We start from the raw sequence: 120,310 nt of genomic DNA, 5'->3' as shown, positions 1-120,310 counted from the left end.
ACGAGTGGTTCAGTTCTAAGGGCAAAATTTAACTGAGGAGTGCTTTCGTCATCGGGCAAGTACTTGAATATCCCGGGGGAGTCGCTAATCATGTCCTGGATTTAGCTCATTTTCTCGATAATATTGACGCCTTAGAGATTCTTGAGCGCTAATCTATCACTATAGCGTAACTTAATATTTGCTTTTAATGTCCCTTTGAAAGTGTCCCTTTTAGTGGCCTTTGAAGCTATCCTTCAGCTGACACAAACTAATTTTAAGATAAAAAAATGTTTTTGAAGGTTGGTAACATACTTTAAGAGCAACTTTTAGGACTTACCCTTCATAAAATGCATGTGAAACTCAGAAATGCTGTTGTTAGGCAACAGCTGAATAAACTTTGTTTCAATGAAATGTATTGTACTGCAGTCAGCAACAGGGCAAGTATGCAGTGACAAGTGGGACTGTATGCATGTGCTAGCAAATGACCCTGTTCTAGTCTCCCTCTCCTTTCTTATCATGTGTCATCCCACATTCACTTTCCTTAGGGGCTTTATGGTGAACAGGTCACCCAGCTGGAGCCATGTGCAACCTATATCCATCTGTGAAGGGATTAACCACGCCTTTTGTAGTTTCGTGCACACATCCATAAAAGCATGGGAGAGGTGGGAAGGAAGAATGAAGACCAAAAAAAGATGCTAGTTTTGCCCATGTGTGCTTTGTCAGACTAAGGCTGCAACGAAGACCATACACATTTCGATTTGGCTTGACCATGGCGGCTGTGACAGAGCATCTGATGCCATCTGGTAGTAATCTGGTACTACCGGCAATGAGCTTGAAATGCCTAGACAGTGCAGCAGAAAGTTTTGTTAGAACTCCTCACACCGGTATAGTAATGTGCTTACTGTTGCAATACGTGAACACATCTTGAGGTATTTTGAATACAACAGGTTTCTTACGACATGTTCCTTGGAGGTTTTCAGTGGACTGGTCTCTATAAATATGTATGGGAACAGAAAGCACTTTGGCAAATTCAAAATTTCATAGAATCAATACTTGACTCTACGTTTTTAAGAGTGAAGACAAAAAAAAAGATGCTGGTTTTTCCCGTGTGTGCTTTGTTGATGTAAGGATGCAACGAAGACCAAACACATTTCGATTTGGCTGTGACCATGGTGGCTGTGACAGAGCATCTGATGCCATCTGGTAGTACCGACAATGAGCTTAAAATGCTGAGACAGTGCACGAGAAAGTTCTCTTAAAACTCCACAAACCGGCATGTATATGTGCTTACTGTTGCAATATGTGAACACATTTTGAGGTATGTTGAATGCAACAGGTTTCTCATGACATGTTGCTTAGAGGGTTTGAGTGGATTAGTCTCCAAGTATCTAGGGGAACAGAAAGCACTTTAACAAATTCAAAATTTCATACAATCAACACTTGTCTGTACATTGTTCAGGATGTCAGGGATGTCACCACACGTGCAGTCTTCGTCTGCACGTGTGGTGAAAAACTACAGCATACTTGTTGCTGAAGAACTGGGACACCTGTACATACTTGTAACATCTCCCCCATCTTCCTGTAGGGGAACCATTCCTAAATGTCGAGACAGGGGGCCGATGGATCATGCCTTTTCTAGATGAGGCTTTCCTGCATTCTTTACTTCTTGCCAACTGTAGTGTTTGTTTCAAGCATATCTTTATTTATGCCGTCAAACTTTTCAGGAAGATTCACAAGAAAATTGGGCAATTTAAGAAACAGAAGTATCAAACTATAGCAGTAACAAAAGTATATACTTTATAGAAATCATGTTAGAGAGAAAATAACCTTTTAATAACAATAGTAATAACACAAGCCTTGTAAACGTGTTGGGGCTAAATTTTTGATGGATACACTGCCTTTGTTCACAAAGAAGTCCTGTTAAAAATTCATCTGCACATTTTCTCATCACAAGCATAATTACAAGAAGCCTTTTTTCTGTTACAATAACCTGCAATAAAGGTAAGTTGATGGGCTGAATGCTAACGATTACAAAAGCAACAATTCAAGAAGCTTTCACATTGCACTACCAACTAGCTTAAGATTTAGTCCCCTCCCCCCCAACTGCAATCTTAAAAAAAAAAAACTGTTACAAAACACATAGCTGTAGTGGAACACCAAATTCTGGCACCGACACATGTATGCAACATTTTCATGTGCATATGTGATGCTTGTTAGAGTTCTCCATGTACTTGTATACAGTAATTCTTGCCAACCTTAAAGAGGAGTATCTCATGAGGCCAGTATTCCATCTCAGCTTTAGAACAGGCCTTGCCATGCATTTTGTGCTAGCTGTGTGCATCTCATGTGCTGTTTTACACACACAAATGTTTTGACTGCTCATGTGCTATAGTGCCATCCATGCCTTTCTTGCTTTAAGCACCTTTAACAAATACCAGTACTGGAATGCGAAATGTGGTGAGGACAGTTCAGGGGTCTTGAGTTGTGATGGTTACTTTCTTGGCAATAATGTAAAAACATTAAATCATGGGGTTTCATGTCCCAAATTCACTCTCTTGCTATGGGATGCCATGGCAAGGGGCTCCAGATCAACTTTAGCAACCTGGGTTTATTTAAATGTGCACCCAAAGCATCATTTCACCCCCACCAAAATGCAGTCACTGAAGCTAGAAATAGAACCTTGTCATCAGTAGCAAACACATTATGGCCACTAAGCTGGTGCTGTGGTTGGCAATTACATACAGCGAGCTTCAAAGTAGGCAGTTTTCTAGGCCCTATTCAACTTGAGCTCTTACCTTAGCTGCTTGAATGAACAATGCAGAAATGACAGTGCCTGCACCTACAGGTAGGTGCATTAGGTTAAAACCTGAATTGGAACACTTTTGAGAAAGAAAATATATATAGCCTCATGCATTAAACAACACTAAACAAATGCAGAGCAAGCACAAATGAAGCAACTGAGCTGCAAAACTGTCCAGCACACATGTAGCCCTGCATACTTTCAGAACATACAGCATTGAAAAACACTGTGTAAACTGCTGCATTGTTTGGAGCAATGCAGGCATTTAGCAGGCTCACTGCCTGCAAAATACATGCACTATTCCATTAAGAATACATGTTCATTGTCAGTACATTTATTGGAATAGCACTTGTAGAGTAAATTTACATGACCATGCCAAGAGGTTAATACAAACACAGGACAGAAGGCGTTGAGTGATGTGTATGGCGGTGCTTAATCGTCACTGAGGAGGTCTTCTTGAAGTTTATAATCTAAATTTTCATCAAGTGCCAAGTTCTCAATGTCGTGCTCCAGCTCTTGTTCAAGTTGGTCTAAGTCCACATATTCCTCATTCTGGACACTTGGCTCCTCCTCCTTAGCAGAAGCGCTTCCCTGTGGTAGCTTTCCAGGACACACTGTAGGCTGCAATGGACAAGCCTCTCCAGCAGCATGTGCAGCGTACATAAAGGTACCAGCCAGTTCAGCTGCTTTCATCTCTTCCACAGGATTGCGGTCTTGATGAGGCACTATATTTGGAAACTCAGTTGCAGGCTTTCTCCCTGCAAGGTGCTGCTGCTTCAGGAACTCCTCAGCCTTGATGGAATCTTGAAGCCCTGGGAAAAGGTTCTCATAGTCCTCAGGATCTGCCAGAGCCTGAGCAGACTTCTCACTGACCTTGGCAAGCTCCTCTTTCCATAACTTCACAGCACGTGATGTCTGGCTAGGCACATAACATTTTGCAAAGAAGGCAGCCTCTGGATACCGCTTTGTGGCTAGGAGTACCTCAAACGCTTTTTCTGCATCACCCAATAAGAACTTAGCAAGAAATGCAACATTGTTCTTGCCAACTGCCTCAGCACTGGTCGCTAGCTTCGAAATCATGTCTGCATTGCTTGCAGACGTGGCTAAGAGAAGCAGACCAGCAAAATCCATGGCATTGTGCAGGCATTCTTGGGCAAGAGCAAAGTCACCATGTGCAAGGGCCAGTTCAGCAAGCTGCTTCCACTTTTGCTCACTTTGAGCCTCTACTGCTAGCTGGTGCGCAGTCTTAGTATCACCAAGCTGCAAGCACAGCTCAAATCTGTGCTCTGGGTCAGTGGAGACTGCCAGTGCCTGCGCCTTGAAGCCTTGTTTCTCCAGAAAATGGGCTACCCGAGTCCTTTGTTCCTTTGGAATTGTGGGAAGGACTTTGTCAGCAGTTTCAAAATCTCGACGCATGACTGCTGTTTGGTACTCAAGGACAGACAACAACAGAGAGTAGGAGACTACATTGAGCTCCTTGTCTCCCAAGAAAAGGCGACTTTCTTTTGAGATGTAACCAAGCACATACATTGTGCGGTCTAGGTGAGCTATAGTGACTATCTCCCCACCTACATAATAGTTCAGCCGGTTTACACTGTTTGTGTAGATGAAGCAGTCACCTACCCACAGGCCTGTCTTCACAGATTCTTGTACTTCACCAAGCACATCAAAGGCTTCTTCAATGCCATCTTCTGTTACACCCTCTTTTGCTTCATGAGCCTTGGCAACAGCATCCTGGTCATACTTTAAGATGTAGAAGGAATCTTCAGTGGCAATACTCACAAGTTCACCATTCTCAGACCAGTACACATGCTTTGGCTGAATGTCAATGCGACGAACAAGTTCCAATGACTCCCAGTCATAGAATGCAAGGCCACTTACTGATCTGACACCCAACATAAAGCCACCGAAAATGCCCTCTGCACCAAACTCTGGCTTGAAGGCCTTGCGTTCCTTGAAGTTCTTGAATATTTTGACAGTGGACCCATTCTCTCTCACAGCATATTCAGAAGAGTCTAGCGCCCAGACAAACTCCTGTGCCGAGCCAAAACTCTTGTTGCGCAGTGCCATAGCTGTGTAGATGATGTATTCACCATCACCGCATACAACAACAAAACGTCCATTTGGGTTGTGCGAGATGGTCTGTGGGTAAATCTCACAGCTGCCCATGTCCTTGACTTGCAAGGGTAGTCGTTCTCCATCCTTGATCTCTGTGTCTGTCATGGCCTTAAGATTAGCCTGCTGAATCTCAGAGTGTTTAGCCCAAATTATTTTGCCAGAATTGTCCATGGACATGGCCGGCTCTTCCCGTCCCAGCTTGATAATGATGCTTCCTTCGTCGTAACCCAGTGCCATGTTATTCGAGCCTTGAAGAGAGCAGATTGTCCAGACTCGTTCTAACCCGTAGTTGAGTGTGCTCTCGAGCCGGTAGGTGTTGGCATGCCAAATGCGCACTGTGCCATCTTCAGAGCCGGACATGATGATGGGAAGTTCAGGGTGAAAGCAAACAGCAGTGATGTTCTGTGCATGGCCCTCCAGGGTCTGAACGCATGTCTTGTTCTGGTAGTCCCAGATCTTGACAAGGCGGTCGTCGGCTCCAGAGATGAGGTACGGCTTGTCGCCTCCGTGGTAGTAGTCAACGCAGTTGACCCCTTTTTCGTGCCCCTCTAGGGTGAAGTTCGGCGTCACAGAACCGAGCTGCCACACTTTGACTGTTCGGTCCAATGATGCGCTAGCAAAGGTGTTGTTATCCTTCGGGTTGATGACAATTTGCATGACGTAATGGGTGTGACCTTCGAACACCTGCGTGCATGCCCATTGCTTTTCCCAGTTCCAAAGCTTAATTAGCATGTCGTCACTGGACGTCAGTATGAACGGCTGGGTTGGGTGGACGACGATGGAGCGGATGTAGTCGGAATGAGCCTCGAACATGTGCACCCGTTCCAATGTGTTGTAGTTGAACACTCGGACTTGCATATCATCAGAACCAGTGATGACCCAATTCTTTCGAGGAACAAACTTCGCAGCTCTAACTGGTAGGTCACAGACTTCAAATGTCTTGACAAGCTGCTGGCTTTCACAGTTCCAGACATGAACATTACCGTTGTAGAGGCTTGCCAGCATCCATGGCTCGGTTGGGTGCAGGTCGACGCATTTGACGCGATCAGACCTAGCCAAAAGCTTTCTCTTGACGTCTAACTTTAGAGGCATCTTCGACGCGGCTTTAGACAAACAACATAGAAACGTCAAAAACCATACGTCTACTCCCTTCGGTGTTACGTGGCAAGACGGCGTCCACACCGCAAGCTGTTTCGGCGGCTGCCTGATGTGGCTTAGACTTTACCAACACCATCTTTTCTTAAACAATGTTTGTTTCAATAGATGACGCTGCCAGTATAGTAAAGAGCACGCTTTTATAATTTGTTTTTAAAATCTCGAAGTACAAACGTAATTATTTAACAGATGAGCTTGTTTTATAAACTAATGTTTCCTAGTTTTTAATGCCTACCAGTAAGCCAAAACCGGAAACGAAACTTAGACAACGCTACTTACCAAGCCAAGTAGTTGGTCACAGTTTATGGGGGCACGTTAGGACCAAGTCAACTTTCCTTCGGCCCATGTGATGAAAAAGCAAAGTAGCGGCAGGGCGACTCCCTTGACAGCAATAAATGTGCAATGTCCATGGGGACGTGGCGTCACAGCAGTAGACCACTGGCCACTACTAAAGCGTGGAGCCCGCAGCTGTAGTTTCTAATCGCAACACGCCCAAAGCCAGTTAGTTTTACATGGCAAAAGCCAACATTACATCTTTCTGCTTTACATATGACACAGACTTTTCGGTCACTGATGTGCTAATACGCATTGCCATTTGAGTCAGCGTAAAAACATTCTTCTTGATCTCTTCCTTTCCTGTTAAGTGTTTCAATTTGTGCTAAACATGCATGCTGCCCATGTATTCTGTCGTCCATATATCTATCTCATAGGATGTTTTATTATTTAACGTGTGATTCCCTCTCCTAACGGTATTTCGTGCATATCCTGTATTGCAAGACTCCCTTATTATATATTTGGTTATCTGCTAATCACGTCGTCGATCGGTTGTCTGCTAATGTCTTCTGCATACATACACTAATTATGGCAATCTAATTGTTCTACACCCTAAATACCCCGCAACCCAGCTCACGGTGCATGTCGACGTTAAATGCGATTAGTATCGAAGCAACGTAGAGACACACTGTAATGCAAATGCCGAAATCCAGTATAGTAACTCTATGCCGAAATCCTCTCTCGCACTTGGGTGGATGGATGTTATGAGCGTCCCCTTTCAAACGGGGCGGTCGGTTGCGCCACCAAGCCCTTGCTATTATACTGCCTAAAGTCCTATACCTAGGTTAAAAAAAGAAAACAAAAACCACCATGAACTCCCACGACCAAATTTTCTGACCCCCTATTGCGAACTTTACTTTTGTGCGTCTCCGTTTTTTGTCGTTTCCCTACTTTTCTTCCACCAATCTTCCAATCGCCTCTTACTAATCTCTATTGCGGACTGTTTATATTTCCCATAGAGTTTCTCACTACATTACCTAGAGGGAAATCTGGCGCTGCTGCGCTGTGGTATGCATGGGAATGCCGGTATATTGGGACTTCGGATTGGCGTCGTTCTCGTAGAGACAGGACACCTTGAAGACGCGCTTGGCAAATATCGTTCCGTCTGTCACAATGATTCACTTTCTACTAAAACAGCACGTGAAAAGCTGTTTATGCGAAAACATGTTTTGTTTAACTATGAGAACTTGTTATTGTGTGTACGACTACATGTTACGTAAAAAGTATCAGCGTGCCGCTAAAGTTGGAAGACAGACGACAAGGTTCGCGCTCGCTTTGAAACAGTTGGCCGTCTGTTCTTGCTTTTCTTCGCTTGGTCATGCATTGTGGGTGAGTAAAGATGTAATATGTGTGAATGGAAGCCTTTTATGAAGATTTTACTTTGAGAGCGCGTTATTTGCGTAGCCATAGCCACGTTTTAGACGAAGCCTTTTACAACACCAGCCAGCACGAGCCTCGCAGACACATATACCGTCATTCCCATGACGGCACGATGCCCCCTTAAGAAATTCCTTCAAGATTATCGTTGTGTGGCAAGATACGACTTAAAGGGCGTAAACTTTTCTTAGAGCGTTGTGTGGCAGGTATACACCCCAAAGGGTGTAAACATCTTATACTGCACTCTCGGACAAATGTACACCCTTTGAGGTGTATACCTGACACACACACACTCTTAAAACGGTTGCACCCTTTGGGGTGTATATTTGTCCCACAACAATAAGCGTCGTCTGCCTTGCTTGCGTTTCCTTTCTTGAAAACTCGGCGCTCGCTACTTTCCTGTCGAGAATGCTGCGTCACACTAATAACGTGCATGCCGTTCATGACTGGGAAGTACCGGGCTCGCAGCGTTAAAGAAAAGAAACGCGGGCAAGACGACGATTATTGTTGTGGGACAAGATAAGCCCCAAAGGGTGTAAATTTTTCTAAGAGTGCAACACACACTACACTCTTAAAAAGGTTGCACCCTTTGGGGTGTATATTTGTCTCACAACAATAATCGTCATCTGCCTTGCTTGCGTTTCCTTTCTTGAAAACGCCGCGCCCGCTATTTTCTTGTCGGCAATGCTATGTCATACTGATAACGCGCAATGCCGTTCGTTACTGGGAAGTACCGAGCTCGCAGCGTGTTACGAACGGCCTGAAAGGTACCGACCTACAAAATTTTCCCAGCCAGCCGCAGCTGCAAGGGTGGCGAGCTTCCCAGAAGCGACCACGGAAGCCTTCCCCACCTGCCGCGGCGACTCGTTTTGTAGGGACGACGGAGTGCCGCATCAACACCCCCTCGGCGCCGGTATGACTAAAACTCGGTCGGCGCACCAAGTATTGTTCGTGGATTCGCCTCGGCCGCCACGGGTTGTTTGAAGCGGTGGAAATTCCGGGGAGCTCCTGGAAGATATATTGCGGTGCAGTCTCACATAGCTTAAAGGTCATGGACAGACGCGGCGGCCATTCTCTGCGGAGTCAACACTGGGATGAAAGAGGCGTCTGCTCGGGTCAAGCACCGTGTCTGCGAGAATCCACTCAACTCGGCGTGGTCAGTGAAACCTGTGCGGGAGTGTGTGTGTGAACCCCCCACCCCACCCCACACCTCCCTCAAAGGCGGGTCACACGGCTATGATGACTTTGAACGCTCCGAATTGGTAGCAGGTTGAACGGCCGTCTATCCCTCACCTAAGAATCTAGGGAGGACAGAGTGTTTATAAGCAGCTGTTGTGTGGATGCATTCCTCTTTCAGTCATGTTAGACTGACGAACTGTAACGTTCTCATATAGATACTTCCTGTAAATAAATCCCATATTCCTCATTCTCGACGAGAACAAGTCTCTCCCTTCAATAACGTCCTCAGCATGGATAAGTTGGACGACGACATGGGCCAGCTACCTTCTATTTCATGCCCGACCCCAACCATCACAACTGGCTGACAGCGGTGAGACTGGCTTTGCGACGTGGTGCTGTGTCTGCGTCGAGTGCTTAATTGGCCCCTCCTTTGACTCTCTAGGCTTCATTTTGTGGTTGTTCTGTTTAGAACAGTAGGGAAGCTATATTGTTGATTGTTAGCTAGGTTGTGTTTTCCTAGGTAGGTTTAGCGAGCAGGACCCAGGCAGTAAAGCAGCAATCATGGAGTTAAGGACACTGCTGAGAGACGAATTGTTGATTGTTGGTGAGGAACTGGGCCTCTCGAGGTACAATGGTAAAATGGGAATTATTGAAGCTGATTTCCGAAAAATCCAGTGAGGAGGACATTGAATTTGGGCTAGAACTTCTTAGGAAATGAGAGAAACGGGACAGAGAGAGAGAAGAACGAGACAGAGAGGAACGCGAGTTGAGAAAAATTCAACTTGAGCTTGAAAGAAAACGGTTGGATTTGTCTCAAGGAAGGATCGACATTTGGGCGAGTTGGTACTGGTTGAACATATTGAATTCAGGGGCAGCGCAATATGGACGAAGACAGAAGGCAGGAACACACAGGACAGCGCTGTCCTAGCTGTGTTCCTGCCTTCTGTCTTCGTCATATTGCGCTGCCCCTGAATTCAAGATGTTCAACCAGTACCAACTCGCCCAAATGTCGATCCTTCTACAGTATATTTCTATTACTCTTTTATTCGTCAAAACAATTCAGCACTGTCCTGTGCAGTGGCGTAGCTAGGTCGTCTGGCACCCGGGGCCCTTAGCTCTTCTGTCACCCCCACCCCCCGGGTGTAGTCGAGGAAGGAGAGGATATCGACAATTTTCGGGTGTCTTCAGACGTATATGACACCCCCCCCCCCCCCCTTACTGGCCCCGTGCACCCGGGGCCCACGGCCCCCCGGCCCGCCCTGTTGCTACGCCACTGCCTCCGGTACTCGGAGGCCTCGGCGACCCGAACGCACGGACCGTCCTCGTTCCAGCCTAGCTTCCGTTGCACCGTGGGTGCCTTGGAGATCTTGCGCCGCCCGCTTTATAATCTCAGGTGGTCTCCGGATGCCTCCCATTGAATTTCAGCAACGGAGACCCTCGGCTGAACATATGGTCGAACCGGTTGCCCCAGGAAGGTACCGTTCGGGTTTAGCTCCCAAGACGGCGGAAAAAATGATAAGTTTTAGACGTTACACATCCGAATTCAGAGGACGAAACCGCGTCTTAAAAAAAAAAAAAAAAAAGAAGAAGCACAAAGGGCCTACAATGGAGTTTGGGTTGCTGGGTGCGCATAGGCACTTGTGTACACTATTTCATACTCTCTGAAAGGGAGTTTTAGGTTTTGCACACCCAAAGCAAGGTGTGGCGCTTTGAATGCGCAAAAGTCCCTTCTGGTACCCAAAGCAGCAAAGTCTAAAATTCACTAATATTGGTTCGACTCGGTTTCGGTTCCGCTGAAATAACACTTCAGGTCGTTTTTGGTTCAGTTCCGGTTTCATTTAACATCCTGCTTTACACAGCCCCACATTCATGGTCAATCTTCTAAAAAATCTTCTAGAGTGGGTTAATTGTTCCAGTCCACTCAATATAAATCAAAAGCTTCTGAAGCTCGAATGTACAACTCCACCTGTCGGTTGCATATCTGCAGGTTTCGAATTTCACTGAAAAAACATTAGGCCTAGCACAGTCACTGAATGCAGTTTTGTGTATGTACAAGTCACTACTGGGTGGTTGTAAGCAATTTTAGTGGTGTCACACGTCTTGGTTTTAGTTTGCATTAGCCATCACGGCTTGAAACTATTTTTTTTTCATCGCGAGAATATGGCAAAGGAGAGAAGCTGGTGTCAATAGCAGCTTAGTAGACATTTGTTGCGAGAAAAAAAATTTTGAGCCAGTACATAATTTTTACAGGCCATAGTGTTGAGTAGCACCATTATTAGAATGAATATCTCAGAAAATGAAAATTCCAACAGTTTTCACAATGTGTACTATAGGGCCAGCAGTGTTTCTAGAGCTAAATACAAGACTGGCAACAAAGAAACCTCAGAGGAAGAGCAAGAAGAAATTTTTTCTGCTCACGTCAAGCTCCTAAAGCCTACAGAAAGTAAGAATTCACATAAAAGGAAGTACTCCGAAGGATTCAGCTTAGATATTCAAGAGATCATTTGATAAATGACGCATGACCTCACATTTCTAGGAAATTTGTACTAACCCAAGCTACGAGAAATACACTCGATTTATTACAACGAAGTTTCCTTGAATGGTTGCAATATTTTTCTAGGTCTTCCCCAACTGCAGCATATTTCTGCATTGTTGCATGGTTACAAAATATACCTGTAACTGTATGGCGTATCATATATGATATGCAACAATTACCACTCATGAAATCACACCAATGCAATTTCCTTGGAAAATTGATTTGTTTAGTAATTTCTGGCATAAACAAAGATTTGTCGTTCTCCCCAGAAAAAAATTTCTGCAGCAAGGGACTAAAAGAAAAAAGAAAGTTTGCCAATATTAGTAGCAGTACCAGAACATGACTCATTTCAGCACTTATATAATGTTTCTTACAAGAACATATGTTCAACTGGCACTACTCAATGCTTGCTCAGGCTTTAAGTAAGTTTTTGTATTTAGGTGACTGTCACCGAAGTACGCACTGTCACGAAAGAAGGATAGCCACCTATTGGCTGGAAATAACATGATAGCCTTTAACTGTATTACGCACCTTTGGTAAACACATTGTGTTCTTAATTTTTACATATGGAAGTAAGGCCAGAAGGGAAAAATGTGAGGTTGTCAAGCAGAAAAAGCAATTTCACAACACAAAGGTTGACTTTGCACCTGGGTTTAATTCATTTGTATGTACAGTCAAACTTGATATATTGCCAATTTTGCAAAGTTCTTTGTAGTATATTATATATATATATATATTTATATTTATATACTCTCTTCATAGTAACATACTACACAAAGTAACCTTGGTGTACGACGTCTTGGCAATGACTTTCAGGAAATAATGGTTCAGTATAGGATGCTATGTCTAAAACAATAATTACAGGCAGATCATTCCTGCAGGTGGTGGTTCTACATGGCGACAAAACACCGGCATATGCACTCTGAGCAGTCTTGTTCACTCTGTACCTATACCTATATCTCCATTATAAAATATGAAGGAGCAATACAGTGAAGTGTCACAAGACCCAGATATGCCAAGATGAGCAGCACTGTAAACAGGAAAGATTTTCAAACAAGTATATACACATACAACCAAGGTGACGCATTACAGCTGACCAACACTTGAGAAGAAAGCATTTTCACAACCACAGCCTACACAATACATTGACTGAGAAGTAAAAATAAATGATTTTTCAACACACCAGTAGAAATCAGTAAAAAATGACTGAAAGCACAGACAAGATTAGGAGATGAAGTTTGCTGCCACACATCAACCAACAATGTTCGCTTAGCAACAAAACTTACAAGCTGATTTATTGGATAAAGCTCACTTTCACCGAGGTATTTTTGCTAACTTGCAAAATTTAATACAATAAGCAGAATTTCACCTGTGCAGCAGACTAGGTTACTGCTGGAAGAGAACAGCACACATGCCAACAATGGCTAAAATCTACATCAGAACAAGTGCCAAGTAGGCCTCCTTCTTTCCCCTTTTCTTTACTTTCTTTTTTTACATGGTATTTACATTTATTTTTCCCAGTGTGTGCCTGGCCACCTGAATGCAATCCCGTGACAATCTTCGTTGTAGTCCCTATGGGGATTCCTTTGGGCCAATACATGATTCAGTACACAGAGTACAACATATGTACAGAGCTTTGCAGCCCCATTTTAAAGTATACCCAACTAAAGGTACAGCGGCATCTACACAAGAATAGATGCAGAGAGAACCAAAACAATATTCATTTCACAAGTGTCTTCAGAACCTGAGAAAGCCTTTTTTGGAGACAGGTGGCTGTGTGTGTGTATGTATGTGTACGTGCATGTGTGTGTGTGTTTTGTCTTACTAAAAACATGGTATTCAATGGTCCTCTGATACACCTGAGAGAACAGCCACTTCATGCCAGCATGCTGCCTCAGTAGCTCCCGCTGGCATGGGAACACTGGTAGTTTCAATTCCAGCACACGCTACTTTCTTTTGTCACTAAGTGGGACGCATGTTTGACATGCACTAATGCAGAAAGAGCCAGATACTTTTCCAGGCCAGTTCTCATCAATTTTAACAAGGTGAGCATATGGATACAATAAATATACTATATTCCTTTAACTTGGTGAGGACCATGCCTTTACATCACACCCTCAGCCAGCCAGAAGCCTCACATTGGCTACTCTACAGCAGTGAAATGTCACTAAGAGAGACCATTCAACAAAGGAACCACTTTCAATTACACCAGATGCCACCTTAAAGCAGCACCCAGAGCTGACTAAAAGATAAAAGCAAGCACAGGTCAAAGCAGCTAACTGCTTGGGAAAACCATTGCACCACTAATAGTACCGGCGTGGTGTTGTCTCTTATCACAGTACCAAAACATACAAAAATTCAAGCCAAACAAGTTGCACCCTTTAGGCCTGAATGAAGAAAACGAGTAGCACATAAACAATGTCAAGCAAGCAGAACAAAGGCAACAAAAAACGCAACACATCAGAAGTTACCTTTCTTTTTTTCTTAATGAAAAAAAAATAATAAGGAAGCTCATTGCACCTTGTCAGGCAATGTAGCTTGCTGCCTTGATGTTAGCACATAACCTAAATGCCCTGGAAAGCTGGCATTGGAGAGATCTAAGCTCCTTATCAACATTCCCCTATGTTATCTCTTTCAGCTTGACAGGGTTCCCAAGTGCTTCTCTTCAAACACTTTCTGCCCCACGAGCAGATATACAGGGCAGAGAAAGCATCATTCCTGAGCAAAGCCTTCAGTCTCTTCTATGGCATAGGTCAACTTCTCCACCAGCTGCTCGTAGCTCTTATAGGGTGGCAAGTCCAGCCGGTTGAAGCATGTGTGACTTCGGGGAAGCCATGTCTCCTTGCCTACTTTCTCAATGCAGAAACGCTGTGGCCCATTGCTCCCTGAGAAAGCAAATGACAAAAGCAATGCAAGCTACACTTATTTGTGCATAACATAAACCTAGTCTCCCAATTGCACCCCAGAGTTAATTCATAAACTTCTATGTAGGAGATGCCTTACTTTGGCTCACAAATAGAACCATGCATTTTTGTCTTCTGAACTTCAATTTAAGAGTAACTGTTAAACATTTAGAATTTGGTCAGACAACAAACAAGTTTTCAATGTCATTTTTTTTCAACTTTACAACTAAAGTTTAGCGTTACAGCTAAGAGGAAGCTTTAGCTTGTGATAAACAGATTTCGCTATACAAATGCACATGAAATGCAGATATGCTTCCATTAGACAGCCACTGAACTGAATGTGACTGACGGGGTTACACCATCACAGGGAAACACAGGGCTATGAGAGACACCACACTAGAGGGCTACAGATTAAATTTGGCCATGTGGGAGTAGATATTTGATTTAGGTTATCAATATCTCAAACAATGCCAATTAGCAAAAAGAAAAAGAACATTTACCATGCGACTTTACACAAAATATCACTAATAGCAGCTATTACACAGACACTGCAATCTGTAATATGCATCTATTTGAGTGTTTAAAATAGACAACTTCAATGGATAATTTCCAATTATGCTAGACCAATACGTTCGTTAGATGAGTTTAGCAAAAGTCTTACTAACAAGTGAATAACTACTACATTTGAGAGTAATGTATAATATATAAATTTAATCAGCTTTACATAATGACTAAAGATGTCCTACATTCTGTGCACATTCTTAAAGCATAAAATAAATAGCCTAAGTGGCGAACATTGAAGCAATGGCGGCATGTAGGAGGTTGTATGGGCCGCCACCTGAACATTAAACGAACGGCGGCATATAAGCGGTTGGACAAGCTGGCACGTACTGTGGAGAAAGTGTTAAAGCTTCTCACTAGTGAGATTTTGTAAGAGCTAGCATGATTAGGCTAAGAAACACACTGTGCTTAAAAAATGAACACTATTGGCTATTAGTAAATGATGCTGCTGAAAGCTACCGAAGCTAGATCTTTAGAAAATACCAAAACAGCTCTGAACTTGGTTCTTACCGCTCAGCGGAAAGCAAAAGGAACAATCATGGAAGAATTCTGAATGCCATGTGAATAGGTCATTTCTCCATGGGAAACAAGCAAAAAAGTATCACTATGCATGCGCAAATATGTTTCCCACTCAATCAAAATAGAGGGTTTAACATCCCAAAGCAATGCACAGGCTATGCGGGATGAAGTAGTGGAAGGCTTCATACTAATTTCCACCGCCTGAGGTTTTGTACCATACACCTAAATCAAAGTACATAAGCCCACAAATGACCAGCAGCGGTCACCAACCCTTTGTTACATGGAGCGTTACCATGCACCAACTGTTACCATTATTTTGCACACAAAGGTGTTTTATTATAAAACTCACCCATAAGCTCAGCAAATCCACCAACAGGTACACGGCACGTGCCTGTGACAAACTGTAGTAAGCGTGCCCTTTTTTCATTGTCCATATCTCGGATAAACTGCCAGAACCAGATAACTTGTTTACTGTTACGAGTGTAGTGCCGGTAGATGCTGTTCCGCTGCCAGTCATCAATGTCAATTTCTTGCATTCCACACAGCATCAGCTATGGGAAAATGAGAGAAAAAATAAAGAGCAAAAGAATTCAAGACACAGCCTGCTGCACTCATGAAGTTTCCAGACGAACTCAGCGTACCATAAGAAATTACAGGTTTATCTTTCTTCTAATTACAGCACTGGCATGCTATCACCAACTGTGAATAATCATGCAACATCTGCTACCAAGCTATGATTTATACACCAGACTCTTTGAAAGTTGAGTTTCACTGGTGTTGATTTGATGAAGTGTTGCACGAGAGTGGATGCAAGGAACATAAGAAAATGAACATAAAGCAGCTTGAGAAAAAAGGACAATGCAGAATGTGGTAGCACATTTTGGTAGGGTCACATAGAACAAAAGATATCGCCACCTATATGCATTGTTCAACCATCCTATGTTCAGATCCTGGTGTCCACAAATGAAAACTGAAATCATCTAACAAAAATAAGCTTCATGTTTGGAAGTTGATTATTTTTCTCCTTTAGTTTAAGCTTGAGTACACAGCGAACTGCATTGTAAGCTGGTTTTACAACAAGAAATAACCAAAAATTTTCATTAAGCACAAGAAACGGATGAAAAGAAAGGTCACACATGTGAACGAGAAGAAGTTGACCTATTTTTTTTCTCCCTCAAATGCAGAGCAGTATTTACTGGCAGGACAAACTGTTAATTGTAAATTATGAAGTTTTTGTCCACACAATAAGTTCTGATTTTTAAAGGAGGCACAAGGATCAGGAAACAAAAATGCAAATATTGTCAGAATGATGCAGACTGTTTTTCCAGAAGTGGATCATCTTATTTTAGGAATTTGTCAGCATTCAGTTTATTATGCCAGTGCCATGCTAATATGCTGTCAGTGGCTGAAGCCAGGGTGTCACCTCAGCCTGAACGTCAGCATCACTGGTGTTTTCTAAAAAGAATGTTTTCTGGAACTGGTAACGTCATACTGGAATAATCATTAAGGGCTTTCAATTTTAAGCACGGATGCATTCACTAATGCAGCAGGAGTGGACGTGCTCAATAATATTTGTAGGTGGACACACTCTGGGTAGCATTACTTTCTAGGGGTGTGGAAATGTTTGAAACTTTTGAATAACGAATAAAATATTGTCATTCGATTTAGTCCTTGAATAAAATTGTCGCTATTTAAAAATACAAATATTTTTCAAATACTTCATGTCGTAGATTGTACACGATCAAACATAAAACTCAAGCGAAAATGCAGTATGTTTCATCCCATCCACAGTGGACATAACATATCGGAGCCCGTTCCACAGTCAGCCAGACTTTTCCAGCTAAATACGATCACTCACACTGAAATGTTTAGACATGGCGTTCGACAGTGGGTATTGTTTCGAACTATTTATAGATGCAGCAGTTGTGCCCTCAATTTGGATTAAATCACAATATCATTACGATATTATCGGGAGACACTCGAGAGACGAGCCGCCGCGAGAACGATGACGAAGTGGGTCTGTGCCCTTGGCACGAGCGTATGTAGGCCTGGTGCTCATGCTCCAGTCCAGTGTAAATAGCCTGTAAATAGCCTCTTCCGTCTGTGTCTTTCTACACGTAACATTCTGGTGGAGGTGAGCGATCCCCGTCCTCGCCACGGAACTCCGGAGTGGTTGGTACATCGAGCTCGTCACCATGCCTCTCGGTGACGAGACTGCCTCTGCAACGGCTTCGTCTTGTCCGCCTGCTGGAATCGTCATGGTTGCCCAACATTGCGATCCTGGTGTGTTCTCTGGCCTGGAGGGCCAGGACGTTGACGAATGGATCAAGCTATATGAACATGCCAGTGCTAATAACAGGTGGGACCCAACCATTATGCTCGCCAATGTCATCTTTTATCTCGGCGGAATACCACGCGTGTGGCCCCAGATGCATGACGACAAGATAACCAGTTGGGACAGTTTCAAAGGAAAGCTACAGGAACTGTTCGGTGGCCCCATTGGCCGCAAGGTTGCCGCGAGAAAGGCTCTTGCGTCTTGTGTTCAGACATCTACAGAGCCGTATGTTTCATACATCCTCGATGTCTTGGCTCTATGCCGCAAAACTGATGATGCTATGCCTGAAGCAGATAAAGTGTCACATGTTCTAAAAGGCATCGCCGACAACACTTTCAATTTGCTTGTTTTTGGCAACATCTCGACAATCGACGCCATCATTAAAGAATGCCGTCACCTTGAACAAGCTAAGAGCCGCCGCATCACACACCACATTACGCGGCTACCCAACACTGCTGCTACGTCGACATGCGAGGGTCGACTGCATCAGGCCACCACCTGTGACGTTACCCGTATTGTTCGCCGCGAGCTCGAGGCCGCCTGTTCACCAGCTTTCTTCGCGACGCCTCCCAATCTGCCAGCAACCACGATTGCGATGATTCAGGCCGCAGTCAGACAGGAATTTGAGAACATGGGTCTGAACTGCGTGTGTTCAACGTCTCAACCCAGTGTTCCCCAGTTCTCTACCGGCCCTCCTCATGCCCCGGCAGTCCTTTTCTGCCATATCTTGCTGCGATCCGTCCGAATGGCGTACGACCTGATGACAGGCCGATCTCGTCACTGCCGCAACCGATGGCCACCACCTCCTCGGACATACGCCGCCACTTATTCCCGCACCTTTGGACCTTCTGTTCCCTATGCCGCCCGCCATGAACCCTACACTAGACATTGTGCTTCCGTCCACCACAGCTTCAAGTAGCGCTTATGCCCATGATGCAATCGCCTGTGCTGACCATACTCGTCAACTTGCGCGCGTTCGTCTACAAGTGTCTCAAGACAAACAGAATTTGTTTAATTGCAACATAATTATTACAATAGCGGTACTGTCTGCTGCGGCAATTCCAACTAAAGAAAAGGGGCTTTTTTCCTGTCTTCTGTCACTGCAGACGTGTATGAATGGTTGTGATGGCATACGCAAATATTAATTGGTCCACAGGGTTACCTTTATAAATTTTATATGATACTGCATTACTGTATTCTTCTAAGAGTCTCGAGTTTGCAAACAATCTGTTTAGTTGTTCCTAATGCTTCCTTTGTGATTTTGAAGTGTGCCTTATAACAACCACTGTAATGACAAACTCTCTATGTCATAGATACCAGGATGTTAAAATTGTTGGATATTAATGGTGAGAAAGCTATATATTATTCACTAACTTGTAGAAAAATAATGTATTTAATTCACTTCTGAATTTGATTCGTATTCAATTTGCCCCTGTCACTATTCAATCGCACAAACTGCTATTCACACACACTTATTCCTTTCATACTGCCCAATTGTAAAGTGCACAGAAAAGATGAGCTGCATAAATGTCATTGATTCTAAGGAATGCTCTTTACTACAGTATGATATTGCACCATATGTGATGGAACACCAAAACTGATACTTTTAAAGTATGACTTTCAGAAATTGTGTTCCCTATTCGAAACATAAGAATCGCAATAACAGAAATTTGGAGCTTTATTATGTTAAACAGTGAAATAGGCACATGTTTATAGCAGCTAATTCACACATTATTAGCAACTAAACAGTACTCACTTGGGATGATGCTACACAAGCTCACATGCATCATGTTAAAGGTATAAAGTCGCCGACCGTTTATTCGGACCTCACGGGGACTGTGGAAATGTCCGAATAAACAGGTGCCGAAAAAGCAGATTAAGAAAAAAAAAAAAAAAAAATCCTTTATTTCCACGCACTTATTCGGGCTCATCAGTTGGCTTGAAGAAATCATGAATGCGCCATTGCACGCTGTTCCGTTTACGTGCAATCAGATAAGCCTGAATCTCGGAGAGGGTCGCATAGTCACTATAGGCAGCTCAAAGCACAGTCACTGCTTGTACACGCTCCGCATGCGACGGCAGTGTAGCACATGGTGAGTCATCTTTCAACTCTGAGTCATCATCCAGCGGTGCAGCAGAAACCTGACGAATGATCTCACTGTCGTCAAGTTCTGCAAATGTCTGTACAGCAGCGTCAGCATCTGTGAAACTGTCAAATGAGACAGTGTCTGGAATCGCAATGCTCGGCAGAACATTTTCAGCGTCAGTAGGGAGCACATCGAAAGGCGACAAATCCTAGGCCTCCTGGCACCCGCTTGCCGGTATTCCCCAGCGAAGTATGCGTGGGCTCTGTTGGCGCAATTAGACACTTGACGCGATGTTTCCGTATGCCGCGTTGGATCACCGCAACCTCGACACAGCACACAAAGCAAACATCACCGCGCCGTCATGCCGACACCAGTCGCACGAATGAAAAACATCGCCTACTCGCAGCGTCGTGCACGAAGAAACAAACAAATCAGCTGCTGGATTGTCTTGACATGGCTTACTAAACTGAGACCGGAACTGCTGTAGCAATGGCTGTAGCCACGAACCAGGCAGAAACAATGATGATGAGCGGAGATTTGCAGTAGTGCCACTTTGTGGGGCAGCAAGGAGGCTCCGTTCAAAACAAAAATGGTGTTCAGCAAATCGAACCATGCACCGGTCAGAGTCGGTGCATGGTGCTCCCAATTGAGTTGGCTCAAGGAGTGTCAGAAAAATCAGACGAGAGGTTGCAAGGTGTCAGAACTTTCGGCAGTTGTTATACATAGTGGCCTATGGCGAGAATGGCGGTGCCGCAAAGCAGACTGAATAATCAAGCATGTCCGAATTTTAGGAGTCCGAAAAATCAGTCGACGAATGTATGTGCAGAAATTATAAATCAAGAAAGGTATACTAGACAGTATCAGTACTGCCTTACTCACATGGAAGAATGGTTAATGGAATGCTTTATGCTGTTGCTAACACTCCACAATATATCCCTTAATCACAAAATAATTTGTGCACACAGTGTTTTTGCACTGATGATCACTACGCACAATCCAGATTAAGGTCAGATAGGAGTAAACATGCATACCTCAAGTTCTCGTTCATCAAAGTAATGGAGCCATTCCAAAGGCAGGACTTCATTGAAGCCATCCAAGAATGATTTTGTCTGCTCTTCTTGGCCCCGTGAAAACCGCCAATCCGTCATCAACCTGTTAAGAGAAGGAGAACTCTAGTATGTGCCTACTTGATTTTAAATGGCTTGCAAGCACCTACCTCAGGTACTCATCTTTGTTCTCCTCAGTAACTCTAATTTCTCCTCCACCGGCCTTTAGTTCATGAGACTGGATCTGTCCTAGCACCTCAAAGTCTACACTGAAGTACAGTTCAAGGGAACACTCTTCAATATTGTTCTCTCTGAAAGAAAAAGGCCACAAAGAGGGAGAAACAAATAAATGTTATTGTTATGCTGTTTCAAAAGCCTGAGCAACTGCTGAAGCACTCACTTGATCCAGATGAGGGAATTGTAAAACTCATTGTCTATGGACTCAATGTCCTTCATGGTGAGCTTTTTGCCAAGCATACGCTTATAGAAGGGAAGTGTGAATCCACTGTATATGAATTTCCCATGGAAGAGAGCCTGTCGGGAAGCACAGTTAATGGAGGTGTTAGCTACACATGAAGTGCGTAGCCTTTTTACTTTCGGCTGCCTTAAATGCATAAGGTTTACATATTTACCATGGCAATGAACCTTCCGATGAACCGGAAGTACAGCAGATGGTCAGGGTTCACAGAGCTCGCAGGGTTAATCTGCAGGCTGTAATTGTTCTTTCCCGCATATTCAAACAAGCAGTACATGGGGTTGAGGACCTCATGTGACAGCAGGAAAAACCACTCTCTGTAAACCAAAAACAAGAGTTTTAATTCACCTGGAAACACAAAGTATGTAACAAAATTCACCTGGCTATTCCTCCATAATCAAGGCCTTCTTCCCCCTTGAATGTGATGAAGAGCCTTCTTCGCAGTTCATGCGGTGGAACCCGCATAATCTATGAAAGACGACTGCTCGTAAGTACACAATAGTAATAAAGCAATGTTCGCAAGCAATTTATACTCAATTTTAGCTGTGATGAAACATTAAATTAAGTACTACGGCAGCACTAACTTTTGAAGAATGAAGGGGCTGAACACAAGACTTTTTTTTTTCCACAACATGAATTATACTAGATTTGTGCAATGGTAGTGTGAAAATAAAGAAAACAAAAGTAAGTTGTGATTAGGACTTATCAATATTATGTTTCTTTGCAACTGGCCTTTCAAATAGCATGTACAGCCTATTGCAATCAAGACCAGTCGACCATTTTGGTTGATAAATAGCTGGCCTTCACTTTTTTGTAATTGGGTGAACTATACTGTTTCGCTCAGAATGATGTTTGAGACCTCGCATATTAAGTTTACCTATTACTGCTCACTATGGGCATGTGACACCTGACAAGGACAATATACCATAAGAAAACAGAAATAGTTAATCCTAAAGAGGACAACAGGAACATATGCGACATTGTAGAAGTCTACGCATAAGCCAGACAACTGCCCCCAACACAAAACCTATCAAATAAACACTGTAAGAAACTTTTTCTCACTCTTGTGTTGTTCATCTGCTTTACAACTAGCAACAAACATTAACAAGACATCGAATTGATGTATCAAAATTTCACATTCTGACAGCAAAGCTCTAGCAAAATTGTGAACAGCAGTGGAGCACGTGACACCATGAAAGCCCCATAGCAGCTCAGGGCAAGTGCACTCACTTGGCCAAAAGAATCTTCAAATATGTTTCCCCGGGAGACTGTTATCTTGATGTGGCTAGGCAAAGAGTTGCACTGTGGGAGAAGAAGAGAAAGAACAATGTGCAATTATCGTATTTACTTGCATATTGATCGCACTCACATAATGATTGCACCCCTGAATTTTGTCATCAAAATTCGTTTTTTTTCTTTCCTGTGTAATGATCGCACCGCTAACTTGCCGCAGCGATATGTGATGTGTCAAGTCTAGCTAATGATGATCGCGCTTACCATCTGTCGAATGCTACACGAATGACTCTTCCAAGACATGCCAAGCGGTCTGCACGCACCAAACATTCTTAAGCAGACACCCCATTTCATTCCTTTATCACTTTCCGCACTTCCATGGGAAAAAAAAAAAAAAAATAGAGCCAAACCTGCCTCGGCTTTATTATTTGTAAGCTTTACAATGGTTGTGGTCAACAACAACAAAAAAGGCGCCTTTCGATTCTTCTCGTCTGCACTCGTGGGCACGCGACAAATCACGAGTGGCAACGATAGCAGCCATGTTTACACTGATACGTTAGAAGTGCACCCTATTCATGCACCGACAGTTGTAACACAGCTAAGATACTCGCCCACCCTTAGTGGAAATGTGCCGTATTAGGATAGTAGTGAAGACAAATGCTGCAGTTTCCACAGTATGCGCGCCATGTGTTTTTATGTCACTGGCAGCTAAGTGCACCCATCTCTGTTTCTGTCCCCTCAAAGTGGACATGGTTACGTTATTGCCGCAAACTTGCAGATATTAATGATATTATGCATTACTGATACGGAAGAAACTGTTTCAATGTACGTATAGTAGTCACAAGAAGAAAAAAAAATCGCGTTCAGCTTGCTCTGCCGGCTGCCATTTTTGTTTTGGTCTCCTGCACTGTTACAGCAGCAGCCTGTTTGTTGACTTGTTGTCATCCCGCAGTAAATGCGGGATGAAACATTTTTTTTTTTCTTTTCGTGGGAAATTTAACCCGCGTAATGATCGCACCCCTGAATTTGCGCCAATTTTTCTGACAAACGAAGTGTGATCATTATGCGAGTAAATATGGTATGCGGTTTTACGTGACAAAATCACAACATGATTGAGGCAAGCTGCAGTGGGGGACTCCAGAAATTTTTACCACCTGGGGATCCTCAACGTGCACCGAATGCATGGCTCACAGGCATGTTTGCAATTCATCCCTATCAAAATGCAGTCCCCACGGCCGGTACTTCATCCCATGACCTCGTGCTTAGCAGCAGAACGCCATAGCTGCTAAGCCACCACAGTGGGTTCAGAACAGTGTGGAAAACGTCCCCTGGTGTCCCAATAGTAGTTATGTTAGTAAGAATTACAAATCAATTAGTATTAGGAAAGGTGGCCAGACACTTACGTGGCACAAGTAGCGGAATTGCGTAAGCTTCCACTTGAAATTTCTTTCATAAGCTAATGGCACTCCATAGGCTCCCTTTGGACTGCAAGAAGAAAACAATGTTCATACATTAGCTATCATACGGTACGACAAAAAAGCAGGTACAAAAAGTGAAAGCCTATCTATGTGACAAAAAAAAAAATTAGGAGCACAGACAAAACGTAGAAGACTGTCAGAAGGTCAGCATGACAGAGCTGTCGCCAGTGTATGCAAGATTTGGTGCAGCAGAAAACACAAAACAGCAAGAATGTTCTTTTTAGAGCACAGCTCTTAAGGGCCCGTTCCTGCAGGTAGCGGCAGCAGCGGAGTAACCAAGTGAACAAGCACAACGGCGAAAGATGAAGGAGCAAACTGGAGTGGAAGATGAAAGATGCAAGCTACGAACAGCGGAGACCAATTAGAGTGGCCCCTTCTGTGACGTGTGTGCAGGAAACTGGGTTCATGCGGACCCGCCCGACTGCTCACTTCGTACTATCGTCTGCTGGCATCAGCTCTCACTTGTTTCAATTGTTATGGCTTGCAATTGTTTTGTAATCTGATTGTATGCATGATGCGAATTATGTAGTACTTTCTGGAAGCCAAGCGGCACCATTGATTACACTGGAACCTTCGACGAGTCATGCATAAAAGCCAATGCGCTTCACCCGCAGATCAGATTTTCGACGACTGCAGACTCTGGTACATGTCTCTCTTAAATTCTTTGACTTAACATATTGCAAAATGAAAACACGTATAGAGCGATGGTTAAATTTTTGCATTAGGGAGTGTTGTTCCCATCGAGAGCTTTTATTTTTTTAATAGAAGGAAAGTTTTTTACAACATCCGTTAACCCGAATGCTGATTTGACAAGGCATAAAAAATGGCTGCTTTGATATCTGTAGCATGACCTGTAAAACTGGATGTTTGTTACATGCACTGTGGCCATGTGAAGTGGCTTGTGAAATTGTAAAGAAACTTTGTTTGGAACATAACCTGTAGGTAAGATGCAGCTCACATGCAAGAAAGATGCCATGCAACAGTAACCAAACACGCTTAAAGCAGTACTACAACAAAATGTCAAAGCCATGCTTAACAAACTTTCAAAGCAGAGAGAGACTGAAAATTTCCACTCGCATTAAGGAAACCACAAATGCTGCCAGCACCAGTAAATGAGTAAGTGCAATCCCATCGACCTTGCCCAGTTCTCTATGGCCCACAGTAAATAGCATGTGCAGGAGCCTCTGTTCTGTTACCGTTTGCTCCCACTTTTCCCCCTTACAGGAGAACGCCAGTATCGCCACCTGTTCCCTACCTAGCCATAAGATGGAAAGTGCTCATTACCTAGAACATTCTCTCGTCCCTAAGTAGTGATATGTATTAATTAGCTGGCGTGTAAAAGGTGTTCGTTGCTGAAATAAATGTTAAACAAACGTACACATTCTAGTCCATTATCTCCTCAAGCTTGAATCATGCCGCAGTTATCAAGCAAGTAGGCAGTAGCTGTGGTGCATGCGAGTGCCGAGATATATCCCCATTGGCACTTGTGACCTACACGATTTGGAGCAAGAGTGGCTCCAAATTTCCAAACCTCCCTCTATAACATAGTTTACTATGCATGCATGGGAAACATTCAACGTACGATGGCCGAGGATCTTTGAATGTTGTTGTCTTGGAATTGTGGTCCACAAAGTAGCGTACTCTGTTTGCTGTGTACTTGATTTCCCAACCAGGAGGGAGGGGCTCTTCTTTTCTGCATAATGAAAGAAAATAAACTGTCAATCACTATGAACAGCTGTTTGCCAAAAGTTGGAAAAGAATAAGTCACTCACCCTTGGGTACGTGGGTCTTCCCACTGCGTTGTTTTGTTTTTGTGGTTCACAAAGTACACACGATTGTTTGGGTCAATCCTTTTTTCTGTTGAAACAAACAAAATTCTCTATGAAAAATGTTGGACGACAAGAGGGAGGAAGGTTGGCTACGAAGTTCTTTACATACCCCACCCTTCAGGCAAAGGCCCCAGTGGATCATCGTCATCCACTTGGACTGGTGTCTGAAAAGAAAAAGAGTGGATGGAGGCCGCGATCAGGGTGCTACAGGCATACAACTGAATGTGTACATGTTTGGGCATTGCAAGCATCAGATCGATAGCAACATTTTGCAAAAAAAGGTTGCAGACCAATGAAGTAGAAGACAGAAGAGTAGGATTTCAGATTTTCAATAATACAGAGATGGAAGCATCCAAAGGAGTTTTGGAGCAGTTCTGGGAGCAGCAAATTTGGCACAGTGGAGCAGGTTTGGAGCAGGTTTGGAGCAGGAATTGCTCGTTTTGGAGCAGAAGATACATGTTTTGGAACATGCTAGGTAAGGTTCAACATGAAATGCAGACAAATCAAGAAAAGGAGTTCTTTATTTGACTTTGCTGAACACTATTAGGTTACGGCGGATCACTTCTGCGGAAATCTGCAAGGTGGAGGAAGTTCAGTAAAGGAAAAAAAATGTCATACACCCGACAAAGCAAACCCATATGCGTTCCTTGGAAACCACTATTAAGTTATCTGCCGGACGTGCCAACTAAATGTGGCAAAAAAAAAAAAAAAAAAAAAAAAAAGAGGGGGGGGGGGGACTTACGAGAACTGCACTCACTGTATGTTGCAAGACTTTTGCTAATGTTAGTAGAGTTGTTTTTGTTATGCACAGGCAACTATTATTTAAGTTTAATTAGCTAACACTAATTACCTCACTTAAAGTATAAAGATATTGGAGAATGCAAATCCTAAGTTGCTTTAAATCCAGTTATCTCTCACGTTTCAACATCCTCCACAATGTTTTCATTGACATCTCGTCATTAGGTAAGTTTATAAAGTTAGCTAATTAGATGTATTCGTGCACAATGAACAAGAAATACTGACTGTGACAATCACAAACAACACCCATCAACATACAGTGAGCACCATGCACATAATGCCATTATTTTCTAAAATTCTTGGTGACATTCAGTTGGCATAGCAGAGTACCACAGAATAAATATGAAGTTACTTTGTTGGTCATTGCATGTTTGCCAGTAATCCACATAAGTTGGCGAGAAGAAAAAAAGAACTCTGACATTTATGCAAAGAATAAAGGGAACAAAGTGTTCAGTGTTTTTCCGATCAGCGTCGGTGACCAATATTTTATGTAAGCTCGATTATTAGGGCTGCCCCATAAAGTCAATGTAAAACAGCGACCAATATTGTAAATCGCAAACAATGGTTTGTTAAAATTTTCGGAATCGATCTGCAGAAGTTGCGTCGTGAACATGATTGCTGTGAACGTAATCTCCGTCGTTCATGTAATCTCCAACCCTTTAGACTGCCATTTGGCCGTTACAGTAGACTCAAGCCGAAACTTTACTTCCGCAGTTTGCGTTTTGTGGCCGCAAAAGTCTGATTTTGTATGGTGCGGTTTTGCCAGGGTGGATGGATGGATGAATAACTTTCTTGAGGTCCGTCGGTGTGCGCGATTAGTGCGCAGCGGGCCGCTCCCACAGGCCCGATGGACAGCCCAGAGCTGTGATTCAAGGTCCGAGCTACGTAGAGCTCGGTTTCACTCTTCCTTGGTGGTCCTGGCCCCTGGCGCCAGGCAGCAACCCCAGAGCATGTGAGCAAGGTTAGCTATATCCTGACAGTAGCGATACGCATTGTGAGGGTGCGCGTCCGGAAAGATTTTGTGCAGGAAGGCCGGGCATGGGTAGGTGCCCGCGTGAAGCCGCCTGTATGTGCCTTCTTGTGCTTTATTGAGTGCTTTGTGCGGTAGCGGCATGGGTCTCTTAAGTAACTTATAATGCTGGGTGAGGTCGTAAGTGACGAGTGGGTCGCGCTCGCTCTCCCATCTAGCCGAGAGGGAGTCCGGGCTCGCACAGTGAGTTAGGTCTCGTGCGGCCTCGTGTGCTGTCTCGTTGAGGTTAGGGAGCGGCCCCTCCAATGGTCCCATGTGTGCCGGGAACCAATTTATGTAGTGTGGGGTGAGGTGATAAGTACCAAGTATTCTGCAGACAGTCGGGGATATGCTCCCTGTTCCGAAGGACAGAACTGCCCTCTTGGAGTTGCAGTATATCAAGCTTTTGTCGTCTTTTAGGAGTGCAAGGCTGATGGCCGCCTGCTCGGCCACCTCAGGACTATCAGTGCGGACCGTGCACGCGTTGATGACCATGCCATCCTTGTTGATCAGCGCTGCTACATAGGCTCGTCTGCCAGGATATTTGGCTACGTCCGTAAAGCAGCATGCTTTCCCGGTGGCGGCTGCCTGTCGGAGAAGTGCTTTGGCTCGAGCAAGTCTTCTGTCGATGTTGCGCTCTGGGTTCATATTCCTGGGCAGAGCGGCTGCCCTGATCTTTTTCCGCTGGTCGGGTGTTAGCCTGTGGCTGTTACACTCGACCTCCCGAGGCGCGATGCCAATTTCTCGTAGGATCCACCTGCCCGCATGTGTGCCAGACAGCCTGGTGATCTGTGCCCGTTCCTGTGCCTCCGCAATCTCGCTCAGCGTGTTGTACATGCCTAATGCGTCCAGTGCCTCCGTGCTCGTGTGCATGGGTAGACCCATGGCTCTCTCGGCGACCTTACGCAGGAGCGTGTCAAGCTTGTCTCTCTCCACTTTGGACCAATTGTGCATGGCCACGATGTACACGAAGTGGCCAAGATGACAGTTTCAATTTTCCTGAGTTTTCCAGGTTGAGCGACACAGAACTTTATTTTGTGTCAAGATAGACTGACACCACATTGTCTGATGCTGTCACTCTCAAGTAAGTATTAAAGAAAAAAAAAGGCAACAACTTAATCCAGTTTGAATAGTAAGGAGTAGTGTTTATTTTATTCAAAGTAGAAAACTGAAGGAACGGATAGTAAAATGCACTGCAAATAAAATATCTTTGAAAAAGAAAAATGACAAAACCCATTGTAAATCGAGTCGAACAATTTATATACAAATAAAAAGATGCATACAGAAGCAAATATTTTCAAAAATGAGCTATTTCTATCAAGTGATAGCAAGATCATTGGTATTAGGCCCAAACTTTGTCACAAGTGAGATTTCTTTCTAAGTAGTTGGAAAGTCAATCTCAAATGTCCTCACATACTCTTAGCCCACGCACAATGCCTCAGTTTTGTGTTTTCAAGAGTTTATTTTGGCTTGGATGAGGGTCACCTGCTTCTTTGTGTCAACCAACACTTTCCTTTTTTGAGCTCAAGCTCTTTCAAAGAAGAGGAGGCACAGTTCTATTCCCAATCATTCTCAATGCGACGGCCATTTCTGTTCTTGTCCTCATTCCCTCTCGCGTTCGCCCCACAGACCATTTGAAGCATCCTCTTGGTCAATTGTACAGTCAACGTCCGATTTTTCGTACTCCCTAGGGGCCACGAAAACGCTTCACCGCGTAACACCGCTGTGCCAAGGTGAAGCTGCCTTTTGGGAACCCGCATTATGCAACGAGCCATGCTTTCTAAGCTTCGAAGCCAATTGCGAGGATTACAGAGGCGGAGTCGGTGCCATTACTGACAGCGGCGAATTCTTTCAATGAAAAACACAGCACCAAACGGCAAGAACCTTAATAGCGAACGTCGAAGCAGTTAAGCCTAGCGGTGCCGCGGTGGTGGCTATGGCTGCCAGCGGTTCTGCGTGCGAGAGCGCCGATTCGAGGCGGAGAGACAATCAAAATGGCGGTGGTGGTGGCTTCGATTAATGCTGTTTCGGACCTGCGCTCGCGACAAGAAGTCCGGAAAATCGGACAGCGAAGGGATCTTGCGTCTGAAATTACAGACGTGGGCAAGAGGGCAGAACTTTTACGACGCATTGTGACTGCATTTGGTCCCACGGCGATCACCTAGATTGGAGAAGCGTGGCAAGGGGGGGCAAACGGTGGCAGCCGCATGCTCCAAATATCGCGTTTCCAACAGCTGATCGCTGTATTTTTCCGACGCTGCTTTGCTATGGTATGTGAATTGCCTGTCTTCACCACCGCCAGTGCAACAGCTCCAGAGTTTGGGCACCGAAGGCGAACACTTATATTTTCCTCCCTCGCGCTTCCCAATTCTGGTTGCATCCGGCACACGACTGTTTACTGTGCATCGAAAGTGAACAAAGACGAAGCGCCATGTTCACACTCCCTGCCCCCGATGGCTTCTGTTGCGCTAAGCTATGTGAAATGGACCATGACTAAATACTGGACTAGTTTCTTAGACCTTATAAATGGCGAAGCGTTGCAGAGATAAAAATTATAACGGACAGAGAACAGGAACTTACCAACACATGCGCATTTGGCGAAGCAGCTCAAGAAAAAAAAAAAAGGAGATGTACGTCTCTTTTTTTTTTTCTCTTCCCCTATTTACATGATTAAATACACGACAATCTTGAAGTGCATAGCAAAATAACATTTGGATTATAAATGCTGGAGTTCCACGTGTTAGCTTGCCGTGGTAAGCTCTGTTCGTGGGGTGCATTTGCATTGCAATTTGCACTAGTTTTCTACTTAAATATACATATCTGACGCCATGAATGTTGCCTGCCTCGGTCAAGTGGCGACCTTTCTCAAAGGTACGTCAGGCCTTAAAACTCGCAGTGCGAAATCAGTTAGAAGCACAGCGAGTGCCTTCATCCCATTGTCTGCTTCACATGTAAGTGCTCCGACTTCTGCCATTTGCGGCGCTGCTACTAGCAAGTCGCTGGCACCATACGATGGCTGCCCAGTGCCTACAGAATTACTGGTTTTAGCAATACTCAGTTGTTAAAATGAGCAGCTGCCGCAACATAAGGTTTTGTGTGTTTTACGGTAAAATAAACCACCTAATACAATTTCCTATGCCGCATTCTTTGCTTGAACGATTAAATCTGGCTAATGGGTGTCTGTGCCAGAAAGAAAAGGAATACGAAATTCAGGAAAAAAAAAAAGAAATTGAGCTGCCTTTGTCACATTCCTCTACACATTGCCAACCTTTACACCCCTCTCCCTTCCACCCCTCCAATACAAGATTCGACTGCGCTGATGTCACAGGGGTGGAAGGGAGACAGGAGACGAACGCGCAAGGCTGGGGAAGCTTAGGCGTGCCATGCAGCGTTTGCAGCACAAAGGTGGGTATGGCAAAGGTGTGCGGTACACAGGCAAATGCAGCAGCTCACTCTCTTTTTTTTTCGGTGCACACATCCAGCAGGCAGGTCTAATTGATATAAATCGTAACACGGCATAGGAACATTGTAGTAAAGTTCATTTCACCATAGAACACATACGAAAGTTCACAGTGCATAAGCTGCCCATTGTTAAGTATACACTTGAATCCTGCAAATACAGTCTTTGTTCACATGTTTTTTCCCAGGTATAACATTGCTAAAGCATAGTATAATCATAAGTGGGTTCGACAGTATAACGAATATAACGATATTTCACTGCCACTGCAAAGGAATATGTAGGCAAGAAATGGAAACTGCCGCATTACGCAGATTGTCAAATGGGTAATTAGATCTGGCTACTTGTAAATGCACCTCTCAAATTGCACGCTATGCAACAGCGAGCAGTGGCCAAAGCACAGCAGCGTAATATTAGGCCCTCTTGCCGTCATGTTCAGTGTAAATTCTAAGTGTGATGAGATCCTATCGTGCCCTGCACACCACATGCTGTGGGTGCGAGGGGGAGCCGAAAGGAATGGTGACTTGACGCGTGCATCTCACACAAGCAAGAAGGTGAGGGGGGGACACGAGTATCCTCCTCTCGCCGGCCAAGCGCACAGGTGGCCCACATGCCCTGTCTTGGAGGTATCATATTTTCACACATATAACAAGCGCCAAAATTTGAAAAAAATTAGCAGTAAAGCTGGGGTGAGGGTTATACGCAAATTTCACTTGGAGGTGCGGCTTCAAGGTAGCGCGGCACGCATGCCATTAAGCCACACTTCAAGGCAAAGTTCTCCTCCATTTAGTTTCGTTATCTCCTAGGAAGCCCCACCCTCTCCCTACAGACGCACGTTGAAGCTCCCTTCTCCGATCCTTCATGGTCATCCATTCTCCTCCAATTAACGGTTCGACAATGTGCATGTAGTGAATAGTGCATGAGGCGCCGGCAAACTCGTACGTCAACAGTTCCTGCGTCGCTCCCTCACTCTACCTGAAGCGCTTCGCGATACAGTGGACAGCGAAATCACCATTGGGATTTTCAGCTCGGTCACGTTTGCTTCGTCGCCACTGCCCATGCAAGAGCTACTCTGTCTGCACTTTCATCCTCTGTCAAGTAACTGCCAGCTGCATCTGTGAAGTGATCCGATTCACGTCAGAGGTTATATAACTGATTTGTCCGTGATCACATCCGTTGCGTGTTTCCAGCTTTATAAGCATCACCAAAGAAGCGGGGGTACAAAGTCGCTGGCCTAAGATACGACAGTGACAAGTCGTGCATCTATGAATGGACTGTTTTTACAAAGATTTGAGTGTTGTATGCAATTATTTTCGCGGGTTATATGAGTAGATTTTTTTCTTGTTTCCCTACTGCTGTAATTGGAGGTGCAGGTGCAGGCCGAGATGGCAGTGGCTTTATGTCTGCTGTATTGCTACATGTTTAGTGCTGGAGGTCAGGTATTCTTGAGTTCTTGAGACATGTTGAATCGAGAGGCAGACAAAGCACTCGCTCCCCTCTGCCTACGTTCGTTATGATAGCATTGTCCCACTGTAGGCAACGTTATCAGCCGTGGTGGCAGAGTGGACCCGAAAGTGTTGCAGGCTTTGCTTCGTAGCACCAATGTGAAGATATGACCGAAACAGAATGAAAGTGTATTTTTGTTCACAAACTCTCATATTCAACAAAATGATTTTATTTTGCCAACAGCACTACAATTCAGAAAATTTTATGGCCCCTTTCGCGTAAGAGAACTCCGTCAGTGAATGTATTGCTTGCATAAAAGATTGAATTTTAACATGGTGAAATTTCATTATAACGAAATATAAGGTTTCACTGCATTAAAATAAATTAGCTACAATGTTAAAGAAAATTACACCCTTTTGGTCGTACCTTGCCACACAACAATACTTGTCACCTGTCTTGTACGCATTTTCTTTAACGCTGCATGCCCGGTACTTCCAAGTCACAAATGGCATGCGCATTACCAGCATGACAGAGCACTCTAGACAGGAAAGCAGCGAGCGCAGCGTTTTCAAGAAAGGAAATGCAAGCAAGACAGATAATGATTACTGTTATGCAGCAAGATATGACTCAAAGGGTGTACATTTGTTTAAGAGTGTATAAATACAGTTCAGTGTGTGGACTGTAGGAACTCTTTGCACTTGTTTTTACATAAGCAATGTGTTTTACATAAACATTGGCCATGTTTGCAGACAGCAGTCATTTGTTTAGATTCAGTGAAAGGTGCACAATGTGAAATATTATAGTAGCCATTACCTAAAGGAATAAAAACTTTGAATGGAGCACACGCCAGAGCACATGTTACTGACTACACCAGATGTGCATGCTAAGCGCATCTATTTGGACGAACATGCACATGCTGTTCTTCCATGGCTACTACACTGCAAAAGTAGTCACGAGAGTCCAAATCTGTAAAAGCTTCAAGCAAGTTCTCCATACAGGTTGCCAGTACTAATCATTTGCACGAGATGACAAGGGTTGCAGTTTTCATGACGATTTTAAGCAAAAGACCGGCTAAGTAAAGGTATGCTGATGCAATTAACATTTGTTCATAAAATTTACTGTGACAGCAGTTAAAATCTCTAAACAGGGATTGGTTTGCATGTGTGCCCTTTCTGTTTTTGCCGTCGGCATCGTTACAGTGTTATGCTGTCACTGTCAGGCCTACTCCTTATCCTAAGCTTCACTCTCAGCATGTGGCAAAGAAAACAAGACTTCTGCATACACCCACTACTGGGAATTGAACCCATGCCCTAGGAGGAAGTGCTGGGCGATGGATGCACTTACCACTGTGCTACCATGAAGCGTTGTTGCATTTTGTGTAGGATTACACAGTGCACACAGAAGCTAAGATTGGTAGCGTCTGTGCATGCATTTCTGAGGTCACAACAGGCAATATTAAACCGAATGAAGACAATGACAAGTGCATCATGAGAAAGTTCTTCATAATTTATCACTTTCTGCTTTCCTGCCACCGCTTCTCCTCCCACTGCAGAATATTCCTCGAATTGCATTTAAAAAAAAAAAAAAAACGAGGTTGAACTTTACCGACTTCCAATTTCTTGTTATTTGGTGCAAAACAGTTGGGTGGCCGCCACGAGAATTTTATCAGCTCTCCATAGTTCATTCATACTCCTAGAAGGCTGTGCTGCTACGGCACCATGGTGGACAGCAAACTGCCACAGGAAGTTTGAAGCTCATTGGTGATCGGGCCCCAGATTAAGGAGCACAAAAGCAGCGAGTGTGCCTACCAAGCTTGTCTGTGCACTTGCAGTATGGAACGGATTAAACTTGTGTCTAGACAAAAAGCATCAAGCTGAATTCGCATTATACACAACATAAACTGCTGGCATAGCGCAGTAGAGGTCACATTTCACAGCATTGTGATGATGCACGACGGGCAAACGAGAAATGCGCCTGTGGCCTCTATTACCACAAAATCTTCAGTAGATTGAAGCACAACTGTGAGCTAAGAGCCCATAAATAAATTTTCTGTGCTGCTGGAGTTGTAAGAAATGTTTAACTAGTCTTTTTTGCTTGAAAACATCCCAGTAATGGCACTTTTAAAATAAACTGGCACCTGTTTCTTTTTTTGAGACTAAAAAGCCAACTTTTTTTAGATTTGTCAACATCTGCCTCTTATGTCAAGGCATCATGCATATCCCACAACTATTTGAAGTATTTGCTTAGAAATTATTTGACACTAATTACTACTATTTGCTTTCACTTTGCTTTTGTCACAAAAGTTGACGTAATCAAAGCGCACACCACACATCATCCAAGCCAGCAAAGCAGCACCTCAGCCCCACGACAGCTTCAACAGAGGGAGAGAGCGCATACGCCACAGACAACAAACGCAATCAATGCCAACTAGAAGTTTCGAGGAGAGAGAGAGGGCGCACGCCTAAACACCCTCTCAGACATCGACCCACGATGAGGAGAGCAAGAATGAGAGGGGGACAGCCCGAGTGTGTGCTGATGGATGAGTCACTGTCACCACAGCTGAAAACGTGAGAAATGTCTAAGAAGATTCCCAGGCTTTGTTCATGCTATGGGAGCACAACTCCATCAAAAGTTCGAGAAACGCCAGCGGAGGCTATAAAATCGTCGTACTTGGATCAAAGAGATCAGAGATCACACCGCGCTGGTGAAGAGATGTGATGCATAAACTGTCTGCAGAAGAAGGGGATTCCCCGACTAGCTGGCTGACAAGTTTCTCAAGTGTCTGCATTTCCAGAAGAAGTTCCTACTTCAAGGTTTGCCACGAGCTACGCCGAGGATGTCTGGCTCAAGACCAACATGGGTGAATACGAGTGGGCCCTTGGTGCTCCTATTCATTCTGCATGTGTATGTGTGTGTGTGTGTTGAACTCTTAGTGCTTGTCGTTATTTTCAAGAGTTTTGTTAATACCCACCTTTAACTGCATTGCGATGTACCTAGCCAAAATGTACATGTGTGAATGTCGGTAACTAATTTTTTTTTATTTGAAGAATATATTTTGTTGAGTTTTGACAACTCTGGGCTCTGACTTGGCTTTTGGACCACAACCAGCGTTCACTCAGATACCAGAAGGCCTCTTATTAATTGTCCGTGCTTTCATGGGGTTACTTTCGGAGGCTGATAAGTCAGCTGTGGAACTTGGCCTGGCATTGGCGCCTTGTTCACGAGGCGCGCGGCAGTTTTGAAAAAAGAAATTTATATTTGTAGAAGCCCAGTTTCAATGACGACTACAAATACAACAAAAGCAGTGGTGCCCGATGTGAGAGCGTGATGCTGCCACAGTAAAAATGAGTTCAGAGCTGGAGAAATCACTAAAGCCTGGTGATTAAAGATGTTTCTCTTTAACCATCTAATAATTAGAAATTTTAGCAATTCAAACATCTTTCTCACTCCAATGTAATCTGAATTAAGGTCAGAAAAAAAAATTGTTGCGGCTGCAATTGTTATGGTGCTTGGCTTACGCATTCTAGAACCAACTGTGATGAGTGTACTGAGGTGAAGCAACTGTTATGGAAATTAGGGGAGTGCAAATATTCAAAGAGTTCGAATATTATCGAATACTTCATTTTAATATTCGCATTAGATTCAAGAAATAGATATTTGAAAATGTTTGAATACTTGGTTGGATACCAATGTCTGAATCAAATCTAATATATTGCTGGCTGTGCGGGAGTAAACATGGTTCTTAGCATTTTTATCAAATCTAAGAATATTGGGGCGATTTCGTGCTGAACCTTGTGGTATTTCGTGCTGCTAGCAAAATTTCACCTGTAAAGCACTTAGCCACTAGATGTCAAAACTCTGCAGGAAAGCCAGCCTCTCAGTAGCAAGTGACACGGGCTCACAGACAGCCAGGGTGCACTTTTAAAGCGAAAGCGATGAGGGCCCCGTGTAGCAGAAAATCTGGTGTTGGTGTCTGCGGCGCCATTGACATCACGTGAGCGAAAATTGCTGTAAATATTTTGGTATATGTATATGCCATGCCTTGCTATATGACATGCCATATATGCGGGATACAGTACCACATCATTCTATCACTAAAGTAGTATACTCATACCCTGTCTTACATTCTTGACAAAGTTATTACTCAGAATTTTGAGAATGACAGCCCACAAACAAATGCCATGAAACAAAACACCGACAGCGCATGCTTTTTTAGGTTAAATCTGCTCAGATGTAAATATTAAAAGTGCCAAACAATAACAGAAACCTGAAAATGATGTTTTTTTTTTTTTTTGCGCAGCTGTGCACTGCCTTCGGGATCACCCATGCAAGAGATCGCATATCTACCCGAAAGCTCGCAATCGAGCATAGCATTTGCCGCCAGCGTTTTCAGGTAAACATCACGATTACATAAGCTGCAGTTGCTAGGAAGCACGAGAAACAGTCAGGGATCTTCTAATGCTATCGCATCCCACTTTTAAAGGCAAAGCTTAAGCGTCCCCCAAGAGTTCTTTTACTTTTCTGATCTTTGTTTCTTTTTATTTTTTGGTGCCACCCCCAATTCTGAGCTTATTGCTTGACAACAAGTGCGATGAGTGATAAGTGGCACACGGTCAAATGCTTCCGAGTTTACGGGCATTTGATACAGTATAATAAGGCAAAGGCTGGTGAGGACAGCTAGTGGGAATGATTAAACTTTCCAAGTTAACATGAGCCAAATACATAATGTTTTAGTATAACAGCTTACTAGCCTAACTTTTTAACTTTGACAATGCAATTGCAATGTTCCAACATAATAAATTAACCCAGCTTCGTAATACATACACGATTTCCAATTCAATATTTGAATCTAAGTGTTCATATTTGATTATTATTTGAAAATATTTACATTTGCACACTCCCAAGTGGAAATGCAATGTGGCATATCGTATAATTACGTCCCCTTAAACTGTTACAAGAATATTACAGGGAATATACATGTTTGTAAACACTGACAATAATACGATACCGCAGATGCACATAAGGATGGTTCAGGTTCATAATTTAGTTTTATTTTTTCCAATACAGAGCAAGCATGAAAAATTTTAAAAGCACGCAAGACAGATACTCACATGGTACAGGAAGCGTTGCTGGCACTGTTGCATGGCCTGAGCCTGGGTTGACTGCCAGTGCTGATAGTTGCGCACACTCTCAGCTGTTGGCCTCTGCCATGTAGTCGTCCTTGTATTGTGATCGACGTAATACACTCGTCCCCTGTTGTCTCGTCTCATCTCCCAACTGCAAGATTAAAGTGGGTGCCAGAAGCATATGCAGTTGTTAGGCTGCCAATGAACTAGTACTGTATACAATGCTGCATGGAAATATTCACTAGCCACGCTATGCCGCTCTTGTATCTCATAGTAAAACGTTTATGTATAGCACTCCCGCACACAGTGAATGCAATACTAAGAATAAAGCTCAGTGATAGAAAACCAATTTGTCAAAATTCTGTAAACAGATGTGGTTCTACATCGGCATTTAAAAATGATTGCAGAATTTTCTTTCATGAAATTCTATCAGAATGAGGACATTTCAGTGTTTTTGTACACCATAACACAACTGTTAGGTCTTCATATGTTTATTGTGACGTCTACATTGTCTAGGGCAATTCTCATGCATTTTAAATTAATCATTGCCCATCACAAGAAGTAAAACAATGGTAAAACAAACAATGGTGTAACAGTCTGAGTGGCTGCCAATGCAGTTATTAGATGTCTTGGTGCTCGTACTGTGGCCAGGAACGGCACATGTACCCGTATCTAACTAAGGGATCCGTACTGTGCTCCGTGACAGTGGCCCCACCGCAATAGCTTGTGTCCGCTTCACCGCATAACACAGTTCTACTACACCGAAGCAGACTAAAGAGAGCCGACAATTGTGAAATGCAAATAAGAGCCTTGCAGGCCGCAAAGTAAATGTAACCATGTGCTTGGCAGAATTGGCTCAGCGTACATGGTACCCAGTAGGTGCTTATCGATGTGCACTTTTTCAGATGCTTTGCCAACTGCTCTGTGCATGCGTAGTCCCAATGTTTACGCAGCACCTGGCTGGTGTAACCTAGCTCATTTATTGCAAACTTCGGTAGCTTGTTGCAACGAATTAGTAGCTTGTTGCAATGAACTGGTAGCTTGTTGCAATGATCAAGTAGCTTGTTGTGATGATCAAGTAGCTTGTTGCAACATACGAGACCCAATTTCCATCTGCCCCGTTTTATTTATATGGCAGTTGCTTTCAAATGCAGCGTAAGATGTAGGAACATTACAGAATGGTGCTGTACCAAATGCGAACATAATACATAGTAGTCAATGGGATTTAAATCGAGACCACGAAAACCCAACGTAGCAGCTGGGAAAACGCAACAATAAGAAATGTATGAGGGCGAATCAGAAAGTCTTTATCCCTATTTTTTTAAACCACATTATGTAGCCATAATTTGGTTAAACATATTTGGTTACTATATACATTCGGTTACTACATAACATATGGCTACAAGTCAACATATCCATTCCCAGCGGTGGATCTCTTTTGGACAGGCCTGGCCTTATCTGCCAGTAGCTCCGCGGCAAGGCGCTGTTAGTTGTTGAAGATGGTGATTGTGCTTCACATGTCTATGGCGTACGAGCAAAGAAGTGAGATTCATTTTCTATGGAGCAAGGGCCGAACGGCCATTGAAATCCTCAAGGAAATGCAGCCCACGTATGGGGAAAAATGTCTCGCTTTGAGAAGTGCCAAGTGGTGGTGTTATGCGAGTTTGCAAAAGGCCGCTAAGACTTGCATGACAATCAGCATTCGGGGAGGTAGTACGTCACTGATTGACGACACGGGCATCTCAAATTTAGTGCTCTGATGGGACAAATGTCTGAATTGGAGCGGGGACTATGTGAAAAAGTAGTGTAAGGTGCATAGAATAGTACCTATATTTGTAATTACCTGCATATACCTTATTTTGGCTAATAAAAAAATAATGGTAGAGACTTTCTGATTTACTCTCATATCAAAGAGGTTCTATTGTACATGGCAAGAGCATGGCAGAGAAATTCCAGGCGAGAAACTTGTTTGGATCTTTTGCTTTTGCTATCACATGGCATGTGCACAATGCCCTCTGGAGCTCCCTGGGTGTCGCCACATTAGCCTCTTGACAGCTGTAATTATCCGCGATCCCCCACAAAAGCATTGCAGAAACTGCAGCGCTTACCTTTCCACTAACGTGAAAGTCCAGAGTGGATGTAGGTAGAAGTGGGAAATGATATAGGAAGTGCCACAATGCCCTCTGACGCACCCTGGAGGGACGCCACAATAATGCCCTCTGGATGCTGTCATTAGGCGTGAACCCCCGAAAAAAGCATAGTAGGAGCTGCCACACTTTCCTCCTTGCTCACATGCAACAGCAACAGTCCAGTGAGGCTGTGGGGTGAATGTTAGAGAGGAAGTAGAGAGAGAGGAGGTAGGGAATGGGTACAACCGGATACCGTACCAACGCAGTCAGGAAACGGGTGATAAACCTTACCCCTCTGTGCCCGTGACAGTTCACCTGACATGACACGGAAGAAAGAAAATGCATTGTAAGAAAGCAGTGCTCATTTGGGCACTCTACAGTAAAGGAATGAGTGAATGAATGACGCATCCCTCTTTGTTCTGCGTATTATGTGGAAAACAAGTGGTGCAGGAAAGGTAACATTTCACATGACATCACGACTGTCTAACACCATCAATGAACACAAACAGCACAGAAAGCTTCACTTACATCGATTCTCACAGTGCTTGGGATCTGCATCCAGTTGACAACCAATAATTCGGACTCCACGGGGAACATAAGTCAGAACCATCGATCATCCAAAAAAACGAATGTATCCAAAAATAGGATTATTCATGTTTTAATGCAAGGAAGAAGTGGTCAATTCATTGCTGCATGCACATCCGCTTACGTGCAACCAAGTCCACCTGTATTTCTGTTAGTTTTATGTTGTCTCTGTATGATGATGCAAGAACTGCAAAGGCTCGAGTCATATCCGCATGTAAAGGCTCCAGAGCACATAGCACATCAACATCATCCGAGTTTGTTTGACAGTGGGAGAACTTGCTCAATTGTTTCATCATCGTTCAGTTTGGCACATGACGACACCATGCTGTCGGCAAAGTCTTCAAATGTAACGGCGGCAGGAATTGGCACACTGCAGCCTAGCAGGTCATCAATGATGTCTGCACTTGAGCTCGTTTTGGCAGGTGGCAGTTCAGACTCTTCAGTTGCGGAGTTGGGCTCATTTGGACTGCGAGAGCACCATTGGTGCCATTTGATGTGGACTGTCTGGAACACACTAAATAAACAAGTACAGAAAGGCGGAATGGCTGTCCAGAAGGCAAATTAAACAAACAAGAGTCGGCCATGCGCGGTGGTGCCATAATGGATGTGATGACTGCGATGTTGATGCAACCTCACAATTCAGACAAAGCCTCCAAGATTGGCATTTTCAGTTAAATTTTTGAAGCATAGTGCTGCGACCAAGGCAAGGCCTCAGGGAACACCATGTAAAGTGTAATCTTTGAGGCCATACTAGATGTCTCGTCGAGGTTGCCAGAGGAGATAATGGCGGCAGAGTCAGAGTACGCCACAGCCACGGAAAGAGTCCAGATATTGAATGTAGAGTTGGCGGCTGTCCGATATATTGGTTGTCTTTACACATTGAGTCTATGGGGCCCCATTGGCGGTGCCGCGAAGCTGTCCGAAATATCGAGCATGTCAGGATTATCGGTTTCGGATTTATCGGTCAGCGACTGTATTTTTCTTTGCGACATTATTCGTATTTTGGTTTTCCTCTGCACAATGTGAACGGTCCCAATGTGAATGAGCACTGAGGGGATGCAAGCCTAGTGGATCCCCTTGGTACACCAAAGCTCCATGAGCTCACAAAGCTTCAGCTAAGCGTGGCAAACTCTGCGACTGCAACATGTAGGATTACCTTGTTCGCTGGTTGATGCTACTCAAGCGAAAAGAAACTGCCAAAGGGGATACCAGGCATTGTTCCTTATAGGTTTGTAAAGCTACAAAGCCAGAGAGCTACACCCAGGGCCAACACACTGTGGCAGCACAGCCAAAGCTACAGAGCCAAAGTATACATATTTTTTTACTGCCCATCTGCATCATGTAATCCATGAATGTAAGCAACTGGAAGCTATGTAGCGTAAGACAACCCATGTCATTTTATTTTTTTGTTCAAGATTTATTAACAAATAAAAAGCTTGCTAAGGGAAAGGATTTCAGTTTTCGCTGTTCCTAGTTTTCTGGCTTTCTCATGTCGATGTCTAGTTTTCCAGGTCTTGTAAACTGTCAGCAAAATGTCAGCACTACTTGGTTTAGTAATGCAAGAGCAGAAGCGTCGCACGTGCAAACAAATGCATGAAGCTTTGGCTATGCTGCCACAGAAAGTTGTCATCATTTATAAGTTCCGGTTGTGCATTTTTGTTCAAGGTAGAAATTGACACATCACAGAAGCAAAATAGCCTGCATAGATACAAGCTGTGCCGCCATCAGCGCACTTGTACCGAGAACAGCGCGTCAACATGCCTGGGAACGTGTCTGTTACAATACACCACTTAAATAGCCTATCGGCATATGTGGGCAATTAACGAGCCAGGCAGACTGTTGTGTTACAATTACGAATCGACTTCCTGTTTGAACCAGTTGTCCTCGCTTCTCAACTGTGCTAAAAACTCTGCACGTTGTGGGAATGCGCGACTCTCGCGCGTCCCCTGATATCTTGTTTTCCCACATAGCTCCTGTCTTCGGCAGTGCGTGCCCTGGCGCCTGCGGCGGTCTGAGTGGTTGAGGCGCAGTGCAAGAGATGGCGCGAGTGTTGCGCTGCTAGCGCCGCCTCACGGCAGGGTTACTTGGGGGTGCGAAAAAGACAAGGTGCGGTCTCTTTGGCTGCGGGTCGAAGTATGACGCAGACGTCCCGCGCGTGCACCGATCCATGCTTCTGCGAGACCGCCTCGCGTGGCAACTATCGAACGCGCCACCATTCGCGTGACCGTACGCGCGAACGACCAGGCGTTGGGATCCAGCATGGGGCGAACATATTCGCTCGCTATATCCGGTCGCGGTGAGTCGGACTTCTAGATTTCTCGCGCGCCCATGGGCATGTTTTGTGTATAGCAACTCGGCTAGCAGGCATTGATCTATGAAAGATGCAATAAATGCCCTTGTGATGGTTTGCACTACTGTGTTGTCATTCCTTTGTCCCAAGAGCACGGGAGGAGAACCCCACAACGTCTGTTCTTGCAAGCCGTTCAATGCCTTGCAGCCAGTATGTCCCTCCGTTCTCTGCCCTTCCCCACCGGCCCCTGTGTTGATGACTGCCGATACTACACACACGCTGAAGGTTCAAAAGTGGCTTTCAGCCTGCAGAACATCAGAGTATATTGTCCATGGCATGTAACTGTGCGAGCATGAATGAAAAGCACTGAGGACAAACCCGTAAATCACACAGCGATGAGTCGTGCAAGCCGCTGCCACAATGGTCTTCCCGAGTTTTGTGGAACGCATATGTACAATTTCTTGCAGAAAGTGTACCGGACCAGGAGGTTTTTCTTGAAGCGGAGTGGCAATCTGCTTTTGCTAATAATGCATGGCCTCAGTTTCTACAAGCCATCCATATGTGCAGCAAGCAAAATAGAGCACCCTGCTCATTTTTCCTCCGTGGCATGTATTGCTCTTCAGATTCAATCTCTTGTTTGATGACATCTGCTCAAACAATTCTGTTTCAAATTTGGCAGCATTAACCCCTTAAGTGTTTCAGAGGAGCAGAGCTCGTCCTACTAGAATATGTTCCCCTCTTGAGTGTTCAGGACGAGAAGCGCTTGTTTATGGGTTATATCGCATGTTGCCCACCAGATGGATGCACTTACTTGATTTTGGTTTCTCCTGAGGCAGAAGCACTGTTTTTGTGTGAAAACATGGCGTCCAGTAGCGGTGACACATGCATAGCTGCACCGTCAACCCGAAAAAGAACACTTTCAGTTTTGTCATATCCTTTCAATGAAGATTATTCAGATATCAATGCTGAATTGAGCAGTTCTTCGGGGGATGATGAGAACATCTCTGAAGCGAACATTGTGAGTGCTCGTCAGTGGGTTTAGCTTGATGTCAACAATCCTGGCGCGAAGCCTTCTCGGTTTCCATTTTTGGCCGTTCCAGGCAAGACTTTCAATTTGATATCACTGGATGACCATCTGGAGTACATACAGCAGTTTCTCCACGATGAACTGATTACCTTAGTGGTCAATGAAGCCAATCACAACACAGCTGAAAAGCTAAAATGCTCTTGTCCCAGTGAACACTCCCGCCTATTAAAAAAAAGGGGGGGGGGGGCACCTGTGACAAAAGACGTGTGGGTGTTCCTTGCACTCCTGCTATTGCAGGGAATAGTTCCCAAGCCCAGACAGCAGTCGTACTGGTCCATAAACAAGTTGTTGTTCACACCTATTTTCAATGAAGTGATGCCCTGTAACTGGTTCCTGCTAATAATGTGAATGCTGCACTTTGTGCCAGCATAATGCCAGCATCATCTATCTTAGTGGCCATCCATAGCTGGAAGTGTGCAAGATATGGCCATTTATGGATTGACTGTTGAAAAACTATCGCCTGGCATACATACCAGAGAGAGAAACATATTGATAGATGAACGTCTCATGCTCTACAAAGGCAGGCTAGGATGAGTGCAATACATCCCGCAAAAAAAAAAAAAGAAGAAGAAGAAGAAGAAACAAGATTTGGTTTGAAATTTTTCATGCTTTAAGAGTCGCCATTGGGATATGTGTGGAATGTATTGATCTATACTGGAAAAGGCATAAATCTTGGCACACCAATAAATCTTACATCCTGTTCACCAATGGGCGCCAAAGTTGTTACGAAGCTCCTCGAGCCCTTGCTAGGCAAGGGGTACTGCCTGACGATAGATGACTTCTATACTTTGTCAGAGCTCGTCGACCTCTTTATCCAGCACTGCACAGATGTGTACGGCACCATGAGACCAAACAGAACGGACATGCTTCCACATTTCCAGACGAAGAAGCTGAAGAAAGGAGAGGTGCAAGCTTACCAGCGTGGTAAATGTGTTGCTCTCCAATGGCAAGACAAAATACTATTTCCTACTTACATCCCGCCAAGCCAAGCTAAAGCAGCGCCAACCAGCAAATGCTTCATTTGCTGTCGGAAGCAAGGGGAAAAGGGGAAAAAGTTGAGAAAACTAACGCGGTTTTGGTGCAGGAGCTGCAACAAGCCGCTCTGTGTCATTCCTTGTTTTGAAATTTTAGTCTCTGTCATGAGCACAGTGCACTGCAAGCATGGAGCCTTTCAAAGATTCGAAAGGACGAGATGTCACAAAGCCCAACATCGTGCGCGACTATCCTCACACGATGGGCGGTATGGACAAGTCAGATCAGATGCTGGCCGACTACGCTGTCCTCAGAAAACGGCAGAAGATACATTACAAGATTTTTCACCACCTGATTGATAAAGCTGCTTTTAACTCTTTTGTCTTGTACCAAAAAGACGGAGGGAAGATGAGCCTCCTTGACTACCGCCTCGTCCTAACTGAGTTGATCCTGAACAGGTACCTTGATCCTTTGAGAACGTAAAACGTAGCCGGCCATCTGATGTCCTTGACTCTGTGCGGCTCAAGGAGTGGCACTTTCCTATTTACATCCTGCCAAGCCAAGCTAAAGAAGCGGCAACCAGAAAATGCTTCATTTGCTGTCGGAAGCAACGGGGAAAGGGGAAAAAGTTGAGAAAAGTAACTCGGTTTTGGTGCAGGTGCTGCAACAAGCCGCTCTGTGTCATTCCTTGTTTTGAATTTTACCACGGTCCCCAAGCTTCATGAGCAAAATAGGCAAAGCTTGATTGTCTACACAAGTGAATAGTGATTAGGCGTTTGTGACTGTTTTCTTTACGTGGTTTGTATTTTTCATTAGCAGCAGACAGCTGGTTTCCTATGTAATGTTCAGAAATAAACTGCATTGTGTTGATTTGACTTAGTATGTGGTGCAAATATTTTTTCAACATAGACAACACAGCTTTCAACAACACAGCTTTTTAGTACAATACGATTCGAAATAAGCAATAAATAGAATAGGCACTCTTGGTTAGGATATAAAAATAAAAAACACTTAAGGGGTTAAAGATTTCTGAAAACGTGAGTAGTGATCGCGTTACTGTTGGGACAAGCACACTTACAGGGGCGCAGCGCAGCATTTGATACATATGTGGCAGTGAATGGGAGTTCAACGCATGTGTACTACGTCGCTATACTTTTGCGTTGAATTTTAAAGGGGATTTTACAACTGCTTGACAAACAATAATTCAATATATCAGAGGTTGATATATTTGCAATCGACTGTACAATCTGCTCATCAAGCCAAGGTTTCTTTCCCTAAACAAAAGTTAAAATGGACTGCTTTCAATACTTTCAGAACTATAAGCTGTCTATAAATTTACTCTTTTCAATTATGTGTACTCTTTTCTTTGCTGTGCATCTGCATGTGCCACTGAGCAGATAGAATGACACATATGAGACAACCTTTACGCAGACGTTGATTGCACGCTTGACATTTGATGAAGAAGAGTACTGTGCAGCCATTAACGAAAGAGACCCTCGTTCTCAATGTGCTTAGAGATCCGATCATTTATCAGATGCTCCGCCACCTTGCACAAACCAGACGTGAGGAAGATACGCCTGAGATTCTCAGCCCCGGGGCTGCACCCAGGCTTGGGAATGAGAACTACAAACGTGACCTTCCACGCGTATGGAAATACACCCGATTCCCAAACGCAGTTGATCTCTGCTGTTATGACCTTAATCGACCTATCATCTAAATTGCGCAGCATTTTGTTAGTTGCGCCATCCGGTCACGGGGCTAACCTGCAATTGAGTTTCTGTAGTGCTTCGCGAATGTCCGCCTCCTGAAAGAGTGTCTTGGCCCTCGGCCGGTTTGCCTTCATATTGTGGGCATTCCGACCTCGGGGTTCCAGCCTCGTTTGCCAGGGGAAGGTACCTCTGTGCCAAGCGCATGGCGATTTTTTCATCCCCATGCTGCTGTCTTTCCACATGGAGAATTTTATCCACCACTCGATTCTGACTGGTTATGGTCTTATCCTCGTAGAGCAGGTGCTCAAGTAGGTTCCATTTCCCACCTATTCGCATCTGCCCATCCACCCAGTTACAAACCTTATGCCGTTGCCGTCTCTCAAGCACTTGGCAATGTGCCATAATTTGCTTGTTTAGCTTGGCTAGCCTCTTTCTAAGCCTCCCATTGAGCTTTTGTGTTTTCCACCTAGCAAGCAGAGATTCCGTGGCCTCTATTAAGTGCGCTAGCCTGCTATCCATTTTATCTACCTCTAGCTCCTTGTGTATCGACTTGGTCACTTTTTCTATGCCCTTTTTGACTCTGTCCAACCATTCGTGGAAGTTCTCCGTAGAATCACCCCCTCTTTCCTGCCTGATCTTACGGAAATGATCCTAGTCTGAATCTGAATAGCTTCCCAATTTGGCCCTTAAGTTAGCTCAGGAAAATTCCCCTGCCGAACCCACGAATGTGAGGTCTGGAGTCGAATCCTGCGACACGGAGTTGCCAATCCTGGTGGGGAAGTTCGAATCGGTGATTAACGTGAGGCCAAGATCTGCCACCGCCTGCCAGATGTTCTCGCTCATGTGGGTGGTGTGGGGGTAACCCCACGCCTGATGCTGGGCATTAAAATCCCCGGCCACAACAATGGGGGCCCTGGCCCTGCCTGCTATAGAAACCACCTTAGCCAAAAATGAAGTGAAACGATGCTGGCCCCCTCTAGGGGAACTGTACACGTTGAGTATGAATATGCTATTCCTGAGCTCACCGCTCAGGTTGACCTCGCCTAAATGGTATTTAAATTTTGCACCTTCCCATGTTTATGTCGTGTTCGATAAAAGTGTGTTTGTTAGAGACCAGATTGGAGACCCCCGTACCCTCTGGCCCTTTCTTAACGATTTGTAGCCAGACAGAGAAACACTATCCACCAATACCTCTTGTAATAAGATAATCTGCGGTCTCGAATCTTTCAATCTGTAAAACTGATGAAGGGCTGCCCTTTTTTGAGAGAAACCCCAACAGTTCCATTGCCAGATCGTAAAGTTTAATACACCGTTACTGGCAGCCATCATTAAAGATATCGGCCAATTCAGCCAGTGTCCTACCATAGGGCTCCCCCGAGGAAGCAGCTGTACTCATAACCAGCTACTTGACGCCTTTCTTGGCTATCAGTTTGCCTACCTCTGCCTCAAGCTTGGAAGTCCTTGTGTTAAGAGAAGTCGTCGCCTCCGCCATTTGCCTAAGAGTCTCTTTATGCCAAGGAATCTGTGATGTGCACCCGAAAATCGAGGTGCTTGTTCCCGATTTGCTCAGTAGTTGCCTTTCTTTTTGCCAGCCTAACCTCAGAATGGGTATCCGTTAGAACCTCAGCTATTGGCAACTGCCTTAAATTCTTGACGAGCCTGTTCTCTACGCCTAAGTTTGTAAAGTTTGCTTTCACTTTTTTCTATGCTCTTTCTTGCTTCTTTCTCTTTTAACAGAGAAAAATGTATAAACTGAACTCCGTGTGCTTGTGTGCTAATGTCAGTAAATTCCTGTTATTTTTTCCTACGTGCATCTACTCGTTGAACTATTTTTCTGCCGGAAGCTGTGATTCTATGGTTCACTGATATATATACACAGGGTGTCCCACGTTGCAGGACAGAACAAAGGTAATGTTGTTTGCTGTTGCTTGGAGATACTCAGATTTTAACGCGATAGCGTTAAGGAGCCCGTGTGGCAGAAAATCCGGCGTCAGACGCCGCATCGTCAAAAATATTTTCGAACCACGTATACCCAGGCCTTCTATATGATGCAAGGAATTGACAGCTAATTGAATTTCTCAAACTAAAATACGCAAAAAAATTGTAGACTATGAATTGCAACAACCTATACAGACATGATAGCTCTCGAATTGTAATTTGACTATACAGTCGCCCACCGATTTTCCGGACTCCAAAAATTCGGACATGCCCGATTATTCGGTCAGCTTCGCGGCACCGTCATTCTCCCCATAGACCATAATGTATAACAACTGCCGAAAGTTCGGACACCTTGCAACCTCTCGTCTGATTTTTCGGACACTCCTTGAGCCAACTCGATCGAGGGCATCATGCACCGACTCTGACCGGCGCATAGTTCCACTAGCTGAACGCCATTTTTGTTTTGGACGGAGCCTCCTTGCTGCTCCACGAAGTGGCGCTACTGGAAATCCCCGCTCATCATCATCGTTTCTGCCTGGTTCGATAGAGTGGCCGTACAGCAGTTCCGGTTTCAGCTTAGTAAGCCATGTCAAGGCAATCGAGCAGCTGATTTGTTTTTTTCACGCACGACACTGCGAGCAGACCACGTTTTTCGTTTGTGCGACTGGTGTCGGAACAGTGGTGTTTGCTTTGTGTGCTGTGTCGAGGCTTCGGTGATCCAACACGGCGTACGGAAACATCGCGTCAAGTGTCTAATGGCGCCGACAGTGCCCGCGCAGACTGCGCTGGGGAATGCCGGCAAGCGGGTGCCGGGAGGCCTAAGATTTGTCGCCTTCCGATGTGCTCCCTACTGACGCGGAAAATGTTCTGCCGAGACCTGCGCAGTGGTTGCATTGCGATTCCGGACACCGTTTCATTTGACAGTTTCGCAGGTGCTGACACTGCCGTACTGACATGCGCAGAACTCGATGACGGCGAGATCTTCAGGTTTCTGCTGTACCGCCGGACGATGACTCCGAGTCGGAAGATGACGCACCATGTGCTACGCTGCCGTCGCATGCGGAGCGTGCACAAGCGGTGACTGTGCTTTCAGGCGCCTATAGTGACCGTACGACACTCTCCGAGATTCAGGCGTATCTGATTGCGCATAAACGGAACAGCGTGCAACGGCGCACTCACGATTTCTTCAAGCCTACTGCCGAGCCCGAATAAGTGCGTGGAAATAAAGGATTTCATTTTTTTTTTAATCTGCTTTTTCAGACACCTGTTTATTCGGACATTTTCGCAGTCCCCGTGAGGTCCAAATAAACAGTCGGCGACTGTACAAGAAAACATAATTCTGTCACGCGAAAACCCAAAGAAACCCCTTTACACACACAAATGGGCTGCGGTGTTCACAGACTGGCTGCAGCGTTCACAGACTGGCAGTGGCATCCTCCATTTTGCACGTGCCGGCACGATGGGTGTCTTAGGGGCCACGGAGCGATGCGCCCGGCTTCTTGCAATAACTCCAGCTAGTGCTCGCCTCCACCACATCGTGGCCCATGCAAGAGGCCGTGGTTTCACCACAAAGCTCGCCTTCGTGCATAGCGTTCACAGCAAGCGTTTCCAGGTAAACATTACATATGCTCCGGTTTACAGGAGGCATGATGTTACAGGATGTCAGGGGATCTTTGAATGCTATCGCGTTCCACTCCTAAAAGTGAAGAGTCCTCCAAGTAAAAATTTCCTTGCCTTCTTTTACCTTTATTTATCAATCTTTTTATAGAGGCACAAAACTATGTTTGTAATTTCAAGCCTAAAACCTTCGTTTAGCGAGCCTGTACTTTGGAGAATGCTAAAAAAGAGAAGTAGACGCAAGGAAGGAAAAGAAAGAAAACTAGTTGGCGATTAACGACACTCAAAGTTCCATCCATTTCAGTCTCAATCTCTCTGTATTATTAGAGCTAGTGTTGTGTTCCGCCGGGACAGTGAGTACTGCAGTTAGCAGGCCATCTACTGCGATGGTTTTCGGAGCAGCGGCCCACACTCACATGAGGGCCACGTCAAAATGCGGCAGTGACGAACCACTTGCCACGCCTATAGCGACCATCAATCAGCGGCACTGACCATTTCACATAAAGAAAGCTTCAACCTAGCCACTGTTGAAAGCATCAGCCATGAGAAGGCCACACCGCACAGCAACAAAATGACGATGGTGCCTGGCACAACTCATGCTGAAAAGAAGGGAGGCGGGGGGCATTTTTCTCTACAGCAGATCACCTGAGCTTGCTGTGACGGCGAAGAGCAGATTTTTTTCTTTTTTTCAAAACACAACTGAGTGGCGTCACCTAGTGGGAGAATCTGAACTACACGCAAGATGGAGCCCCCCCAGTGATACCTTCATCCTAAGTAAAAACATTCCTGAATTACATGCCCACTCCGCTCTACTACAACTGCGAACAGGACGGTGACCCACACCTGGACTGACCACCTCACCTTACCAAGCATAGCAGTATAGTCACTTAGTACAGATGAAACTCTGCAAATTTATAGTTGAACTAACCCAGGAGGCAAAGGCTGCGGTCGTTCCCACGTTGTGCTCCGTGTGTTGTGGTCCACATAGTACTTGCGGTTAAACTGGTCGTACCTCACCTCCCACCTAAGAAGACAGAACAGAATGACTTTAAGGCACTAAAGCAAAATACAAAGTACCCTATTCAGAAAATGTTTCCCTAAGAATAGCTGCACAAATAACCTGCATGCATTAACACTGAAAGAATGTGAAATGTGTGAAGTTAACGAGCTTCAATAGCATTCTTACTCAAATTTATTTTCCACATAAAGTGCTAGTCAAGACTTCACTAGGACCATACGGCAGCTAAAAAAGAAAGAACAAGAAAAAGTAGGAAGGAAATGTTCCTTCTTATTTTTTTAGAACTTGAAAACAACTTGTTTCACAGCCACTAAAGGGTAATACCTTGTACCCAACCCACGTGGACCACAGCGCTGTGGCAGCAGTTTTTCAGCACACATGTGCACTGCTGAATGTTCTTGCAGACATACAGTCACTTCTCAGGTAGCATGTGCTTCTTCATAACATCAGTATCGTGATATCAATTTGCAACATATACGGTGTTACATGGTGATACATATGCAATGTATTGCGGTGAAGGATACCAAGAATGGAAAGGGACCACTGTCACAGAACACTATAATAACAATATAAATAATAATATTTGGGGTTTTACGTGCCAAAACCACTTTCTGATTATGAGGCACGCCGTAGTGGAGGACTCCGGAAATTTCGACCACCTGGGGTTCTTTAACGTGCACCTAAATCTAAGCACACGGGTGTTTTCGCATTTCGCCCCCATCGAAATGCGGCCGCCGTGGCCGGGATTCGATCCCGCGACCTCGTGCTCAGCAGCCCAACACCATAGCCACTGAGCAACCGCGGCGGGTCGGGTTAGGTTGCGGGAGATTTGAATTTTGAAAAAAAGGTATTCGAACCCTTCAGATGCAATTTTCTCGTAAACGAAGTATTTTCTTGGCACGAAACAAGCTTTGCGAGGTTTCTGGAATAGTATTTAAACAGACCTAGTATTTGCCTTTAGTGTCCCTGTAAGAAGCTAAACAAAGTCTAAAATTGTATTCCCAATCTGATAAAAAATTACATTAATATGCCTGTTAAGTCAATAATAATTTGGAACCGGAGTGCAAGAATGATAAATGATTTGGTACTGATGTAGTCAAATAAGCAAGCTTAGGATGTCTGCTGCTTAGTGCAAAGCACATTATTCACAAGAAAATTGAAAAATGTGCCATTTCAGATTGCAATGTTATAAAGCATAATATTAAAAATTTTCAACCATCCTAGTATCGCGTGGTATCACAGTGTGCAATTAAGAAATTTATATATAGTAATTATCATCATCAACCTATTTCATGTTCACTGCAGGATGAAGGCCTCTCCCTGCGATCTCCAATTACTCCTGTCCTGCGCCAACCGATTCCAACGAATGCCCGCAAATTTCCTAATTTCATTGCCCAACTTAGTCTTATTCTGCCATCCTAGACTGCGCTTCCCTTCTCTTGGTACCCATTCTGTAATGCTAATGGTCCAATGGTTATCTAACCTGCGCATTAGATGACCTGTCCAGCTCCATTTTTTTCTCTTAATGTCAATTAGAATATCGGCTATACCCATTTGCTGTCTGATCCAAACCCATCTCTTTCTGTCTCTTAATGTTAGGCCTAGCATTGTTTGTTCCATCGCTCTTTGCATGGTCCTTAACTTGTTTTTAAGCTTCTTTGTCAGTCTCCAAGTCTATGCCCCATATGTGAGCATCAGTAAAATGCACTGATTGTACACCTTCCTTTTCAATGATAATGGTAAGCTGGATCCAGTCAGGAGCTGACAATGTCTGCCGTATGTGATCCAACCCATTTTTATTCTTCTACGAATTTCCTTCTCATGGGCAGGGTTCCCTGTGATTATTTGACTGAGGTAAACATACTCCTTCACAGACTCTAGAGGCTGACTGCCGATCCTGAACTTTTGTCCCCTGCCCTTGCTATTCATCATTATATTTGTCTTCTGCATATTAATCTTCAACCCCACTCTTACACTCTCTCTGTTGAGGTCCTCAATAATTTGTTGTAACTCGTCTGCAGTGTTGCTGGATAGAACAATGTAATTCTGCACTTTTAGACCTCGTATTTCTTTTATCTTTTTAGATACAAATACAAGCACAGAGATCAGTCAACATGCTTGCACTTGACTTGCACTGATTCGCTATAGGCGTTTCACGAACTCTGTCATGTTCATTACTATAGCTATAGTAAACAGGTGGATTTCGCCTTTAAGAGGAGTCAAACTGGTGTGTGAAGAAGCATATCCTACTGTATATGTGGCTGTTTCTCGCCGGTAGCTGGAATGGCATACAATCGGAGCTTCTCTGATTGCTGTTCACATATGTTCATCCCTTTTGCTGCCAAGTTCGAGCGCTTGCTTTTTGACGTGCAGGATTAGTAGAAGGTGCACATGTGCTCTGTCCTAGATGCGTGTTGGGCCTTTCGTAGACGGTCTCGCGAGCTTTGAAGATAATAGCAGCCGCTTCTTCCAGCAACAGCAACATGGTACGATTGCGATTTTGCTTACCATAGTAACTCGATTTTAATGCGAACCAATTTTCCGTTTACAAAAAAAGGGGGAAAAAAACGCCCTTGATTGTAACGCGCACGCAATTTGCCGTGACCTAAAAGAAAGAGAAGTCCTTTCTAGTATCACGCACCTCATTATTTCATACAGAAATACAACTTTCTCTCATTTGGAATAACAAAAATTTACTCCCAATTCACTAAAGTTGCGATAAATGAAAAAAGTCGCAGTTTCGCCAGAAAGGCGAAGCATCGATTGCGATAGCAAATTAGTACGCAGCTATATGAAAAGTGAGGATAGTAGTTTTATCGGCCGTATAAACTTTTACACATTCCATTACTAACTAAATTAACAAGCATGGTGTCATGCACACACAAGCAAACGCGAACGTCTCACTGAATGACCGCGGTAACATTTTATCAGAACTCTGGAGTGAGAAATTGTGGTAGCAGGAGCGAACGTATTGACCTTTACGTGGCCTCTCGCTTCAATGTGAACTCAGTGACGAACACACAGTGCTGTACGCCTAGATGCGTAGACCATCTCCATCGCAGATTGCTTTCAAGATAGAGGCCACACGGCCGTGCCTACGCAGCAGCCACTGAAGTAGAACGCGTCTCCTGTTTGCACCAGTCCTACAAGCAAGTTTCAGGTACTCTGAACGCCCGTGATGCGACCCGATTTCTGCCCGTCGTCACACACGTGATCACTTTCCTTTCAACTGCAGCATCGTGAACACTCGGCGTGTCTTCGCAGTCGGTACTTCCATGCTGATAGAGCAAACGCAAAAAACGGGAAGACGGACGGTGGAATAACCTAAGCACATATACTACAGCACATGGAGGAACCTACGGCAGCTAGGCTCGAAGCGCGTATGAGGTAGCCCTTTTGAAATGCCGATTGAGATATAGTAACACAGATTTGGGGTCATACTTGATTTTAACGCGCACACAATTCTTGGACCCGTTTTATTGGCAAAAAATGCGCGTGTTAGATCCGAGTAAATACGGTATGTTCGGGTGGGTATTCTGCTTAAATTTCGCAGGCAATGAGAGAGCTTAATTACAGCGGTTAAGTGGCATGAAGAGCGAGAGCGCGACATAACTGGTGCTTTGCGAGCCCATTTTATGTGCTCAGATTGCAATTCCACTATGCATAGTGCCACGGTTGTGCCGGCGACATGGCTGCATCATCTCCGAGGCTAGGATAGGGAATTCACTGAGTAGTGGTGCTATCTAAAAGTAGCTTCGAGCAGACAACATCAGCCAGGAGAACGACGTCCAGTTGCGGTGCTTTCAAGTGGACAGTCCCCGAGAGCTGAATCACATGTGTCAGGCACCCATTTGTCAGGACTAGTCAGAGCAGAAGCTGCAGACGGTTTGTGGACAGACCAGGAGTTTATAATCAAAGAACCCAGCAGTTTCGTTTTGACTCTGGGTGCGCATAGGCTACATGCCTTCAGAACGGCGAGGTCGCTATCCACGATCGTGTCAATAGCGGCCGTGCTTTCGGTCACAGCGGTCACGGCAAACAGTACTTTCGTTTCAGTGCAAAGCTGTCAAGAATGAAGAGCACTGGCTACATTGCGATGGATGGACAATCTGTTGCGACCAGCTCACTGGCAAAAAAAAAAAAAAAAAAAAGAAAAGAAAGAAAGAAAATCATCAGAATGAGTGCGCGGTAGTGAAAAGCGGGTCTCTGATGACACGCGTCGCGGCTGCGGCCACGCTGTGAAGGAAGTTGCGAGGCCTTCGCTGCTGCAAGCGCTTATCCATCACGAGACTATGAGAATCACATTTTCCGTAACGCTTTTGCGAAGAAAAAGAAAAAACGTGCAGCGCCGCGTCCGCGTTTTTCTCTTTAAGGTCTTGACAGAGGGAGAGAAGCAACCTGCAACAGAAGCATTGGCCATGGCTGGAACAGGCACGAACGCATCTCTCCCATGTCAGCTCTAAACAAAGGGCTGCAGATGGAAAGAGCAAAGCAGTGCGGCCCGCGCGGCGACGCCAGGGTTGGCAACGTGCTCCTGCGCACTAGCGCTCTCCCCATCCCCGATGGCACGGAGTTTGAATTATCGGTGGAGATGCGGATTTCAACGTGAATTAGCGAGATGGATAACATATTGCTTTCAATACCTTGTTGTACGGACCGTGGCAGCTACTTTGAATTATCCGACATTTCAAATTAACAAGCTGTGAATTAACAAGCTTTTACTGTATCGGGATTTTATTGTATCTGCATAAGTACTGGACACATTCACCTACTTTATAATATCGAATACAGTGGAATCTCGATGATACGAATCTCACAAGGTCACAAAAAATATTCGTATTAGCCGAAATTCGTATCATTGAAAAAAATAAGACTAGCTAAATTAAAGAGTCGGAGGTGAACTCGCTCAGGCACACGTACGTAAAAAGCATTTATTTCTTGATGAAAAAGTCTGTAATGTCATTCTGCCCCTTTTTTTTTTGTCAGGTCACTTAGCAGACTTTGTTCAAATTCATAAATACGCATGCACATGTCGTCGCTGATTTCATCCGCGGCCATAGCACGCCTCAGAACTTCGAGCGCGTGCAGCGTTTCAGCCGCCGGTGGTGGACCTTCGCCATCGTCCAAGTCTAACACCAAGAACGTGGTCCGAAGCACAGCAGCTACTCGGTCCGATGGCACATGGAAAAGCACAAAAGCAACAAAAGCGCTACCGCTTCAAACTCTTCACGCCCAATCGTGGCCTCCGCGTCTCTGCACCGAAAGAGAAGGGGAGAAATCGTGTGACTGCGCACTGTTCTCTTTCGCAGCAGTCGGTGGGGTGGTGTTTATTAAGGCGAAAGCTTCGGCTCATGCTTGCGGTCGCGTCTGTCTGTGCGCTGGAATCGTGCCAACTGTGCCTCTCCTCCCACAGCGGCGCAACCTCCTCCCCTCCTTAGCAACTGGCGCGCCAGTGGGGGGCGCCGCTGTGCATAGCAACCGTGACGTCACACAGCGGTAGAATGAGAGCGCGCGCGCGTTGGCCACGCATCGGCGGTGGCAACTGCACCGCCGCTCCTTCGACAGACGTCTCGTTGCAGTCGAGTGAGTGAGACAGATGGCTCCGAAGCGGCCCAGTGATTCCGCGCCAAGCGGTTCGGGGAAGCGGCAGCAGATGCCGGATTCCCCCAACACTGAACGCCAGAAGAACAAGGAGCGAATGTGCATGCGACTGAACATGTCACCAGATGCGAAAGCAAGGGAGGCAGAACGGAAACGCCAACAGCGACCGATTAGATCGCCGGATACCAAAAGCAGGGAAGCAGAACGAAAGCGGCAGCAGCTACAGGCGATATCGCCGAACACCAAAGAGAATGAATTGGAGTGCAGACAGCAGCAACTGGGTATGTCACCAAACAGCAAAGCAAGGGAAGCGGAGCGCAGACAGCAGCAGCGTCTGGCTTTGGCCAAGCACACTTTAGAATTTCCAGTGTCGTCGGTAAACCGATGCGGGTCGAAAATTGATTCGTAACAACCGTTCTCTAGAACGTTGCAAAGTAATGTGGCTCGGCCGGAACCACAGAAAAATTCGTATCATCCGTAAATTCGTATTAGCCGTGATCGTATCATTGAGATTCCACTGTATACTCAATGTACAGTTAGAGCAAAGGATAATAATGTTTTTCTTCAGATGGTTTTTGCACTTCTGTGCATTTTCAAATAAATGCGTTCACACAGAGCTTTACTGACCCAGGGGGCAACTGCTCTTCATCAGTAGAAGCCGCTGCAGCTGCAGCTGGTGGAGTGCCAGCAGGGCCCGCCCCTGCAGCTGCACCTGTAGCTGTAGCTGGAGTCGTGCGGCTTGGACGACCACAAGGTGAAGCTGGGACACCAGTCCTGCGTAGGCGACTCTGCTGGCCCGAAGCCCCCTCAGAAGACGACTCCGGGGCAGCCCACCGGGCACCTGCTTCCCCGCCACTATTGTCCATGCGGATAACCATGGTAGAGGTCGAGGACCATGGCGAGGCTTGACTACCGGTGCCCATTCCTGGACACAAATCACGAGAGCAAAAAGAAAAAAAAGAAAAAAAAAAGAAAACAAGAAAAAACAAAACGGATTAGGTAAATAGTAAAGTCCGTAATGTTAAATATATGTGCCAAACCACTATTAAGAATGCTGTAACGCACTCGAGACCCAAATGCAAAGATGGAAAGAAAAGGTTCTGTTCATATTTTCAATGTTAGTGCAATTCCCTTGTATTGAAATAAAAACTATCCATCAACCTCACTATTGCAGAATGACACAAAAGGAAAGAAACCTATACAGGTTCATCGAAAAGGAGGCTTCCAGGCTAGGGTGAAGCAAAATTAACTATGCAAAAGACTGCACAAAAGCTTGAAACAGCAAAATGGCAGAACAAAAGAAATGCTATTGAAAGAGTCACTCAGACAAATATAATGTTTTCCTTTTCTTTTTCTAGTTTTGTTGTTCTAGGTTGCTCCATATAACAGCAGGCGACTTTCTCTAATTCTTCAAATGAATTGCACTCATGTGTAGTACCTGCATCATTCAAAATATGAGGCGTAAAAAGGATGACCAAATATAATATCTTTCAACACCACCCAATGATAACATAAACGAACAAATTAATAAAAGAGAGAGGAAGAAACCTTTCCCTCATTCATTTCATGCCCTCACTGAAGTGAACACCACAATAAGCACAGCTAAATATCATTACATTGAAGTGATAAGGCTTTCCAGCCAAACTTCAGTGTTGTTTACAGCTAACTCTACGGCCAACTGCAAAAGCATCTCGTACCTTTCCATATGTTAATTTTTCAGAGAACTTGAACGGTTGTAAAATAAGCTTTCTAAAGGTGGTAGACATGCAGTCCTATGGTTATTCCACACTGCACAAGCACAAATTGAAAACTGAAGTCATTCCCTTATAAGCACTTATAAGTGAAAGTGAACTGCTGGCATACAAATGCAGCGATGTGAATAGCATTTTGCTAACATAAGCTTGAATGATAAAAGAACCCATAACTGTAAATTTCTGATGAGGGTGCTTTTTGACTAAAAATTATCTTGCAACATGTCCCTAACTGCAAGATAATTGCGTATCCTTATAGACATCCACATTCCTCTATGCTTTCTCTCTCAGTAGTCACTTCTCACTTCTTTTCTAGTACATTCCTGGGCAAATCACTACAAGCCTTGGGTGAGCTGACCTTACCGAAGCAATTACCTTATTGTGCAGTGAATATTCTTGGAAAACCCAAACTCATTTGCACTGATGCATAGTAGGTTCTTCCAACTGCACAGCACCCAATGATGCCTTTTAATGCAGCAAGATCATTGAGCAGCATACCCAGCTGGGATGGCTCCTCCACTGCTGCTGATGAAGAGCTGGGCATGGCAAAATGGGCCCCTTGAGACGTTCCCTCTGGCCTGGAGTTCCCACTGCTGCTTGCAGAACTTTGGGTGTTTTGGCGTAACGGCTGGTCAGAAGAAGTGGGCCCATTACCTGCTGCCTCTGCTGCAGACGACGACAAAGGTGCTGCCGCAGCTGTGGTCACAGGGGGCTCACTGCTGTTATGGCTCTTGCGCACTCGGATCCGTGCTCCAGCAGGTGTGCCCCACTGTCGGCTACCAAGGTCAGCTTGGTCGGCTACCACGGTCATATGGCCGGACACGGAACCATTGTGTTGTTGATGGATGGAACCAGAAGATGAGCTTTTGGGAGCTGCTGCATGATATGGTACACAATGTTGATGTACATAAGTGCACTAGTAGGTTAGGACCCTGGGGATCCTGAAGCAGACAGACAAAGTGGGTTCAGTCAGTTCACTGCTCTGCTTAAAATTTAGGGCACCTAACAATATGCAAGCATAACTTATGCTATACAATATGTATACATATATCTTATCAAATTCTTATTAGGCAATGGCATGCCTAAATATCTACGTGTTTCTTCCCACTTTTTTTGGTCTAACTGAATGAAAGGCCATAAATGGTAGAATTTAACTTTGGCTAAATAGGTTTCAGGTTAGTGGCATTATACTACCGAAGCAATCCTGGCCATGAGTTTAAATAGCACCAAAACAGACGAAGGGTGCACATGGTGGTTAGCAAATATGGCACAAATCCAAGATCATGGCCTCAAAGATATTCAACAAGCCAAGGGCACCACTCATTCTCGAGGCGCATGTTGAAGAGCGTGCTGGTTTTCGACATTTCAAGTGCTGCATCATTTCCAGCAAGCAGTAATGGAAAGCTTTAGAGCAAAGCTCTTAGGCACCCGTTCCTGCATTTAGCATCGGTGTCCTTTGGCATAACTGAGCGAATGAGCACATCGAACGATGAAAGAGCAAATGCGGAGCGCAGGGGGGCATGAAAGACGGTGAAAGTGAAGAGAATGCGAGGAGGAAAGCAGAGGAGGAAGAGGTATGGCGAAAGCGTGAGAAGGAAGGCGCAGTGCCATGCAAGACTGGCTCTGCAGGAACGACTGCACCAGAGATGGCACCAGAGTAGCATGCCGTCTGTTCACCGATGACATGCAGCGTGTCCACCAGTATCATATACGGAAACAAAGCGCTGCATGAGCAGAGGTCTGTCTACGACGGTGGCTGTGAATCACGCCCACGCATAACCCCCGTGCTGCCTCTCCCATCTCCCAATTAGCAAGGTCCAAAAGATAAGGTAAGTAACCACAGGCAGCCATGTACTGCCATAAGACACACATTCCCCACTAGCTCAAACATGAGAAGCTTGGCATTCCCTAGATGCCAAATAAACTTGGCAAGCTCATCTTTGGAGCATGCCAAAAAACAAGGTCTCACAAAGTAGTAAAAGGGATTACTGCACTAAGTAATCACAAATATTGTAATTATTAATTGCTAACCAGCTGCTACATTCAGTTATAGGCTAAGAAAAACATAGAACAAGGCTTTGGCTGCTCATAAAACAAGTTATAAGAATTGAATTTCAAGGTTTTATTACAAAGAAGTGTCTCGTAAAAGTGAATACTTGAAAAAGGAGAAGTGAAAAGTGAAAGTGAAAAGTGAAAAGTAAATACTAAAGTAAATACTAAATACTACTAAAGTAAATACTAAATACTAAAGTGAAAAGTAAATACTGGGCTACTCTTTTGTTGAGAATGAGATTTTCGCCTGCGCCAAGACCTGTGTCACAAGGTCAAATGGCTGTTCTTTTTTGTTTCTCATCTTTTTGGTTTGGTCGGTAGCTGTGTGCCCAGTAATTCTGAATCATTTGTGAAGCCAGAAATGCAGTAACACAGCAAATAATTTAAAAGCATCCCTAATTGTGACCCGCACTAGCTGTACTCAAAACAAGCACCAAAATGGGCAGCTCGCCAAGCGCTACACAGCAGTGACTGCTGCCAATCTTTGTGGCCTTGCAAACCAATGACATGACGGCTGCACTAGTTTCTACTGCTAGCTGCAGAATTAATCTGCTAGCCATGCATCTTGCCGCTGTCTTAATCATGGTCATTTTCACTGCCACCGTCAAGTCAGGTTTGTGCCAGCCATGTCCACCATGTTGCCTCTAGGGCAGCGGTTCTTGGATATTGAGCTAAGTATCACGCTCGAGTAGATGGATGTGGTGCGAGAAAGCACCTCGATCCCCAGAACCTGAGTCGCTGCTATTACTGATAGCCATAGCAGTAAAGACACTTGTTTGCCCAGTTGTGGTCTCGAGGCCCATGAAGGAACGTGCAGGAAAAAATGCTGCCTCACCTCGCAGAAAGGAGTGGAAATTTATCCTAAATGTGGGCGATTAATGAGCATGCATTCTTCTGCCCTGATATGTTCATATTATTGTACTTAAGTTGGCTACAACCCATAAAATTCACGCCTATATTTTTATATATGGCAGTGACTTTCACAAGGTTTATCACTCAAACTAGGTGCTCAAGAATCAACTTATCACCCCACCTTCCTACACTTCATCCCGTTCTGACCACAGATATAAAGTTGCCGTCCCATCCTCCCAAACGAACAAGTATCATGATTCTTTTTTACCCCGCACAAGTGTCGACTGGAACCACCTTCCTGCTTCCATCATTCAGATCACAGATGTAACTTCATTCAAAACAGCAGTCTACCACGCTATCGCTTAACGTTGCCTGCATAATATTGTCTGCATATTACATTGCTTGTTATGTACCACTCCTTTCTGTAGTGCCTTAGGGCCTTGAAAGTATGTATAATAAATAAATAATGAACGTCAAGCGGGGGAAAAGTGCCCCCAGAAGTCGGCTTTCCCTCGCGGTGGCGCGGTAGCCCAGCGGTGCGGCTCCATTTAACCGCTCTCCCTACCATGACCGTGCTGCCTCGGGCGAGCCGTCGACACCCCCTTGCAAAAACACACACACAGACACACAATGGTCCTGGCCCACCCGCAGATCTTGCTCAGACAGCCAAGAGATCCGAGACAGCCAAGAGACAGCCAAGAGCCCGCAGATCTTGCTCAGGCCTTCGTCGTACAAGATGGCGCAAGTGCGAGTTGTTTCACTGCTTTTCTGGTTCATTGTGTTTGTGCTTTGTGGGCCTTCTCCCGCAGTGTTGCCGTGATGAAGCGGCAGAATTCGCCTTTCGTCGTGAAGTGCGAAATCATAAATCGGGTCAAACGCGATGAGAAGTTGGATGTCCCTGCAGCGTGCAAGATACCAAGGAGCACTCTCAGCATGATCTTAAAGAATAAGGGGGAGATTAGGGCTAAAGCGGCCAAACTCGCGACCTGGTGCCTGCAGCACCCGACGCGTACGCACGGCTGTGTTCAAGTGGTTCATCCGAAATTGCTTAAGACGCGAATTCTGATGAATGCGACGAAGCCGCTGCCGGTGTTGCCCAAGTTTGGAGTGAGAGGTAAGAATTTCCGGAAGCTGTTTACGAATCAACAGTTAAGGCACGTTCACACCGAAGGTGGAGCGGACAAGAGGATCTGGCTAAGCGGCGCGGATTTTCTGCTTTGCGGAAAATACGCGACCGCTTGGCCGGATCGCGCCCGGACCGATTTTTTTCCGCGTGGATAAGTTGGCCACTTTGGCTGCAGCCAATCAGAACCCGACACTGCGGAAGCGCTGGTGAACGAATGTAAACAAATGTCTTTCTCTGGGCTTTTTGCTTCTGTTATTCAAAAGCGTCAAAACGGCAAGTTGGGCTAGTTGGTTGGGATTCACAGTAAGGTTTGTTACAGCGCAACACAAGACAAGGACAAAAGAAGGTATAAAACGACGACACGGCACCATGTCATCGCTTTATACCTTCTTTTGTCCTTGTCTTGTGTTGTGCTGTAACAAATCTTGAAAATCGACTACACGAGTGGCGAGTAAAATGCCAACGATCTCGTCTTCGTCTGAGCTCAACATTTTGCAGAAGTAGATAGCGGATGGGAGCACGCCGACCCACGACGAAAAAAATATCGAAAGTGCACGTACAAACCCAAAGTGCCGCGAGATGGCGGCACGTCCCTGAAATTGCTAAAGAAATTGCGAGATGCCCCGCCTTCCCGGCGGCGCGGATAGCCAGACAACGCAGCTGGTCTGTACAGGCGCGGGCGCTCGCCGCCTCGCCGCTTTGAAAATCCGCTTGTCCGCTCAGATGCTCCGCTTTCGGTGTGAATGTGCCTTTAACAAGTTTGATAGTGCAGATGATGGTGTCGCGACCACGGGAGAGCTCGAAAACGAAGACTACATTGCCGACATTGTACCGAGCACAAGTGAAAATGGGCACAATGAGCAAAGCAACCACGGTCCTTTGCCGACATCCTCCGAGGTGATTGGTGCACTCACACTAGTGCGGTGCTTCTGCGCGAATGCGGAAGGTTGCGGCCTCAGGTGCTCCGACTCCTTAGACAATGTGGAGAAGTGCGTGCATCGCAGGCAGCGAAATTGCCCAAGCAGAAGAAAATAGAGGACTATTACATGGGGAAACTAAGCTAGTTTCATCAATAAAGTGGTTTTATAAATGGTATGTGCTTTTATGACATCCAAATCTTTAGCAGGCTTATATCGAATTATGCTCTATAAAGAACTGATAGGCAATTTTTTGCGAGTTCGATATAGCCAGGTTCGACTGTATTATCAAAAGCAAGCTCCAAGAAGCATGAAAATAGGGGCACTCGGTGACAAACTCAACAGTAAAGGTTCGGCAGCCAACGCTCTTTTATTCAGCAATGTTGAAATAGCTCATCAGTTTATGCTGAACTTTCTTCTTTTCAATGTCCGTACAAAAGTTCTTATGGAAGTCAAAAAGAGAAGCCGCCGTTTCGTCACTGAACTGATCAGCGGCGCAGCATCAGTCGAGTTGGGCCACACTGCCGTAGCAGCACTTTACTACCTGTAGTGAGCTGCGTGTGTTTTTCCTTCAATGTAGCTGGGGCTTAACATGTTCGTGGCTCATTGGAATGTTAGTTAAGCTAGCCCACTGGAATACATGTATAAAGCTATGAGCTTAGAAAATACCAGTAAAAGCCCACTACTGCTGTCATATTATCCAATCTCAGGAGAAAACGCTATCTCAATAACCGTATGAAAACAAATTGCTGCTATAGGATGTTGGCCACGAAAATAAGATAAGATGTATTATCTAGAAAAACGTATTATGCAGAATCCTATCAACAAGATTCTACTATACACAGGATGGTCACTTAACAATTTTAATTTAGGCCTAAAGATGTCTAGCTATAAAATAGCCAAGCTACAAATCCGCTGCATTACGAGCACATACAGATAAATGCGACAAAGCAAGCAGCTAATAACGCGGAAAGGGTAAGTTTTAGTTTCCTGAGTGCATTACAACAGAGTTGCCACGCTGAACGTGAGAAGTGCCCGTTGTCGGTTGAGGAACACCTCTTCCATCAAGGCCACCGCTGACGATACGAAGCACAAACCCAGGACACAACAACAATGCGCAATGGGCAGAACGCGCACTGGTAGGCCCAATGGAACTTCATTATAAACCACGCACAACGCGTGAATGTGGCGCATAGAGTTTCCTATTGGCAGACCACAAACGTGTGACTGCGCACTAGATTGGATTAGCTCAGTGACCCTTGAGCTCATTTAGCTTTATGATTGGCAGGAGATTCGGCAGCACTTTTTGCATAAGGTGGTGACGACCGCCAGCTGGCATTGACCAGAACTCTTTGCTGTGGCATCCACGATAGCATGGCACAGCTTGTCCTGGAGAAGCATTCGAGCAGTTTCTCTAATTGTAGCAAGGATGTAGCAGCTCTAATGAAATGTAGCAGATTGGAGTAATTGTAGCAGCATTCCCACTACTGCTCAGTGCATTTGACATGAGTTTTGAATTGATAATATAAAATGCACTGCAACGAACTATTTGTGGCGCTCTCTAGGAATTATAGATACCATAATTATGGATTCAAAAGATACGTAAAAAAGCAGAAAGCAAGGTATAAGATTTTTGTGTCAGTACTCCTTTCATTCTGACAAACTCAGGCTGTAAGGAGCAAACATCGAAGGGCTTCATAGGAAGGTGTGTAGTCTAGAGGTTCCAAGAGACTGCAACCAGAAACATCCAGCACTATCCACAGGAGTAAAGAAAATGCACTTAAAAGCCAACTGCAATAAAATTTCACTTTGGCTAAGTAGCCTATATACCACTGAAGCAATATTGAAAATGCTGCAAGACTGGTAATTGTCTAATTTTTTTATTGTCAGCCTTTCAAAAGCGCCTAAGCAGATGATGCTTACACCTAGTGGCTATCACGCAAGTCCCAGAATGTCGCCTCCAAAGTTTTTCAGTGCACTGTGGGTGGTACACTAACCTCGGCAATCATACAGAGGACTCGCGCATTACGCATTACTTCCAGCGAGTGGAAATGGCAGCATCTTTCTTTTCTTCCGTTTTGGTGTTAAAGGTGTCTACTTTTGTGAGCCTTTCATGATACAGCCATTTGTATTCGAAACATACAATTTTGCATGCAGGTTTCTCTATCTGTAGAGTGCCAACAGAACGAAATGTGATAGGGAGCATTTAGTAGAACCCTGCATATGTGCAAAGTACTCAGAAGTAACATACCATGTCGCTAGGAATCTGGTCACCAAAAAGTGACGCAGACTCTTATCTAAGTGTATGCGCCAAAATTACGTTGATGTGACACGAACTGCAGCCAGTGGAAACAAAAGTATACGCATTAGTTAGCCCTAAATTGACGCATTTCAATTCGTGAGCACAGTAGAATATCTGAAACGGTGTTTTTACATGGCCCAAAATTTCATTGCAGCTTGGCAGTATTTGCCTTATTCTAACCCACCCCAAAATCAAACGTGCACCCATTTTCTATGTGTTCAAAGTGGAAAACTTTGATGATATTAAAGCTCCTAAACAAAGTAAAAATCATGAGGAACCGATTTTTGGGTGCCCTCACATTTGGGCTAAGTATGATGGTCCGTGTACATATAGAGTAGACTTCTGTTACACTTGACTCCAGCTAAATCAATCCCAACTGAAGCTCCCGACCAGTGCCCATGTATTTCTATGGACCCAAACTTTCTTTATTTCAATCCTAAAATTGTCCTTTACCATAGCGACCCCTTTAGTGGCAGAGTCTGCCTCGGCTGAGTCTAGGGGTCAGTGAATGCATTGAACACACATCAATCTCCTGTCAAAAACGCCTATTTTTGGCCTGCCCTATGAAGATTTTGAAACAATAATTACAGCTACAATGTCCGATAACGGCATTTACCCGACTATAATGCGCACATTTTTTTTCGTGAGAAAATTGAACCGTAAATTTCCTGAACCAGTGCAAATAAACATGAAACCAAAAATGTCTTCACGATGTTTGTATGCTTTACCGCATAACACTCCTGTATTGCGGCAAAGCTGACATCAAAAAAAAAAAAAGAAATAACAGTGTGGCGAAGCTGACTTTATAAAACCGCACACTAATGTGCAACACATAACCTTGCCCATCTTTTTTGCCAAAAAATTGGGTGCCCTAGATTTCTACTTTGTTTAGGAGCTTAATATTATTTCAAGATTAGTTTTCTACTGCGGACAAAGAAAGTGGGCGCATGTTTGATTTGGGGCTTTTAGAATAGGGCAAATACTGCCAAATGAATCAGCAGTGTGTTTTTGCATTTTTTCTGCATCTTGTTTATTTCAACTAGCCAGATAATTCAATCAATTTCGTCAGTCTCATCAGGGTCAAATAAGTGTAAATCGACTGCAAATAACATCAGTAGATTATGGCAGTAACCATGCTTCACTCTCTCTGAATGACAGCATAGAACAAGATTTTTGTCCCAATATATGCAGTTAATTTCTATGCTTACCACTGAATGAATGAATGTTTGATGTTTAATGGTGCAAGGGCCAAGTATGACCAAAGAGCACCATGTCTGTGGTAATGAGTTTGCAGTGTAATTATGATTTCTATGAAGTTGGTGTGACGTGGCTGTAAAGGGGCCTTAAAAATAGTCGCTCTAAAGTGCGTAAAATCTGTATAATAAAATTATGGCAATGACTTATGACTTGTACTATGAACATTGAGATGCATTTCAAAAGAATGATACAATATGTAAAATATATCAGGTTAAAAGAAAAGCTAGAGCACTACTGCCTCCTTAGAGCCCTTGAAACACAAGGGCCTGGCGGCACGTGCTATGCAAAACAATTAACGCAGCGGTATCCTCTGGAGCGAGGATGCTCTACAAATTTGATGGGCTTATAACATGTAGAACTACATCATTTAAGAAGTTGAGGACTGCCTTGGTGTTAAAAAGCGGTTCCTTACCAAGAAACATAGCCAGGTCTAGAGGGATGTAATAATGGTATGCAAGCGGAACATGTTTCTTTCTCTCCGTTTCGGCTTCCCGACACTCCAGGAGGACGTGGAGGACGGTCAGCCTCTCCCTGCATCTACCACAGGTTGGAGGTTCACTTCCAGTAAGTAGAAAATGATGGGTCCCAAATGTGTGTCCTATTCTGAGGCGACAGAATAGGACATCTGGTCGCCGAGATTTTGTTGGGGAGGGCCAAAAACCTAACTGTGGCTTTATAACGTGCAGTTTATTATTTGTTTCTGCATTTCACATGCGTTGCCAATGCTGTCGCAATTTCTTTCTTAAGAAAGGCTTCACATCTGTAACAGGGACAGCAGCCGTAGGAAAAGTGGTTAGTGGTGTGAGTGATGTGGCCATTTTGTCAGCTAGTACATTACCATCGATGCCTCTATGGCCAGGTACCCGGCATATTACAACATGTCTATATGATAAATAAATACTGCATAAAAGTGAGTAAAGTTCAATTAAAACAGGATTTGTAAACTTTTGTAAAGAATTCAGCGCTTTTACAAGACTTAATGAGTCTGTGAATATTATTGCTCTGTCAAGTTTTAATTTCTTTATATGTTTTACTGCAGACAGTACAGCATAGGCTTCTGCAGTGAAGATACTCGTTAAAGGGACACTAAAGGTTAACAGAAAGTCAAGTTAAAGTGATAAATCAATGCTCTAGAACGTCTAAGGCGTCAATATAATCGCAAACAGAGCTTTAGTAACCGAGAAATCGAGGTAAATAACACAATTTGAGACCCCCCAGCGACATTCCGGTACTAGCCCGATGACGAAAGCACTCCTCATCATAATTTCTGTCACTAGTACTCAACTACTCGTATTAAAAAGATCATTTAATTAGATTTTAAGACGGAAGAAAATACTACCTGTCTACTTCTATTCGATTCTAAGACAAAAATAACGTTTTGAAAGGTTTCGTTTTCGCTCAACTCTGCGCGCTCGAGTTTGCCCTGCACGCGCTTTATAGTTTCAGTTGTTTCTTTATCGCGTCGTGCTGCGGTGGTCTTGCTGGCTCGCGAAACTTGCATTTGGAACAAGCAGCGAGAATGCCACGTCCATGTGATGTCGAGGGATGCGCGAATGGTCCGCGGAACTTGGCCAAGGGCAGTTGCAACGGCGAATCCAACGTTACTTATCACTGTGTGCCAACGAGTGAACTTCTCCGTTCGAAGTGGTTAAGTGCCGTACCTCTGCCACAGCGCGCTGGCAAAGAGCCGAAAAATCACGTAGTGTGCTCGCTGCACTTTCGCCCAGAGGATTACGAGTTCAACGCCGACTTACTGAAGTCGCGTGAAGGGCCTTTCAAAGCACGCCGTCATCGTAGTAGTATGCAACGACGCCGGCAGCGCGAGCCCTTAACAGCAGGTCACGTTCACCAGAGCTTAAATCACTGAACTCGAGCCCAGCATCGCGAGCTAATGTGTCGTTGTCAGGGTCATCCATTGCAATGAGCGTCGAAGTTGGAGTCATAAAATAAAGAACCAGCTTATCGTCGTGCGCTTTCCTTTCCGCTAGTCACCATAGTTCCGCTTTCGCGCTGCTGTCGGCTCTGTCTTGACTCTGTTTCTGGCCGCGCGTTTGCGTTTTGTGCAGAAAAGCCGTAGCGCCGTCTGCGGGAGCCATTTTACTCACAGACGGCGCAACATCACTATGAGACCATGACGTCAATAATCCTCGATCGCAAGGCGGGTGATTTGAACTGCGATAGAGGTACGCGGACGCTTCAGAACACATTTTCTCTTAAAATAAGTCTCTTCTTCGCACGAAACAAGCGTTTCGAGGTTTCTGGGATGGTATTAAAACAGTCCACGTTGACTTAATATTAAACTTTAGTGTCCCTTTAAGGGGGTTCAATACACCAAATTTAGAAAAAGAGGGACCAACAGCAGCATAAGATACACCAGAATGTGATTTTGTTGCGTCTGTATAGAATTTGGCACAGCAGTACTTCGATTGAAGTTCACGGAAATGCATAGCAATTTTGAGGTCAGGAGCATGTTTTGTGACCTCTACAAAGGATACATCACAGTCTATCACGTGCCATTCCCAGGGCGGTAGTAGCTTAGCTGGAGGCATTAAGAGATGTTCGAGAATTGGGACATCCACTTCTTCGCTACGCTCTCTTGCACGCAGTGACAAAGGAAGTCTCATAGAGGGTCTATTATGAAAAAGTGTTTCACACGTCAAATCGTTAACGGTTGTGAAACACGGATGTTCTCTATTAGAGCGCACTTTGAGAAAATAGGTGAAGCTGATGTATGTTCTCTGAAGATGGAGTGACCACTCATCTGACTCTACACATAGACTTTTGACAGGGCTTGTTCTAAATGCGCCAGTGGCCAGACAGATACCCAGATGATGAACGGGGTCTAACATCTTAAGCGCGCTCGGTGCGGCAGAGTGATAGACTACGGCACCATAATCTAACCGTGATCGGACTAGGCTCCTGTAAAGATTCAGTAAACACTTCCTGTCCCTACCACATGTTTTGTGGGATAGGATTTTAAGTAAATTCATAGTTTTTAGACATTTTGTTTTAAGACATTTTATGTGTGAAATGAAAGTGAGCCTGGAGTCAAGAATAACACCTAGAAATTTGTGCTCTTTGTTGAAGGGAATTTGTTGCCCACCCAGTCAGGCACGTACCCAGAATTTTTTTTCTGGGGGGGGGGGGGGCAACCCAAGGTAAACTTTTCTATGCAAATGAGGGGGGGGGGGTACCTTTACTAGTACAAATGTGAATAACGCCCACCATTCGCCATAAAAACGCGTAAACCCACAAAAGAGAAATGAAATGAGGTGTATTTTACAGGTACGCTTGTGCGATACACCTCTCCTTTACTTGGCAAACAAAGAACCACGCCAAATGGACTCGCGCAGGAAAGAAGCGCAGGGAGAACACTGCCAAGAACAAGTAAAGAAGCGAAAGTGTAAAATAAAGATTACTTTAGTAGAATAGAACTTTAAACTTTAAGAACAGTAGTTCGAAGCAAAGGCACAGGGACCACGCGGAGTTGTGTTACTCTGCCAGCCAATGACAGAAGCAAAAAAAATGGTGATGCGGCCTTTTCAAAATGGCGTCGTACTTGATACCTCCGGATCGTCTGCTGTTCATCAAAAGCCTTTTCATCGGCAGAAACAATGAGGTGTGCAAGAGACATGGAACAAATTTATCGAGTCTGAGCATTTCACTCTTCAAAAGTCTGCTGTGCAGCTCATTTCACTGCTGAACCCGTTTTACTCGTGAAACTTCACTGCCAACTGAAGTGAAACTTCACAACAAATAGTTGTAGCCAAGCAAGCATGTTATTTCAGTTCACTAATGAATTACGCATTCGCCATTCCACTATGGAGGGAAGAGGTATAAAGTTACGCACTAATAACTTTATTTTTGTAGTTACCGCGTTGTTCGGGTAACAGAAGATGTTTGAAGTAAGAATTATTTGCAGCCTCGCGGAGGAACAGTGGCTGGCGGTTATGAGGGCATGAACGGGGCTTCCTTGCAGACTTAAGAGGAAGCTTCAGCTCAGGTGCTTCTATCTAAATACATATAAAAGGAGAATTCATTTTTCTCAGCAACAACTGCACCAAATTTGACGAGGTTTGTTGCATTTAAAAGGAAAACAAACTCTAGTGACTGTTTATTTCGAATTTTTGCTTTATATCATCAATTTTTTATTGAAAATTATCAAAAATAGAAACTTTTCAGAAAACGAGAACTATCAAGTTTACAACTCTGTCTTTTGGCAACAAAAAATGATAACAATTCTGTGAATTGAATCTAATAGTACATATAAAGCGGACAAAAGTGATATGTTACATATGAATATAAAAAAATTTAGTAATATGTAAATACACCTTTTGCAGAACCCTTGTAAACAATGTAACAAATTCATATAAGATGTAAAATGATGTATCGAATTTGTCCGCTTTGAATGGTCTAATCGATGCCATTTACAGAACCGCGACATCTGTTCTTGACGCAGAGCTATGGATTTGTAAACTTCATGCTTCTATATTTTTCAAACTGTCGAATATTTGAAAATCTTTTTAACAAAATTCAGGCACTAAATCGAAATTCCGCTTGAAACAGTCACTAGAATTTAACTGTCTCTCTCAAATGCAACAAATTTCAGTAAAATCGGTCCAGGGGTTATCTCAGAAAAACGTTTTTGCGTTTTACGTGTATTTGAATAGGCCGTCTCGGAGTTGGGCCCGAGCTAAAGCTTATTCTTAAATTGTATCCGACTATAGTAGCGTTTTTTGAATTATCTCTGGAAGAAATATACAGAAATATATATTTGCAGAACAATCACAGCTCTTTTGGATCCCTCGTTTACTGCTCTAACAAGTTAAGTGCCACAACCAACTCTTATTGTTATTTGGGAAGTTACATAACGAGTAGCAGGCTAGAGCGCCTTAGCTCAGGCCGACCTCTCTGCCTTCTTTCAATTAAAGTCTCTCTCTCTACGTAACGATGCGTCGCCGCCAGTCGCGTACAACCGAATATGGTAGAAAAAAAATTAAATTATGGGGTTTTATATGCCAAAACCACTTTCTGATTATGAGGCACGCTGTAGTGGAGGACTCCGTAAATTTTGACTGCCTGAGGTTCTTTAACGTGTACCTAAATCTAAGTACCACGGGTGTTTTCGCATTTTGCCCCCATCGAAATGCGGCCGCAGTAGCCGGGGTTCGATCCCGCGATCTCGTGCTCAGCAGCCTAACACCATAGCCACTGAGCAACCACGGCGAGTGTCACGTATATATGGCGCAGGAAGCTGCGACTCTACACGTACTGCGCCTACCACGGAAGGTTAGAAAAACATCTACATAAGTACAGCAGAGAAGTGGCAACGTTAAACGGCTCGAATGATAACTGTAGAAGTGTCATTCAGAACACACGTAATTGTCCTCCACTTCCGGCGGCCTTTTCTCTACTTCATTTTCAAATAAAAAGATGTTGATCCATGAATATTTTCATAAACAACGGTTAAATTTGTTAATTTTCACTTTTCCTTCCGGTTTGGCTGTTGCCTTGGCTCTCTCCCTTAGTAGATTGCTTAATTTTTCAAATCCTTGCGACTCTTGTTTCCAGTTGGCAATTTTGCACGAAAAGAGCTGTACAATTAGGGAAAAGCGAGACGAGTTAACAGGTGACAGTCATATTGCCTATGAGTTTCAAGGTTATTGCAGGGATTGATGATGGATGCTATCTCGCATTATTTTATTTTCCACCTTATCTAACCCATATCACGGGTATATGGTTCCGAGGATCTGTCAGCGTCGCGGCGAGCAGTCACTCAAGGAAATGATGAAACAAAAAGAAAAGTTTAACGCAATTGGCATTTTCTCTGGCCGCAACTCGTTCCACGTGCATACAGACCAGTTGACCACGAGCTGAATCCCTTTCCTGGTCCCTGGATTAGTCTAAATGAAGAAGGTAGAACTTACGAAGCAACAACGATGGGCGTGACCATTGAATAGACGGTAACAACTGAATGCATGTCGAGTTAATCGCGCGGGCACCGAATTGATGAGGAAGCTGGCCATCACATCCCAGGAGACGCCGATAACTACCGCCATCCAAAAGGAGTGAGAAAGGCAGCAAAATGTTGACTGCCGAATAGCTCTCAAGTCTCAACATTGATTTTGGCGGCGCTTTCGGAAAGTGCGTGAGAAATGGTGGCGTGGGCGGGGAGTGGGGGGAGGGGGGGGATGCATGCGTCTTAATTTCGGGGGGGGGGGGGGGGGGGTGTCCCAGGCTTCCCCCTTGGGTACTTGCCTGCACCCAGTTCTACACAAGGATCAGGGACCAGGCCTCTCTTTCTTGTAAAGAGAACACAAGAGCTTTTTCGAGGGTTGATTTTAAATCCATTTTGGTCTGCCCACTTGGACACCTTGTTTAAGCCCTGCTGTACCTGTCTTTCGCACACTGTAAGGTTGCAAGATTTGTAACCTATTTGTATATCATCCACATAGACACAATAAAAAATGGCCGGTGGTAGAGAAGCACGACGTGTGTTCATCTTAACGATAAAGAGCGTGCAACTGAGTACGCCTCCCTGGGGTACACCAGTTTCTTGTATAAAAGGCCGCAATAATATGTTGCCAATTTTAACACGGAAGATACAATTTGACAAATAGCTTTCAATTATATTCAACATATGTCCACAGATGCCCATTCCCGAGAAGTCTCGCAAGATCCTGTATTGCCACATTGTGTCATATGCCTTCTCCAAATCGAGGAATATCGAGAGGAAATACTGTTTGTGTACAAATGCATCGCGGATATATCCTTCAATGCGCACAAGATGATCGGTTGTCGACCGCCCTTGTCTGAAGCCGCACTGATAGGGATCGAGCATATTGTTGAGTTCAAGAAAATGTACGAGTCTGCGGTTAATAATTTTTTCAAAAACCTTACACAGACAATTTGTAAGAGCTATCAGATGATAACTTGCTGCCAAGGAAGGGTCTTTTCCCTGCTTCAGAACAGGAACCAGAATCGCGTCTTTTCATGTGGATGGGAAGTATCCCACAGCCCAAATATTGCTGTATAGTGCAAGTAGCGTAATTTGTGTGTCAGTATGTAGGTTTCTGATCATGTCATACATGACTCCGTCAGGTCCCAGTGCAGTGCTTTTGCATGTGTTCAAGGCAGCTCTCAACTCGGCAATACTAAAAGGCCGGTTATACGGTTCATTCTGCCTGGATTTTCGTATGATTGGCTTACATTCTTCTATTTCTTTATGTTTATTAAGAAAGGATTGGGAATAGTGGATTGAGCTCGACACACGCTCAAAGTGCTCCCCAAGTGAGTCTGCCTGACCTTGTAGTGTATCGCCCTGTGTATTTACCAGAGGGAGTAAATATGTTTGTCGCCCTCTAATCCTATTTACCCAGTTCCAGACTTTGGCCTCACCTGTAAACGAGTTAATACTCGATAAAAACTTCTGCCAACTCTCTCGTCTGGCCTGTTGGCGCGTTCTCCTGCTTTGGGACTTTACTTTCTTAAAGTTAATAAGATTCTCCGCAGTGGAAGAAGCGCGTAGCAACCCCCACGCTTTGTTCCGTTTTTTACGAGCGATCCTACATTCGTCGTTCCATCAAGGCAGACGCTGTTTGCATGCCAAGCCATTTATTTCTGATATACATTTAGATGCGGCATCTATGATGAAGGCTGTAAAATACTCCACAGCAGCATCCATTCCTAGCGAGGACATGTCATCCCATGAAATACTAGTGAGAGTTCGGGATTTCTCCCAGTCGGCTGTATCAATCTTCCACTTAGGAGCCTATGGTGGATATTCGTTTTCTTTAGGTGTTCTTAGCAGTATGGGGAAGTGGTCGCTTCCGTAAGGATTGTTGCTAAGACAGTATAGACGGGGAAACTAGGCTAAGAACAATTGAAGAAAAGGTTCTGTTTGCAAGACAGTAATATGTGGGTTCCTTCTTATTCAGCAGACACGCACCGGACGAAAAAAGGAATTGTTCAATGAGACGACCTCGCACATCGATATGAGAGTCTCCCCACAGGCTGCTGTGTGCATTGAAATTGCCAAGAACAACATAAGATTCTGGCAATTGGTCTATCAAGGACCAATTCATGTTTGTTTAGTTGGTACTGCGGGGGTATGTAAAGCGAGCAAATGGTGATGAGTTTGTTTAGGAGGACAACTCGAACCGCCACTGCTTCAAGGGGCGTTTGTAGCTGTAAAGGTTGACACACTATACTTTTATGAGTGACATTGGCAACACCACCCGACGATGCGACAGCATCATCGTGATCTCTGCAAAACGTAACATACTGTCGGAGGAAGTTTGTGTGTTTCGATTTTAAGTGTGTTTCCTGCAAACACAGAACTTTTGGATTGTGTTTGTGGATAAGTTCTTGCACACCATCAAGGTTTCTAAGAAGACCTCTGACGTTCCATTGAATAATTTGTGTATCCATATTGAAAGTAAATAGGTGCTGTGTGTACAGAAACAGAAGTAGTAATTACAGAGATTACAGAGATTAGATTACAGAGCTCTTTCGAGGCACTGTAACCGGGGTTTTGCCTTTTCTGGAGCGTTCGAGGGAGCCTCGCTGCTCCTTAGGCGCTTGGTGCGCTGCGAGGATAGTTATAGCGTCCATTGCCTCTTGTGAGGCGCCGGACACGCACTGTTGCGAGTGAGAAGTTTTCCGAGAGAGTCCCGCCTCGGAAGGCAAGACCCCTGCGCCCACCAGCCCAGAGGTCGATGGGGCTCCCTGTGGGATTGAGCTGCGCCGGCTGTTGCCAGCGGTGGAAGGGGCCGGGGAAGTTGAGGCAGCCTTGGCTGCGCCCATCTTCGGCGTCGATGGTCCCTTCTGCTGGGTTGGTGTAGCAGCGCTAGCTGCAGCCGCTGGGGGGGCAGATGGCGTCACTGCCGCCTCACTGTGTGTGGGTCGGACAGCCGCCGGAGACTGTTGTGGCACTGCCCCCTGACACGCCACTTCGGCAAAGGTGCTCTTAGGCAGGTACAACACCCGCCTAAGCGCCTACTTGAATGATATATTTTCTTTTACTTTGATCATCACAATTTCCTTTTCTTTTTTCCATGACGGGCACGACCACGAGTACGCGGCGTGCTCGCCATCACAGTTGACACAATGTGGAGTATTCCGGCATGTTTCAGAGGAATGTTCATTGTTACTGCACTTGGCACATGTCAGCCGGCCTCGACAGTTCAGTGAACTGTGGCCGAACCTTTGGCGCTTAAGGTATCTAAGAGGATTGGGCATGTATGGCCTAACACGAAGTTTGATATAACCGGCCTCGATGGACTCGGGAAGGACACTTGAGCCGAAGGTGAGTATCAGGTGCTTTGTCTTGATCTCTTTACCATCTCGTCTCATCTTAATTCGTTTAACATTTGTGACATTCTGTTCACTGAAGCCCTCCAAGAGTTCAGCTTCAGTGAGCTCTTGCAAGTCATCGTCCGAGACAACACCACGTGTGGTGGTCATAGTACGGTGCGGGGTTACTGTTACTTGGGTCTCCCCAAATGACACAAGTTTCAGCAGTTTCTCATACTGCTTCTGATCTTGGAGCTCCAAAAGGAGATCACCGCTTGACATTCTCGACACCTTATATCCTGTACCAAAAACTTCAGTCAAAGACTTGGAAACAAGGAAAGGTGAAATGGTTCTCAATAGTTTGCCTGGTTTTCCTGAGTGAATTACGTGGAATTGAGGGGAGTTGTGGACTTGTCCGAAAAACTCAAAAACATCTTCGGTGCACCCTCGTTTCTGAGGGCGATCAGATAGTTTAGGAAAAGCATTTTTCATAAGTATAGTTGGGATTTCGGCCGACATGCCAACCACCCACCATGGAGCCCAACAGGTGGACGTGACAGAAGTTCCTGCAAGAGAAACCCTGCCAACGCCAGCCATACATCGCGGCTATAACCAAATATAGCATAACCAAGGCAGGCTAGCTACAAACGGTTAACCGTAGCCGCTGGACAACTAGGAAGTGAGAAGCGAGGAGAAGACACGAAAGATGGAAAAGTGGGAGAGAAAGACGAAGATTGGAGAGGAGGACAGGAAAAGGCGACTGCCGATTTCCTCCAGGTGGGCCAGTCTGGAGGTGCCGTCTATGTGAAGCAGAGGCCAAAGAGGTGTGTTGCCTCCACCGGGGGGCCTTAAAGGTCGAACACCCGGCCTCGGCTCAACCCCCAGGATCCCTATATCCCCAGACACGGCTAAGCCGCGCACGGCTACACGCGGGAGGGTCCAACCCTCGTGTGCTAGGGTATGTGGTGTCGCAACACATCAAATGCCTGCTGACGCAGACGCCCCTGCGGGGACGCTTAGCATTGGCACACAGTGATTCATGTTTGAAAAATTACCTTCTCTTCTAGGGTGTGCGGTGGCCATGCCTTCCTTTGGTGGATACCAGCTCATGTCAACATTCATCCCATCCAGAATGGTCAGCAAGTAGCTGTAACTACGGCCAGGTTTGCTGCCACAGTTCAATTCTAGTGGTTGTGGCACCTTGTCCACTGAAAAGAAAAAGGAGGAAGAAAAAAAGAACATGGGTGTCAATTTTTAGCACTAAAAAGGCAGCATTCAGTTAAGCCGAATTGATAGTTTAGCATACTGAAACAACAGATGTACAACTTTTTAAAAGAGCAAGGATTCCATAAGCAACAAAAACAGTGCCAATAGAGAGGAGCAGCATCATAATTTTTAAAACGAAGAATTTGCTCCCACTGACAGTCTGTGACAAAATTTTGTCTTTTGTGTTTCTTTATAATGACACTACAATGCTTTTTAAAAACTTACTGTAAAAACCCATCAAAATCACTATGACACAGAGAAGGATAAACAATATAATCAGTTAACTTGCATTTTCCATCAGCTTTTTCCAATACATGGTAGAGTTCAAGACAGCCTTCACCAAGGAGTGCATCTTTTATTAGGGAGTTGTGGTTGAAGACACGAAAATGAAGCTTCGAATATGGCGTCACCAACCTGCAAACAAAGTCAAAGTACATGTGAAGATACGCAGTTCACAAGTGAACAACTGAAAGAATCTTGATGTGAAAAAAAAAAAAAAGTTGCTCTGCAGGGGTACCACGTTCGAGCCCTGATGGAAACACATTACTCCAGTGCATGAACATTTTATCTGCAGAATAACACTACTACTTTAACTAATGTATACTTTTAACATTTCACATTCTAACGCCTTGCCAAGGAAATTACTGCACCATGCCATGTTGGTTTTGGGTTGCAGCTTTTTCCTTCCCTGTAAAAAAAAGGCGCTCAACTAATTACTACTCCCGACTATGCCATAAGCATTGGTTTGCTTCTAGTCAATGGCAGGTTATGTATTGGCTGTTCACAATTTCAGGGTCCAGTAAATTGCTGTGATAGCTGTAAAATCATGCCTTGAGTACAGAAAATAAGTAAATATGTATACGATGGTGCTATGCAAATAGTAGAAAAAATGCAGTGCTGAGAAGCAGCAATTTAGTAGCGGGCCATATTTTGTCCTAGGTTTGATATGGCTCTACAATTACTGTCGCTAGGAAAAGATTTCTTAATCGAACAATGCAGCATATATGCTTAGAAACTGAGAACCCTGCCCCTCATAGACCGAGAACGGTGCCTAGAATGAAAAAATGAAGTTCCCCCACATAGAAGTCATGCATATCCCCATAGAGAAGCAATAAGTAAACTTAATGCAAATCAAGAAAATGTTGAAAGTATGAATGCTCATACAAACAATAGACAAATGTGCTTTGCTACCACTTCCATATACTGCAAGAAAGAAGCGGCTACCAGGTATTGCCAGTCAAAAGTGCCCATCTGTCTATGTTCCTAGCTATATCATTCTGTTCACAAGGTGATGCTACAAAGGCTAGAGAGACATCGCTCACTGCTCGCATTTGTGACCAAGAAATAGTGCACCGCATATGAAAGAAAAGACATGGGTATGTGTCATGTGATTTGATATAACATTAAGTCTCTTACTATTTATGTCACCAAATATGACTAAATCATTACACAGAAGGCACTGAAGATCTGTATCTATTTACCACTGAACAAGCAAAGTGGCGTTTTGGCCGACAGCTTGTGTTTGTAAGCAAAACTTCGTATGTCTCGTACTGGAAGCCTTCTCCGATGCATGAGACAGACAGCCAAGACCATGAACTGTCTGACGTGCAGTACCTCCCTCCAGGCGCGACTAGCAAATTCGTGGTAAGCGCTGCAAGTTTTCTCATTTTCTAATTTGCTTATTTTTTCCACACTACTTTTAAGTGCTTTTTAATTCCGCCAGAAATATATAGCGTATCTAGCCGTGTTCATGGGTGCTTGCATACGGGAGACACCGAAATACTATGCTGTGCCACCTGCCGCGATCATTGAAACCCGTATACCGCAGATAATTCAAGCATGTTTTTAGGCATTTCAGATACACTAAATGGACTTAAACTGACTATACCGACATGCCTAACACTGACTTTATAATGAGAGCACCCCCGCCCCCGTCTCCCAAGAACGAAAAAAAAAAAAAAATGTATATATATATATATATATATATATATAGCAGCACTAAAGGAATAGAAAAGGAGATGAGAATATTAGCAGTAGCGTGCAAACAATAAGAAATAAATAATGTAACGTCAACCATTGCAAAGCTCATATACAGATTTTCATTTTAAAAAAAGTTGTAGTTTGCGTCCAGTTAGTTCTTCTACATTTGCACTTATATTCGTTTTCGCGGGTTTACATTTGTACTCCTGTAGATCACCAGCATGTATTCGCGACCGTGAATGGCCATCGGTACACCTGTAGGGTTTGCCTAGCCGAGTTCACGGCCGTCCACGCACGTGCGATTCCGGAACTATGAGGCCAGAACAGTTTAGAAATCGTTCTAAATTGAGTTACCCATCGCGATCAGGAAAACACTTCTATCGTGGATAAATCAACAAAGTTTTTAGGCATGTAGGGCCCTCTAGGCTGTACTTATTGGTGATAAGGTAGCCTCGCCGCCTATGGGATTATCTGACTGAGCTATGTTGAATGCTCTGTTGCCATAGTTAGAAGTTCGAATCCCTCTATAAGGTGTTCTTTTTTTTTTTTTTTCGATGGCGAGTTTGAAATTCATCTCCTCCAGTGCATACACATCTGCAGGGTTGGAGTGATGCCTTTCACCGGCAAAAGATGCCGAGAGCGAGTGGGGCTATACTAATCCAGGTACAACCAAATTAGGAAAGCCCACTAAGCTTCAACAAGACACTCCCTCACCAGAACAGGAATTGGCCTCTCTCGTGCAGTATTCGGCCACTCCCTCCCTAATGTATCACTCAATTACCCAATGGCCCTCAGTCACCAGGAGCTGCTGAGCACCTGACCAAGGCGGCAGTCAGACCTGTAACGCAGCAGAGGGTGCTAAGAATCTATGAGCCCGGACAGGCCGCCAATGGAAACTGACCCTGTCAACCTTTAATTGCCGAACTCTGTAGAGTGAGGCTAGCTTAGCAGGACTCTTCCAGGAACTAGAACACATTGTTTGTGACATCATCGGCCTTAGTTAGGATTAGAAGGACTGGCGAGGCTTATACATTGTTAGATAACAGACATGTCCTCTGCTATAGAGGTCTCCCAGATAAGAAGCAATACGGGGTAAGATACCTAATTCATAAGGATATAGCGAACCACAGTGACGAATTCTACAGCATTAATGAGAGGGTAGCTGTAGTCGTAATCAAACTTAGTAAGAGGTATAGATTATAGGTAGTACAAGCCTAAGCTCCAACATCCAGTCACAATAATGAGGAAGTAGATCAGTTTTATGAAGATGTTGAATTAGCGATGAGAAAAGTGCAAACTCAGTATACTGTAGTAATGGGCGACTTCAATGCAAAAGTGGGAAAAAAGCAGGCTGGTGAACAAGCAATTGGCAACTACGGCATCGATTCTAGGAACGCTAGAGGAGAGATGCTGGTAGAATTCGCAGAAAGGAATAAGCTTTCAATAATGAACACTTTTTTCAGGAAGCGTAGCAACAGAAAGAGGACCTGGAAAAGCCCTAATGGTGAAACAAGAAATGAAATTGACTTCATACTTTCTGCTGATCCCAGCATAGTGCAGGATGTAGAAGTGATAGGTAGGGTAAAGTACAGTGATCATAGGTTAGTGAGGTCTAGGATTCACCTCAATCCGCCTTTTGCGATTCATTGTGACGCCATCGTGCGGTGACGACGAGAAACAATTTGGCAGGTGCCGCTGCGCACCGCGACAGCCGCCCCACGCGAGACTCTTGACCAAACAAGCAGCGTGTCAGACAAGGCTTATACGTTGTTGAATAACAGCCATGTCCTCTGCTATAGAGGTCTCCCTGATAGGAAGCAATATGGAGTAGGATTCTTAATCCATAAGGACATAGCAGGCAACATTGATGAATTCTACAGCATCTACGAGAGGGTAGCAGTAGTTGTAATCAAACTTAATAAGAAGTATAGATTAAAGGTAGTACAAGCCTACATTCCAACATCTAGCCACGACGATGAGGAAGTAGATCAGTTTTATGAAGATGTTGAATTAGCAATGAGAAAAGTGCAAGCTCGGTATGTAGTAGTAATGGGTGACTTCAATGCAAAAGTGGGGAAAAAGCAGGTGGGTGAACAGGCAATTGGCAACTACGGCATCGAATCTAGAAACGCTAGAAGACAGGTGCTGGTAGAATTCGCAGAAAGGAATGAGCTGAGAATAATGAACACCTTTTCAGGAAGCGAAGCAACAGAAAGTGGACCTGGAAAAGCCCTAATGGTGAAACAAGGAATGAAATTGATTTCATACTTTCTGCAGATACCAGCATAGTGCAGAATGTAGAAGTGATAGGTAGGGTAAAGTGCAGTGATCATAGGTTAGTGAGGGCTAGGATTCACCCCAGTTTTAAGAGAGAAAGAGTTAAATTGGTCAAGAAGAAACAGACCAATCTAGAGGCAGTAAGGGTAAAAGCAGACAAATTGAGGTTGGTACTTGCAAACAAATATGCAGCCTTAGAACAGAGAAATGATGATGACATAGAGCTAATGAATGAAACCATAACTTGGCTGGCTTCAGAGGCAGCAAGTGAAGTGGGAGGCACGGCACCAAGCCAACCAGTAGGCAAGCTCTCCCAAGGAACAAAGGACCTAATAAAGAAACTACAAAGAATGAAAGCGTCCAACTCAAGAGATCAGAATTTGCCGAACGGCCAAAACTAATCAACAAGGCCAAAATAAGTAATATTCGAAATTATAACACTAGAAAGACTGAGGAAGCCGTAAAAAATGGACGCAGCCTGAAATCAGTGAGAAGGAAACTTGGTATAGGACAAACCAAGATGTATACTCTGAAAAATAAGCAGGGTAATATCATCAGCAATCTCGAAGATATAGTAAAAGCAGCGGAAGGATTCTATACTGACCTGTACGGTACCCAGAGGAGTCAGGATACCTCCATTAGAAACAGCAATGAACAGGATACAGAAACTCCTCCTATATCTAGCGATGAGGTCAGAAGGGCATTGCAAGACGTGAAACGAGGAGGAGCGACAGGAGAAGATGGAATAACAGTCGATTTAATCAAAGATGGAGGAGACATACTACTTGGAAAACTGGCGGTTCTTTATACAAAGTGTCTATCTACTGCAAGAGTCCCAGAAAACTGGAAGAATGCAAACATTATACCAATCCACAAAATGGGAGACGTTAAAGAATTGAAAAATTATAGGCCAATTAACTTACTCCCAGTATTATATAAACTACCAAAATTACCTCCAATAGAATAAGGGCAACACCGGACATTACTCAACGAAGGGAACAGGCTGGCTTCAGGAAGGGATACTTTACAATGTATCACATCTATGTCATTAATCATGTTATCGAGAAATCCACAGAGTACAATAAGCCTCTCTATATGGCTTTCATAGAATTCGAAAAGGCATTTGATTTAGTAGAGATGCCAGCAGTCATAGAGGCATTACGTAATCAAGGAATACCGAATGCTTACGTAAATACCTTGGAAAATATCTACAGAGGTTCTACAGCTACCTTAATTCTACACAAGAAAAGCAGGAAGATACCTATAAAGAAAGGAGTCAGACAAGGAGACACAATCTCTCCAATGCTATTCACTGTGTGCTTGGAAGTAGTATTCAAGCTATTAAACTTGGAAAGCTTAGGAATAAGTATTGACGGCGAATATCTCGGCAACCTTGGGTTTGCTGATGACATTGTTCTATTCAGCAACAATGCAGACGAGTTACAAAAAATGATTGAGGACCTTAACAGAGAGTGTAAGAGTGGGGTTGAAGATTAATATGCAGAAGACAAAGATAATGATGAATAGCCGGTCAAAGGAACAAGAGTTCAGGATCGCCAGTCAGCCTCTAGAGTTTGTAAAGGGGTATGTTTACCTAAGTCAATTAATCACAGGGAACCCTGATCACGAGAAGGAAATTTACATAAGAATAAAAATGGGTTGGATCGCATACAGCCGACATTGTCAGCTCCTGACTGGAAGCTTACCATTATCATTAAAAACGAAGGTATACAATCAGTGCATTTTACCAGTGCTGACATATGAGGCAGAGACTTGGAGACTAACAAAGAAGCTTGAGAACAAGTAAAGGACTGCGCAAAGACCAAGTAAAGGACCGCGCAAAGATCGATGGAATGAAGATTGCTAGTCATAACATTGAAAGACAGAAAGAGAGCAGTTTGGATCAGAGAGCAAACGGGTATACACGATATTCCAATCGACATCAAGAGAAAAAAATGCAGCTGGGCAGGTCATGTAATGCGCCAGTTAGATAAACGTTGGACCATTAGGGTTACAAAATGGGTACCAAGAGAAGGGAAATGCAGTCGAGGATGGCAGAAGACTAGGTGGAGTGATGAAATTAGGAAATTCGCGGGCGCTAGTTGGAATTGGGTGGTGCCAGGACAGGGGTAATTCACAAGGAGAGGCATTTGTCGTGCAGTGGACATAACACAGGCTGATGATGATGATTATACTGGAAGCACGAGGTGCAGAAATACTGCTTAAGCTTGACGCATTTATACGCTTATGCTTATGACGCAATATACGAAGTACAATATTTACCCGATTCTAAAGTGCCCCGGAGTCTAACGCGTACCCAATTTTTGCAGGCTTAAAGTAAGAAAATAAAAGTTTAAAAAATTAACTATGGGATTTTATGTGCCAAAGCCGCAATCTTATTATGAGGCACGCCGCAGTGGGGGACTCCGGAAATTTGGACCACCTGGGGTTCTTTAACATGCACCTAAATCTAAGTACACAGGTGTTTTGACATTTCACCCCCATCGAAATGCGGCTGCCATGGCCGGGATTCGATCCTGCAACCTCATGCTTAGCAGTCTAACACCATAAGAAAATAAAAGTGCATCTGAATTTAACATGCCGCTGTTTTATAAAATAGGAATATAGCATCCCCCCTCATGTTCGCAATCAGAAAAAACGAGACATGCATAATTTACCTAAACATATGGGAATTTTCTTTAAATGAGCTTTCATAATGAAGCAGTATGTTGTCGTCACTATTCGCATGTCATTGGCCACTGATATCAAGCACAAAGAGGCGGTATACTTGAGCGATCACATTAGATACTGCCATTTTCTGCACGAGACTGCATCAGACATGTCAAAGTATGCAGCCAACAGTGTTCCTGGAATTGTGCTCAGATAGCTGCTTGGCATAGTGCCAGAAATGCTGGCAGCAGATAATGCTGATCACACGAAAGTCACACGAAATCTCAAAGAAGTGATAGTATCATCGAAAGTTACTTACCAACAATACTGCTCTAGATTGTAGTTGAGCACAAAATAAACCAACAGCAATGTTTGCAAAAATATGCACCGTCACCATTTTGTGATGATGCCGCATGTGAAAGTTAGCTGTTGCTAATGCCCTGAACATAATTTTGGTTTTGAATCCTATTGTAATGTGCAGGAAATTTCAAGACCCATTTTCTCAGAAGAAAGGTGCATGTTAGATTTTAGTGAATAAAATAGCATTCCGCAGAAAGTGTCACAGATCGAAAACAACTGCACTGAGAAATGAGCGCACTTTCATGACGATACTACTCGCACAGTTTCTGCAATGATGCCTGCTAAGAATGAAATGGAGTATAGTGGTAGAGGTACCCATTACTGCAGACCTGTTTGCAAACTTCCTTTTCAGGTACACTTCATTGGCTTCAACTGTTTCACAGCATTTGCTCACCACAACATACTAAGTTGGCCTTGCAGGTAAGAGCTAACTTTGGCTACAGGAGGCTGCGAGTTTGAGAACCAATGCATCCGTTTCACCAAGGTAATGATGGGTCCAAGCATTCAGAAGCTTGGTGCTCAGCTTTCTTCAAGGGTTTTGGGAAGAAGCTTGCATCGTCAAACCTCTTTCAAATTCTTCAAGAGGCACATGAAAAGAAGGGGTTGGGTGCTACCTGCTTCCGCCGTGGTGATTTTCCAGGCAGAATTTAGGGTTCCCATGGAGTTTAGGATGCCAATTAAATGCTTGAGCATGAATCCCTGTCCACCAACAAGGCCTGTCCAAGAAACTGCTAAGGCACATTTTGGACCGTATAGTGTATGCAGACATGCCAGTGACATGACTTGCAATGTTCTTCTTGATTTGATGCCCTGCTGTCTCGGCATAAGATTTTGCGCACTATACTCCTAGAAGTGCACTTCATGCAGTTGCGCAGGTGCTTTTCCATTGTTCTTTGTGCGACAGCTTTCCTTCCTTATTTTGCTATGGCATATGAAGAAGCCATAGGCCAGTACTCCTGCCTGTTGGAGATGCATGCCTTTGCCAGTCCTAAGCTCCCTGGTTAAGAATGTTCTTTTTTCTAATCTATTTCACAATATTATGTGTAATGCATGCTGTCATGTGAAGCTTTCCCTCACTTGCACAGCCTTTCCTTCTTAACTTCCTAGCACTTCTTTTTATTTTCACTGCATCAATATTGCTTCTCTGAACAATCGCTTTCTTAATAATACATGCTAGGTACACTACATTAAAGCTCATGAGCTAGCTCCGTGTGCCAGGTTATAGTAAAATTCTACCAGAGAGAAAATGAGAGAAGGGGAACCGAGGAGCTCGATTTTGTTAATCATGACCATATAAAGCCAACAGGCACTGCTGGCTTTATATGGTCACAATTACCAGAGAGAAAGTGATTCAACTGATCTTCCACTGACAGAAAGGCGTAATACATTTATCACTCAATCATCATTGCATTACGTGTATAAAGCTGCCATAGTGTACCTGGTACACCGATCACTGCACTGTATATCAGCAAAAATGTAAAACACGCAAAAAAATTACAAGAGTGAAGTACTTACACTGGAAACTGTTCGTCCCATTTGGGATTGCAGGTGCTTTTGCTGTACTCTGTTTTAACAGGAACTCCACCGTCAACACTGAGCTCAACATAAGGGTCTGGTTTGAACAGTATTCCAGATGAATTCAACTTTGCTGAAACAACTGCAGAGTGCACAATAAAAGAAAGTGTCAGCAGGCTATTGAACAAACTGACAAGGAAACTAAAGACTTGCCTGTCACATTAAGTTCAAAAAGAGAGCCACTTGAAGAGCCTTCTGACATTTTCTAATTTCCACCTACGACTGAAAAAGAAAAAAATGAAATGAAGCAGGCAAAAGCAGATTTCGCTGCTTCTGGATAACACACACCCATATCTGTACAAAATATGCATTCGTTTTAGATGTGGCCAATAGAAATATCAACCACACATTTCACTCAGTGCTCACAACGTAGTGGTGTTGCTGACCTCGTGTGTGTCATATGCCATACAAATTCACCTTCCATACAGATTGCTTCAAAATTTGCTTCTTCCCCTATTATCTGTAGGAGAATGACATAACCTACTCCGTATGGAATGGAATCAAAAAGCTTACACTGTATGCTTCTGAAACTGACATGTAGACCCTTTTTCATAATTTGCAAGTGTGCCTCTCTGTATAAGCAAAATACTCATCAAGATTGTTTTTTGTCCTTGTGATTGATTTACAGAACTACTTTGGTATATCTTTAAAAAAATTGTTACCTTACTCTAAAAAAATTGAAGCGCTTAGTATGTTGAGTACTTTCTTTTAATACTACTAGCATTTGCTTTGCTTAGCCATACTTATGCCTTTTTTATTTTCTGTTGACAGTATTGTAATCTGCTCAAATTGTCATTTTTGCACTGTACAAGTTTCTATTTTTCTTATTAGTAGAAAGTTGATTGCCCATTGTGTGCATTCTATGATCCCCTTGATATCGACAGTGCACTCAAATAAATAAAGCACTGCAGTCTATCAACCAATAAATTTTACAGGGAACACTAGTGGGTAAAAGCGAAGGTGCTCTATGAAGTGACTAGTAGAGCCATCAACAGATGATGGCATAGCTGTGACAACAACAAAGTTTATTGCAGGAGACTGTGGATGCCTCTACTATGTTACTCCCTCCAAGAAAATTCTGAATGCTTTTGCTAGACGATGGTAAGTGCAAATGACAACAAATCAGACTGATGCAATTAATTGTGGAACAAACTTGGGTTGTACTGAAACCAACATGAGAAGAAAATTTAATATTGGAATTCAAAAATTCAGTACCATTCACTAAATTGTGTGGCTGGTATGTGCGATGGTTGTAGGTGCCTCATAGTGGCACTGCCTCAGACACATTCACCACTACTGAAAGTTAATAAAGAACGCAAAAGAAGGGACATAGATTTAACTTCAACTACAAACAGTGAAGCTATATCAAAAGAAAATGTGAAGTGTTCATGTGACAGATTGCTGAAAAAAAAATTTTTTTTAACAGATGCACTTTATGTGAATAAATAACCACTGGGGAAAAAAAGTAGGCTGTCACTCTAATAATGATAATGTTAATAGCACATTTTTTTCTCTTTCGATAAACAATAAAAAAGTATGCCAAGCTTTAATGCGAAAATCAAAAATGCTGAATCAAAAGTACAGAGGCATCCCTCACCCCCTATCTTTACAGGATGATAGTTGCAGTACAGAAACAGTTTAGCCTTGTGCAAACCATAGCATGGCAAGCACAAACATACTAAGAAATAAATGGACTGAGGAAGATCATCTTGAACATTACACACGTACAAGTTACACGTGACTGTTTTATGCAAGTTCACTGCAACATTCCCTTCTGCAATGCAGGTCTAGTATTAAAGTGGGAGAGCCAGTCAGGGCTACTTACAGAAGTGAATTGCAGACTGGTGCACACATTAAATTGAAGTATTACACAACAAAAGAAATCAGGCCCTGCAGACGCACCACTTTTCTCGGAAAATGCTTAAAGTTTTCTTGCTTTTATTTTTAACAAGCATGCATATCGCGAATTTGCACTTGTGTGTTACCTTTGCCTTGCGTTTCATGTGTTGTGGACACTGCAGTTTCATAACTAATTTTTCCCTTGGAAAATATAGCACACCAGTCAAAGGAACACGAACTATCATGTCTAGTATAGACACCTGTCTTGGAGTGTGAGGAAGAGTGCTTGCAACATTTAATTCTGTTTTCGCCTTTTGAAGTTGACACAAGTCTGCATATGAAGCCACAATATATGTACATGTAGTTCACCCCTTGTCAATGTCTGAAATGCTAGGAGAACTCATGCACTACACAGAGTACAATACTATCTACAGTGTCACCTACTTCCTGAGCTTAGCATGGTCAAACGGAAGGTGGTAACTTCAAAAACATTACTTGCCTAAAATTGGTCAGTAAAGCAGGAGTGTTGGCAAAAGGAGTTGTAGAGCACAGCTGTAGTTCATACTGGCCAGCGAACTAGAAGAGGGACAAAAAGTGCATGAAGCAAAATAGTAATGACAGAAAATATGTACACATAGTATATATCATAAGGAAAATTGAGCATTCTTAGAGAGGCCTCTAAGAATGCTCAACAGGCTGCAGAAAAGAGCATATGAATACCACAATATTTCACATCTTACGCAGTATAACATGAAAGGCAATACCTCTCAACTGAAGAGGTTCATGGTGTTAAAGAAAACCTTGGGGTGAAACCTATCAGAGCTTTTCACGAGTATGTGAAAAATCAAACATTTATCCCAGTACAACCTCTTTTTCTTTACACCTGTATAGCCAGTAATATTTAAAAAAAACACTAAACATAGAGTTATGTCATGAGCAGTACATCAGCAAAATAGTTAATTCTATTACTGAGTTGGGCATTGACCAATCTTTCCTTGCTACAGTAAACTCCTAAGTGTACCGCACAAATTCCTCCAATACTGTTTCTTTTTCAATTTGCCTTAAAATTCTTTCTATGGATACACACACAAGCATGTCAAAATTGCAGAACCTTATAATTAGAATTGAGATGCTTGTACAATAAATTATTATGTGAACCATGAAAAGTACCAGTGCTTCCCATTTTCACAGCCAAAGTCTTGGTTGGCGTGAAAAATGTCCTAAATAGAGAAATCATGTACGAGCATATCACCAGTATATGCTGCACTATCTTTCGAATTGCTTCCATAGGTATAGCAAGCTTTGTACTTAACATTTATATTTATGATAGCGTCTGCATCACACCACTAGTAAAGTTTATAATTTATGCAGATGACACGAACTTATTTATATCAAGAGATAGCACTGACAAGTTAATAGATTCAGTCAATCGCACATTAGGTAAGTTAGCCCTATGGACACAGAAAAATGCACTTGAACTAAACATTACTACAGCGAAAGTTGTTTTTAGAGCTAAGAATAAGTTAATTTAACCAGACACGTATGTCTAAGGTCTGTTCCTTTAGAAGTTGTATAGTCTTTTAAAACATTAGGTGTTATTTTCAACGAAAAGGTGAGCTGGGATGAGCATGCTAATCATCCCATAACAAAACTGTCACAAGTCATTGATATCGTCTATCGTAATATTTTATCGAGCAATGTGAAAATTACAATATATCGAGCTCTGTTCCATTCGCGCCTAAATTACGGCATCTTAAGCTGGGGCTTGACAACACAGGAAAACTTGCGAAAACTATACGTATTACAAAAAAGCTTTTTACGAACAGGTGAACATGTTTCATCGCTACATCACACCAGTCAATTTTTCTTTAAATATAAAGTCATCCCAATAATAAATCTGCCTGACTACACACTATGTTGAGCATGAAAACAAGAAATTTCGTGAAATACATGTTTTCTGCAAACAGTGGCTAACCTACAAAAATGAGCATAAGCATATGAAACCCACAACCGAGATTCATAGAAACTTAGCACATACCAAACCACATACAGTCTGCACACTTTAGAAAATAGATTACCTTGCTTACTTAATAATTTATTCCAAGTGAAGTCCCAACTATTCCAGAGGTATCAATTCAAGAACTATTTTCACACTTTCTCAAACCAAGGTCCACCCTAAGTGAAGGTTGCTGTGTAAAAAAAAAAAAAAGTCAAGAGAAAAAACAGTGTTCACACTGCCAACCTTCTGTCTCCTCTCATGTTTTTTTTCCCCTGAGTGCAATATTATATACTGTATACATTAGCATTGTGTATTTTCATTTGTGAGCACAAATTGTTTATAACTATACTGTATAATTGCTTCCATTGATTTAAACACTTAACAGTTGTATTGTGACTGCTGGTATACCGTAAGTGGGGCTCTGTCAAGCTACCTTGAGGCAGCTTTTACTCCAGGCTCCCGCCATCATGTACACTTTGATCGTAAAATAAAACAATCCAATCCAAAATAAGCCTTACATGACTCTAGGGCATACAAAAAACAAAACATCCTGTATTCATGAAATTGTTTTATGGACACAAACTGAGCTGGCAAACAGACGTTCATTAGATATAGACAGATCAGTCAAAGTAACACATAACTGACAAATTAATTTTTTTAGAAGAATGCAGCACTACATGTTCTGCTGAACACTTCATTTACCAAGGAAAGCAATATCAATTTTTTTATACAAAATGGTGTGAGAATCCAGGTGATGGTGTATAAAAATTATGTGGCTCAACCATACTGCTTCACTGATGCAAAACTGCAGCTGAAGCACCATATTAAAGTGAGTGGCAAGGCATGCCACACCTATAATGTGATGCCAAACATGAGTAGGTCTCCTACTATATAGCATAAGCAGCAGCTGTGCGAGTGTATTAAAAAAAAATGATGGGGTTTTACGTGCCAAAACCACGATCTTATAATAAGGCACGCCATATTGGGGGACTCCAGAAAGTTGGACCACCTGGGGTTCTTTAATATTCACCTAAATCTACGTACACAGGTGTCATCGCATTTCATCCCCACCAAAATGCGGCCGCAGTGGCCGGGATTCGATCCCGCAACCTCATGCTTAGCAGCCAAACACCATAGCCACTGAGCAACCACGGCAGGTTGCATGTGTGTGTGTGTGTGTGTGTGTGTGTGTGTGTGTGTGTGTGTGTGTGTGTGTGTGTGTGTGTGTGTGTGTGTGTGTGTGTGTGTGTGTGTGTGTGTGTGTGTGTGTGTGTGTGTGTGTGTGTGTGTGTGTGCATATACATATAAAATTGCTGTTTCACACACTTCGCATTTAAATGTAGATCCTTTTCATGGCATACACCACTTTCACCATCAGATAAACTGCATTAAGCATTTTAAACTGATAACAAAACTAAAATTTCACAGGCACCGAAAATAGAGCGTGTGGTAAACGTTTTGTGAAGCACAGCACAATTCTACAGAATAATGCTTACCGTGTTAGCACCTCGCCATCACTATACTAGTATTTCAGTAGAGAAATGAGAATATTACTTCACAGCTTTAACTCTATATGAGCATGCTGTCTCTTCTTCAGAGAGAAAAAAAGAGCTTTCTAGATCATGCACTGCTCTCGCATTTCATTGCCTTGCGACAACCGTAAGCCTTTATCATTAAAAACTAAAAAAAAAAGAGAAAATAAAAAAACACTTAGGTTTCACATTGAGAAAACCTTGGAGAACTCCAATTTACCATGAAAAACAGCGCACATAGTATGAAAGAGGAAACCGTTATGTGAATAACGGTTTCCTTTTCACGAATCGCACAGGTTAATAAAATTTTACACAGTACAGAAATCGGAGACTACTCAAATCGACTAAATTGCATATCCAGAGTTCACAAGTGGTTCTGATGCTGACGCACAGCGATCACTATGTAGCGCGAAATCCCATGTAAATACGTGCTGGTCGCGAACCTTGATCGGTCGGCTAGAGTTACATGAAGGATGTTTGCCAGCAGATAACATACCCGTGCAGGTCAGCTGCTCATCGCTCAGGCGACAGGCGTTGAAACTTGCTTTAAGAATAAATACGTCAACGACGCAGCATCTCGCGCTTCACTAAGTGCAATCACTAGCTGTATATTTACGGACAGTAAAGCACACTGACCGAGCAGTTGAGTCCTTTCTGCCTACGAGACGAAAACTCGAGAACTGCGAGCAGAATATTCCGACATCATTTAGGCCTAATCTGGCCGTGATCCGAGGAGCTACAGAAAGTGACGAGTGCCAACACGCAAGTGGAGCTACAGGCGCGCAAACATCACCGCGGTTCCCCTAATTGGAAGGCTGGATGTTAGCTGACTCGCTGTTATGGTCCAAGGCGGAAACACAACGGTGCTATGCGGCCTCCCCGAAGCGCCTCTTCCCCTTCCTCCCAACAGGCACGGACAATAAATCGGGAACAGTTCTGCTACGCGACAGTGACGATTGGCCTCACCGCATATTTGCGTGAGATGAACATGGTCCCAAACCCGAACGAGACGCAACCCGTAACTCATTTCACACCCATTCCGGCAAAGAAAAAAAAAACCAGAAAGCAAATATATTGCTAAAGTGTAACCTTGGATTCCGCAGAATGAGAAGCCACAGCAAAACACCGATCAGAAGCGAAAGCCGCAACATGACCGTTATCTTACCTTGCATTATCGGGAAATTCGAAAACATGAGCCTAAACAGAGTGATCGAGCTCCGAACCATTTAAATTCTGAACAAATGGTCACATCATCGCAACTCCCTTCGTAAGACGATAAGAACCCACCATTTGTTATCACGTGATTATTCTCGACTTCCTGCGCTTCCTGTTCTGGGAAAACATCTCGCGAAATCTCGTTATGTGCGTTGGTTGCAAACAGTTGCAAAGCAATATATGGCAATATTTTGCTTTCTTGCGTTAGTCAGCGTTGCTAGAGTGAAAATGGTTAAAATTGCAAGTGCTCTTGACAGCGCTAAGCTTTTTCCTGTGGGCGAGCAGCGATTATGAAAGGCAGATAAAACGGGTGGTTCGCTTTTGCAAATCCATGAGAGATATACCTTAGAGACCTCCCCCCCCCCCTTTTTTTTTTTTGATAACGAGAGAATTGCGTTATACGAAGGTTCACTTCTAGAAAATAATTCTCTTGCGTGCCACCATGGCGTAAACTTGAACTCATAAACGAGACGTGTCCTCAAACTGGCAGAAGTTGCAACATCTCTAAATATATTCAGCAGATGCCGCGCAATAAAGTTGAGCGCATCCACAAAATGTTGGTACATGTAACGCTTGCCAACAGGCAAATAAATTTGTGTTGATGGCCGCAAAGGTTAACGGCAGTCGTTTAGATGCGCGATCGTCTGCTACCATTCTCTACCTGTGCGAAGCCATGGATTCTAGAGACCATATAGCCAGTATAGTAACTCTATGCATATAGCCAAACGGCCGTTATGCGGCGCGTAAGGGCAATGACGTCATTATAAAAATTGGTCATTGACAGCCAAGCCACGTGCAAGTCAGCGGCTGCTTGACGTATTTTGCATGCTCTTGGGAAGCTGCTACTGTGTTGTATCAGCAGTGATAGCAGTGCTAAGGCCTTATATTAGACATGGATCCTGTCGAGTTGTTGTCAAGTTCACGCGTGAAAAATTTGGTTGTTGATTCAGGAGGCTTTATAAAAAATGCAGCACTGCAGGTAAGGACCGATTTCATTTTTGTTTGCGATTGTAGCTAGAGACAGTTTTCTATTCCTCAAAGTCTGATCACCGGATCCTGATTGTAATTTGCTTTCCAGGAAATCGGTGAAAATATATATACAGTGGCCGAAGTTGTAAGTGAAATAAAAGACAAAGCGACGAAACAGAGACTCCAAGTTCTTCCATATAAGTTGAACTACAGAGTTCCATCGCCAGAAGCAGTGAAGATCAGTGAGTTAGCAGACGGCACTTCAAATCTATAATTCAGTGGCTCAGCCTGCTCATGATTATACTTTGTTTACTGCAGTGACGGATTTTTCTAAACTCACTGGAGACTACCCAAGTTTGTCAGCAGTTGACATCAAGGTACTTGCTCTCACGTATATGCTGGAGAAGGAGCACGTGGGTACATCCCATCTTTCCAAGAAACCTAAGAGTATTGAGGTAATACTCGTTCCACAAGACGATTTGCACAGTTTGACCCTTTCCGCTCTTAATATATGCTATTTTTTTCTCTCTGCTTTCGCGCAGGTACAGACAACTGCAGCCCCAAGAGATGTAGTTTCTTCGCCGGGTTTCTTTGGCTCCCAAGCGATTGTAAGTATTGTGAAAGTTCTGTATTGGTGTAAGGAAAATTGTTTACTGTTACTGATAAGAATTTTATTTATTAAAAAATATGCAGTGCAATTTGCTTCAATGTAAGCCCCATAGTGTTACAGCCCATAGATAAGACCCATATGCAGGGTATCCCAGCTAACTTTAGCCGGAGTCTAAAAATATGTGAACTATTTTTTAAATTCCGCCCAATTAGATAATTAGTCTTAATTAATTAACCAACTTCTCAAATATTATGTTTAGATGAACAATACTAATGAGAAAATTGTAGAGCGACATGAAAAACTCCCGATACAGCTTTCTGTTCAATACATGCTACAATGAAGTGTTTTTCCGAGCGTGAAAGAACCCGCAAATTCACGCAAAACTGCCGCGCGACTGGCCGCTCGAGGCACTTCGCGTGTATTCGCGGGCTTCTTTCATGCCCGGAAAAACACTTCTCTATAGCATGTATTGAACAACAGAAAGCTGTATCGGAAGTTTCTCATGTCGCTCTACAGTTTTCTCATTGACTCTTTTTATCGAATTAGGCGGAATGAAAAAAAATAATTCGAGTATAACCAAGCGACGGCAAACAACATTACCTTGGTTCTGTCCAGCGGCGTGGCATTCGCATATTTTTAAACTCTCATTAAAGTTAGCTGGGACACTCTGTATATGATTCGACGTCCTGCTGGATATGGCGTCTCGTCGAGCAAGACGTGATTGATCGTTATTTACTCCCAAAAACCACACCTTCACGTGGCAGAATGCTCCAGTTAAATTTTGACCAGCTCGTATCCTTTAATGTTAACATCAATGCATGGGTGTGAACATCAATCCTTGAGTCGCTTGCATTGTTTACTACCTATTTGTGCACTGCAGGTGGCTTGTATGATGCATTAGTGACTCTTGTGAAGTCATCTCTGCTACTAGACAGAGTGGTTTCTCTGAAAAGAAGGCTCCCGGAAATTTCATTTGAATATTCAGCTGCTTTTGCGGCATATATCATCATGATACTTTGCAGACAGAATCACTACTGCATCAACTATGCAGCACACTTCTATATTTGCAATGGCTAAACTTGGCAAGGGACTCTTTAATAATTGGGTATCATGCGACCTGTATGTTGTGAAAGTGTAAGCTATGGCTGTATCATAGCTAAGTAAATAATATCCAGGTAGGTGCAGAAAAGTCTGAGCCTATGGAGCTTGCTGGCTCTCTCGATGGCTGCAACAAGGAAGACTGCAGTGAGGATGAAGCAGATTCAACAGAAGAAGACTCAAGCGATGGCGAGTGGATTACCCCAAGCAATATTGCAGAGATAAAGAAAGAAATGGGCTCACTAACTTTGGAAGAGGTGCCCATACCAGTTGCATGTATATCAACAGATTTTGCTGTTCAGGTATGTCACCTAATATTGTTGGCATGCTTACAAGTTGTGGCTGTTCTTTGGTATGCTTTTAGAAGCCTTCATATTGTATTTCTGCTAAGTTCATCATTTAGATGAAGTATATGCCTTTGCAGTGGTGGAAATCGTCTAGAGCTATTTTTGATATATTTTATGTGTTGCATCACATGATGTCTTCATGTCTATTTCACACTGTGCAGACACTACCCGCCGCAGTAGCTTAGCGGCTATTGTGTTGCGCTGCTAAGCACGAGGTCGCAGAATCAAATCTCGGCTGTTGCGGCCGCATTTCGATGGTGGCCAAATGCAAAAACACCCTTGTCTCATGCGTTGTGGACACGTTAAAGATCCTCTTCTGGTCAAAATTAATCTGGAGTCCCACACTGCAGCATGCTTCATAATCAAATCGTCGTTTTGGCACTTATACCTAAATATTTCAGAATGGCATTGTAATCCTGACTAAAGTTTGTTCCATGCCATGACCATTTTTGCATTTTAAATGTTGAATGTTAAGCATAAAGTGCCTGGTTGTGCACATTTTATAAAGTCTGGTGACTTAACTCCGATAACAGAAGTTTAGCTGCTGTGTGTGTGAAATGAAAACATTTGCATTGTTATAGTGATTATTATCAAGGACAGCAGCATTGTTTCTTATTTCAGCACACTGCTGTGATTGCACTGTTTGTGGTATCACATATGAATAAGTATGTGGCACATACTATTTAATGAGCTAATTAACTGAAAGTTGCTCATAATTCCCACAAGTTCATGTCAGTGATGGTATTACGTTTGCTGCTTATTTTAGTTTCAAAATGCCATTCATGTTGGTGCTGAAAATGTGAGGAAATCTTGTGTTTTCCTGAACAAAAGTGAAACTCTGCACATGGGTAATTAAGAAACTCGCATATCTAGGAAACATTAGCTTGTTAAGCAATCTGTTGCTTCTTGGTTATGGTGCTCAAGTGCAACCCATCTTCGTAATGAAGCTGTGACACACTCAGCTTGCAGGTTTCACTTGCTTTTATCTTGTCAGCCAGTGACAAGAACAGCAGTGATTGCCTATGGCACAACTGCTTCCATTGAGTGGTTTGGTTGACGTGCACTTCACACTGTCCCCGCATGTTTCAAGGTAATGAACACCCGAGTGTATTGTGATACTTCTGTTGTCAAAGCAAGGTATACACAAGCATCTTTTGTACTTTGTAGTCAAGAAGGCATGTGTTTTAGTCCTCATTAAATTCAGAAATAGCATCATGTGCCTTTGCCTCACTATTGGTAAATTTCTCTGTAATTATTTGTTTTATGCATTACTATCTTCCTTATAGGAGTGTCGTCGTCTTTCTGTATTATATGGAAGTCCAAAAGCTCTTAGCCCTAGAAATAATACTACTGGCAATATTCAAAATTCCCTAAATAGTGCAGCTTTTTGTTCCTCTTAGTGGTACAGGATTTGCATCACAAGGAGTGGACACAAGGCTAAAAGTTGCTTGTTGCAACTTGAAAGCCACGCTGTGACCAGTGGTCACATGAAAGCTGTACACAAGTTTGCACAGACATGAATAGTTCACATGGATACCAATGCAGTCACTGCAGGCATGATACATAGTACATTGTGCAGTGAAATTACATCTGATACAGTGTCGCCATTTCTGACAATACTAGAGACATTTGATGGGAACCCAAAAAATCTGGCTGCAATACATTTGCACAGCAATGAACATATAGGTATTAATTTGAAATGCAAAAGTTAACACTTATAATCAATTTTTATGTGCAAATGTAAACACATACTACTACATATAAGCACATTTTACATGATTGAATTGCACATCCTTTTGAGATGGTTGCTATTACTACCTATTCTTGAACAGATGATGGTATTAGTTCACTGTAATATTTGTTTTACATGACAGTTTTGGTTTCAGTATCTGGGAGGTAGATGCACCATGACATCATGATAAATTGGCTTGCTGTGGCTTCCACATGCGAGTGCAGCCTGGAGAAACTTGTGCAGCACTCCAATTTATTTAAGAGCAGTATCACCGTGACTTGCGTTGTTGCCACTCAATGGCAGCATATTTTACTGTGTCACGACGTCACAGTAATGTTGATGACACGAGGTCCGACTTTTCAAGACCTACTTTAGTGTCAAATTAAAACAGCTTATGGGTGCTTCCCTACCTTCATACTTGCCTAAATGTCATCTTTTCATGCATGAGAAGTGTATGGCAGAGTTTTCTTCAGTTTCAGAAATATGTGTTGGTGCTGCTTTAATTTGGCTGTATGTATGTGCCAGGGGGCAGGAAATTGCTGTAGTATGAGGACTGGCCATCCATGAAGTTTGCAAGCGGCAGAATGAGCAACAACCCACAATAAAGGTTGATGACTACTGACCAGAAGAAAATTGCGTTTTGTTAATTGTGGACTCCAAAATTTTATAAATATGTCTTTATTAAGCTATATGTGCTGGGGTGCGAGTAGCGGTCAGAATTTTGGTACAGAAAATTTCTTTTATGCACGTCTCTGTGCTTATGCATGCATGTACGTGTTTCAACAAGTGGACTTGTCTTCTCCAAGGCCTTGAAGCCGACTAGCCTTGAAGAAGACAAGTCCACTTGTCGAAAAGTTGGCTCCTGCTTTCTCCTTGTTCTCGTTTTGCTCATCGACTTAAATTTACATTTTCTGCCCTCCCCGTGTTTTCCATTTACGTGTTGTATGTTTGAAAAACTATGCATTGATGTGAGCCAATATTAAATTCAAAGCTTCTGGGGAATGAATACAATGTGGTGCTATTCAATTTGGTCACTGAATGGAATGGCTGTAATTGGAAATAGTGAATATTTTTCCCAATTGTGAACATAATTTTCCATACTATAGTTCTGGAATAGTTCAGATGGGATTGCTTAAAAATTAAATTTTAAAGCAGGAGCATTTCCGCATTGCAACAAGGGTGTATTATAGCATACACGCATTGCATAGCATACAGCCATCCTGGTTCTGGAAATTAAAAAGCTTTTTAGAAGAGAAAGAAACTGCTATCATCTGACTGAGGAATGCCATCAAAGCTGTAAATTTAACTTGTCATTGTCTTTCCACAAAGCTCCCCAAGCGAATTGTCCAACTAGGGTAGTCATCCAGAGTTGTTTCTCTGTCCATGGTATAGAGTTGTGGCTAACTATGCGTGTTGCCTCTGTGTTTGTTTCTCTTTTGCTACTTCTAGACCAGAAAGGAAAAAAAAAAGGGAACTTTTATGGGTGTTGCTGCATTAAGATTTGTTGTGGAGTACAATGATCCATAAGACATGAACTTACATTGTAAACTAGAAAAAGTATGAAAAAAAGCACCTGCAGGCAGTTAGTTGCCTCTGTGTTTGTTTCTCTTTTGCTACTTCTAGACCGGAAAGGAAAAAAAAGGAACTTTTATGGATGTTGCTGCATTAAGATTTGTTGTGGAGTACCATGATCCATAAGACATGAACCTACATTGTAAACTAGAAAAAGTATGAAAAAAAGCACCTGCAGGCCGTTAGATTTGTCGTTCAATTAATGGAATGTCAAATGATAAATTTTCTTCCAGGTGGTATTAAAGAAATCAGACAGAAAATGTAAACAGGAATGGATATTAAAATGTGCAGTACGACAAACCTTTTTTCCCTGCGAAAGCTTGTGCATCTGGTTTAACATTGTAATGCAACCTGTGACTGGTCCTGGAAGGGTAATCTTGTGAACTGGATTGCTTTTAATAGCTACATGTTATATGTTCCAGTCTCACTACATTTTTTTTTCCTCGCTTTATTGAAGTATTTCCATTACCTCGATTGTGATGTTGACTAGTCACCAAATTGCTAAACCTATTTCCAAAAGGGAGTTTGTGTACTCAAGCTCAAATTATAATTCTGTCATTGATTCAGCATATTTAATTCTATCAATGCATTCTATGGTAAGGGCCTGGTGTGTTAATATTTGTTTTCATTCTCTTGTTTTAGTTTCATTTTCAAAATTTTTTCAACTATTAATTTTTAAATTTGAATGCCTAACATCTGCTTCTCAATTCTGTGGCTGGCAAGTATTCTTATCAGCATATTGTAAAAGCACAATCTGGCAGTGTTCAGTTGTAGTGTTTTGTTTAGATGCAGTGATCTTGCTGCAATGTAAATTTAGCATGCTTAGTGTAGTATTAGAAGGTTACTTGAAAACTGTCATTAGTGCTGGTAAACCGAAAAAAAAAATGTTACTTTCATATTTGTATTTGGTTTGATCCTAGCATTCTTTATTTGGGCTTACATAAGAAGACTGCAAGTCTCCATGAATGAACAATCCATTGTTATTTTAGTAGTGCCTGTAAAATTTTACTGGTTCATCTACGAGAGGCCTACATTGAAACAAATACTGTTGTCATTGTGCACTCAAGCTTGTTTCTCAATTTTCTTCTCTGCATTGCATTTTATTAAAGTTTTGCACATGCAAGTGTTGTGATTGAAAGGTATCAATGTCTCTTTCAGAATGTTCTGATTCAAATGGGTCTAAAAGCTGTTTCTGTTGATGGAATGGCAATCAGGCATGCAAGAACATTTGTCTTGCGCTGCCATGCATGCTTCACGTAAGCAAATACATATTTTCATAATACTTATACACTCTGTCACGGGTATTAAGTATTCATACAGCACTCTCTGCTTACATGTGCATGTATGATCTTAATTAGGTCATTATCACGTGTGCTATTTATCACGCTTCAGTGTGACAGCTTAGAACAGGTATAAAGGTGTGGTTTTATATTAATCTTTTTTTATCCTAAACTACCACACCTGCAAACTTCTTTGCAAGAGTGAACAGAAATTTGAAGGAAGTGTTGCTTGAATAGAACTTAGGTTTCCCCCTTAAAATGTTGCATGCATTATGTTTAATTCGGGAAACATTTTGCAGTTAATGCTTTCATTACTTTTGATTAGTACTAGCTTTCATGGCGAGTTGTACAAATGTAGCCTGTAAGCACTCTGTCTATAGTGCATGCAAATGATTTTTCAAGTAGTCACTGACAAAGCAGACTTGTCATCACGCAACCACTGTTCCATCAGTTAGAGAGAGATAGTTCATTAGTTTGCATTTATTATACGACATAAGCTGGGGGGGAGGGGGCACATAACACAAGTGTTACAACTGCACAGTACTGATTGGACACATAGCCTTAGCAGTCTGGGGTCCACTAGAAAACACGCACAAAACATAACAGCAAAACACATGCAAGCCACTGCGCCATGCTATGGTGACGCACTGTTGAAGTATAGACAGTAAAATAAAAAAGCAAATTTACAAAAAATGTTAATATGCAGCAGCATTTACCCCCCCCCCCCCCACACACACACACACATAAATATGAAACATGTTCAACATGGTTCCTGAATATCAAGCATAAGATTTATGCTTAATGTGGTTGGAGTGTCTTACGAGGTTAAACACTCACGTGCATGTAGATGAAGGTGAGCAATGGGTAACTAAAGTAAATAGAAATTAATTTAGTCGCTTTCAGGAGGTAGCCAAAGACTATGAGATAGCAGGTCGTTATTGAAAACAGAAGGTGATAGTTGAAAGGCTATGAAAGGTGATGTGCTAGCAGCTGTGCCATTTCCACAGTACTTTGAATAAATGTGTGAAGGATTGCGAAAATTACAAAAATGTTTTCTTCGTGCTTTCAGTTTGAGAAATGTCAGCATTAAGGAGTTCAGGAGAAAGCTTTTGAGTGGTTTAAAACAAGTGAAAATGCAAAAAAAAAATGGCAGAGAAATACTAAATGAGGTTTATAGGGCAGCAATGGTGCTGATGGCAGCTTTGAGGATGCTGTCCCTAAGGTGGTACCAGTAGCATGATAATGATGATGGCGCTAAGAAATCATGAGTGGATACTTTTTATAGTGGCATGAAGCTCTGAAAGAGCTATAAACCTTTGTGGGGAGAAAAAAACCTGCAGTAGGGGCATTTGAGGTAGCTAAAGTAAATAAACAACGCAAGAAAATGTTACCTTTTTGTTGTAATACATTGGACAGTTGAAATAAATGACAAGTACAATATTGTTGAAATTGATTTATGTAAAGATTGACTGTCACTTATACCACAAGTTTGCTTATGTTATTGTTTTGTTTTAATTTACTCTTTCTTTAGCTGCTGTATGGTTACTTTAAAATATTACTTTCTAGTTGCATCAGTTGAACACAGTTAACACATACTGCGAAATGGTTTCTGCTAAGCCAGACTTTGGTTTCTTTTGGTTTCTCCAAAGCCAAAATAAGAAAAAGTTAATAATTTTCTCAGCTTTGTTTTCAACTCAGTCCTGTATGCAGCTTTCACTACATGCACATTAATGACGTTCTCTCATTGGAATGGGTACGCCTTGGGCGCCATAATCGTAACAGGAACAAGTAACAAATAGATGAATTCCATAGAAGCCATCCATTTAGCTTTTCATGTGAAATCAGCTTTGTATTGATGACATGTGTGCTTTTCTGTTTCAGCATCACAAAAGTTATGACCAAACAGTTTTGTCCTGCTTGTGGCAATAAGACGTTGAAACGTGTCTCAGTGGCTGTAGCAGAGGATGGCTCTACAAAACTGTATATAAACTACAAGAGGCCTATAAATATTCGTGGAACACGGGTAAGATTAGTGTGGTTTTGTTACACGTAACTACTGCCACATATGTTATTAGGTTGCTGTGTATGTATCTTGTAAACTAACAGCAACAAAATTTTTGGCTTAAGTTATTGAGCTGAAAAAAGAAACAAGAATTTTATGCACTGGTTTTGTTGCCTGATGCAGCTTTCGTATTGTAGCAAACTGGGTCACAATCGAATTTAGAATGTAGTGTTACATTTTGCTTCCATAGCCAAGTGCCATGCAATGGTGACAAGTACTGAATCGCCACGTTTTTACAATGAGGCTTTTTCATTGTTTGCCATTGTTCATGCTGGTCCTACATCCTGCATTGTCTGGTGAGGCCAACTGTAAAGCCATGATAATTGTCAGCTGGAGGCACCGTCTGGCTCAGATTCAGACATTGTTGTCCACTGTGCAGCTCAGCTTGTTTGTTCAGTGATAAAGATATAAATGTATTTAGTTATTTACTTTCAAAATCGTTTCTGAAGTGATGGTAATGGGATGGGCTGAATAAAAAAAGAGTAATAGGGTATAATGTGGCAAAATATAATACAGAAGCAGCTTATGCAATAAAAATGACATTTGTTAAAAAAATAAACACAGTCAGCATTATGACAGTTAATGATTGCATCAGTCATGTAGAATAGTCACAGTGAAAAAAAAAAAAAAAATTGGCCAGCACTTAGAACTGTTAACTCTTATGTATGCGATAACATACTTAGCGCGTGCATGTGCCAGGAGCGACCTTGCACACTTATTTACCAAAGTGACGTTCCTATACCTTGTAGCTCGTACGAACTTGCAATTCCGTGCACACTGTGACGTGCCCGCATGTGTTCAGTGCACCTAGCATTTTCTGTTAGATACTTCCAAAGTGGATGGATGAGGTTCGCCTGTCATGCTATACAAGAAATCTGTGACTGATGATGGGATTGAACCTCTGTCTTCCAGCATGCGCATCCTTCTTTCATCTGGCTTGTGTGACGCATGTCATTTTCTCTCACCGACAGCAAGACGCTGTTAGACTGCACTGCCTTTGGGATCGGCCCACATTTTCTGTTAGATACCTCCAAAGTGGGTGCAGTTTGACCATAACGCTGTCATATTAAAATGCCAACAATGACTGATGAGAAAAAGAGCAGTCCATCATTGATATGATATTAGCAACAATGTGGCTCCAGTTGTCAGTAGTATGTCACATCAGTCTATGTATTGATATTTTTCCGTCACAAAGAGAGCATCCTACTTTGTGCAGGTGGTCAGTTTAGGATGACACATGTAGGTACTATTATGACGAGCTCACTGTGCAAGGATGAGTAACAATGTTTTAGACTGCTCACAAGTCTTTGAAATTCTTGAAAGCGCTCAATGAGATCAATAATTCGTTTCTTAGGACTGTTGACAGTCATGGATTTTTTCCTTCTCCTATAATATCTACAATTTTCTTTTTGCAGTAGTCTCTAAACGGCACTTTATAAGAAGAAACACATTATTTTTAGATTTTTTTGCAATTTAAGGTACGACACATTTCGGAAAAACATTTTTGATATTAATCTTTAAATTGTTGTGTGTATGTCTTTGAAAGGGCATTTCCAAAGCTCTTCCAGTGCACTAAACAATAAGGTTCAAAATTATTTTTTTTATTTATGATAAGTTATGCCAATAACCTACAGTTTGATGCGAGATTTCCATTTTAAGTTGGACCGTATATCTGCGCACTTGGGTATCGCTATGAGGAGAGTGGTTTGAGCTGTGTTTTATTTATTATGGACGGTGTAAGTTTTGCTATTGATGATTAAGCTCACACAAAGCAGCACACTCACTGTTGCCAAGATCAGCCCCTCAGTGGGGTGGATGTTAAGAAATGAATAGAATTGACAGAAGAGTATTCTTTCAAAATATGGCTCCTGGTTGAGAAACGCAGTACGCTGCCACCGTGGTCTGATGTGGGAAAAGGCATGCAGCACTTGCATTTCCTAGGGCTAAACAAGGTTGTGATATACTGGATAATTTGTGCTAATTGTACAGCTGTCATGTACAGATAGGCAATCAATACAGATAGATTGTCTGCCTGAAGTAGTTTGAACTTTGAAGTAATGGTGGGCTACAGTAGGCGCTTACTTGGACAGCCTGCCTGTAACTTAGCTGCAGTCTGTAAAGTGTGCATACAGAAATGCAAACTTGTGCTGTGACTTTCCTGAATTTAGTTCCCTACTCTCGAATCCTGCAAGCCGATAGCATATTGTTTTTCAGTAGTAAGCTGGCTGTTCCCTAACTGCAGTCATTCTCTCGTTGCAGTACTCCCTTCCTACACCTAAAGGCGGGAAACATTCAACAGATCCCATTTTGTGCGAGGACCAGCCGATCCCACAGAACCGGTTATCAAAAATGGCCATGGGCCGGGTTGATGTTCTGGATGCAGACTACCTTACAAGAAACTCACCATTCAAGATTAATGATGTGTATTCGCGTTCCGCCCACCTCAGCATGCGAGCTGGCTCTCAAGGATCTCGAAACCCGAACCAAGTGAAACGCAATACAGGAAATCATAAGAAACGAAGGAACTAAACAAACTCAGATTTACCATAAGATTGGCCTGCATTGATGTGAATTAATGTAATCGGGTGTCTCACAGAAGACCTTGGCTTTCTTTTTTTGCACCGAAATAGATGTGGCTGATGATTGTATGAGCTGTTTGTTGTTGTAAATAGCTCATCCTAATGCAGCACTGCCAGCATTCTAGTGTTGCAGTTGGAAGTGAATGTGTGCCACTGCATAAGCGCCGACTACGAAGGGGGCTCTGCCCCCCCCTTCCCCCCTATTAAGTGTCATCACCAGAGTTCTGTTACCCACATCGTTTGAGGTTTCCTTTGAGTTGCCTCTACCTTTTCACTTAAAATTTTATTGTGACTAAAAGTTACTGCATCATTGTTGGCACAGACATTCATGGCTTTTAATTCATACTTTTGCTTTATTTCTGCAAGTCCTAATGATAGGAGGACAAGCACATTAGAAGCACCAACGGTGGCCACCTCACCCATATTTGTTAACTTCATTTTTTTTTATTTACACTGTGAACACCATGCACAGACACAAATATTTAAATATATACTCACGACAAAGTTTATTATAATTTTTAAACAGAAGGAGGTAGCCAACTAGCAAATATTTCTAATCGTATGGATAGCCTATGCCTAGGGAATGAATATGTTGCTGTATGTTCACCTCGCTTCAAATTGCTTTGCGTGCTTCTTTGACCCTGAAAAAAAAAAAACTGCAGACTTCATTGACCCCTTCGGCAGGTCTTTTATCAATAGCATGTGAAATGCACATGAATGATATATGTCTCCGTATTGCTTCTCTTTCCAGTAAACAATGCTGACGACTCCTGAAAAAAAAAAATAATTTACAACATTTATTAAGATCGAAAACATCGGCACTTGCATGCAGAGGTCATAAATACATATAATTCACTCGGTAACTGAAATTAGGCCAAGCCGGATTCACTTGAAATAAGAATCAATAGCAGTCTTGCATAACAGTGCTTATACTCGGACTTGCAGTAAAAAAAAGAAAAAGAAAGAGAGGCTGCAGTTTCACCAGAAAGGTGAAACAGTATTAGTGGAAGCGAAGTATAAGAGAATTGCACGCAGGAAGATTCTTACTATATAAATCCATTTAAGGGCCGCACCCGTGTAAGAGCCACACCCATGTAAGAGGTGCATCCCCAACTTGACAGCCAATATTAAAGGGCCCCTCAAACGGTTTGGACAAATCTTTTTGACGCGTAGGGTCAGTTACAGCTACAGTTAATCATTTGCACGACAATTTGTGTGAAGCTGCTCATGTCAAGAAAGCTACGAATGATTATAAGTTACCCTCCTTCATAGCCATGCATTTTCTCCTCAACTCGTTCACCGAGTGATCGTAACTAAGCTCCGCCTTCACAGACTGTGCATCATAATGGCACGTCATGTCATCCACTTCGGTTGTCTAGGAGCAAGCGTGCGAAGTCTCTCCAACCTCCTCGCCAGCAGCTTGTCAGTCGACCCCAGGCAAGGGCTATCGAAGCAGCGAGAAGCGAAGCGTTGCGAGCATTCTGCCGCTGCGCTGAGCATGTCCAGTATTCCGGTAACCACAGGCGAGATGGGCATTTTGACGGATGGGTGGAGGCACAAATTCAAGCTTATGACTGAGCTTTAGCGTAGACGTACGTGAGCAGCTTGATCGGTCTGCATGGTCCAGCCACCTAGTGGTGCAAAGCTTAACCACTCAAACAAAGAGCTAGTATTGCTTTAACGAAGTGTAAAACATTTAGACATTTACAAAAACAGTGTGTTCACGATTACGCTTCAGAGGAAAATTTCCACCAGCAGCAAAGTAGAATAGACTTCGTTACAGCTAAAGCCCCTTGATAATTTGAAAGTAGCGACACTCTCCTCCCCGCAGTGCTTTCCTCCTTGATTCTCGCCTCTTCCCCTCGGCTCCCACAGACGGGCCGCAGCATTCTATGGAGGCGCATTATTTTGGGCCAGTTGCATGGCCCAGTGGTGTTGAAAATTTTTAGAAATGCTGATAACCGCATCGATCATGCTGAAGGCAACGCTTATGAGGAGGTTTTTTTTTTTTTTTTCCAAAGCTGTAGGAACGGGGCACACTGATGTAAAACGAGCTTTGAGGCGAGTTCGATACTGCAGACAATTTTTCTGCCACATGATCAGATGCTTTACTTTGTGCGTCTGAACTAGTATTGCTTGTGGCACATCCCTCTGCATGTGGCTTATTGAGCGAAAGCCTTAGATCTTTGTTTCAAGGCCCCGTTGTGAGATACAGTATAGAAAATATCACGTGACCCTAGGAAGGCTGGAAGCGAACCAAAGCATGTCCAGCCGTGTATTAGAGATGATTACTGATTAGCAAAGTTAAGTAATTATTGATTAGTGATTTATTAAGATGGATTAAGGTGTATTAAGGATTAGGTGATTAAGGTCGGTGAAGGTGAGTTAGGGTGGATTAAAGAGGATTAAAGTCGATGAAGAAGGATGAAGGTGGACTAGGATGAAATACATTTTAGTGCTAAACATTATTGCCTGCAGAATATTTCTTGCATTACTGCATCATGACCACAATCATGATTAATTGCTCAGCCTTCGGGATCAAAGCGCATTGGTGCAATGATTTCGGCTCGTGTTAAATCAATGGAAAAGGTTTCCACTTATAATAAAACTACAGAAAGGTGGTTTTAAAGCATTCGCTATTAAAGCGAAAATTCCCGGCCTCTGCCTAGATGTTGATATCAACAGCAAGCGTGCACGATTATGTGAACACCCCCTGCACATTGCCTGTATCCGTGAGAAAACCAAATAATAATCGTCGCCCACTCATGCGTGCATGGAAGTGCAGTTCGAAGCAAATTCCAAAAATCCAAGGTGAACTTAGGTATCGCCTAAGAGACGCAAAGGCGGAAGGCTTGTAAAGCCTACTGTACTTCACCTTGATCAACCTTCATCCACCCGATTCCACCTTAATCCTCCTTAATACACCCTTATGGGTCTTATTACTCTATAAACCCTAATCCACTGTAATCGACCTTAATCCTCTTTCATCCACCTTAATTCTCTTTCATATGCTTTAATCATCGTTCATGCACCCTAATCTTCCTTCATCCACCTTAATCCTCCTTGATACACCTTAATCCTTGTTCATGTACCTTAATCCACCTTATTACACCCTAATCAACCTTAATCCTCCCCTAATCCACCTTAATTCAATCACTAATGACTCATTAATTAATGTGGCTAATAATTAATCTCTTATGCATGGCTGGACATGCTTTGGGTCATTTCTGGTCTTCCTGGGTTGCGTGATATTTTCTGTTCTCAACGTGACCTTAAAACAGAGATCTAAAGCCTTTCGACTTAAAACTTAAAAAACGCGATGTAGACTAGCTAGCGCTCATCACCTGCAATACCACGGGTATACTTGCCGCTAATTTTTTCAGGGCTTGCATTCATTGTATGGCCGACGAGTAAGGTGAAAAGAATAGCTCCACTACAAGCCGCTATTTATATTTTCAGTAAAACAGGCAATGTATCCTAGTAACGAAATGTGCGATCAAGAGGCTGTATCATCGCTCAGAATTCTTCACAGTGCAAAACAACATATATTGCTTCATTTCCAACTGAATAACAACAGTTGGCGACGTGCGAGGTGATGGAGTCCCACCACAATATTAAGCACACTGAGGACAACCCAATTTTTATGCAACGCACTAATTGCCACAGCAAAAATGCTGGTGAGCAGGCCGGAAGAATAAAAAAAAATTCAGCGTTAGGGGATGTTTTGATACGAGCAATAAGAAAGATTCCTCACCACGCAAACAACATTGTTCTTTGTCGGAACATAGTTCTTTCGACCAATGTTATGCAGCCACTGCTTCCTGCACAAGCCATCAAGCTTTCCTAGTGGTATCATAAAAAGTGCATAACCACCTTCAGGTTTCTTGCTGCAGTTATATGCACAACAGCACGGCATATAGCGCTAGCTCAGAGAGCAGGAAACAGCGTACCAACGTTCGCTACGTCGAGCCAAAACGTCGAGCCAGCCGAGCCGAGGAGAAGGATGGCGCGGACGAAAAAGAAAAATACAAGGAAAACACAAGATCCACGCGTTTCCAACGGTAACGGCAGGGAAACCAATCATCGTGCAGAAAAACGGGCGCAAGACCGCTTCCCGCGGGGGGGACACGCAAGGGTCGAGGTGAAGGAGAGGAGGTCACGCGGCGGCGGCAGAGTTCAAAGAGTGGCGGTACTTTCAAATTATCAAGGGACATTAGTTACAGCTACTGTGTTTGGTTGAGCTCTTACCACCAGGTGGCTGCACCGTGCAGACCACTCACGTTTGAATCTCTGCTCATCCTGTAAAATGGCACAGTCAAACAGCCAGGCCCAGTCTGCTTGCGCTCGCGTTTACCCGAATACCGGACGCGCGAAATACTATTGTGGTAGTAATCCTCCGACATAAACTGACGGGCGCAAACACGCAAATCCTAGCCCCACTCGGATAGCGACAGTCCAATGCACTGCAGCCACTCCGCTCATCTGCTGCCTTGCAGATGGATGCAATGTCACACCTAGACATATTGCCAGTCGCTACCTTTGCAGCCCACAACGTAACAAGAGCGAACCATAGTGCTTGCGAAAACAAAGATCGAGATCAACATTGACCGCAGAGCTTTCGTCAACATAGAGCATATTGTAACACAAGGAGACAACTCTTGCTTTGTGCCAGAAGTGCTTAAGTGAAGTGAGAAATTGTCCTTGTGCATTCTCTTTGTTACTTTCTTTTTATAGAAACAAATTAACTAACATTCCAACTATTACAAACAACATTTGTTCACCATAAAAATGTGAAAATTATCGATGACGTGCCTTGGGCAGCCAATCGGAGAGCTCGCCCTGCTAGCATCATTAGGGCAATTTACGTTAAATGGTTAAGGGCGGCTGAAAATTCAGCCGGGCGGCGTGCTGCGATTGGCAGCGATGTACATTTTTAAAACCTTATAATAAATTACACGCTTTACGCGGAGCACTTAGATCTGTCAATAATCAGAAGGGCATACTCTAATGACGCAGTACGATTGTACAAAATTGTTTCAGGGTCCCTTTAAAAAAAAATCCAACCGAGAAGCAATCGCGTTTGGTGCGCTGATTCTGATTGCGCTCAAGAACAAATTTTCGCACGATGCTACTAGATGGCGACAAAAGGCGATTGTGGTAGTTTATGGTGGATTTCATACATGTAGTTGGAAAAGTTAGGTCAAATGGCTGGGTCCCACATAATGCTAGTCAAAATTGTCACAGAAATGTGCTGCCCTTACTCGAGTCTGTACCTTAGTTATATGGGCCATATAAGTTATAGTGAGCATTTAATTACTAATTAAAATAACAAGCATAGTGTAATACACGGACCATATAAAATGGTAAATATCTCACCGGATGATCACAAGCACTTGCTGTCAAAATGATGGCATTAAGAATGCTGGCAGCAGGGGCGAACAGTTTGTACAGTCGAGCGATTTACCGCGACTCTAGAAATTAGATTCATTAGCCTCATATGCCTATTTTTATGTCCACTACAGGATGCCCTCTGTTAGCGATCTCCAATTACCCCTGTCTCTTAATTTAGACAGCGCGATCTGCAGCACTAGGATCGCGGAAAGACAGCATGTGCTTGCCCTTTTTCAACCATCAGGTGGAAAATGGAAGAGGAGGATGTGGTGAAATGGCGAGAAGAAACGTGCAGTGCAGCGACGATGGCTATGAGATGGTGCCAGAGTAGCGCACATAATCTGGGAGGTCTGTCCGCAGCAGCTGCTGTGAATCGCACCCATGTGTCACCCATGCACTGACTCTTGCGATTTCCAGATTAGCAAGTCAGTCGCGCCACACTTCGCTCCGTTTGCAGCGTGCCACACAAGACAGAGTGTCCGCGCCACGTAATATATCGCGAGAAAAGCGCATATAGAACTGCACCCAAATTTCGCATTAGTGATTTTTTTTCATTGATGTGTATATAGTTGTGTGACTTAATATGCACAAAACATGTATGTCTCCTTAACGTGTTTAACTGAATCCACTTGTCGCATGGCTCATCCGAGAGATGCCAGTCTCTTGGTGGTGCGAGGGGACTCGGGCTGTGAAAGTGAACTGTCTCCTGCTATATATGCAGTCAAACCTCGATATATCGAACAGCGCAGTGATTGCGAAATAGTTTGATATAGCCAGAATTCGATATATAGAATCACCTAAACAACGCATCAAAAACTTCTGCAAATCAATCAATGAACCAAGGGCGCGATCGAGTATCGTTGTTCGGAGCGCGCATTCGGTTGTGCCGCCCGCAATTGGCCTAAGCCGCGCCGACTTCGTCCGCCGGTAGCGCGCGGTCGATTGCGCCGCACACAATTGGCATAGGCCGTGCCGACCTCGTCAGCCGCATGAAGTTCAGTGTGGTCTAGGCCAATCCGCACTCCGAACAAGGAGCCCCGATCGCGCCCCACTCATGGCGCAGTAAATACTTAAAGCTGTGCACAAAGTAATTATTTATTTGGCTGAAAGTACTGCAGTAGTGTAGCCTGCTTCTTATTGGCAGCCGTGTGCTTAAACACGGAGTCCTCAACATAGTCTAAATGATCCACAAGCACTAGGCCGGCACCCTCTATTGTGCCGCAAGTAGTGGCGTAGAAACGGTAGAAGGGCCAAAGCAGCTACAGCCTCAGTTGAAGTCGGGAGCGGGGCAACAACAGCGCTTGCGGGATCAACCTCGGCAGCTTCTTCGTTTGGCCGTTACTTCTGCTTCAATCTCCACCTCCGTCAATCGAAGCATTTTGAAACACTGTCAATAACAAAATATTAAGTGGCATCTGCCAAGGTGTCTATGAGTGAGCCCAGTGAGCTTGCGCTGTCGCTCCACTGCCCGTTTTCAAGGGTGTTGCGGGAAAGCTCGCCGCCTGTCCACAGAGTGCACGTGGTCTCGGATGGCGGAGTTCAATATATCCATTTTACGTTCAAGCCCGTTCAAAAAAATAATTAAATATGCATGTGATTTTTCAGGTGACATGGAAAGTGTTAAATATACGCAATAATTCAATATATCTGTGTTCGATGTATCGAGCTTTGACTGTGTATGTGTGTGTGTGTATGAGTGGGGTTCAGAAAGCCAGTTGGGCCCCAGGGCCTTCCCCCCCACTCCCCGAGAAATGAAACTTTCCACCTATGTGCCAATGTGGTAATTATGCTAACCAGACACAGCCTGTTCTGTTCGTGTTATAGTTGTAGTGGTTGAGGGCATGGAAAGCCATAGGCACCGACTGCGGAGGGGGCTGAGACCCCCCCCCCCCCCCCGGGCAATGCTGAAGCCCCTCTCCCCCCAGACGCACACACCTAAAGTTCCATTGCCAGAGCTTTGTCACCCTCATCATTTGAGGTTTCTTTTGACTTTCCTTGACCTTTTCACTTGAAATTTTACTGGGGCTAATAGGCTACTGCATCATTGTTGGCGCGTATGTGCAGGGCTTTTAATTGATATTTACATTCTATTTCTGCAAATCCTGACTATAGGAGGAAACGTGCTTTAGAAGCTCTAGCGATAGCTGCCTGATCCGCATTTTTCCACTTCAACATTGTTTTAAATTTCCACTGTAAATACCATGCACATGTACAATATATTTAAATATACACACAGGACAAAGTTAATTATATTTTTGTAAGAGATGCAGGTAGCCAATTAAAAATTATTTCTAAAGGTATGGATAGCATACGCCTAGAAAATGAATATATTGCTGTATGTTCACCATGCTTCAAATTGCTTTGCGTGCTTCTTTGACTATGAAAAAAAAAATCTATAGACTTCAGTGACCCCTTCGCCAGAGTCTTTTATCAATGGCATGTGAATTGCACATGAATATTGTGTGTCTCAGTATTGCTTCTCCTTCCAGTAAGCAGTGCTAACGACTCTTAAAAAAATATTTCTAATAGATTACAACATTTATTAGGGATGGAAACATTATCACTTGCATGCAAAGGTCATAAATATATACGGGTGTTTTATCATGCACCAAGATTTAAAAAAAGAAGCAATGCATTACTTGAAAAAAACCTAGTGCATATTGTTTACAGTACAGTGGAGTAGCTACCAGTAATTTTTTCGTTACTGAGATTTAATTGGGTAATTCTAACTAATCTAACTCGAGACGTGCTATCTTAATTATCAAAGTCTCAATGAGGCATTTGAAGGCACAGCCAAGGGAGACTTAACTGCGATATTTTCAGCGAAGTACTAATTGCGCACTAATTTTTTTCCAACTGATAAACCCCGCGAAATATGGAAAATATCGCATGACTGCGCTCTCACCCGGATCATAAAGCAGTGCCCTCGAACAGGCTCCCTCTGAGTTATCCAGAACGAAATAAAGGAAATAAAGAAAAAACATCATGATTGAGCTAGCGCCATATCTGCCGCGCCTCCAAAGCGCATGGATGTTTTTTTTGCCACAAAACCTATCGCTACAAAAGCAAATTGATCGCATCAGTGCAAATGTTTAAAGTTGCATTTTGTTCTGTCCCAGTCACCTTGTCTTTCTCTAATGAGCAGAAGGTAAAAATTATCCTTGCCTTGGAAGCTGAAAATGAAAAGAAGAGGAAGGCTGCAAATATATGTATGTCATGGAAGTGTGGCAGTAGACCAAACACATCGACTATCATCAGAAATGATGAAAACCTGAGACAAATGAGGGCAGCTTCAAGAAACAGCGGCTTAGGGCTCCATCTTTGAGTCCTAGCCTGCACACGGATGTTCTAGCATTTACGGCCTTAAACCCTCATGCTAGGGTGTGGGACGCGGTTGCCCAGGTACCAATTTCTAATCAGTTTGGAGGATTCTAAATGACTCGGCCTTTCACCCGTACCACCTTAACCAGCACCAATGCTTGGAAGATGGGGACCTGTACAATCATCTAGATTTCTCGAACTGAGTCCTCACAAAAGCCGATGAGTCACCATACTTTTTGAGCAACATCATGTGCACAGATGAAGCCAATATTCGCAGAAACGCCTGGGTAAATTTTCATAATGCACACTATCGGAGGGACTCTAACCCACATTGGGTAAAGCGCAATTGGCACCAGTACCAGTGGTCGCTCAGTGTGTGGCTAGTAATTTACGCCGGTGCTATAATCGGTCCCATCTTTTTCGATCACATACTCACTGGACAGCGTTACATGAACGAAATCCTTGAAAGAGTGGTGGATGAGTTTCTCAGCGAAGTCCCGCTGTCACGTCTTCCAATTCTGTGGTATCAGCAAGTTGGGGCACCCGCATACAGCAGCAACCGAGCACAAAGCTAGCTGGATGCGACTTTTCATGCGCCATAGATTGGAAGGCACGGACCTGTAAATCGGCCAGCTAGATCACCTGACTTCTCTCCACTCGATTTATTTCTTTGGAGTTGTGAGAAATATCGTGCTTACATGATCGAGACGGACATCAGATTAGTTCAAGGCAAGGATAACGGATGTCTGCTGCAGAATTCCGGCATCGGTCATCAAGAAAGCCACTGAAGATGTGATAAAACAGACAGTACTGCGTATAGCTGCAAAAGGAGACGTATTCGAACACGTCCTCTAGGCTGGTGTTCAACGGAGCTTATGAATTCATAGATTATAAAGACACACTGAAATTGTATGGTCTTGTGTGTGTGTTTTTGTCCAGACATTATGACTGCCACTTCGGCTCGTTTAGAAGTGGTGTATTTACGTTCTTGAACGCATCGGTTTTGCCTTTTCTCTTACGTTGGGTCACTTCCCGGTCTTTATTTTGATTTAATTTTTTTGACACGAATCTGTTTTTGCAACGCGTATACACTTTCATAAAAAATAAAACGGTCACTTTAATTAGGCTTACAAATTACCGTACAAATCACACTTGAAACAGATGTTAGGCCACATGCATAAATATTTTACTATTGCAATATTTGTCATAAACTGAATACTTGAAGTCAAGACAAAAGTATTTTTGTGTTCAAAACTGAATATTCACACGCCACTAAAATGTTCCTGTGTCAGAATGTTCCCTGCATGTTCCACAGTTTATTAAAAAGGTTTCCTACAAGTGAGATGAGCAACAGCTGATCCACGCCTGTACTTGTGCTGCGCACCATAGCAGAACCCACATGAAACTGATGCCACAGGCTGAGCACAACTTCAATTGCGATTGCTGTGGCAGTAGTTAGGCCAAATAAGAATCCTGCAGTCTAACTTGATATTTATTGAAGTAAAGCAACATGTTTTTGAAATGACAAAGCATAATTCTGTCTTTCAGTTGTACAGTTTAGAAGTAAATTGAAGGGGCTTTTTATTAAAATTTACATTTTGACTCCTTAATTTTCACAAAGCAGTTAGAGTGAAATCTAGGTAATTTGCCATACTGCAGATTAGCACAGGTGCTTATGGAAAGTAGACATGAACAGAAAAAGAGATAGCACTTGTCTTGATTTCCATTTTTCCTGTCCATGTCTAGCTTGCACGCTATGAATTTGCGTTAGTACAGAGGCTAAATAATTGTGAGCAAGTTTTAAACATTGGCTTTTTTGAAGGTCCTGAGAAATCAAGGTGCAAATCGATGATAACATTAAAGAGGAGTTAGTGTTGCAACATTAAGATAATGAAATCAGTAATATTGTAAATGCAGTCTCTTAATGCATGGGAAATGACATAACAAGCAGTTTGCACAGTCTGCAAGGCCTTGGCGCTAATAGGAAATTTCTACAGCAGAGAGAACAACACCGTCCTGAACAAAACATTTTAAATCTACAAAATTACTCTCTGACTCATTAATAGCACAGCGTAAGCCATCACTGTAATCCGTATAGAGGGGACTGCTAACGGACTAGCTTTGACAATTTTGTGTTCCGACATAGAACAGCAAAAATTCATGTTTTTCCATGTAATTTAGTAGCTCTCAACAATGCTAAACTCTGCTTTTCTTACTTTACAATTGGTTGGTCTCTGGCTTGCAATTAATGAAAGTTTGCCCCCATTTATTTAAATGTTCAGCGTGTGCCACACAAGAGATCTGAAATTAAAGCATGAATATTGTTACGTAGGAAGATGCAGACGAAAAGCTATATACAAGTATATTTACAAGAAAATATGCTGCACTTGGCCAAGAGGCAACAGCCCGCGCTAGCCTCTGATCATCGTCGTTGTCTTCACACTGCTCGCCTCTTCGTGATCGCAAATACTGTTCTGTAGCACTACCCCCGGCGGCAAAAGCGCCGTCCTGGAGCGACTAAAGGCCGGACTCTGAAGCAGTGTAGTAGGCCTTGAGCCTACTGACGTGCACAACATCACTAGGTGCCAGAGGAGAGGACGAGGTTGAACCCACAGGAGCAATTTCATACATCACAGGTGTCACCTGGCGCAGCATGCGGTAGGGTCCTGTGTATCGCGAAAGGAGCTAAGCTCAAAGTCCGACATGACAAGAGGGCGACCTCAGGAGCATGAGCGCACCAGGCGAAAACTGTACGTCACGATGGCGGGCGTTGTACTGACACTGCCGAGTGGTTTGTGAGGCCGTCAGTCGAGCACGGGCAAGCTGGCGTGCATGGTCGGCGAGGGCGATGGCGTCGCACGCATACTCGCTAGTTGAGATTGCAGCAGGAGGAAGTGCCATGTCTAGGGGCAAGGTAGGTTTGCGACCATACAGTAGATAAAATGGAGAAAATCCGGTGGTGTTGTGCCGGGAAGAATTATACGCAAATGTGACGTAAGAAAGGGCAATGTCCCAGTCGTGGTGGTCCTTGGAAACGTACTTGGACAGCATATCGGTAAGAGTACGGTTTAACTGCTCTGTCAGGCCATTGGTTTGAGGATGGTATGAGGTGGTCAGCTTATGTTGAATGGAGCAGGAACACACAATGGCGGCGATAACTTTCGAGAGGAAGATTCGACCACGGTCAGTAAGCAGCTGTTGCGGGGCGCCATGAAGCAAGATAATGTCACGCAAGAGAAAGTCCACGACGTTAGTGGCACAGCTGGTAGGGAGAACCCGTGTGATAGCGTATCGGGTGGCGTAATCAGTTGCAACGGCTACCCATTGTTCCCAGAGGATGACGTGGGAAAGGGACCGAGGAGGTCTAATCCAACACGAAAGAATGGTTCCACAGGGATGGTGATCGGCTGGAGATCACCGGCAGGTAGCACCTGAGGTGTTTTCTGACGCTGGCAGGGAAAACATAGCGTCGGACGAAGCGAGCGAGACCAGGCCAATAGAAGCGGTGGCGGTTGCGGTCGTACGTGCGGGTTACCCCAAGATGTCCTGAAGTGGGTGCGTCATGCATCTCAAAGAGCACAGTCTGTCATAGATGTTTTTCACGACAAGAAGATCGGAGCTGTCAGGGAGGAAGTTCCTTCGATACAGAATGCCGCCCTGCAGGACTTATTGGCGAACGGATGCGTCGGTAGGTGTAGAGCGCAGACGCTCGATGAGTGCTCGCAGCGATAGGTCTCGGTACTGCTCATCGGCTATGTTAGCGAAGGCAGACGCAGAGAAAATGCCGTTGGCGATACTACTGTCGGTGTCGGCGGGCTCGTCGACCGGGTAGCGAGACAGGCAGTCAGCGTCCTTGTGTTGTCGGCCAGATTTGTAGATGACAGAATACGAACATTCCTGGAGGCGTAAGGCCCAGTGACGAAGTCTTCCTGTAGGATCTTTCAGTGAGCATAACCAGCAAAGTGCGTGATGGTCTGTGACAACGGAAAAGGGTCGGCCATATAAGTATGGGCGGAATTTCGCAACCCCCCAAACTAGGGCCAGACACTCACGCTCAGTGATGGAATAGTTGCACTCCGCGGGTGAGAGGAGACTGCTAGCATAAGCGATGACACGGTTGTGGTCGCGCTGGCGTTGTGCCAGTACTGCACCAATTCTGTGACCGCTGGCATCAGTACGGACTTCGGTAGGCGCAGAAGGATCGAAATGTGCCAGAACGGGATGCGTTGTCAGAAGGTCGATTAGATGCGAGAATGCAGAGGCCTCATTATCGCCCCACTGGAAAGGGGCGTCTTTTTTCAAAAGCTTGGTTAGTGGTCGTGCTATGGCGGCGAAATTTTTCACGAAACGGCGGAAGTACGAACAAAGGCCGATGAAGCTGCGCACATCCTTGACACACTTCGGAGCAGGGAAATGCGTAACAGCATGGATCTTGCCTGGGTCCGGTTGCACTCCGTTCGCGTCAACAAGGTGTCCAAGGACGATAATCTGGCGACGGCCGACTTGACACTTCGATGCGTTGAGTTGCAGACCAGCTCAACGAAAAACGTCCAGGACTGCTGAGAGGCGCTCGAGGTGCGTAGCGAATGTTGGGAAGAATACTATAACATATATTATAATATTATAACATATAACATAGTAGCACAGGCACATGGACCATTTGAAACCATGAAGAAGGGAGTCCATCTTGCGTTCAAAAGTGGCAGGGGCATTACATAGACCGAACGGCATCACTTTGAATTGCTAAAGATCGTTGGGTGTTACAAAAGCAGTCTTCTCGCGGTCGAGATCATCCATGGCAATCTGCCAGTAGCCGGAGCGAAGGTCAATAGAGGAGAAATAGCGAGCACCGTGGAGGCAGTCAAGGTCGTCATCAATTTGAGGTAGGGGATACACGTCCTTTTTGGTAACCCTGTTAAGGTGCCGATAATCCACGCAAAAGTGCCATGAGCCATCCTTCTTTTTGACCAGTACAACAGGTGACCGCCCATTGACTACATGACGGTTCAATATTGTTCTTGGCAAACATTCTGCGAACTTCGGCGTGAATAACTTGACGCTCAGCCGGTGACACTCAATACGGGCGGCGATGAATAGGAGGGGCATCGGCAGTATTATTGCTATGTTTAACAGCTGTAGTTTGGGCCAAAGTATGACCGTTAAAGTAAAAAATATCATGGTAGGAAAACAGAACACGGTAGAGCTAACGAGTGTGCTCGGACGGCATGTCGGGCGCATTCATTTTCTGTAAGTCGGCAATGGTACAAGTTGCCAACTGCGATGGTAGAGGAGGATCAGATGAATTGTCGTCTACTGCACTAGATGCTACTGATTGATCCTCGAATGAGCAAAGCTGGGCCAGAGACATCCCGCGTGACAGCACTTGTGTCGTCAAGCCAAAATTGACCACTGGCAGGCAGACGCAATTCGCCGTAATAGATAAAACTGTATGAGGTACTGTGATCCCGTGTGTAAGGAGGACGTCTTGCATAGGAGCCGCGATGTAGTGACCGTCAGGGACTGGTGGGGATGACACGAAGTCAACGTAAGTAAGTGCCGAAGGTGGCAAGCGAACAAAGTCGACGGAACTGAGGCGACTGGGGTGTGGTTCAGCGGGATCCAGAACAGGATCCAGAAAAGGCGGAGAGTACTGGTGGAACAATCGATGAGTGCAGAATGTGCGGAGAGGAAGTCTAAGCCGAGGATTATGTCGTGGGTACAGTGGGCGATGACTGTGAATAGCATGATAGTGGAGCGATCGGCGAAGGAGACGCGGGCGGCACACATACCAATTACGGGGGCTGTTCCACCATCGGCGACATGGACAACAGGCGTCGTGGCGGGCGTGATTATTTTCCTCAGCCGGTTACGAAGGTCAGCGCTCATTACCGATAAATGCACCTCAGTGTCTATAAGAGCAGATACAGAAACACCGTCGACTTGCACGTCAAGAAGGTTGCGATGAGTGGGCAACGTCAGTAGAGGATTTGGCAGCGTAGGGAGCAATGCAGCGTCACCTCGAGGCTGCATCATCTAGTTTTCCGGCTGGGAGCGGCGTCCGAAGGGAGTTGGCGAATAGGAGTGGACGGGGCTGGGGAGAGCAAGATTGTCGTCGTTGGGGCGAAGGCGAACGAGAATAGGGGCGGTTCGGCGCAGGAGAATCTGTGGCGGCATTATCGGAGCGGGCAGCATAGGGACAAGAAGGGCCACCTGGGGGGCGAGAGTAGGCAGTATAAGTAGACCGGGTCGGGGAACTCCAGCGACTGCGACAGTGCCGAGAAATGTGCCCGATTCGATGGCAGTGAAAACAAATGGGCTTGTCAGCAGTGCGCCATTCAGATGGGTTGCGGAAACGTGGTG

At 43.7% G+C, this 120,310-nt stretch overlaps 3 protein-coding genes across 6 annotated transcripts; 1 reads left to right on the top strand and 2 right to left on the bottom strand.

The window, feature by feature from the left end:
• Positions 1-1,660: 1,660 nt before the first annotated feature.
• beta'COP (coatomer subunit beta') lies at positions 1,661-6,116 on the bottom strand. The gene has a single exon (XM_075673500.1). It carries the CDS (start codon positions 5,987-5,989, stop codon positions 3,212-3,214), a length of 2,778 nt encoding a protein of 925 aa, XP_075529615.1. The 5' UTR covers positions 5,990-6,116; the 3' UTR covers positions 1,661-3,211.
• Positions 6,117-12,112: 5,996 nt separating this feature from the next.
• Su(dx) (WW domain containing E3 ubiquitin protein ligase suppressor of deltex) lies at positions 12,113-93,067 on the bottom strand. Of its 4 annotated transcripts, none has more exons than XM_075673495.1 (22): positions 92,940-93,067; positions 88,743-88,819; positions 86,558-86,626; positions 86,345-86,486; positions 77,832-77,956; positions 77,332-77,484; positions 58,975-59,352; positions 57,353-57,650; positions 51,035-51,130; positions 37,765-37,930; positions 26,053-26,107; positions 25,887-25,971; positions 25,697-25,807; positions 24,040-24,121; positions 22,634-22,705; positions 21,783-21,871; positions 21,561-21,720; positions 21,329-21,462; positions 21,099-21,239; positions 20,914-21,034; positions 15,810-16,011; positions 12,113-14,362 (listed from the first exon to the last, which is right to left on the bottom strand). In XM_075673495.1, exons 3-22 carry the CDS (start codon positions 86,604-86,606, stop codon positions 14,190-14,192), a joined length of 2,832 nt encoding a protein of 943 aa, XP_075529610.1. In that variant the 5' UTR covers positions 86,607-86,626; positions 88,743-88,819; positions 92,940-93,067; the 3' UTR covers positions 12,113-14,189. The 4 variants fall into 4 exon arrangements, with proteins under 4 accessions (XP_075529610.1, XP_075529613.1, XP_075529612.1 ...); XM_075673498.1 differs by having other exon boundaries at positions 58,975-59,349; XM_075673497.1 differs by lacking the exon at positions 92,940-93,067 and adding an exon at positions 92,741-92,761.
• Positions 93,068-93,781: 714 nt separating this feature from the next.
• LOC142562071 (RNA-binding protein NOB1) lies at positions 93,782-105,307 on the top strand. The gene is made up of 8 exons (XM_075673494.1): positions 93,782-93,968; positions 94,068-94,200; positions 94,277-94,413; positions 94,501-94,566; positions 95,744-95,968; positions 100,476-100,573; positions 102,479-102,620; positions 104,919-105,307. The coding sequence occupies exons 1-8, from the start codon at positions 93,882-93,884 to the stop codon at positions 105,186-105,188; spliced, it is 1,158 nt and encodes a 385-aa protein (XP_075529609.1). The 5' UTR covers positions 93,782-93,881; the 3' UTR covers positions 105,189-105,307.
• Positions 105,308-120,310: the final 15,003 nt, after the last annotated feature.

The sequence above is a fragment of the Dermacentor variabilis genome, chromosome 1 (assembly GCF_050947875.1).
Source record: "Dermacentor variabilis isolate Ectoservices chromosome 1, ASM5094787v1, whole genome shotgun sequence".
Classification (NCBI taxonomy): Eukaryota; Metazoa; Arthropoda; class Arachnida; order Ixodida; family Ixodidae; genus Dermacentor; species Dermacentor variabilis.
Note: the sequence above shows the minus strand (reverse complement) of the source record. Positions and strands in the feature narration are given on the sequence as shown.

Coding starts and splice junctions, on each gene's coding strand:
- beta'COP (XM_075673500.1), bottom strand. CDS start 5,989: ATGCCTCTAAAGTTAGACGTCAAGAGAAAGCTTTTGGCTAGGTCTGAT.
- LOC142562071 (XM_075673494.1), top strand. CDS start 93,882: ATGGATCCTGTCGAGTTGTTGTCAAGTTCACGCGTGAAAAATTTGGTT. Junction 93,969..94,067: donor TAAAAAATGCAGCACTGCAG/GTAAGGACCGAT, acceptor TTTGCTTTCCAG/GAAATCGGTGAAAATATATA. Junction 94,567..95,743: donor TCTTTGGCTCCCAAGCGATT/GTAAGTATTGTG, acceptor AATAATATCCAG/GTAGGTGCAGAAAAGTCTGA.